Below are 144,179 nucleotides of genomic sequence, written 5' to 3'. Positions count from 1 at the left end.
CTCTGTACCTTGAAGTGAAGAATCCTTTGCTTTGGAGTTATTCATCTTTAAAAGGTGACACCCCAGTATGCAAAAGTCTAAGACCCATGACCCATAAGCAGCTTAGGAAACTGCTCCTGGGAGGGTCACAAAAGCAGGTTTCTCCAGGTAGTTGTTTTTGTGACAGTTTAAAACCCACAAGAGAACTGTTCTAGGTTGTCAGTAGGATCCATGACTCTAGAAAATACTCTTCCCCTAATGAATTGATGAAAGACTATTATCAGATAGTAAAACTGACTGAAAATTACAAGTTTTGTCTCTTTATGTTGTTTTGTAAGAAAGTGAACCGTTTGTAAGGGGAGGGAAGAGTGTTTTTAAAGTTTCATTCTGTTTTAGGGTTTTTTCCAACTTTTTTTTCCTATTCTTTTAGTGTATGTTAATAAACGATTTGTTAATTTTAAGGTTGAGCCTGCTTTGTTTTTCTCCTAGTCTCCCATAGAAAAAGTAAGTACCAAGACCAAAACTTAGTGAATGTGAAACCACTACAATCAGCAACCTGGATGAGAAGATTGTATGCACCCTAAGTAAATTAGCAGATACCATCAAGGGTGGGAGTGTTGAATGGCTGGAGGGCATGAAGGGTCTCCAGAGGGATCTGGATTGATGGGCCAAGGTCAAGCATATGAGGTTCAATTAAGGTGAAGTGCAGGACCTGCCTTTGGGTCTGTCATGGGGTGACTGTGTATCCCCAATCGTCTGTTGGGTGCAGGGGGGAGGGCAAGCGCGGTTTGTTTTTCCCCAGGAAAACCCTGCTCATCGAAGTGACCTTGAAGCGGGGGAGCTGGAACACAGCAAGACAAAAGAAGCTCTGTTGTTTTTCCCCGGCAGTTAGTTAGTTTAGTGCTAGCGTAGTTAGACGCTGTAGAATAGCTGAAGCTTTTTGCTTTTTTTCTTTTTCTTTTTTTGTCCTTTTTTCCTTCCTTTTTGCTTTTTTTGTCCTCTCCTCGGAACTGTTCCAACCTCTCCGGACTAAGGACCTGGGGAAGCACCGGGGGCCTCCACAGGGGACCCACCCCACCAAGACCAGCCCTGCACATCTCCTTTTCTCCCAGCATCAGCAGAGACAGAGCAGTAGAGCACAGTGATGACCCTCGAGGAGACTTTCTTTAAGTTTGTTATCCCTCCGTAAGCGGCACGAAGCTCTTGTCATCGGGTATTGTGCTGGGAGTGCTTTGCCTGTTTAATAAACAGGTTTTTTCCACTTCTCTCTGAGGAAATCTTTTTTCCCGAACCAGTTGGAGGAGGGGAGGGGGGCCCCGTGGGAGGGTTTCTCCCAAAATCTGCCTGAAACCACCGCAGGGTCACAACCCAAATTGTGGATTTATGACCAAAGCAGTATCACTAGCACAACATTGCTTGAGCTACAACTGAAGAGTGAGCACACAGTGTCAAGGTAATTTCTGCTCCCACATATGACTTTCAGAACTGTTTATGTTCCTTTTAGCCATAATGATTTATTTTTATGGCAACACCAAATGCTGAGGCTCAGAGATGACTGCAAAAAGGTAGTGTAGACATTCTGGGATATTCTCAGACTGTATGATCCAACTTGGGCAGATGTCCAATGATTTCTTGCTCTGGATGAGTGTATATGAACCTACAGACAACCTTTGATTATGAGCATAATGTAGATGGGCTATGCTATTCAGGAGCATAGCCAAAGATGGCCATCCCCAAATAAGATCATAGTACAGAAGCAGAGAGAAACACCATGAGACAACGTAGAGATAAAGTTTTAAAATTCCTGGAGGGAGCAGAATGAGAAATAATGAATTGGAGTAAAGTGGGGGAATCCAGTAAGGGTTGGCAAAGCACCTGATTTTTAAGTTTAGCTAAACAAATGAGAATGTAGGGAGTTTCAAAAATCAATCACTAGGACTGAGTTACAATGATTCACATAGAGACTGTAGACAGAAAGAGTAAGGAGTAAATTCCCACTGAGTCACAAAGGATCCTCTTGCTCATGGTGGATCTTCTTGCTTCCTAAACCCCTTATGGAACCTTGGTACAGGTAGGTGTGATCAGTCTCAGACTTGGATAATGATTTATGCCTGATGAAATTATCCATACAAAGTTTATTATAGTTTTGAGTAGCTAAAGGGATTAGTAATTTTTCATAGTAATTATTTAACATGTTATCAGTGACTTACTGAGGATTTGTCATGGGTAAAGGATCTTTCTGCTTTGGATAAGGAACAATCTCTTCATCTCAGATAAAGTGTTTCTAAACTCAAAAGGCATCCCAACACAAGGGAAGAGTGGAGCAGGCATACAGTCCAGGTGCAGTCTGGGGACAACTCATATTGAGGTTGTCCTGCCGGTGATATTCTTAAAATGAAGTAGTTGGCTGCTAATCAGTAGTACAGGCAACGGATATTTAATTTTACTACTGTCATCTTGTCCTGTACTTTGGTTATCTTGCGTTTTTGGGTTTCAAATTATTTCAAATTATTTTTTCAGGGCACCTTCACACCCATGAATGTGAGATGGCGTTTTCCAGTTCACAGATACACCATGAGAATGTGTGATTTGTAGCTCTTTAGTGAGCCTAAAGTGAAGTATAGCCAGAAGTGAAGTGCAGATGTTCCCTCACCTTCTCCATCAGCTCCTCTGCCAAGTGTAATCTCAAGAACCAACATGACCAGGTTCTATTCAGTACCTGATCAATGTTTCATCCACCAATGACATAAACACCAGCTTGAGCCAGGCTCCCATGTGTGCACTATGAGGAACTGTGCCACATGTAACATCACAAGCACCTGCTCAGCTGAAGTTCCTGCACCTGCCCTATCAGCTACTGAGACACCCATGATGTTCTAAGCATGTTGAAGACCATAATCCATGCAATATCCTGTCACCATTCCCACCACCAGTGACATAAAGACCTGAACAAGCATGGTTCCCCTGCCTGCCCTATCAGGAGCTCAGCCACAACTCACAGCAGCCCTAGGCAATGCTCCAGTTGTGGAGAAATGTGTCAGGAAGGCTGCCCAGTGGAAAAGGGACCTGGGGCTGCTGGTCAACAGCCAGCAGAACGTGAGCCAGCATGTCCCCAGGTGGCCAGAAAGGCATCCATACCTGTATCAGGGATAGTGTGAACAGCAGAACCAGGGAAGTGATTGTCTCCCTGTAAAAGGCACTTGGTCAGGATGCAGTTCAAATCCTGGCTTGTTTTGAGCCCCTCACAACAGTCCTTGTAAGGATTATGCTGCCTTTGTCTACCACCTAAATCCCTGCTATGGGCAATCCTTCCAACTGCAGCTGAACACTCAAGGAAAGCTACCTGTATGGTATCTTTCCTCCTCTCCATGACACTGCTGTGTTCCTGCACGAGGGAGCAGCTGCTGGAGTATATGCTGTACTTCCTCCACCACTCTGAGTAGGAGCTGAGTAAAGGTCAGGATCCCAGTCTCCCAGGCACCCTCTGTACCAGCCTTTACCTTGTCATGGAGAAGACCACACTCTGGTTCCAGTTATTGTAAAATTTGGCTTGGCACATTTTGAATGTGTTGAGACCCTGCCATCTAACAGGGATGCCCTCCAGGTGATCCCATGATCCTGCAAGCTCTGGTTTACAGCACTGGAGATAGAACCTTCCTGATAAAGGTGAAGCCTGGGTTGGAGCAAGGTGACTCAAGCACCTTCCTAAGCCTCAAGAATGCAGAAGCCGATGCTTCTAGCAACATTCACCCCGGGACCTGATGCCATTGAATAGGCCATTTGCAAGAACCCTCGCAAGAGTCCCCCACCCTGCTAGGATATGCAGGAGAATTGTTTTTAAGGTTGTTGAAGTTGGGCACCAGTTTAATGTGCGTCATAAGTCAAAGAGCGCTGGCATCCTGTTTTTCCAAACGGGGTGGTATGGAAAAGCCCTGTCAACAGCGGCGCCTGGAGCCGTCTCGCATCCCAAGGTCGATGCTGGTGTTCGCAGCTGCGCTGAGGAAGCGCAGCCGCCCGGTGCCGCTGTGAGACAAGGAGTCGACGGCTTCAGCTTCGCTCAGCCCGTACCCGGGCTCGACAGAGCCCGTCATCTCAGTGACCACCTGTGTGTAAGGAAATATCTAGAAATTTAAAGATGGAATTGGTGGCTTACCCAGTTTACTTTTTTCCCCCCTCAGTTTTAGTAGCTGAATACCATTTTGGATGGTTAAGAGCACAAAGTTTTTTAGGTAGAGCTAATTACTAGACTAAAAATAAGTAAGTAAGTAAATAAATAAATAAATAAAATAAGGACATGCATTCACTTCCTTCTCAGTTACTTATGGCAGGGATCTTTTTTTCTTTTTTTTTTCTTTTTTTCTTTTTTTCTTTTTTTTTCTTTTTTTTTAATCTGAACGCATCAGTCACCATACCTGGAGGTGTTTATGAAATGACTGGATGTGGCATTTAGTGCTATGATTTAACTGACATTGTTGTGGTGTTTGGTCAAAGACTAGACTTCATGATCTTGGTAGTATTTCCAACTTGAATGATTCTCTGATTCTTTGATTCTTTGATGAGGAATTTCCAAACATCAGGAAAGAGTTTTCTCATTGCAGGGAGCATTTTTCAGGAGGAATCATTGTGAGATAGAAAAAAAACAAAAAACAAACCAAACCCAAACCAAACACAACAACAACAAAAACCCAAAACAAAACAAAACAACAACAACACACAATTTAGTGCTTGCAATAACTTTACAGTCTCCTGGCAGTATATCCCAGCAATGCTTGGCATGGGGAGGTACTGCAGGCATTGGCCAATCCTGGAGCAGCCTGTCAGGGAAGGTAAGTGAAGGAGGAGAACCATGAGGATGAGACTATAAGGAAAGAGTACTGTACCATTTCTTCAGTTCATAGTATGCAAAAATATTTCAGGTTGTTTTCACATGCAAGCCAACAAGGTATATACATAAAAACATAAAGGTCAAACAAATACATTAAATAATCATGCAGGAAAAGCTCTTTGGGTTTCACCCCAGTCCCTCTGCACTGGCACAGTTGTTCCATTTCTAAGAACTAGGAGGGGGTTTTGGCATGCACATAGTTGTAGTGATGTATCAGATGCAGCTCTGAACTGCAGAACTATTGTCCAATTAAGACCAAAAATAAACCAAATTATATGTGAAATTATTTATTCAACTGTGCATTTTTCTTGACCACTACAAGGTCAAATTTCAGTATTTAGTGTGATTAGGGGCAATACTCCGTCATATTATGTGGAGCAGTTGCAGGTGAGGGCTACTGAAGCTGCAGCTATGCTGAAAACTGCACATTATATACTAAAGAAAGAATGAGCTAACTTTTTAAAAAAGTGCAACACAGAAGAAGACTCAAAATAAAGCAAGGTCCTGTTCTTGCCCATAGATTATGCCAGTTAAGTAACTGCATATTATAAATAATGGCTATGTCTAATATTATAAATAATTGTTATTGCATATTATAAATAATGGTTATGTCTATTCAGAAAGAGTTCTTCCTCATATTTTTTATTCTGTTAAAAAATTCAGTGCCCTCAACTTAATTATGAATATTGATATCCTACAACCATGAAATGAACAATAAGAGACAAAAGACAGTTTAAACAGGTGTTCTGGGAGGAGGAGGTAAGAGAGGACAGTGTCAGAGTGTCTGACAAGGTGTTAGAAGTCTGTGGAGCATGATACAGCAGCACAGCCAGCATCTTCTTGCCAGAAGACACCAGGACTCTCCTTCAGGCAAATGAGAGATTTCCCAGGGTTGTTTTATTATACTTTTTAAAGAATGACTCCTCTGCATTTAGAGAATGGCTCATCTGTAGTCTGACACAATGCTGCTTTTTAGAATAGGATTTAAAAATTGCTGGAGTTCAAACTGTTTATTTCCTTCTGGAAATAAAAAAAAAAAGGATTAAATGTAATAGACACATCTATGAATTTTTAATTATAATTTGCAGATAAAATAATCTATGTAACACACAGCAAGGCATAAGGATATATTCCTTATATTCCAAAGTAGTAAGATAAATTCCCTGGCACAGAGCATATCTTCCTTTGAAAACGCGCATTTCTTTCAAATGAGTATTGTGCTGTGGCCAGCATTGCTTCAATTTATACCATTTGTCACAAAGAAATGTTATTTTCAATAAGCAGTTCTTCAACTCTGAGACATTTTGACTCCTTACACTTAAGAAAGCACTTTCAACTCTTGTAATCAAAATTAAATCAGAAAGCAGTGTTTAACTGGAAGATTCAGTCTTTTATGGTACACTGAATTTCAGGACAAAGTAAGAATTACTGAACTAAGTAATCAAAGGTTGCTTCTACTGAAGTGAACCAATGATTTCTCATGCAGAGAATTACTTGCAAGAGGCAGACTTTGGTGTGACTCCTGGTTGCTCATTTAGCTCTTGCTGCTCAACTCCTGTCTCAGATGTGCTGCCTCAGACATGTTTTCCTCTCTTGGCACTAAAACTGGCTGAGAGTAAGAGATCTACCCAGATTTCTTCACTCTGACAAAGCCATAGCACCAAAAGTCAGATCATTTTAAAGGCAATGAGATGTATTCAGGGTAGAGCTCAGAATCAGACCTGCCAGCCAAAAGCAACCACCCACAACTGACCTCACGTATAAAGTGCACGAACAGATACCTCATGTTTTCTACCTGGGACTTGCCTTATGGATCAGTTTCACCAAGGAGGGGGGGAATTATTGTAATTCTTATCTCAGAACTAAACAGAACAAATATTTTTGTCTAAATAATTGACCACTGACTGAATGAAGCACTTGGATTCGTTAAAGTGGATAAAAAGAAAGACCAAACCTTTCTGACTATTTTAGTTTCTGATCAATATTTTAATCTTGGTTTTAAAACCCATTTTAATTCTTCTCAAATTTTGTATTTTTACCAACAAATTCATTACAGATCACCCTTCTGTGTTCAATGTGCTTGCAAGCAGCTTTGGTCAGAGTCAAGAAGAGGTGGGAGAATACCCGCAGTGTTAATCAAGCCTGGCTCTCACTAATACCACCATGGGCATCAAAGTTAATGAGGCTGCCCAGTGCTTTTGTTCAATTTCAAATATTGTTGAGGATGAAGTCACTATGGCATCCCTAGTCTTACTTGGCTGTCTCTCACTCACTCTAATATGATGGAAACTGTAATGATGTTTCCATCTTTCAGCTTTCCTGCTCATTCTGCTACATCAGAAGTCTGCAAATTGCCAGAGGTATGAATGAGGTACTAAAAATTCTGCTTTAAAATTAAAATGTGTGGTAGGTAGTACAGTAGTACAGTAATTGGAACTCCCCTCAGAGTTGTATTTCCTTTGACTCTATTTATTGGTTAACAAAAAGAGCCCAATTTTCCATGATGGTTTTTTTTTAATCATGCTCTTGTCTCTTAGTAAGGAAGGAAATAAACTGATAAATAGGTTTTGTATAAAGGTACTATTCTGTGTAGTTGTCATAGTTTTAATTTCAAACCAGGCGGAAACACCAATTAATGTAGTGGTTTCACATTCACTAAATTTTGGTCTTGGTACTTACTCTTTTTATGAGAGAGAGACTAGGAGAAAAACAAAGCAGGCTCAACCTTAAAATTAACAAATAGTTTATTAACATACACTAAAAGAACAGAAAAACAGAAAGTTGGACAAAAACTAAAATGGAATGAAACTTCAAAAAACACTTTTCCCTCCCCTTACAAACTGTTCACTTTCTTACAAAACAACGTAAAGAGACAAAACTTGTAATTTTCAGTCAGTTTCACTATCTGATAATAGTCTTTCATCAATGCATTAGGGGAAGAGTATCTTTTAGAGTCATGGATCCCACTGACAACTTAGAACAGTTCTCTTGTGAGCTTTAAACTGTCACAAAAACAACTGCCTGGAGAAACTTGCTTTTGTGACCCTCCCAGGAGCAGTTTCCCAAGCTGCTTATGGGTCATGGGTCTTAGACTTTTGGATACTGGGGTGTCACCTTTTAAAGATGAGTAACTCCAAAGCAAAGGATCCTTCACCTCAAGGTACAGAGATATTTTCTTACTTCTTCACTGGCACAGGGGGCTTTCCATCTTTATCTCTGTTCAAGCATCTTATAGGATATTACTTAGTTCATCACAAACACCTTTGCTTAAATCTACACACAAATTAAAACAATCATCTCCCCAAATGCATGTCTTTCCCATGATTTAAAGGAATGACATAAATAGAGACTTCATTTCCATGGCTCAAGCAAGAACAGAACAACCAACTCTTCAACCTTCTGTCTCAATAGTCTTTTCACTCTTGCTCTACTGACTTCATGCTGTTGTTCTTTATGTTCACTCTGTCCTTTCTTACTCTCTCAGAGAAGGGCTGAGCTCTGGAAGCTTCATGCTGCTAAGAAAGAGTTAAATCTGCTTGGAGTCTTTGTTTCTCCCTCTGTGGCTCGTGGTGTTAGATGTTCAAGGCCGAGCTGATGAGGGAGGAAGAACTCACAGAAACATCCGAGATCGGAGCACCCGGGCAGTCAGGAATCACAAAAACCAGGCAGGATCAAAATGCCTTCTCAGCCCACCCCTCAGTGTAAATCGGGGTGGCTTCAGCCTGAATGGTGCCCATAGCTCTTATCAGAGACCTATCAGAGAGTTAGTTAGAATATTGACATCTATACTGACCACTGAAATTGCTAGCTGCGACTTTAGGAAGTACCATATAAAACCCCTTAATTTCCTGTAGGTGGGTCCTTTTATCTTCTTCCTTTAGCCAGAGAGAGACGGGTAACATCGAGCTGGTTCTGCTGCTCCCCGCTTTTGGAGGGGGAGCTGGCCTGAGGCCTGGCCGGACTCCATCGGCTCCCGGGTGAAGAAGGATGAGAAAGAGAAGTTGCTGTTTTTTAACAGCTACTTTCTTCAGACTTCTTTAGAACAGGGAGAGATCTCTGCTAGGCCCTGATATCAGCTATGGGCACCATTCAGGCTGAAGCCACCCCGATTTACACTGAGGGGTGGGCTGAGAAGGCATTTATGATCCTGCCTGGTTTTTGTGATTCCAGACTGCCCGGGTGCTCTGATCTCTGATGTTTCTGTAAGTTCTTCCTCCCTCACCAGCCCGGCCTTGAACATCTAACACCACGAGCTACAGAGGGAGAAACAAAGACTCCAAGCAGATTTAACTCTTTCTTAGCAGCATGAAGCTTCCAGAGCTTAGCCCTTCTCTGAGAGAGAAAAGAAAGGACAGAGTGAACATAAAAACCAGCAGCATGAAGTCAGTAAAGCAAGAGTGAAAAGACTATTAGGACAGAGGGTTGAAGAGTGGGTTGTTCTATTCTTACTTGAGCCATGGAAATGAACTCTATATTTAAGTCATAAAGTCCTTTAAATAATGAGAAAGTTATGCATTTGGGGAGATGATTGTTTTAATTTGTGTGTAGATTTAAGCAAAGGTGTTTTGATGAACTAAGTAATATCCTATACGATGCTTGAACAGAGATAAAGATGAGAAGCCCCCTGTGCCAGTGAAGAAGTAAGAAAATATCTCTGTACCGTGAGGTGAAGGATCCTTTGCTTTGGAGTTACTCATCTTTAAAAGGTGACACCCCAGTATGCAAAAATCTAAGACCCATGACCCATAAGCAGCTTAGGAAACTGCTCCTGGGAAGGGTCACAAAAGCAGATTTCTCCAGGCAGTTGTTTTTGTGACAGTTTAAAGCTCACAAGAGAACTGTTCTAAGTTGTCAGTGGGATCCATGACTCTAAAAGATACTCTTCCCCTAATGCATTGATGAAAGACTATTGTCAGATAGTGAAACTGACTGAAAATTACAAGTTTTGTCCCTTTACGTTGTTTTGTAAGAAAGTGAACAGTTTGTAAGGGGAGGGAAAAATGTTTTTTGAAGTTTCATTCCATTTTAGTTTTTGTCCAACTTTCTGGTTTTCTATTCTTTTAGTGTATGTTAATAAACTATTTGTTAATTTTAAGGTTGAGCCTGCTTTGTTTTTCTCCTAGTCTCTCTCTCATAAAAAGAGTAAGTACCAAGACCAAAATTTAGTGAATGTGAAACCACTACAGTAGTTAAAATTAAATGAAACATAAAAAAATAGTTTGGGTTTTTTTCTGGACAGAAATTAGATTTTTGTTAGAGTTATACTTTGTTTTGAAAATAGGACCTCATTATACATATAAACCTCAATATTTTTACCTTTGCTGTATTTTTGGTATAAGTTGACTTATATTCATAGAAAAGGAAAAAAAAGTTTCCAATACATAAAGCTACTATGTTAAATCTACATATGCAGTTATATACAGAAATATAAAATTATATTTTAAAAATACTGTATTCTATTAGGTATGAAAACTCTTGTGATTATTAAGTTTGCAACAAGACAATAGTATATGTGTTCTAGAGAGCAGCGATTCCTACACTGCCCATGTAAAAAGCAATCCCTAATATTTCTTACCTTAAATCATAGCAACAGTCAACCAAAGGAGGTTTTTTTACTATGTCAATACTTGCTGTTTTCTTGGTTTGGAAGATCATTGACCTTCTAAATACAATATTTATGGGCAGTCACAGCTCCCACTGATAAAGCATTTTGTTGATAAATACCAGAGTAGCTTGATCACTCTACCCAAAAGGATGGACAGGAGAGTCAGAAAAACAAAATGTACAAAAACTTGTGGCTTGAAGTAATTAATGGGGGGGGAGAGACCAAAAGGAGGAAAAAACCCCAAGAAATCCAAGAAGAAGTGACGCAAAAAAACCCCAACTGCCCAACTGCACACCACTAATTGACTGATGCCCAGTCTTAGAGTTTTGACAAAATCCCCATCTACTAATCAGTTTTTAAAATAGTTTTCCGGGCAGAACAAAAAACAATTTACTTAGATATCATTTGTAATGGTAAATATTCTATTACAGATTATTTTGTTTTCTTATTCTTATCTTACAAACTATTTAAATAAAGATGAATGAAAAACTCATGTTCTGCTAAATGACAAAATTACAATGAAAAATGAAATCAAAATTAAAAATGGCTCACTCCTTCAATCTCTCTGATACTAATCTGTGAACAGCTAGCTATATATTGAAATTAGAGATGATCTGTAATATGATAAAAATTGTATGAGTCATTAAACAGAAACAGGCTATGTCAGCATCTTATTCTAAAAATATGTAGTTGACTGTGTCTGAATAGCATAGACTGGTTGACTGGGGAATAATCCGCACCTTTCATAATCTTCAAAAGAAGTTACTTCATAGAGAACACTGTAAGTATAGGAACATTATGGGAAAAAGTCTTCCCTAGTAAATTAGTTGATTTTTGTCCACTGATGTTCATGGATTCACTAGAGCATCAGACCTCAGCATCTCTGAAAGGACAAAGAAACCACCACCACTTTAATAATAAATCCTCCACCTATTCTGGTTCAGAAAATCTACAGTGGTGCATACACGAGTGTGGTTTTAGATGCTTGAAAGAGGCTGTAATAGACAAATGGACCAAGTTTTGAAAGTCTTGAAACCAAAAATCACCACTGGCTGTCACAATGGATGTAGCCAGTTTTCATCTGAGTAAAACCCTTTGGTATAGAGGATAACATGGTGAAACTGCTCACATATCACCTCACTTTTTCTGATTGCATCACATTTTCTTTATGGAAATGAATGCTGTTCTTAGCCTCTCTTACTTTTCTGACTATCCAGGTTCAAATTCTTGTATGAATGACCATATCCTTAAGAGAAACCTTCATTCATGGTAACAATTCATCCAAATCGCGGTTCTATAAACTGCCCAACCTGGTCAAACTGAAACTATTGGAACTCACATCCATCACAAGAGTGTCATGGTCTGTTTTTTAAAGTTTTTAGAAATGTCTCTGACTATATTAAGGTGCAAATGAGACCACAGTCCAACGTTAATAGTATGGGGCTTATTTAATAGTAAATATGAGAGAGAAGAAGCAAAGAGAGAGAGAGAAATAGAAGAGAGGTTGGGGGGACAGAAAGAGAGTGACCGAGACAGATTAAAGGAAATATCACCACTTCACAGATCCCACTGGCTTTCCGATTATCCTCTCCAGGTGGTCTTCTTGATGGTAAGAGTCTCCCAAAACACATAGAATGTAATGGATTAATATATGCTCAGGCCAGGTGGGAATGCCCAGGTACCTCCCCTGGAGGGGGGTGGAGTGGGCCAGTTTGACACAGTGTCCTGCAGCACACTCTGGGTCTGTTGCATCACTTGCCTCATGTGCAGTGCTGTGGTGCAAGGCCCCAGGAATGAGTCTGGGGAGCATTTTGGGTGTCTTTGATGGATTATCACACCCCCTCAGCTGCCTCCCATGTGAATGTCCCATGGATGAGGCCTTCCCAGGGTTGGGGCTTCACAGCTGGGCTGGTTTGTGTAAGGGAGGATGGGCATTCAGTGCCTCTGACCAGAGGTTACATCACACCCCCAAAACCTCCTCCCCCCCTCAGCTGGGGGAAGTCTGTATAAACCTGGGCTCTGTGGGTTGTGGTTTCCCATACCCCAAACCCAGTCAAGGGAGGATTTTCTGGTGTTAGGCTTCCTTGTGGATGCATTCCTTTCCCTCAGCCTTGTTTGTTTCTCCCTAGACCTGAGATGATCAAATAGTAGTGTCCCCTTTATCTTATCTTGGTGGCTTCACCCACAGTCCAAATTTCTAGTCAGGCATCTTCAAGGAGGGGTGGGCTTCTGTGGTTGTAGTTTCTTTACACAGTTTTTTTCTATAATGGGTAAAACTCCTTCATAACAATGTTTAGGGCATGAACAACTTCAGTCTCTGATAAGAGGAAGATGATTGTTGTTGAAAAAGATTGCAGGCAGATCAATTTTCTTTTTTAGAACAATGAAACAGCTTAAATGTATCATTCTTTTCTATTCCAGAATTCAGTTGACACACCTGTTTGCGGTAGGCTGCTAATCAATCTTAGTTTTGCAGTGTATTTTTGACAAACCTGGGGTTACCTTTAGAAATCTGCGAGCAATAGCATATATTTTGAGACACTTTGCACAGCAGGTCATCCTGGCAGCCCTGTGAATCACAGAGGTCTGCTGAGCACAGATCTCTTGCACTTTCTGAAAACAACTGTATTTTGGTGTCTTAATGAGACGCAAACCGATCTGAAAATCTGGTTTTCTTGCCACAGGGTGAGACCAACAAGATTTAAAGAACCTTTTATCAGCATTCTTCTATCCATTCATAGCCCCCTGTTATCCTTCCTGGCTTTGTGCATCACCACAGCCAAAACCACTGCAAAATGAGATGCTGTGCTGAACCCTGGGAAGATATCTGAAAAACCTGCACAACAACAACTTCATAATCCTCTAAGCCAAATCAGCTGCAGGAGGGCAAGGAGCAAACAGGCAACTAAACCAAAAACAAACAGCAGAAATATTATCTATTTGTGAAAGAGAGATAGAAATATGTCTTTAAACCTTATTATGTTTGAGGAGATTTTTCAGCATTACTCTAACAAGACATTTTTCTTTATTTATTCCAGTTTTCTCTCTTTACTCCCATTCTTCTAGTCAGTAGCTCAATACATGTAAAGCAGAAGAATATAATAAAAGACTAAGAGACTCACCAGGTAATTATTAAACAATTCCACATGCATAGTATAATGGTTTTCTTTAGTGGATTGTATCTAGACTGTCCTTCATATTCCCCATCATTGTTACCATGTCACTCAGGAAGAAGTATTTTATTTTTTAAAATAAAAAGTGGAAGGGGAAGAAATCACAGGGGGAAAAAAAAAAAAAAAAAAAAGCATACAACCAAACAGATTGAAAAGTGTTTTATTCACAAGTTAATTTACAATTCTTATAAATTAGAAAGTGAAAAGTAATACATTTCAGGAACAGGTGCAAAGTTCCTTCCTGCCAATTCTCCTCTGTTACTTAATTCTAGACGTCAAAGTGCTACTGAAAGGAACAAACTGAGGCCAGTGCCACAGGTGAGAAAAGAAGGCAGCGGGTCAAAGTCATGAGTTCAACCCCTGGACAGAGGTAGTCCTGTTTGTGTGTCTGAAAGCAGGGGAAATTTCAAGGTAGGTGAGTCTTTGAGACAGCGTGGGGGCTGCCAAACTGCACAACAGATTTGTCTAACACAGCGCAGCTCTGAAATTCTTCTCCTTACTAATTGTGTGCATAAGATGCATTTGGGGTACTAATAGGTTTTCTTTCCGCAGTAGAAGAGTATTAGAGGCCTTTCAATGCATAAATTCATCCATTTCTCTTCTGGCTTTCATGATAGCAGTGATAGTCTTCAATTTCATACTCCCACTAAAATCATGCACTGCTTCCCCTCCCTCCTCCAACTGGAGGCATGAGCACCTGGATGTTCCTGCACGTTGTGGAAGGGAAATCTCTGAGGACTCAGAGACACCTCTGGGTCACTGCTGTTTGAATGCAGCTCCTCAGACACATCCCTGCATCTTGTGCCCTCTTCAGGAGCTGCTGGCTATCTTGCACCAGCCATGACCCACAACAGGAGCCACCTTTCCAGAGAGGTGACAATGTGTGTTACATGCTATGTAGCGATCTGTGAGAGAGTACAACCCCATCTGATGTACACATCACATCAGCAGTCTGAAAAGATGTGACACCCTAATGAAAACTAGATAAAGTTATAATTCTAGAGGCCTGTACTCCTAGAGTTCTATGTCTACGGATATTTAGCTAATCTATTGGTATTTGTAGCGGTATATGCTGCTTTTTCACCTCTTTCCCTACTCTGCTGCCTCTGTCCCCTCTGGACGTGCTGGGGTGCGGGCTGGCAGCCAGGCCGGGCTGAGCAGGACTTTGAGCCCCAGGTCCCGGCTGTCTGCACCTGACGGGAGTGGAAGGAACCACTGGTGGCACCAGGCACTGTCTCCCTCAGGGGCCACGGGGCTCCGGGGAGGCGTTGAAGGGCCGGTAAGGCAGAGGGTACTGGGGTTGTCAAAGGGGATAGCGCCTCTGAAGGCATGGTGCTCCTGTGGGTGGTGATGGTGCCACTGAGAGGATGGTGAGGCTGTGAGGGCTGAGAGGAAGCAGTGAAACCGAGGGGTCTGGGGGAGCTGAGGAGAGACAAATGGCATGGGCTGAGAGGGTGGTGGGGCTCAGGCCACTGGGGACACTGTGGGGGCTGATGGGCTTGGAGGGTCTGAAGGGATTGGGGGAGCTGCAGGCATGCTAAGACTTTGGCAAGGCAAAGGGCATGCTGGAGGTGATTTGGTATTTCCTTTGCTTCCTAAATCTCTGTCTGCTCTGTTTCCAGAAGGACTGTTCTGTGCAGGAGGAAGCAACTGAGGGGAATCATGGGAAAATGTGCCAGCCGGGTGTAGTCTATACCTTGTTCTCTATATATTTGTACTCAGTTATGTATCCATAACTGTATTTAGTCTATATATAGCTATGTATGTTTCTATATGTCAAGAGTTGTATTTCAAATTATGTACCATTATACTTATTTAGTTACAGGTATACGGAGATTTAGATAGGTACTTTAGTATTTGCATATTTATGTATACGTTCACCATGTATATTGTTAATCGATGTTAATATATCTATATACCACAGATTGCTATGTTTATATATATGTATGGATTTCTGTGTAAAGCTGTGTAGAGTTGTGCAGTTATTGCTTTGTGGATATTTAGATAGTTAAACTGATGATTGTCTTTTTGTATATATACACATATATAGGCACTAATTTGAAACCTGCAATATATTGGATTGTGTGAACTGAAAGTGATATTTGTATCTTTATATATGATCAGTGCAGTTGTACCAATCTGTAGTAGGCTTTTAAATTAAACTGATAATTGTATGGTCACAAGCACAGTATAATAAATTATTTTTTTAAACTGAAAGGGGTATTGAATTGTGGTATTTGAAGCAATTAGCAGATGTCCACCTTAGATCCAGGACGATTTTGGCAATGGGTGATGACAAGGGCTGGAGGAAAATAGACAGGCATGCCCCACAGATCCTCCAGTTCCATAAAGGCAGGTGTTGGGAGTTAAGTTTTCCTGTGGAATTTTCCCCGCCCCCCCCCCCCCCCCCTCCGCCACAGGTTGCTAGGAGACTAAACACTGATAGTTAAAGGGAGCTCAACCCCGACAAAGGAAGTTGATCACTTAGTTTTGGGGCAGGGAAAAGGCTCCCGAGAGCTGAGGGTGGTGGGCTCACTGCTCTCGGTTTTCCGGGGAGCACAGTCGGGTGACTGGTAGCTGCGTGGAGTCCACGGTTAACAGAGGAGTCTGGTCCTGGGAATTCTATCATCTGTTGGAGCGCCCGGGAATTCAGAGTTTCTTCGCTGCCCTGCTGGATTTTGGGTCAGCCCGGGTCCAGCCGCTGCAGGTTCTCCGGCACTGCCAACTCTGCCTGCCGAGGACACCCCCTGCCTGCCGAGGACAGTCCACCGCGCCCGGCTTCCAGCCATCAGCGCCGGAGCTTCCACCCTTTGCCCTCGGGGTTCTTAGTTATGTTTTACTATTATTATAATTGCTGTTGTTGTTTGTCTGTCCTGTTATAGTTACTAGTAAAGGACTGTTATTCCTTTCCCCGTAGCTCTGACTGAAAAGGTTTTTTTAACCTTCCAAATTATAATAACATATTATTATATGGGAAGGATTTGAATTCTCCATTCCTAGAAAGGCTTGCCTCTCCCTAGCAGATACCTGTCTTTTCAAACCAGGACAGCAGGGAAAGAAACTGTAGGGTTTGGATTAGCAGTGGAGCCACACATTCAGGGATAACTCACTGCAAGGGACCTGGTAAGGAAAGCTACAATTACAAGTGTAACTTTGAGAAACGGAAAGAAACCCACAAAACAAGAGGACATTTTATTTCTTTCAGGACATCATTACTTTCCCACACAACAAGCAGACGAATATAAATCAACCCCACATACAGTGTATCAACTCTTCAGGTATATTTATACCTCTTATTACTTTGGAGTCCAAGAGATCCATTGTACAGTCTACCATGCATTTGTAGATTTGTGTAGTCTCTGAGAATTTAATTTCAAAATGCAGCCCTTAGCACTTTTCAGACAATTTCAGACACATAACATATAGATTTGCCTCAGCTTCTAAAACCCCCCACAAACTATCCATCCTTCTACTCCTAGGAAATTTTTACTGCATTAGCTGGGTGTTTGAATGCTTTAAAAATCTTTAGTAATATTAGAGATCATGAGAAAAAATTCTTGCTATAGGTAAAAGCACTCAGTTTTAGTTCTGATTTACATAAACCAGCATGATATAGGATAACATAATCTGATTCCTTAAATCAATGGCTATGCTTGTAGAATGAATCAGCATTAGTTAAGGGGACAGAATATCACCCTGTCAGTTGTCTTGTTTTCTTGTACTTCTTCCTCCAGTAAAAAAAGTCCATAGCAATTTAACGATATTAGATCCTAAGGGAAAAAAAAATATGCTGTATGACCTCTAGTGAAGTCTCTTCTTAGCTAAGCTATTTATAGAGCAAAGTAGTAAAAACAGAATCAGGAACATCTAAGGCTGTAGAACTTTGCATAACATGTAGTTCAGCATGAGAAGATTCTGCCTCTGCTCAGATCTAGCCACAGTTCAACCAGAACCCAAACAAAGCCTGTGTCCAGGGGTGTTGCTGTGGCATGGATCTTGTGAGGATAAACCCCTCGGAGACAGAAGACAGACAGGAAGTCAGCTGTGCCATGCACTAATACAACTACTTAGCTTCTGGAACAGAGGGAGAACAGACAGAGTGAGCCTCTATGAGCCTCCAAAAGAAGCATGTAGATGTACCCTTGCTGTGACAACATCCAAAGTCAAATACAGCTTCAAAGAATGCAAGTAGCTGTTACTACATCATAAAAATTAAATCTGAGCAATATGAAATTAAAAGGAGGTTGGTGTTGTCTCTTAGTAGAGATGAACAGCAGAAATGTTTCTCTAAGAGCATTGAAGAAAAAGGAAACCATAGGTGACAGTTCCCAAAGTCCCAGCTAGATTGATGAATACTATCTGACCTACAGTAGAAGCCAAAGGCCTTCTTTCTAGGTTGTGACAATTTATACACAATGGCTGTTGAAGCTCAGATTTTTGCTCGGGTTTGGGGTTTCTGGTTAGTTGGTTAGATTTTTTTCAGATATGGCTGATAAAAAGAACAGTTTCTTTCTTGGATTTTTATTCTCCAGAAACTTTCTAATAAAGAGAAATCCAAGGGAATCAGTTTGTCTGTTTTGTATTTATGGATTTCTTATTTATCTACGGTATTTTGTATATTGACCATGCTTTTCCTGAAGAACCATATCACAGAATCACCAAGGTTAGTTCCTTGGCACAACTTAACGCCATTTCCAGTTGTCCTTTCATTTGAGACATGGCAGTAGACCAGTCCCCACTCGGCCACAACCTTCTCTCAGGGAGTTGTAAAGAACAAGAAAGTCATTACTCATCCTCTTTTTCTCCAGGATGAACACCCCCAGCTCCCCCAGCCTCTTCTTAGAGGACTTGTGCTTCAGACCCTTCCCCAGGGTCTGTTTCTCTCCTCTGGACTCCCTCCAGCACCTCGAAGTCTTTCTGGACACAAGGAGCCCAAAACTAAACAAAGGATTTGAAGTGTGACCCCACCAGTCCTGAGTACAGGGGGACAGTCCTGCTGGTCACACAATTTCTGACCAAACCAGGATGCCATCAGCCTTCTTGGGTCCATGCTGGCTCACGTTCAGCTCTGCCAGCCAGAACCCCCAGGTCCTTTTCCCCTGGCAGCCTTCCAGCCACTAGCCCAGCCAGTAGCACTGTAGGCATTGCTGTGACACAGTGGCAGGCCCCAGAATCTGACCTTGCTGAACCTTGACCAATTGGCCTCAGCCAGTCTAGCCTTAGGAGTATTAAATACGTTTGCTAGAAAGGAGAAATAGACTGGAAAAACAAACAGCCTGAGAGCAGTATTTTTACTTACATCTGAGATGTGCTCTAAGTTCCTCCAGTTAGCTTCCTAACGGCACATTCAAAGGAAGTTTACCTTTGAATGCTCAAAAAATATCTTGACATGATGGAAATTATCTTCTCCTGCAGATTCTTTTCCTGTTCTCGCCCCGGTGAGGCGCCCTGCCCTGTCCCGGTGTTTTGTCACCGGTGCTCTGTCCCACTGGTACTCCCTGCTCTGTCCCACCGATGTCCCCTTCCCTGTTCCCGGCAGTGCACCATATGCCCTATCCGGCCGTGTCCCCTGTCTGCGCCGGAGGTCTTCCCCGCTCCACCCCTGAGGTGTCCCTGACCTATCCCGGCGGGGCCCCCTCTCCTCTCCCAGCGGTCTTCCCTTCTCCAGCGGCGGCACCACCCCATCCCGGGATGTTTCCTTTGCTATCCCGGCGCGGTTCCCTGCCCTGTGCCGGCAACGCCCCCTGGCGGCCTCCCGCGCCCCTTCCGCCTCAGGGCGCGGCTCGCTCTGCGGGCGCACTCGGCCCGCAGTGACGCAACGGCCTCTGCGGGGCCCGCGGCCAGCGGCTCCTTGCCGCCAGGGGGTGTCGGGGGCCGGGGTCAGCCGTGACGGACAGCTCAGATAGCCAACAGACGGCTGCGCAGTGGGGGGGGCGGGGCGAATGCAGCGCGGGCGCAGCCGCTGCCGTCCCATCGGAGGTCCGTTCTTTTGTGCGCGTCGCGTCGCGTCGCGTCACGACCGGCTCCCGTGCGTGCGTCCGCGCCGCTGGAGCAGGAGGAGGCGCGGGAAGCGCTGAGGAGCAGGAGGAGGAGGAGGAAGCGGAGGGGGAAGTATTGTGCAGAACGTCGCCCGCCCGCCTGCGCCGCCGCCGCCTCATGCCACGGCGCCGTCCTGCCGCCGACCCGGCGACCTGCATGGCCAAGCATGGGGAGCGCTGCGCCTTCCCGCGCCCCCAGGGCTGAGCCGCCGTTCGCCGCCCTCCGGCTGCTGCTCGCCGCACTGGGGCTGCTGCTGCCGGGCACAGGTACCGGGAGTGTGGGGCTGGCAGGGACGGGAGCGCAGCCGGGTGCCCGCAGACGGGAGGAGCTGGCGAGTCCTTTTCCTTCAGGTAGAGGATCCTTTCATGAGGAGGGATTCGCGAGTTGGGCCTGTGTAGTCCAGAGAGGAGAAGGCTGAAAGGGGATCTCGTTAATGCGTATAAATATCTCCATCCGAGAGGATGGTGCGAGATTCTTTCATTGGTGCCCAGCGACAGGAAGAGGAGCAGTGGCTATAAACTGAAACGCAAGAAGTTTCACCTCAACATGAGGAAGAACTTCTTTGTATTAAGGGTGGCAGAGCACTGAAACAGACTGCACTGAAACGACAGGGAGGTCGTGGAGTTTCCCTCTCGAGACATTCAAACCCCACCTGCACACCTTCTTGTGTCATCTGCTCCAAGTGATCATGCCTTGGCAGGGGGATTGGATTAGATGATCCCCATTCCAGCCCTAAAAATTCTGTGATTATGTGATTTGTTCGACTGTTCGACTTGCTCAGCTAGCCTGATTTATTTGTGATTAAAATAATATTACGACTACGGTTGAAGGGAAATATATACCTTCTGATGCTTTGAAAATCTGGCGTCTAAACCCAGCATTCCTTCTGCCGTTTTGCTTGGCATGGATCTTTCTTTCTGTCTTCTGAAAACACAGAAGTTGATTGCTGTTAGGGGTTTTTTTCTGTATTTTGCAGAGGTTATGTATAGTTTGCACAAAGAAATTTTCAGCTTACTTACAGGAGCCATGGTCATTCTTAGCTGTAGGTGGAGAGTTTCTCATTCTACTTCGTGTTGGCTTGAGGTTTTGACAGGAGATTTATGTTAGCTACGCATCACTGGCAAAACATTGCCCTTATAAACTCATGGTTTGGGTATTCAGAGTAAGTCATGTGAGTACTGACTTAGGAAGATCAGCTAAGAGTCAGGCAAAAAAATTGCTGATATCCTCTCATCATTGGGTGCATTGAGAAAACAACTGTGTAAAAATGAAAGATGTTATTCAGCCTATTTCCCACTTCTCACAGCTCAGGACTTTCTCATAGATATGTTTTCCCTTTTATTTTTTAATTCTTACATGTGTCTTTGTAGGCACTTTTGTGGCATTCAAAACCCACTTTATGACAGTGAGAAATTACAGATAAATGTTCCCACAGATGAATTTTAGTAGATAGTTTTGCAGTCTTGCCCAAATGTTGCATGAAGTTGTGACATATTCTTTATGAAGATCCATTTTCTCTTTGGATGACAGGAAATGCCATCTTTCCTAGATTGGGGTCCTCCTGGTTTTAACCTATGTGAAAAGTGTGTGTCTGTTTCCCTTAGTGTATCTTGTTCATTTAATTTTTGCTCCTGATAAGTTCTTTGGTGAAAGTTACCTTCAGAAAGGCATTGTTTACGGCCATGAGAATCTGGAAGGATTTCAGGTCATACCTGTGAGAACTATGGAGGAGACAACGGTAAAACTCCACTTTGCTTGCGAGGATGTTAACTGTGCTATTTAATGGAAATCAGGTCATCAGGTAAAGTCTGACTGGTTTGCTCATGTAAACTGAACTGTGTAGCAGTTGTATACATCTGATAAGTACTTCAGGTTTTGTGGGGAGAGGGTTTCTCTCCCCCTTGTTATTGAATTATGCTCTGAGAGGTACAGCTACTGCAATGTACAGGTACATTAGCTGAAAACTTGCACTCCAGACAACTGGGTTTTTTCACACATTAGTCCCAAAAAACGAGCAGGGAAGCTTAGTTATGGCAATGCCAGGGGAATAAAAGCGAACTCCTTGTCCACTGACCTACCATCCTCCCCTACCCTGGATTTTAGAAGAGAACTTAATTTTTGCTTTGTCTAGTTTTTGTCTAAACATTTTCTGACATTTAGACGTGTCTAACATCTAAACAATGTCTAAACAACCTTACTTTGTTGCTTTTACCACATTCTTCTGAGGTGCAGAATTCTTTATAAAAATTCAGTAACTCGTGTAAAGCACTGAAAGACTAAATGGAGACTTCCTTATTGACTATGTGATTAATTTAAACACAGAATTGCGTCATCATCTTGGTATCTAGAAAGAATTGTTTGGCTTATCCTTGATATACCTAGCGCGCTTAATTTTCATCTAGACAATATGAAGTAATGGATTAAGACATTGTGAGTCCTGTCAGCCTCTGAGATATTCTCCATTGCTATCTTTCTATCTTTCAACCTCTTTTTTTCTAAAATGCAATGTTTCCCTAACGAGTGAGCACTGAAGTTTCTTTCAAGTTGTTTTCTATGGTACTTGTGGGAGTGGAAAGGGGTTGCCACCTAAGAGGTTTACTTTATGTCTTTCTGCTGTCTATTTCATGCTTAGGTGACTGTCAGCTGCACACATCTTGTGGAATCCAGAAGTGCACCACTGATTTTGTATCCTTCACTTCACATCTAAATGCAGCTCTTGAGGACTTCGATTTGGAGTTCTGCAAAGCCCTGCGGGCATATTCTGTGTGTACTTATCGCAATTCCAAAGTATGCCGTGGAAACCTAGTCTACCATTCTGCAGTGCTTGGGATTGGCGATCTCATGACCCAGAGAAACTGTACCAAAGATGGACCCACATCCTCCACCGACCCTGAAATGACCCATGATCCTTGCAATTACAGTGGCCGCACAGAAGTGAGAGAGCATCGTGGGGGAGAGGAGACTCCTCCTCCTACTTACCTGTTTTGTGGCTTGTTTGGGGATCCTCATCTGAGGACTTTTAAGGATCACTTCCAGACATGCAAAGTGGAAGGCGCTTGGCCCCTCATAGACAATAACTACCTATCAGTGCAAGTGACCAATGTGCCTGTGGTCCCAGGATCCAGCGCTACTGCTACAAAAAAGGTACAGATTTTTTTTGTGCACTGTGCAAGCATGGAGAAGTAAAAGGCCAAGACAGTTACGTAGGTCATTTAGCCCTTAACAGTGAAAGAAGTATAGAAGCGTGAGAATCTTCTATGCAGTAGTATAAGAAAGGAAAACCCTTGGTGTCTTCTTAAATGAGTATCAAACAAAACAGGTTATTTTCTTCCCTCTGCTCCTGCTCATGACAAGAAAACCTGTGCTTATCACTACACAAGCCTGTAAGGATACTGATGTAACAGTTTAAAACAGTTGTTGATTATAGTACATCTGTGACTGCCTCTGCACTACTTAGAAATTCAAAAAATGATACAGTGCTTTGGGTTGATAGGAATCTTAAGGATGGAAGGAATGTTTGTCTCTGCTTTTTATGGATTTTTTTAAACTTCACAGCTACAACAGTAGAAAACAAATAATACTGAGAGTGGCACAAAAAACTAGTTGCCAAATGATGATTCAGAGGGAAAACAAGAGGGTGAACTACAGAGAGCTGAGAGGAGGTAGCAAGCTAAATGCTTGTGACAAGGACTTAGTACCTTGGCTTTACTAAACAAGCAGTAGCCTTGAAGTTGTGGCAAGAATATTAAACTCTTGATGAGACAGGCAAAACTTAAGATTGCACTCCTGTAAGATGCTTGAGGAGTCTAGAGTAGGAATACATCCACTAGTATTCGATAACTGATGCCATTTCTTTAACTATAGAAAACTCCTTGTCTCTTCCTGCTGAACTCAGGTGTATCCATCAATTACTTAAGCTTGCATTTGAAGCTGATATTGTCACATACCTCTTTTGGAGTGAAGGGGCTTTTTTAAAAAAAATTGTGGTAGTGTAGCTCTTATTCTCAAGCTACATCAGGCTATATGTACACAGCTTCAAGACAGTCACCAAAGAATTTTTACTGTGTTGTTAAGCCTGGAACTAGTTTTTTTTTAGTTACTGGAGTCAGAAGCAGGAGTTCTCTGTCATGGTAGGGTAGAGCCTATACATCTTCTGTGGAGTTGGCTGGGCAGTAGTATTAATATAGGAAAATCAATGTTACTATTAAGTTTGTGCTGGATTCCTAAGTATTGACTAATGGCAATGCTTATGTGAGTGAAAAGAGATTAGACTGAAGCTCTGAATTATATTTTCTTAATATGTGCCAGTTTCAAAAGCAGTCTTCATTGTGATTGAGTTCTGAAGGTGTATAAAATAAGGGAATGAGGCTAACATGAATAAGCTTTGCAGAAGAGACTTACTGCCCCCTCAGTCTCCTCCAGTGGCTTTTTCTAAAGACTCCTAAATAAGTGGAAGAAAAAGCTGCATTTTGTAATCTGCAGTAAGCTTTTATCCTCAGTTTTTCTAAACTCTTGTAATTAAAGAATTTTCTTTATTTTCTTGTTCCTGATAGTAGTAGAGGAAAAAAGTTGAGACTCTTGTGTACAAATTGTGTACATGGCTAAGGTGTGGTTGTTGTAGATAGATAATCTTAAGTTTAATGTAGCACATTATGCTGGTATGTGTCATTTCAAAGAAATGAAAGAGGAGGACACTAGGAATAAATGTATGTACATACTGAGGGAAAGTATGGTTTTAAAAAAATTGCCTTCTGTCTTTATTCACAGAAGGGGGGGTTTTTTGTCTTTTTCTTTGACTTGGGTAAAACAGATTTTCTTCTGGTAGTGCCTGTCATTGCCCAAGTACAGCTAAGTGTGCAAAAGCAATTAAATAAAACAAAATCTGTGGTTTACCTTACTAGAAATATTTCTGATCCTGATATATCTTACATGTTGCACAGTCCTTGAATTTTTTTTGGCAGATAACAGAATTTAGCACACCTGTTGTAGGCAAGGAAGGTTGTTTGAATGTACTAGTGACTTAGAAGATAAGTTTTAATATCTCTGATGCATGCCCATGACTCTGTTATTTCTAGTAGGAGCAGGCTACTCTGAATGAAATTAAAAGGTGTGTTAAGCTACACTACTGCTGCTAATTTCATTCTTGTAATATTTTCCTCTGCAAGTATTCCATTTTGACTGTGGTTGACTATCTGCTGCTGGATGTACTTAACTGATTTCGTCTACAGGGTGTAGTTTAAAGGACTTCTAAGGATCTATACTTGAGTGATATTTGTCTGTAATCCCTAGCTGAGAACATGCCAAGAGGTCTACCTTCATTGTACGAAAAGTTTTCAGATTGTTCCTTTTTATTAGTCTGGCTGTTTTTTCATTGCATGTATTTGAAATGGGTGTTTAATGGGAAATAGAAACAAAGGTATATGCTGAACTTAAGTTGTACAGGAGCCAAGCAAATACTAACCTAATGAGTCATCTCAAAAGTTGGCCTAATGAAAGAAAGGACAATAAGAGCAGAAGATTTAGTTCTCCTGAATGCATTTTTAGGGGAAGTGGTTCAAGAAGCCATAGAAACAGAATGGTTAATCTTCAGCACACTGTCATTTAAAAGGTCCAAACCATCACTTGCCCTTGTGGGGAGTTAGTACTTTTCACTTTTATCCTAGATTTCTGCTGTGCCGGTCTTTGAGGGAGTTGGTAATGAAGGCAACCTTATGTATGAAGTTTTCTTCTCTTCTCAAAAACCTTTGGGACCCCCAGCAGTCTGAGGAATATCCAGTAAGTTCTAAAGGACAAGAGACTGCCAGGACACTTAAGAACATGAGGAATAAACGCATGTTGTTTCTCCCCTGCCCCGCACTGCGCATCTGGCATGAAAGTATAAGAAACAGGAAAAATTTCCCTTGAATTCTTCAATTGGAAGAGCACATCTTGTGAGAGTTGTGTACTTAAAAAAATGCTCAAAAATTTCTTTGTAGGTGTTTTGCACATCTATGTTACTCCTAGTAACATCTGTTTTTCACTGTGAGCAAAGATATTTTGTGTTCTGTGGTCTTCCTGAAGCTTTGAAACTCCAGTTTTTTGAGCTTGCCTGATGTAACTGCACCTCTTGGCATAGGATCCTAGGGTCTTTCAGATGGAAAAGGAAGAATATCAGCAAGTAACTGGGAAATTGAATTTAAGCGCTTCTTTCTTTTTTTTTTCTGACAGACTTTTTTTTCCCTTGTATGGTTTTTGGGTAGTCACTAGCATTAGTTATGTTTGATTTCTGCAGCTCTAGATGAAGATAAAGAGCTTTCCTGTCTTGGAAATTGTTTACGGTTTCCTGAGAATAAATGTATATTACAGGGAGCAGGTAGGATGGGTATTGTATAGTGCATTAAATAGAACCTTGGAGTTTTAAAAATTTTATTTATTGTATGCTTTATTTGGAGCGATATAAAGTCTTTATAGCCTTTTGCTTCTGTGACAGGTGTTCTGGGTATCACTCAAGTGATTTGTCCCTGAATTCTAAATGAGACAGAGATGCTTGTGCTTGCCAATGGAAAACTTTCCTTCTTGTTCGGAGATGTGTTCTTGTTTGCAATAATTGGAAATGCAGGTATTCCTGTCCAGGTGTTTTATAGTAGATAGCTTGAAGGCGGGAGAGTGAATTTAAGGATACAGAGAAGGAAAAAATGTACAGAGTATTTTACTGTAGTGATTTATTGGTATAAACCTTGAAGCCTGGGAATTGGTGCTATCAGCAGGATAAAGGAACTTGGGGGATAAACGTTCTTTTACCCAGAGGCAAAACTCTTTAAATGTCTCTTTTTGGTTTCAGTTTTTGCAGGAAATCATTGCAGAGTGTAATAGAAAAATGACTAAAAGTTAATTGGAAGATAAATGTTCTAAATGTTTTTAAGAAGTAGAAGACTCAAGTAACTTGTCACATCATTATTATTTTCATCTTTATGCACATTCTACTTAAGGTAGAGATAAATTTGTCTTATTACACAGAAGTAGCAGTTTCGTTGGAGATTGCAATAGAATAATTTAGGTTGGAAAAGACCTTTAAGATCATTGAGTTCAGTCACAAACTGTAAATTCCACCACTGAACATGATCTGTAAGTGCTGTCTCTACTTGCCTTTTAAACATTTTTGGGGATGATGACTCGAGAGACTGGGAAGTCTGCTCCTCTGCTTGACGCCTCTTTCAGTGAAGAAATTTTCTCTAATATTCAATCTAAATCTTCACAGCACAGCTTAAGGCCATTTCTTCTTATCCTATCACTTGCTGTTTGAGAGGAGAGACTGACTCCCACCTGGCTACATGAGGTTTCCCTTGAGCTTTCTTTTCTCCAGGCTGAGCACTCACAGCTCTCTCAGCCTCTCTTTATCTGACTTGTCCTTCAGACCCTTCCCAGCTCTGTTTCCCTCCTCTGGACCCATTCCAGCACCTCAATGTCTTTGTGGTTGTGAGAGGCCCAAAACTGAAGACAGGATTTGAGGTGTCACCTCAGGAGTGCTGAGTACAGGGTATAGTCACTGCCCTGTTCCATTTGGCTACGCTTTGTCTGACCCAAGCCAGGATGTCCTTGGTCTTCTTGGCCCCCTAGGCCCACTCTGGCTCATGTTCAGTAGGCTGAACAACCAGCGTCCCTAGGTCCTTTTCCACTGGGCACTTTTTCACTCATTCCTCCCCAGGCTTGGCAGTGTTATAATAATGGTTGAAGTTAATGATGTTAGACGTCTTTTTCTACCCATACAATTCCAGAATTCTGTGAAATGCATAGTGAAATAACAACATACTATGATGAAGGTATGAATGATACCTTTATCATTCTAGTTGCATTGTGGCACTAGGGAAGACGAGTACAAGAACGCAAGAGTTGAAAATGTTGCTTTTGTTCAAGGCACACAAGCCAGGCATCTTCTTCAAATATATTTGGGTCTTCCCTAGAAATGGAGGGTTTACAGCTCAATAACACTATCTTCGAAAGGTTTTGTCTGTGCATTGGAACTTGAGAAAGCTTTGTGATCAGTGTGCTCATCAGTACTGGCATCAGTAGGAGTGGGCGGATAAAGTCCAAAATGAAATGTGAAAATTGTATGTGTGGGGTTTGTTTTGGTTTAGAAATCTTACTGTAGCTGCTGTTTTTTTCATTGTATCATCAGATAGGCCTCTGGAAACCTTTATTTTCATCTTTCAGGGTGCCTCACTGCAGAAGACTTGTCTGTGCCCAAAGAACAAGGCTGATATATACTGATAGTTTCAAAAATCTTCCTTTATGTGAAGATCTTGGCATTGGGATTTTTCTATCCTAAGGTTAGAAAGGGCAGCCAGTCTCTAGTCTGTAAATGGTACTGCATAAGCAGTTTTGTGAAAGTGTTGTTGGTACCCAGACAGAGTGTGAGAAATGCTGCAGGTACATAAACATACATAACACATGTTGAGTTTGTTAGAAATAGAAAACTCATTTTAACTTTTTAATGCTCTCTGTTACCTTGAGAACTTAAAGAGAGAAAATTCTGCAATTAAATTTTGCTTCATCTCCCTTTGCAACAGGTTTTGGAGTATCTGCCAGTAACCAGGGCATGATATTGAGATAGGAATGCATGATAAGGCAAAGCTCCTGCAGCACTCTGGTTTTACTCATCTGGCCTATGGATTAGATGGATGTCACATGACATACAACGGAGTATTCAAAATCAGTGTCTTGAGCTGCAATGTTTAAATCCAAGTATGTCCTTTTAAAATCTTAATGGTCTCTGTTGATTCTCTATTTGGAGTGTTCTTGCAACATATATGGAGGCCTTTATTCATCTAACAGTCTTTCAGCTCTCATTCAGCATCCAGTGTTACTGCTAATCTTAAAGCAGGATGAAGGCTTCTTTTTCGGTGTTCTGAAACTGTGCATTTCATTCTGGTAAATGAGGGAGTTCAAGAGAGCAATTTGGTAGCTGCTTCCTGATAAATTTTGCTAGGAGCGTTGCTTAAATGTTTTGTCAAGCATCCAGTTCAGTGTCTCATTAAAGCAATGAGACTTCTTTTTGGCTTCAGGCTTGTTCAAATGCTAAGGAGACATAGAGCTTTACCTCTGTAGGTGTTGATGCCTTGAAAAGGCTGATCTGGAACAGAGGCTAGACAGAGCTAGGAGAGTAAAGTAGGTATTTATTAAAAGGCCTTAAAAGATATACCTGGGGCAGTACAAGGACACGACCAGGGTTACACCCAAGATCAACCCAAAATGGTCACAAAATGGATGACCGGTCATGAGGTCTCACACTTTTATAAGTTTTGGTCTATTTGCATGTTGGGTTTAACTGTCCAATGACAGTTGGACAGGTTATGAAGTTCTGTCTTCCTTGTTCTCTCCCCTCGGTCCTTCATTATTTCTGCTTTTTTGGGCCTGAAACTTGTAGTGGTTGTCCTTGGTCTCAAGCTGGTAAAGGATTGTTTTGTTTACCTACCCTGTGAAGAGAGCTGACTAACACTTGATATGAGGCTCAGAGCTACACACCTAGGCAGCACAGAATCTGAAAAATGTGAAAGCTAAAACTTAAGGCATCAGTGTATAAATCATACTTTCCTCACACAGAACAACACAAATGTGCTCAAGGAAATAGCAGTGCTTCTTCGTCTGAGCAGGCTGAGATAGAAGTCTATTTCATCCAAACTGTGTTACACAAAATAAAAGGCCTTTTACTGAATTATGGCCTGGATGATATGCAGAAATACTAATCACTTAAGAGACAGAAAATTTCTCTTCTGTCAGTTGCTGAGCTTACTTTAGTAAGCACGAAGTTGTGTGGTGCACTTGTGCATTTTCTGGATTTTGGGTGTAAGCATTCCAGCTCATCTGTGGTTCACAGATATCACTTTACCAAATCACTTGACTATAGATCGTCTTAAGCTACATAGCTGATGCATCTCATGCTGTATAACTGATTAATGCAAGGAAAAATCCAGTCAGCACTAGTGAGAATATATGAAGTCAAAATAGTAAGTATAGTCTGTGTTGTGAGGCAAGCACTGACAAAGCATCAACCACTTGGGATGAACTAAATATTGAAAATAAATGTAATATTGTTTAGGGTATGTCTACATACTCTGAAGAAGAAATTGTTGCAATGGGAGGAGAGAGGTGGGATGACCATAGACAGGTGAGGTTAATGAGGGCAGAGGTTTTTTTCAAATTGTTTGTAATTGGCTCTTGATTTAACCTCTTCAGTCTTGCTTTAAAACAGAGGCAGAAATAAAAGTTGTGCAGAAGTGTGATGGTTGACTGAAACTAAAATGTGAGGTTGCTGTGGAACAGATTTTAAATTTAATCTTAATTTAAAATCCCTTCTGATACATTTTGAAGTAATCCAAGTCTCTTAGCAGACTACTTAAATTGTAGACTGTAACTAATTTGATATAATCAATAAGTGATGAAAATAATTATTAAAATATCTATTCTTGGTGCAAAATAATTTTCAAGAAATCATTCCCCTTTAGTTATTCCTCCTCTAAAGGAAGTAGCATATCTGTTTGCAGTATCTAGATATGAATTCTCATTCTAATTTTTGTTTTAGGAAAAGCTAGACATTCCGAACTTGGTCTGCCGTATAGCCTACTTATTCCCTTCAAGTAAGACTGGAGGGCCTGCTTTTTCTTTTGTTGTTACTTACTCCAATAAGTAGAAAGGTTTAAAAGGCTAGTTCTAATCTTAAATATATATATATATATATATATATATATATATATATATATAGCTTTATGCTAAGGATTTTGATGTTGAAAATTACTCATTCTTCAAAGGTACATTTCTGAGTATCTTTTCTGTCTTATCTTGTTTCTCTGTGGGCACATTTTCTAGCACAGTGGACTCCAAGTGTTAAATCTCCCAGTTCCTAGGACTACTGTATCCGGAATCCCAAAGCTGTTATAAGACTAGTCGTTCTTTGTAGTCCTCATTATACCTTTGGCTGATTTTGCATGGTCTCAATCTGGTTTTGCCATAGTTGCCAGCATTGTGGGAACTACTGAGTCCTTATGCTTCCATGTCATTGCAGGATGCATTCCAGAGTGTTAAGAAATTGTCAGGCAGGAGGTAGTTGTTACGCCTAATAAAATATAAAGCGTTTTCCTTTCCTGACCTCAAGGCTGTTGCTGCATGCTAGTCGTCTTGCTTCCAGACCAGCATAAGAAAAAATTTAACATTTGTTGTCCGGTAAAATACTGCTTTAAGCATGTGTACAGGCTGTTTTCCTTAGGCATGAGTTGTGGACAACTGTCGGGTTTTAAGGTAGTGGGCAGTTGTTCCAGATATATTCAGTTACAAAATTGAAAAGGGATTGAGATGATTATTTCTTTCCACTAACTTTGCTTTTTTTTTTCCCTTCCTCCACAGATAACTATTATCTTCAAATCATACCAAGACTGTACAGATCAGAAAGTATATCAAGCAATGACTGATGACTTGCCTGCAGCTTTTGTTGATGGTACAACAAGTGGAGGAGATGGGAACACCAGGAGCTTGCACATTGTGGAGAAAGTCAGTGGCAAATACATTGAGATGCATGCTAAGTACATCGGGACCACAGTGTATATCCGCCAGCTTGGGCACTACCTGACCCTGGCCATTCGCATGCCCCAGGAGTTGGTCATGGCCTACGAGGAGAGCCAGGATCTGCAGCTGTGTGTGAACGGCTGCCCCTCCAGTGAACGTATTGATCAGAGTGGCCACTTGCCATTGCCTGTGATGGGGAAGCTGCTTCCGTGGGGTGCTGCAGCTCATCCCCTGTCAGGGTACACACTGGAAACAGCCACCACCAAATGCCATGAGAAGATACTTGTGAAGGACATCTATTTTTACTCATGTGTGTTTGATCTCCTCACCACTGGTGATGCCAACTTCACAGCTGCTGCTCACAGTGCCTTGCAGGATGTGAAGGCACTGCACCCCAGCAAAGAGCACTGGCATATCTTTCCCAGGAGTGGAGGTGGTAGTGTGGGCAGGGGTAGCAAATTCTTTGTCAGTCTTGTACTTCTGTGCTTGATCTTTGTTGCGTATTTGTAGGATATTTTTTTTTTTTTTAGACTGTAACAAAATTTTGAAATATATATTGTCATAATATATTGAGTAAAGATGAATATATATGTATATACCATGTATATGAAGGAAGGTTTTGTCTTGGGTCATCCACCAGATTGGATGTTAACTGTTTTCATGTATGTTTGATTCAGTATTCTATGTATCTATTTGTTTTACAGTTGCTGAAAAGTTTTATAATGTCCCTGCATTGGGACCTGATAAAAAGCACTTTATTTTTTACATATTAAATATATGTGTGTATCTGAGTAAGTATGTATTACACATTAAATACTCAGTGCTCTCTCTGTCTTCTCTAAATACTACTTGGTTTAACACTTTTTTTTTTTTTTTTAACTGAACTAACTTGTGGGTTTTCCCAAGAAACCTTTAGTTAATGTCAAATGTGTATATTTTGAAGCTAGTGAATGGTCTCTGGAGGGAGCAGAGAGAGCTTAAACTTAGAGGGAACACCTTTTTTTTTTACCTGTCCACAGGCCCTCCAGTTGTCTGTGTTATTAAAGGCTACAGATTAATATTGTTTTTCATACTTGGAAACCCCATAGTGTATCAGTCTTTGCAAAGTGTTTTAGATGTGATTCATCAGTATACCAGTAGGTATTTGTGTGTATGTAAAAGAGTGGACGTGCAGTGTGTAAATATTTTAAATTATTATAATAGAAAAATAGTAGCCCTCCACCGCTCCGCTGAGGAACGTCAGGAAGGTGGTATAAGTGACCCCTGGTGGGGTGCACAGAAATTGGGGATGTAGACCACATACTAGGCACGTAATATATAAATAAATTCTCAGTTTGTCTCCTAGCCAAATAGGATGGATAGGATATTGGATAGGAATGTGCTGAATATAGTTGTTACACTTCTTGCAGGTGCTAGTTTCCCTCTGCTACATAAGATGTGTCAATTTGTGACCAGCAGCTGCAAACCAGGCCAGTGTATTGAAAAGACAGTATGTGGGAAACTAAGATGAGGAACCATTTCCTCGGGGTCCCAGTTGTACAGTTCCTTTGTAGCGTTTACAGAAATACTTACAAGAACTTTTAACACAAGGATCTGTGTTACTGCTGCATCCCTCATGAGAGGCGTTGTAAAAATCCTCTTTTCAGGTTATTGGAGAACTCTAAGGCCAGAAGAACCCTGAAACAGAAAATTATTTTCTGTAAAACTAAAGAAGAGGTGGTGAAATTTGAATAAATGATACAGAAGAGTCCACAAGATTACAGAACTTAGCGTAATAAGATGGTCTGCTAAGTTATATGGAGTATTTCAGCTGCCAGGCTAATCACACAGTGTGAAGATAAATTGATAGTGCCAAAACTTAAAAGAAGTTATGTCAGATACATATGAAGAAATACAGACCTAATGAACATAATCACAACTTAGAACATTGCTTCACTAAGCTTGTATTGCTGCTTGAAGTTGAGGTGTGTGAGAAATAATCTTATCTGGGAGATGTATCAGTGAAATGAGTTGTGGAAATTGCTGTAGAAGCAAAAGGAGCATTAAATATGTGTGTTTACTGTACGCAGAAGGCAGCTGTCATTCTTGGAGGAGCTTACTCACAGGTGTCAGTCTAACACCACAAGCTCTGCAGAAGGCTGTATTAAGTGATCATCTGTATTTTAATGCAGCAGCCAGTCAGCCATTACTGTTACTGTCTGTTTGCTGGCCTTTGTCTTAAGCTACCCTTGGATATTAGTGGCTTATTCAAAGGGTTTTTTAAGTATCTTCTAGAGCACTCTTACCATATGCTAATAGAGCTTCCACCAACAGATGATGATTGTTCTCTGTAGTTGTGGAGTCTGACAACTTCCTTAGTAAGCATGTTGCAGGACTGGCAGAGACTATGGCTAACCCTTTATTTTGTGTGTACAGAAGGCTCCTAAACAAGGATATAGTAAAAAGAAATAGTAGGCTCATTTGCCTGTCAAATCAAAAATTCTGGTTTTCTTCCTGGAAAACCTGTCTTGAAGAAGAATCTGCATAGAGCATCTGTTAAGTGGGACACAACCAAAGAGAACAACCTTTTGTTCTTACGGTCAAGTTATGGACCTTCAGTATTGCATTTCCTTTCAGACTGCTACTGTACTGCCAGAAACTAGATCACCAATTATTTACAATCTCCTACTTTAGCATTATGATTATCATGCATTTTTTTCATGAGTTTTGAGGCTGTGCAAGTGTCTGTTTACTTATATATACACTCCAAAGTGAAGTTATCAATTCTGCAAGCTTTGTACTGCCTAATGAGAGTTTCATTAGTGGATGTGTTTTGAAAAAAAGCCCAGGAGTCTCATGGCTTTCTTCTCAGAAGGGAAGAGACATACAGCACAGTTTTAATTTTGCATTCATTTTCTTCATGTAAGTACAGCTATGGTCTTTTACACTGAAATTTTCATTCTTTGGTTATTTATTGACCATCTGTGTCTTGACTGATATAAATTCTTTTCCGTCTTTCCCTGTTCTAGCTACAGAAGACTGCTATGTCTATACAATGTCTGAACAGGACTTGTAATGATTCCTTTTTCTTAGCAGGTATTCTGTGTTTTTTACAAGATAAGCTTTCTCTGTATTGTGCTGCTACTTCTCTTCAACTGTATTCAAAACAAACGGACTGTGGGGATCATTGTTGTCCATTAGATTTTACAGTTCTTGTTAATTACCTTGTTACGGAGAGCAAAATAGCCACAGTCAAGAACAAGTATACTGGTAAATTTGTGATGATGATGTGAAACAATTGCATCTGATCTGATTCAGAATTCGTTATGTTTGTAACTAAACTTTGTTGAAATTAAAAGCTGCTATTAGTAAATTAACTGTGAACAGTAAGATTGATTATAGTCTTTGTGCAGGGGTATATATCAGGATTCATTATAAAAAAGTATGTCATATGAGGCATGCCAATAACTTATTTGCAGGAATTATTTTACACTAGTTTTAAAGCTTAATTTCCACTTCTGTCTACACTGTAACAATAGAAGAATACTCCTTTATATACACAAAATGTATACATGTCATTGATTTAGCATGTGCTGAGAGCTGGAACTACAAAAGTTTTGTATGTCTAGTTTGTGTGTGAAGTATCTAAATCCAAAACAGACATATAGTAAAGCCATTTCAGCTTGAAAATGCTTCCTGATGTTTTTCTAGGATCTCTAATTCTCTTCTTAGTCCAGTAAGCCCCATAAAGAATCTTTATTTTGCTGTTGAGCAGAGAAAATGAAAGCAGTCTTGAGGGTTGTACCTGCACTCCAGCCAGAGTCACATGTTGGTCATCTGCTTAGTTTACTTGCAGGAAATTTTGGGCAGATACTTGACTTGCTCACTCATGTTTGGCAGGTGATGGTGGAGTTATTTAGAGTATAGTGGTGGTGAGCATTTTGCTGGAATTTGGGAGATGCAAGTTGAAATTCCTCTTCTGCGTTGGTCTTTCACATTTTGTGAGAGTAACAGCAGGAAGCTGTTATCAAATAAACACCATTTTGTGGTGTTAATGGGGGATAGCTTTATCCAACTTACGTCCAGAGGTCTTAGGTGCCTCAAAATAGCCTGGAGGCATACTTCAATGCTTGAGAGGTATTTCACCTAAATTCAGCAAACTAAACCTGTAAGCTGCTTCTGTAGTTGTTGGAGTGAATGGCAACATTTTAGATTGGATTGAGTTATCTTCTGGAAATGCCTATTGCTATTGATATGCAGAGGAGAAAACAGCTATTTTAAGTAGGTGAAGTCAGGTGAAACTAGTCCAGCCCTGATGGGTACATTTTAAAGTCCAGCCTAGTTTCATACTGAGGGACAACATATGTTCACTAGAGACAAGCCACCTGATCCATCACTTCCTGCACAGCTCTATGTCTCCCAGTCCCGGCTGATGGAGGCACTGGGAGAGTCCTGGCCTGGGAGAGTCTCACACCAGACCTAGGTCTTGCCAGTAGTCTGAAACCTTCAATGTTTAATTCTCTTGAAAGCAGAGCTGAAGAAGGCAACAAGGCCACCCCATCCTTGCTGTACTGGCCCCTTCTCCCGAAGCATTCTGTGTGGGTCAGGGGAAGGGTGGAAAGGAGATCCTGAAGTCAGAGGGTAAAGAGGAGAGAGATTAACTGGGTAAGGTCTTAGTGGTAGTGCTTCTAATCTTAATTCTGGTCTTTAAATACCAGACTACATTTTCCAGTGAATGATGTAACATATTTAACAAGCATGCAGAGGAACAAGGGCTGCATTTTCTAATTAGAAAATTTTGTCTTTTAGGCTCTTCTTGGATGTGTCCTTGCTGCCATTACCATACAAGTGTTTTACAGAAAGCAGAACAGTCCCAACAGCTGAGGTTTGCAAAACCCTTATGTACCCTGCAGGTGTATTATTAATGTATTTGACTAGAAAGTAAGAGACAGGTGTTTGAATCCCCACTCCAAACTGTGTGAAGGGGATGTATAAACAAAGGTTGCTTGCCTGCTTGGGTGACTGCGATGGTTATCCTACTGGGCTTACCATTTTTATCTGGCAGTGATAAAAGAGCAACTGCTCTCCTTTCTCAGGAAAAATGCTCTGCTTGGAGGTGTATGAGACCTGCCTTCAAAGAATGTATTGGAGCTGAAACCACTCCCACTTCCTATAGGTGTGGTATGTCAGAGGAATAACTTTCTGTAACTGTCTTGTAGAGACATCTCAGTGGTGCCAAACCATTGTGGGCAGGTCAAGGTAAAAAGTCATGTACATCACCATCTGTGATGCCATCTCTAATCCCTTACTTCTGGCTGTAATGCCAGAGGTTTGCCGTGACCTGCCTTCATCTACAGCTCTTGCTCCTTCAGGTGCTGCCAGTCATCACTCCCTAGCTTGCTTAAAACACCATGAATTAATGCTCTGTAAAAAGTAAGTTAGTCGTGAACAAGAATTGTTACCAGAACAGGCTTGGGGGTGGGGGGGGCGGGGGGTGGTGCGTGGAGAGTTACAATGCTTTAGTAATTATAAATCCTGTAAAAAGGTGCTAATCCTTACATTGTGCCTTTCACAGTAGTGTTTGGGATTCTTTGGAATGCTACCATATCAGAATGATTACTTTTTTTTTTTAATGTAAAAAAGTCAAAGTCTCACTTTCTTGCAAATGAGATGAACTTTCTCTGTGTTAAAGAGATAAATAAATAGTCCCATAGGGGAAGCACAGATATTCCTCTATAGTAAGAATAATCGGTAAGAAATCATTTTCAGATGCACCTGTATTTAGGACAATAGCAGTCTTCTGCCCTTTCTCAGCAGCTAGTCAAGGCTTCTTGGCCAGAAAATAGGAAATCCTGCAGAGATTACTCTCTGTATTTGAGTCCTTGAGAGCTATCCACAAACAGACCTGTCTGTTCATTGGCAGAAGTGCTAAGAGTTTCTTCTGTCTCAGCAGACCGTCAGCTAACTCTTTTAAGACAATGGATTGCTTTTTGACTTTATCTGGACGCATTGTTTTGTACTGTTTTATTCCGATCATAAAATCTGACAATCCTGATGTGGCTGTTTCATGGACAGAAATATAAGACCCTTAAAAGTGGAAACACTTTCTACTTCATGGTTTAGACTTAGACAAAAATCCAAATTTCAAAATTAATAAAATGAAGCCAAATAGAGCTCTTTTCAAAAATGTATTAGGATGTTGCTCTTACATTGTCTGCTGAGAACAAAGTGTAGGGAAATCTCTAGTTCTGCCCATTAGAGAGGATTTTGCTCTGAGTTTTTTCTACACTAGCTCAAACAGAGCAAACAGCTGTCAGTAGCTGGGGTGTGTTAAATGATCTTCTGAACATTTCATCCCATTTAGTTCTACTAAGAAGGATCCATTTCATCCAGTCAGAGACATGAACCAAAATCAGGATAAGAGGGAGGATGAAATAATGAGGTTCACTTCAAAAATGAAAATCTTACCAGCTCTTTGAATATTAAGAAAAGGTCAGTTGTCTGGTAATTATAATGCAAATTTTTAAAATCAGTATTCTATATAATATGTCTGTGGGTAAAAAATAACAACCAGAACCCTGCAATCTAAAAGCAGTTCTGTAGTCTAATGACAAAAAACCCCCTCCCAGTTTCAAATTTGCTCAGGGGATATTTTTACTGGCTACTTAAAGTGCCAGTAGTTAAATTGGCCTCTGGTGGAGGCCTTAAACCAAGGGCTGCTAACTGCAGTGTGATTGTGGACAAGAGGATTATATTATATCATGTTCTATTCTATTCTATTCTATTGACAGTCATTAATGAAGCTCCTCAATGTAACAATTTAAGCAGAATTTCTCCTCAGTGGTGTTCTTTATTACATATGTGTATGGACCACGATGTACTTAGTCTCCTTGATTTCTAATTTCCGTATAGAATTTTCTTATGTGCCAGAGTCTTCGATGGTTTAGAAACTAAGACAATTAGGAATTTCTCCATCTTGCGTTTTCACTGCTGTTGCTTATGCCTAGAGTTAGCATTCAGTATCCCATTCCTAAAGGGGGAATACAGTTCTTCCATTCTTCATTTATTTCACTCTTACACATAACTTAGAATATAGGGATTATTGTGTATCACCTTTGGCTGAAACACTGCATCCTTGAATCTCAGACAAGCTCTTTTCCCTGCATGTGACTTCCTAAGCTTTGTTTCAAACTCATAGCACTCACTGTTAGCTGTATTTTTCTACAAAGGGACAAAACAATGCTTGTCATTTCCTTGCACTGATTGTCCTACGCTGCCAAGGGGCAGCCAAGTTGAAGTTACCTTTTAATCTCTAGGTATCCATCAGTGCCTTCCCACTCTGCACCTACAAATATAATTTTAGCAAGCAAATAAGCATCCTACAAGAAAAATTTCACATGTGAAGTCAACAGAGCCTTGTGTTCCCACTTTTCCTCTCATACTGATTTCGTACCTAGACGGAAAAAACCCACAACATAACCTTCTACACATGGATAAACCCATTTCTGTAATTATGTCAAGAATAGCCTTACAGAAGAAGGCTGTTATCCCTGCAAATCCACAAACTCCGGTTTTTGCAGATGAGCTTGAATTTTGAATATCCACAAATCCCGGGATTTAGTGTGTTGGATCTGAACATCCTCATCCTTTGTATTTGCAAAGCTGTGGCAGTCAGGTGGAGTCTGTAGTGACTACATGCTCCATGCATGTAGAGAAGCACGCAGTTATGATGAGCTTGTGTAAAAGATGTAATAACTTCCACCATAATGCACAAAATCCTCTTGGCACATCCTTGTTTGTGTGGGCTGGGCCCTCTTCTGCCCTGTTTGGCTGGCACAAGGTTTCTCCTGTCCATGTCAGCCTGAGGTCACAACTTCCTCTCTTGATGCTTGTGAGAAATACTGTCTTGCTGATAAAGTTGAAAGGACAAAGTCATCTAAGCAACATTTATTTATTGGTATAAACAAGTCACCTGAGTCAGGTGCACCTCACTGAGGAGGCACAATTCTCTCTAAAATGCACATTTATACCCTTCCTTAGCTGCTGGCGTCCTTGTCCCTTTTTCTCATCAGGAACTCACATTCTTTCTGACTGCCCACAGTGCTCAAGCTGATAACTCCCTTCCCCTCTCCTTCTATTCTTCTGAGTAACGAGCACTGGTTAACTCCCCTTTTCCTCCCCACCCCCACACTCCAGCAGCCTAGGCTCGTGCTAGCTCCATCTTTGCCTAAATGATGGAAGTATACACTCTTATGACTGAAGCAAAACATTATTTTATCTCTCACCTAGTGGATCATCATCTCCCCACTTGCTGTTTCTAGTTCAAAACTCTTCTCACCACCTTGCCCAGACTAGACATGAGAAGATGTGTTGTCACAGTAACGTTGGATCAACCACCCATCCTTGATCTTCAGAATTGCCCTGTGGTCATAAAAGCTGAAGCTTTAATCCAGACCAGCTGCAACAGTGGTTGTTGACCTGTACCATCTGTCCACTCCCCAAGTACCTCCTTTCACTGGCAAGTAGTACCACCAGGCCCTGGCACTCCTGGTGCTCACTTCCAGAGGCACATACATTCATCCTTGCTCTGCTGCAGGTCTCCCCTGGTGTAAGGAATGTTTCTAATGTTGCTCCATTGCCCCTTAGAAAGGTAAAGTTTGAAAGGTAAGGTGTTGAACTGCCTCTAACAAAAACTTTAGAAACTGCTTTATTTTAGAAAATGAGACATCCTATTTCAAGTTGTAATAAATACGATTCACCAAATTCGATAAATCAAAATTTTGGAATTTTTATTGAGAGACAAAATGACAGTCTCGGACAGCCACAATTAAAAGGACAGCGTCGAGCCCGGGATCGGCGCTGGGTGAACGCGGCAACACACTTAGCCAGTATGTTACCCCCCAAGTTCACATTTCTGGCTTGGAGCAGTCTCTTTTTACACACTGGATCGCTAAGAGAAACTCGGGACTTCGAGGTTCCTCCTTCTGAGGCAGCCTCATTAGACATTCATGTTCCAGTTCTGGGATTCTGAATAGGGTTGCCCAAGAGGACAATGCCTTTAATCGTCGGATCCAGGTGTGGCGTGAAGATGTTAATTTCAGGAGGAGACGGATGAGATATCGATCTGATGTAATTATCTGGTTCTCCGGGCTCCCATCTCCTTTTTCCATTGTCTTTGTTCTCCCCTTAACGATTCCCGGCAGAGGCATCTCTGTGTCCCTTTTTTGGGTAATTCCGATCATAGTTTCTTCATGTCCCCTCCTATGTCTTTGCTGGCAAAAGAAATTCCTGTACCCTTCTCTGGGCCACTTTCGTCTGAGTTAACTCTTAGTATACTGGATTAGAAATAAACTTATATTTATAGGGGTTGAATTACATCTTACATCTTTTAACACAAATTAACTTTAGGACATATATCACAAAGTCATTAAAAGAGCTTGTAGTTGATACATCAGTAGAGTAAGTAAACTTTGAAACAGGAGGCGGACTTCTCCTGGACACCAATGAACCAGCCAATTTCAAGGGAGAAAATAGTCATGATGGATGTGGCCAACCTTCCCCCGTGTCTAAAAACTCGACCAAATGCCAGAGTCTTTGCTGTCCTTTGCTGTCCTGGCTGCCCCTACAAAGCTGTTCATCCCTCCCCTCCGGACCCCTCCTGGTCTGACTGCCTGGCTCCACTCCTTTGTTGGATTGCTGGCCAGCTCTCAGAGGAGCTTCTTCAGGGAAAGACCTTTCATGCCTGACAGAGATCTTCCCCATGCACTCTATCAGCCAGTGCTGAATCCCTGGTAACCCTTTTCCTGTGGTTTTCATAATTATTCTTGGAAATATCCTATTTTTCTATTTCCTTTCTCTCTTTCTTCCTTCATGAAAAGTGAATTATCACTTTGGATCTGAACATCTAATTTTGTGTTTTAATCTCGCTTTCAGATATGGCTAGAATCTAATTCCTTTGCTTGGTTGTGGATCAAAGCAAAACTCACCTCTCCTCACTTTAATGAATTGGAACATCTGGTTGTACGGCTGGCTCTCAAATTGGCCAAGAACTAGAGAAGCCTTATCGGCCTGCCCACAGTACCCCTGTGGAGCAGCACATCTCCTTTATCCTGACCCGGGCCGGGTAGGGTGGTAGGAGGGAACCTCTGCCCCTCCACAGGGAGTCCCACTGTCACTTGCCACCTCTCCCAGCTGCTTTTGGGGGGACTCGGTCTGCCAGATGGGGGGATGTCCCAGCCCCTCCTCTGCTGTTGGGATACTAACTCTCTTTTGTAGGTACAGATCTGTCAGTGGGGTCGGTGTCTTTGCCCCCTTCATTTCCCACATCTCTATGCATGCACAGACGCTGCCTGTGCCCTCAAGTGCAGCAGTGGTTCAGGCTGACACAGACAAGCTGATGCATTCTTGTTGCTGTCAGGAGAGATGATTAGACAAGGTCAGGCGCAGGTTAACAAGACTTAAAAGACCGCTCTGGGCTGTAATTAAGATCAGTGGATTGCTGGAAATACTCTCCTTTGCTCTTTGTCTGCTTTGCCTTTGTTCATGCCCCCTAAGAGTTCAGCAGTTCTATCATGGTGTTAACTAAACATATGATGAAAGCTTCACTTTCTTTTATCTCCCAGCTGCAACTTCACTTCTAAGGGTTCTAGATTGAGTGAAGCTTTGTTTTTCTGTTCTTGTCCCTCTTTCTGATGGTGTAAACTTTACCTGAGATATTAATTTCAATCAATAAAGTACATCAGAAATAGCCATGATTATACCTTTATATGTGTGCTGTAGTAATTATTTTAGAATCTAATTGTTCTTTTGGTGGGGAAACAAAACAGGGCTCACTTCAGAGACTGAAAGAACTGCAGCTAATTGTACCAGTCATCTGGTTCTCTAAGTTGTAGTTTGGGGATTCATTGCAAGAAGGTTGCCACATTCTGGAGCTCAAAATTCAGCTAACATACATATTTTACATTAGAATTAAGTTTGAGAGAAATACACAGACTGTAGGAAGCATGAAAATTTTACTATTCACAAAGCTGAAGATTAATACATCAGAATATATTTACAATATATTATATTATATTGCAATATATGTTACATATATATTACAAAATATATAATGCAATTTCATCAAAAATACTTGCTCTGTTTATCAAAATAAATAATAAAAATATTTGCTGTGTTCTTTGATATTACTGACAATTGCTAGCAAGTTTATAGAAATCAGTTCTTTTTTACATAATACTGGTCATGCAGACATTTGTAAGTACATTTCTTTTAATCATAAAGGCATTAAGCTTTCACAGTCATATAGTCTTAAAGAGGAAAGTGTAAAAAAATTCACAATGCCAGAGGTTTATGTCCAAGAAGGAGATATGGGAGTCCTGTAACTTTATTCAAATAAAGGGAGAGGCCATTGGGCATTTTCCCATGAGTCTCTAAAATAGTTGGGTGGGAAAGCAGCCCCCTTATTATCCTAAGTTCCCAGCCACATCACCCTCTTCCTTTCCCCATTGGCTGAGGTACTTGGAAGGTACAGATGCTCTCCTCTAATATGCATCCCGGCCCCCCCCCTCCCCTTTTTTTTTTAAATAGCAAAACACTATCCATAATTCTATTATGTCTCTGTTCTTTTTCCTTAAGTTCTGAAATTTAACACGGCCTTGGCTGTGAGCAGCAGTCCATGCCAATTAGTAACATTTTCTAGAACTGATAGTTTCTTTCTTCTGTTAATTTCCTATCTGTAAGTTCCTGGCTCTATCTCAAAGCAAATTCACATGGTCTGTTTGTAAAGACACAGTCATCCTATTCAAATCCTTCTCTTTTTATTTTCTCAATAATTGTCTTTGCAAACCTTAATTATCATTGATTTAATATTTTCTTCCTGTGTCTTCTTTCTTTTTGCAATTATTCATAGTGACCTAATTTTCAGTCCTTTAGCCATTTCTGGATCAGTAGGCATGGCTACCACCTCCATCCCCTTGATCACATGCTGAATGAGCTGCACTAAGCAGCAGTATCATGCCTGATAAAAAGATTAGAGTTGCTATAGCTCATAAAAGGAAAAATTTGTTTAACCCATAGTCCACCAGGTAACCAAGAAAACGTGTCCCATTACCATCCTTTCCATGTTTAGGATGGTACATGAGCTAATTGTCTTATTTGCTTTGCTATCTCTTTTACGACTTTTCTGTTGACATATATTTGCAAACAGCAGTTTGAGCCATTTATCTTTCCACAAACTCCCCCTTCTTCTGCTAATTGAAAATCTAACACCATCCCATATTTAAATACCACGTTCCTCATCTGAGTGGATTGGTCAGCAAGAAAGTCAAGAGCTGTAACTGTCTGGTTGGTTATTATTTCAGACAGCTTGTAACCTAATTATCTGATTCAAATTATAAATGGGTTCTCTGGCACCTGATAGTAACTTGTTAGGATTCCAAGTGGCTGGTCCATAGTGCTGTATGATCTGTTCTGGTGGCTATTCATCTTTTCCCTGATTTGAGCACTCCCTCCAGCCAGGGATGTGTCAATTGACCGCTTTTCTCTAGTTAAATCATCATACGCTTTGATTCCTAACTCATTTCCCTGAACTTCTGGTAATTAAAAAAACCCAACAGTCTAATATAGGATCTATAACAAATCCCTGACCAGTCTGGAGGTAACTTGGGATAATCATGTTGGCCACAATTCCAATAATGGGTCTTTTCAAGGCCCACATTCCATTGGCAAAGGGGCCTTCCTACCTTTCGTCAACAGTTGGTGGGTGAAAATGTAGCTTGTTTCCTGGGCCTAATGGTACTTCAAATAGTTTCCCCACCATTAAGAGCCACAATGTTTGCATTTCCAAGCTCCTAAATGGGGTTTCCATTTACAATTACATCCCCAAGTTGTTTGGTTGGATCTAGACCAGAACTCACTCAAAAGGGTTCAAGTTCTGGTCTGATGTTGCCATTTCCACTGATAATCATGGACAACATGTGTTTTACTTGTAAAATTTTCTCGAGGGCAGCTTAAAAATAGGAGGTCAGAAAACCTGTTCCTCCCTACTGCTTTACATTTCAAAATCCCTGTGATAAGTGTGGTGGGATCCCTTTACCCAGCTACCATTAGTGAACTTAATATGCATTTGATCCCATCTGCTTTGATATTTAGAACAACCATAAGGAAAGCAATGGGGTCTGTCTTGGTTTGAAAGACAGGTATCTGCTCGGGAGGGACAGGGCCTCTCTAGGAATAGGGAATTCCAATCCCCTCCCTCCAAGTTATTGTAAATTAGAAGATTAAAGAGGCTTTTCAGGCAGGGCTATAGGGAAAGGAGTAACAGTTCTTTACTAGTAAGTATAACAAGGGAAACAAACAACAACTACAGCATTAATAATAAACAGAACCAGGAACCTCGAAGGGCTTTGTTTCACAAAGCCTGGGGCAGTCTGATCCCTTGGGACCCTGAGAGCACCAAGCTGGAATGGTGGAACCTCCCAGGCTGGTGGCTGGAACGGCAGGATGTCCTGGGCAGGCAAGGGGAATGTCCAGGCAAAGTGAGCAGTGCTGAAGGAGCCACGACAGCCAGCTCCATCAAGGCAGGTGAAGGGGCTCAGAATTCCTGGGCACACGAGCAGAAGATGGTAGATTTCCCAGGACCAGACTTTCTGTTGACCGTGGACTCCTCCAACAGCAAGCAGCAGCCTGACCATCCTCTCCGATGCAGAGAGCCTTCGGCTCCCCCAGCCCTGTCCTTTTCCCTCCCCCAAAACTCATGTGATCTTCCCCCTCCCTGACTTCAGCCAAGTCTTTTGTGTTGGTCAAGCACCATCTAAGCACCAGCACTTAGTCTCTTAGCAACTTATGGGGAAAAATTCTCTAAGACAAAAAAAAGAAACAAACCTAACCCACAACAGGGTCCAACTGCCCAAAGATATCCATTTATCCCAAAGATGAAGTCCATTCCTCTTACAATGTATTAATTTAATTAAAACAAAATGAGAAAGGCTGCACTGTCAAAGGTAACACATCAGATGGAAGCTGTACTTCAAAAACTTCTCCAGAACATGCTGGAAGGTGATCTGTTGTGGTAGCTCACCTCTCTTCAGTCACTAGCAGAGGCATTTGAAAGAAAGAACACATTTAAAACACCAAACAAGAGAGTGCTGTATTTTGCATGCTTTTTCATTAGAGCTCATGGGGTATCTCTCCTGTGCATGTTTCCCTCCAGCTAATATTAAGGTTAATGAATAACTCCAGTCTAACTCTTCAGATTTTATTTATTTGGAATTTGACATGACTTATTGAACACTTAGAATCATGGAAAGTAATTCTCCAGCCCTGTTTACTTTCATGACAAGAAAAAAAAAACTGAGTTAGACCTTAGCCTTTCAAATATTATAGCTTTGATAGAGTTCTGTGAGGTAGAATTACAATTTTGTATTCTAGATATTTCAAAACTGACCTCCTGCTTATTGTATTCTGGATAGAGAATTCACCTGCAGATTTCATTACAAGAAAAATATCATCAATCCTCCCAAGTGAAATTTAGTTAAAATTTAAACTAGAAAGCTGCCTCTCATATTAACAACTTCTTTACAAGCAGTACCAAAAAGAGATGAAACAGTAAGTTTCAGACAAAAAGACTAAAGGGCATTTAAGGCTGTGGACCTGTAACAATTTTATTATGGATACTTGGTGCCACTGTAGTTTCATGTTGTTACGGAAAATCAATAACCAATTTAATATAAAATAATTTTATTTTGCCATTGTAAAAATAACAGTCTCAAACAGCCACAATAAAAGAGACTACCTCGATCCTGGGTTATTGAACTTGGATGAATGCAGAGACGGCCACAACTGTCTCCAGTCCTCCCCATTCACAATCACTTAGATTCAGTGGGCAGGTTTTATACAGTTTTTCTTCCCTGAGGCAGTTTTATCGTTAGTTTGTATCTGAAATACATATTCATGTGTTTTCCTTCTCTGGCCGATTGGCTCTGAATGCTCCTTCCTGGTAGAGTTGGATGCCTGAATGGGGTTCTGAGAAGTCGGCATTGGGATGCTGGTAGCGACATCTCTGGGTCTTCCTCTTCTAGGCTGGTATCATGTGTTAATCGCTGGAGGAGACAGATGGCTCTTCCTTGATGGATGGGACATCTCCTGTTTGGCCATTCCTTTTGGTTTTTAATTTGGACTTTGCTCTGCCATTGTCTGGAATCTCTACAATTGCAAATTAGTCTCAGCAAGCAGAAAAGTTTCCACAATTTTTGTGGAAGCCTTCTGCTTGTAATACAGTTTATAGGTTATAACATATAACACACAAATTTATCTCAAAACGTATATCACAATGTGTTGCTCAGTCATTGCCTAATTTCAAATTCCAAGACTGGAAAAGAATGATAATCTAGTATGCTTTTACAAATCAGAACTTTGAAGTTTGCTATGCTCCTTAGTGATTAAAAAGAATATCAAAGTGTCATTTGGTCTACAGGATACAGGTAGCCATGCTAGAATTAGGGAAACCCAAATCCAGTCGCTAATTTTAAGTGATGAGTGAGATTACTTTCCAAATGCTTCAGTTACTTCAGCAAATACAAGCTCTGTTGCAAATAAAATACAGGAGGTCTAAGAGTACTGCAGTAATAAAAGCTCTCTGATTATTTTCTTTTGTGCGATCAGTGTCACATGATTTTCTGCCATCATTTCTGGGTGTTAATTTTCAAAGACAGACTTGCCTGATGAATAACCTGTGTCAAATAAATAATATGTAATGTCCAAATGTGTTATTCAGGCTCCAGTCTTAGTGCTTGAACTCAATACAGATCTAAAATTTATGTGTCAAAACATCTCAGAAATCTTGCAACAGGAATTTCCAAAGTCTTCAAGAAACACTGAGGGTGAAGTTGTGGGGTGGGAATTTGGGGTGTAAGAATAGGTGCGCTCAGTATCAGGCTAGGTTTGGACTCTTCAAGTTTGAATAGCAGGTATCAGAGGGACCTGAAGCACCCTGGGGCACCATTTCCTTCACAGTCACCTATCTGGCAATCAAGAAATACTCACCTGATTCCCTCACAGGCACCCTACACACCGCTGTGTGAGACTGTCAGCCTTCCAGCAATGCCCTTCCTTTTGTTCAGGCAAACATCACGATCAGCTGTGATCAACTGTGGCAATGCCTCAGTCTCAAGAGTAGTTTCTGAATAGGCTTATGAATACGCTACAAATAATTTTAAAAGCAGAATTATTTTGTTATGCAGAATTATTTTGTTACTGCATAACTATGCAATAGTTCTTTTTAGTAGGACAACAGCAATTCTTACTTCTTTATGCAAATTAACAATCATCGATAAATTTCATCTTTTATCCCAAAGTAATTTTTCATTTGTTAAAAGCTTAAAAAATATAAAAAATAAAATAATTACCAATTTAAAAAATAAATTTATAGGGCTATGGGCCTGGAAAATACACACAAGAAATACTGGCTTTGTGTTGGCCATGTCCAAACACACCAAGGGAGTTTAAGTATAGGTGGACCAGAAAATACTTAGCATTACTCAGGTCTTCTCCACTTGTATCTTAAGACAGGTAATTGGAACACAAAGTGAGTCATTGAAAACCGATATAGTCACGGACAAAGACCCTCTAACTAATTAAAGTTAGAAAGAGCTATGTTTATTCACCGGCGGGCGGCACGGGAGTCATCTCCAAAAGGCGTGGCAGCCCCGAACAAGGCTCTTTGCTCTCTATTTATTTCCAAGATCTTACATACAATACATATGCATAACCCCAGCACCTCCCATCCCCACTCTGTATTAAAATGAGGCTATTAGTCCTTCACGCGTGCGCAGTTCTTCTCTTGAATTGGGTTGGTGGTCTCGAATGGGGTCAGTGGTCTCCAAGGATGAAGTCAGGAGAGTCTTCATCAGGTCTCTGTGACCCTCTGGCATGATCCAAGGTCCCCTGCTTCGTGATTGATTGATACCAAGTCCAGGTGCTGGCCAATGTTCTTAGTGGTTTCAATCTGTTCTTATGATGGTTCACTTACTCCACTTTTTCTATAAACAAGCTCTTAATATAACAGTTAGCTCTAGCTTGGGCGTCTAATAATCATGAACCTACCATTTACTAATCTAACTTACATCTTGATCGATATAAATTGCTTCTAAACCCTAGCTAAAATCTTAACTCTTTAAAGTCATGTCTCATTTCCCCACTCCTTCTTCAAAGTTAGTAAATTCTTCTACTAATATGTAAATTCTTCTTCATCTAGCAAAACTGTGAGGTAGGGGTCCTTTAAAACTGTACCATATGCTCTTAATATTAAAGTTAAAGCTGCTAGCTGCTTCAGCATTCTCCAGTTCCAAGGAAATATTATAACAAACAAAATCAAACTTATACCAACTAAATTAACAAAACAATAATCAAATAAACCAAGGTATTGAGCAAACCAGTTGCAGCTGGTGACTACCCAGAGCGCACATCCCACCAGTGATAGGATGGGCCTTCTACTAACTTTTAAATACTCTCTGTATAGTCTCTGTGTCATGATGCATTGCAATCAAAGTTCTCTTTCTTTCTAATTTTTCTTTTTTCTTTTCTTTAATCTATGGTGTTTCAACAATTGTGCAACTAAAGTTAAGTTCATCTCTACAGGCACAGGCAATATTTCTTGAACAGTACTCCAGTTTGCCTTTGTATGTTGATGGGATACAACATGTGCCTAATAGGAAAAATCACATTCTTCAATTTTGACAAAGTTACAAATGCACAAGGTAAATTAAGTTTTCTTACACAGTTGCATTTGTAATTTTTAACATCTGAATCAGAGACTTACAGGAGACAAAATCATACGCTTTCCATTGGCACTTATATTTACCAGTCACATTTTAATGCAGTGGTGCTGCATTAGCTGTGGCTATAGCAATGGTCATAAATGCCACAACTCTCCAGGCTATACCTACTTGGTTATCTATTACAATTACAAGCTTCCTTATTTTTCAAAGAGTTGTTATATTATACTTTTCATTTATTTTCCCAAGAAAGTTTTCATTTTAGTTCATTGTCACCCAATATAACTTTCCAGAGTTTCTCAGGAGCTTTCTTCACTAGGGAGTGATGGATCCAGGTGCTTTGTTCCTTGATCTTGATTGCAGTAAAGGTGGTGAGGAGCACTAGGAATGGTCCCTCCCACCGTGGTTCCAAAGTTTTTACTGCAAAAGGCTTAATGTATACATAATCCCCAGGCTATACATCATGTACTGGTCCATCTAGTTCTCTGGTTTGAGCCCCAGTTTTATAATTTGCTGCTTAATTTTCTGCACAATTTTGAAATAAAATATGGCCCCCTATCTAAAAACATTGTGGCTGGGACTCCAAAGCATGATATTATTTCTTATAACACTGCTTTGGTTATCTCTTGCACTTTGGCAGTTCTGGTAGGGAAAGCTTCTGGCCACCCTGAAAAGGTATCTGTTAACACCAATAGGTATTGGTACCCTCCTTTCCTGGGTAGTTCTGAAAAATCAATTTGCTATTGCTGCCCAGGTACATATCTTTTCCCAATTTGCCCAAGCTTTGGTTTAAAAATATTTTTGGGATTAGTTTGGAGGCAGAGGCTACATTGGCAAGTCACCTAAATTACTATATTTTACAAATTTCTAGCTGTGATTCTATCCTTCAAATAATTATACAAATCATCTCTTCCCCAACATGTTTTTTTTCATGTTCTTTCACTAATGACTATAGCATGTAAGAGGGGAACATAAGCCTTCCTTTCCTTTTATCTGTAATAGCCCACCCCTCTTGTCCTTTTTTACTGTGCTTTGGCTACCTTCAATGAAAATTTGCCCATCTGGAATTAAGGCTGCCTCAACAGTTCCAACAGTTACCTCACCTTTAGCTGCTTCTTTTGTCTTTCTGTCCACCAGCTTGTTTTCTTCCTCCAGTTCAGAGCTCACTTTTTGGTGTGCCTTGATATGCCTGATGGCTACATTTTCAGGTAGCTGGGCTGCCTCCAACAGTTTTATTATCTCTTGTGCATGTTTAATACCTTTTTTTTCTTGTCAATTCAACAGTCCTCTTTCTTTCCAGATGGCTCCATGTGCATGGACTACCCCAAATGCATACCTTAAGTCTCTGTAGATATTATGTTTTTTTTTCTTTTTGCCAGCTCTAAAACCCAAGTTAAGGCAGTTATTTCAGCCTTCCGTGCTGAGGTGTTGGTTGGTAATGGTCCAGACTCTATTACCTCTCTGCTCATGGTAACTGCATATCCAGCATGCCCTCCCCTGATGACATAGCTGCTTCCATCAGTGGACCAGGTCTCAGTATTTTCAAGCAGGGTATCCTTCAGATCTGGACAACTGGAGTAGGTGGGTTTGATGGTCTCCAGGCAGTCATGGATTACTGGTTCTCCCATACTCGTGCTGAGGAAGGAAGATCTGGAAGTCCCAGGGCTGGAGCTGACATGAGGGCCTTCTTTAGCTGGTCGAAGGCTCGAGTTGCTTCTTTTGGAGATCCCTGCTCCCTTCCATGATCAAGGCATATAGAGGTTTAACAAGCAACCCATAGTCATAAATCCACAGTCTGCACCACCCCATCATGCCTAGAAAAGTTCTCAGCTCTCTTACTGTCTGGAGTTTTGAGGTTGGGTCTGGCATATTGCTTCCTTGTGATCCTGTCCTAAGGTTCTTGGTCCAGTACTAACCTTGTAGCCCAAATAAATAACTGTTTGCTTCACCATCTGGGCTTTCTTCTGGGATACTCGATACTCCTGTAGGCCCAAAAAGTTTAGGAGGCTTACCATCCACTCCACACATGCCTCTTGAGTTTTGGTAGCTATCAGGAGGTCGTCCACATACTGTAACAGCTGTCCTTCTGATGGAGCTTCCCAGGATTCCAGATCTTTTGCTAGTTGTTCTCCAAACAAGATGGGCAAATTTTTGAACTCCTGCAGAAGGACTGTCCATGTGAGCTGAGTTTTTTATTCAAATGCAAAAATTTTCTGGCTGGCTTCATGGAGAGGAAGGCAAAAGAAAACATCCTTTAAATCTAAAACAATAAACCATGTTTTAGATTCATGTGTTAGTTCAGGTGTTAAACAAGTTAACAAAGTGTAAGGGTTGGCAACCACTAGGTATAAATCCTCAGTTATCCTATTAACAGCTATGATCCATCAGGCTTTTTAACAGGAAAAAAAATTCAATCACTGAGCTAACCCCTTAACTTTTCTTTAGGGGGTATTGCTTAACTCTAGTTGTTTTCTTTTTTTTAAACTTAACTTGCACTGGGGGTGCATTCTTTGCTCTCCTGGTATGTTAGAAGCTCAAACCCCAGAAAATACCTGATTATTATTTTTCTGTAAATCTCACCTTCACTTTTAACATTAGCCTCATTAGTTATCTACATCAAGCTTAACAATTCCACATATTGTTGGTTGGTCCTTAACCTCCAAAGTAATCTCTCCATTTTTAAATATTTTATTTTATTTTTTTTCACCTCTAATAGTTCCAATAGATCCCTGCCCAAAAGTGCTGATGGAACATTGGGCATATATAAAAACCTGTGGATTCCCAATTTTTTCCCAAGTTTATATTTCAATGGTCAACAAAAGTAGGCTTTTTCAGATTGGCCAGTTACCCCTTTTACCATAACATAATCATCTGTTATTGGTATTAAAGCTTTATTTAACACTGAATGTGTTGCCCCTGTGTTTATCAAAACCTCTTTTTTTTTTTTTTTTTTTTTTCTTTTCTTTTCTTTTCTTTGTTCCCTAGTTTTATTATAACTAGAGGGTCTCCTAGGGTAAGATCCTCTGGTCCATCTCAGTTTTTCTTAACATGAGCAACCACTGCCTCCCCGTTGTGATGTTCTCTTCTTTGGTTTGTTTCTGAGTCACTTATGCTGTAGGAACCTTTAGAGACGGCTCCTCTTCCCCACTGTCACTGCTGGGCAGTGGGAGAGATTTAGGAGTAAGTGGAGTAGTCGGAGTAGGGGATAAAATAGAAGATGAAGCTGAACTTGAAATAGAAATCAGAGCTGATTCAGCTGCGCTTAGAGCTAGAGACAGAGTTGAAGTAGAAATTGCTTTGATTAAAGATGGAGTTTGAGTTAAAGCTGGAGCTGGAGTTGAAACAGAAATTGTTTTACTAAATGTGTTAAAATCTTTGCTCTAAATCAGCTTGATCAAGGAGCTCTTGTTTACACTGGGCACATTCTCTGTACTGGTTAGCAGAAGAACAATAGTAACATCCTGCACAAATTTTACACTGCAAAAGGACCCAGGCACAGTGACAACCTCTAGATGCACCAAAAGCTGCAGGAAAATTCCCAAAAATACAAGATATTCTATTCACTTCTTTTTGACTTTCTAAATTCTCCACAGCCACTAGTCTCCCAACAGACATCTGATACAAACCTTCTAAATATATTCTTTTATTTCCTCTGTCTATTCACCATTTTGCTGAATTCAGAAACTCCTATGAGTCAAGCCCAAACCACTTAGGTAAAGGAATTCCTTTTATTCATCTGGCCAGATCGAGTTCTCAGACCGAAGTTACTCTTATTTTAATTCCAACAACCTAAAATCACAACTAAGCTCTTGTCAAGGGTTTCTATTCCTTCTTGCCAAACAGGTTCTGTCCTTTGTCTGTCCTCAATTTACTTCAAAAACATTCACGCCTCAGCTCTCAGAGGCTAATCAACTCTTTCACTCAGCATATGCTGCACTTAAAACTTTTAACACAAGATGGATGTTGCCTCAAAAATACAGTTACAGCGTATACCCTCCCGGTAACCAAAACACACACACCGCAGTCACAGTGGGGAGGGGGCTTTAAAGGTTTTCATACACCCCACTCACTTAGTTTTTCCCCGGCCGTTTCAGTCGCCTGAAAACGGAACCGCGGGTCCAAACTCCTCAGTCACTTCGTGCTGGTAGCACATCTCAACAAACTCTCTCTCAGTCATTCTCACAGTCAGGACGCATTCACACAGTGTAACAACCACAAATCAGGATTTGCCCTCACAATTGCTAGTCCCGGATTCTAGCAAACTGAGCCCTCTACAGCACAGCAAATGACAAAATCCCCTTCTGCCAGCATCAACAATCCGAGCTCTCCACGGCCCGGTACAACAGCTTAACAGCTTTCTCTGCTGGCAACCAAGTACAACTGACCAGATACCAATCCAGCTTGCAAGCACACTACAGAGGCACAAGCTGTGTGTGGGACATCTCTCATGACTTACCAACAGCCTTTCCTGACCATGCATACACCTTACAGGTCAAATTACTTACGACACAAACTCTTACAAAACACAACACACACGGTGCACCAAAAATTCTTCCACAGCCTAGACACGCAAACCCACAAAACACAAATCTGTGCACACTACACACACAGCCGGCGTGCGCAGAGCCGCAATCAGGATTTTCTGCGACCCACAGTGGGACCCTTTGCATCTTAAAACTCAGGCTAGCTGCTCGAATTATGGATGACCAAGGTACCTTTAAACCATAAACTGACAACAAAACCTGTTGTCCTACTGCCGCTGATGCCCCCACCACGGGACACAGATTATCAAGGCACAACAAAAACCAGTTGCCGCTCCCCACCATGGGACACGGGTTACCAAACCAAACCAAGCCAAACCAGGCTCTGTAGAACTGTCACAACATAGGCATGCGTTGTGCACAAGACGTCTCTCAGTGTCTTACCAACCACCTATACCAAAAAGGTACCTATTTTCAAGTATAAACATACCTTTTTGTCCAGAGTTTTAATAGTCAGGAGTTCTTGTCTGCTGCTGGATGAACAGGTCAGGCAGTGGAGCCCTCTCTTCCAGGAGTATCCCGGGGACACCCTGAGGGGGTCCTCCACCCGAGCTGGTCTCACAGCTGAGCAGAACCTTCTCCTGCCTGGCTCGCCAAATTGAGTCATTAAAAACTGATATAATCTCAGACAAAGACCCTCTAACTAATTAAAGTTAGAAAGTGGTATGTTTATTCACCAGCGGGCGGCACGGGAGTCATCTCCAAAAGGCGTGACTGCCCCGAACAAGGCTCTTTGCTCTCTATTTATTTTCCAAGATCTTACATACAATACATATGCATAACCCCAGCACCTCCCATCCCCACTCTGTATTAAAATGAGGCTATTAGTCCTTCATGTGTGCCCAGTTCTTCTCTTGAATTGAGTCGGTGGTCTCAAATTGGGTCAGTGGTCTCCAAGGATAAAGCCAGGAGAGTCTTCATCAGGTCTCTGTGACCCTCTGGCATGATCCAAGGTCTCCTGCTTCGTGATTGATTGATACCAAGTCCAGGTGCTGGCCATTGTTCTTAGTGGTTTCAATCTGTTCTTATGACAGTTCACTTACTCCACTTTTTCTATAAACAAGCTCTTAATATAACAGTTAGCTCTAGCTTGGGCGTCTAATAATCATTAACTTAACATTTACTAATCTAACTTACATCTTGATCAATATAAATTGCTTCTAAACCTTAGCTAAAATCTTAACTCTTTAAAGTCATGTGTCAAAAGAAAAACAAAAAGTTTAAGAAACAAAAAAAATCATTCCAAGAACCTTCTCTTTGTTCTGCTCTTACCAGCATCCCACACAACTATATTCCTTAGCCATTGCTTCTGGACTGTTTCACAAATAAAAGATTCAGCATAAAATTTTAAGCAAAACTGAAACTTCAGGCGCAGCCACACTAGTTTGTTGGAAGAATGAAGACATAAAGTAACAGCATTATATACCTGTTCCAACACAGTTCAGTAAAATAAAACTTGTTTGGTACAAATGGGTAACTCACACCAGGTATTAGTAATTTTAACTACTTACTACTCTCATTTATAAATTACTAATTTTAACTATATACTACTCTCTAACAGAAACAAGAAATTGTCTGTATTGATTTCTGTGTAATTCCTAAGTAATGGTAATTTCCTACCAAAAAGGTGTTGTCACTGAACACAACACTAGGCGTAACATCGGAGATGGGAACAGCTCCTTGAAACTGCTTTGCTACCACAGTACTTCCCTGGGATTTTATACTGTAAGTGGAGCCCTGCAGCTACACAGTTAGGGCTATGAAACTGACAAGATGTTTGTGGATGACAAACTATAACACAGGGACAAAACCAGCTAATCAAGCTTCAAAAGGGCATCAAAGGTATTTATCCTAGGGAGTCAGTGTCTCAAAGGGCAGTCAGGGCACACTCCTTTACGTAGGAGTGTCATGTTACCACCACAGGAACTGCCATCCTTCAGTGCTTGGTGCCTGAGTCTTCTTCGAGTCCTGTTGATTGCGGTGAAAGATTCTTAGTAACTGGCAACTGTCTGAATGCTGCTCAGACACCACAACATCTGCATGGAGGATCAAAATGGGGGAAAACAGAGCAACTGTGAACAGGTAAATGACCACATCATCACCCTTGGCAACTAACAGAAACCAGAATATGCATTTCTCTGTCCTTAAAACTTCAAGAGCAGTAATAAGTTTTTTAATCTGGTTTTTCATACTTAACTGCCTACTCTTTTTGGGTGGTACTGGAAACGGTAGACTAGAAATACGTAACAGGATTAAGATGAAATCTTAGACTTCCATGCACGATAAATGGAATGCCTAAGCCTTTATCAATAGCCATATGAAGACTTCTCTTGCACTCCTGAGAATTCTTACTTCCAAAAATCTTTGACAGACAAGCAGCATTAGTATCTGATGGACACTTCAGAACTGGACACAATCCTTGAAGGCGTTTAATTACAAATGAGCAAAAAAAGGATGTAATCTACATTTAGATTGAGTGATAAATGGCTCATTTGCAGAGGATATGGGATTGAAAAGTAAGATACACTGTAACAAGCCTTACCAACAATGAAGGTAATTTCCGTCATCAAACTTCAAATACTTAAAATGTATCCTATAGGCACAGTTACTCTAGTAACTGAGATACTCCGTGGACACATCGTGGTTCTATAGTAATGCTTTCATATAAACCTGCTTAACTGGAAAAAAATACATTGCAGAGAAAAACTTGAGCAGCAGATGCAGCTCCTGCCACATGATGCCACACTAGGTACCTTCTCTAATTATCACCATGAATAAAATCCAGTATTTTTAATGTTTTTATGGTAAACTTGGGGAAAAGTAGCACTGTATAGAAAAACACAGCAGAAAACTACAAGACTCACAGGTCCTTTTAGTTTAAATTTAATTTGTCAGATAGAAGTTATCTATGTACAATCAGTGTGCACTGTAACAATTCTGTCAATAAAGTCATAATTCAAATCTTCTAAAATATTAACTATCTGCATAGCACATTTGACATTATTGCCCATGTTGAAGAGGGAACATATGAATTTACAATTAATTTTGATTGATTTGGATACTGAAGTGTTCAGGTATTTGAAACACCTTGTTTAAAACCAATGCACCTGAAAAGCTTTCCAGAGCATAGTTTAGCTAGATATTTCATTTCATTACAAACAATCACAACACCGACAGTTTAATATGGAAAAAAGACCCCCTCCAAAAAAACCTCACTCCAAATACCAAAAACAAAAAAAACCCAAAAACAAGGAGAAAAAAACCACAAAAAACCCAAACCAAAACCAACCAAAAAATCCCCTAAGCCCAAAACCACCAAATAAAAACAACAACAACAAAAAAAAAAAAAAAAAAAAAAAAAATTAACCCACACATAAACCCCACCAACCCAACAACAACAAAAACAACCAAACCCACAAACAAAAAAATGTATCTAAAGTATCCAAAAAAGGGAGCACTAAATGGAATAAGTTCCCTTTCCCCATTTTTACATTCTGAGCTGTGACTCCATCAAAATCTTTTATTGAAACATATAAGTACACTGATTTAGTTTCATAACTGTGGCAAGAAGTCCTGAGTTGGTGGGGAAAGGAACAGTCAAAAAAAGCCTGAGGGGGGGAAAAGATCATTTAATAAATTTACAACAATTTACAGCCATTGTTTGTGTTTTGCTTTTTTATTATTATTATTTGTTTGTTTTGTAAAAAGGCATTGTAACTGATCACAAACAGGAGAAATCCTGGCTATTTTACAGTTATAGGTACAGAATTTAAATATTCAAGCTTGTGATGAAAAGCGGCAAGGTGGTCGCAGTGTACAATGTAAACAAGTAGCTTTGGAAAGTGAACAAAGTCCTTGAGAGTTCTTTACTAAGAAAAAAAAAAATATTCTCCCCATTCCCTCCTGAAATATGAGCACAGGTCAGTGTTTAAAAGTTCATTTACAAACATAACTTAAAACATTATCAGCCTCAAACCACTTTAACATGAAGAGTAAGATCCAGTCTGAAATGGGCAGTGTTGAGGTCCCTGTAAAAGTAAACATCTTCCATTTCTTAAAAAAAAGTGCCACAGCATTTGCAGCACAGTGCAGCATAAACTTTAAATACAAAAATATTTTTCTTCTGTTGGGATAATAGACCTTGCATCCTGGAAAGAAGTAACAATACTGCTACTGATAGAATATCCCGTCTGTATCTTTCAAGTCATGTAAGGCAATTACTGTGTTAATTTACTGTATATGGCTAAAAGAAGGTCCAGAAAATATCAGTCTTTGTTATGTTTTCCGGCTACTCCATGTATGTTCAGGTGTACTTTTGTGATCTGATGAATGTTCAAATGGAGATCTGTGACCTAGGGGAGATCTTGAACCATAAGGAGACCTCTGATCCAGTGGCGACCTTGGGCCACTACCTGAAGCTCTGTGGTCCATTTGCCAGTCTGAGTGGTACCTATAATCTCTGGGAGATTTATGATGGCTGTACTCAGAAGAGGAACGGTGATCTGAATGTATCCTGTGGTCTGAATGGGAACGGTGATCCGAATGAACCCGGCTGTCTTTTAGACTCCCTTCCAGGCTTGACCTGTGGTCTCTGCTCCTGTAGTCGTCTAACTTCCTATGTTTACTATCACCGTAGTATCTAAAATATAAGAACTTACTTGAATTAAGAGTTACTGGTAACACATCAAGAGCCACAATTACGTAAATTTGACAGAACTGCATTAGAGAATGATCACTGTTTCAATTTTGTGTTACTAAGAAAAGATTATTTGGTGCTTCCAAAAAGCTTAACTACAAAAACATAAAGGGAATTCTGTCCAGATTTCAAAATTGCTCAAAAAACTCACCTGCTGTCTTGTTTGTAGTGATCCCAATCCCTGTGATCTTTTCCATTGCTGAAGGCTGAATAGGGCCTTTTCCTGGAGTCACTTTTCTTGTAAGCATCTCCCTGATTCCTGTCCTTATGATGATCGTGGTACTGTGACAGATGTCTGTCAGAAGAGTAGCTGTCCCTGCTGCTGTCATCATGGTTTGTATTCTCCTTCAGTCTTTCCACATCTGTTTAATAAAGCAGAGGTTAAAAGGAGGTATCATAACATCTTTACCTAATTCAAACAGCACTTCTACCTGTCAGCTGTAAACCAGTATGAAAGGGACGTCATTTAAAAGAAACAAGATCTAAATAGCTGAAAATAAAATGCACTAATGCGAGTGAAACAGAAGAAAACTTTAGAATTAAGAGGAAAGCAAGCTAGAATGTAGATGCATAGGACTTGGAAACCGAACTTCCCAACCTCCCCATTCAGGCTATGAAGCTAAGCGTCCAAATGAGCAGGGAGTAGAGGGTGCTGTCAGTGCAGCAATTTTAGACAGAAAGCCAGCAACTTCCACTCTAAGAAGAGATAGACTTAGTATGAGTAACAGTTTTAAAGATACACCTTGTTACCAAAAGAATTTCAGCGCAATTCCTACAATGCATGATTTTAAGTCCATGACAATACATTGGAAGGTTCAGTAAACACTAGCTAAAAAGAAGTACTACATACAAAAAGGCAGGTGTGGCAATGTAGGGAAAAAAAATCAGTGTTATTGTCAACAACAGAAGACAATACCTGTAACTAACAACAGAGTGTGACTGACTAATTAACTGCTTTCTTACACCATAGTGATACTGCAACAACTAGTCATGGAATTTCTGAGAAGTTAAAGTAGACCTCTTGCATTCTCCAAAATTTAACACAAAAATTGTTTCCTTATTTTTTTTAAAGGACAATCAAATAACCTGGTAAGTACCAGATTCACTCTGCAGGATTTCACCAGCAAATTAGTGAAGCTTTTCAAATTAGCCACCTCTGTGTTATTTAGCAGTGTGGAAAATGGACCCAGGAGACATGTGAAATGAAATAAACATGAATACTTAAGGTATATAACACAAGAATATACATAAAGGTTTCTTACCTGGATTTCTAATTACATGCGTATTCACATTGCCGCTAATATTCTGATCGTTGTGTTGCTAAAAAAGAAAGTACTTATTGGTAAATCCTGAAGTTCATTTGAATACATTGGAAAAATTCCCTAACAAAAGAGACTACTACACTGCAAATACAGATACTAACTTGAAGTGTATTTTGATGTTAATTATAATCTTCTATATCTAATAAAAGTTATAATAATTAAAATATATATTTGTGTATTTTGAAAGGATGTGAAAATATTACCTGTGACTCTTGACGTTTTTTGATTGCATGTTTATACAGTTTGTGCAGCTTTCTAGCATCAAATTCTGTAAACTTAGAGACAAAAATCCACAAATTTCTGAGGAAAAAGAAAAGAGAAGTTGTAATTCATCTTTCAATTTCTTTTCCCTGTATTATGTAGCTGAATATGGATTTGACTGAAATTATTTGAGCACTACTTCATTAAACCTGAAATGCTATATAATCTCCACAGTATTGCCTAATTGCAAAACAAATGTTACATAGTTGTAGATTTGAAAGATTGACTCCTTCAACAATTTTTCACATTTTTGTATTTATCATAAGCACTTCAGAGCATGAAGTGCATGGACAGTCGTACTAGTAAGAATTCTGTTAAATTTTTGTGCTATCAGTTTATATGTATCTCCTAAAAATTTGAATTCTGAGTATTTACCCATCTGTAATAAAAAAAAAAAAATAAGTATGTAAAGGAAGTAAAAATCCTTTCAAACTTGAAATCCCTCATAGCATAAGACACTTGACCAACAAACCTCATCATCTTAAACCATCAGCAAGAGAAATTTTTCACAAATTCTAAAGTCTGGTCAAGGCTTTTGAAAACAAGTAAGAACTGTGAAAGAGGATGGAAGTCATACGGTAATAATTCTGTGCCTAATCTGTGCTTGATGGAACCAAAGAAGAACAAGTAAGTCTTTTGTTGTCAAGATGCCAAAATTCTGAAGAAAATTTTACCTGTGATCATGGAAGGAAAAATTTTTTTAACAGATACTGATTTTTTTTTTTAGTGAAATTCACAGGTGGAATGCTTAGAAGAATCTACAGAGTAACAGTGTTCAAAAATACTTGAAGTGCGGAGGTTCAGGAAACAACAGTATGCTCCTTCACTGTGGTTATTTAAACATGATAATTTCTGTCCAAAATGTATAAGTAGGCAACCCGTCAATGGGGTGTTTAATGAGACCATTCTAACTACACTACTTCTTATCAAATATAGCTGAAATACATATTTTATTTATCTACACATAATATCACCACATTATGACTAACAGCTCTATTACAAGTTTCCACTTAAAATAACTGAAAATTTACCAAAATGTAAGGCATGGATCTTGGTTTTGTATCTCAGATCGCCTTACTATTTTCAAGTAAAGGACGTAAAATCAGCAGAAGCATATTACACTTACAGAATTCTTCAAGAAAATGCAACAATTAAGAATTTGACATATGTAATCACAGGATGTATTTTCAAGCATAAAGACATTAAGTGAACATTCCGACAAAAGTAAGTCCAATTGCATGAAGAACTTATGAAGAAATACAAGACCAGTATTTTTTTCTTAGTTCCTTTTTATATTGTCACCTGGTACAGATGGTGATAAACTCTTCCCTCACTTTTGAAGTGCATCTGAGTACATTATGATAAATACTTTCATCAAGTCATAGTTAATACATAATATGTAATTTAATTTTAGAATACATTTTAAAAAATACAATTCTGCAAGTTGGCATCATACATTCAACACAATTTTAGAACTGTGTATTTTCAACAGGAATTATTAAAAAACTGAAACGACCTGAAGTTGAAAAACCAGATTTTTAAAGGTAAGAATGGTTTTGACGAAACACAGTGGTATTGACAAGTCCCCAGCACGGGCTGTCAGTGTTAAGCAGAGAGATGTCTCCACCCTCTGGACAAAATACAGGGCTCTCCATCAATGCTTAAAGTCAATTAATCCATTATAAGTCAGAACAATGTACAGTCACCTCTTAATAGATTCCTATTTAAAACAGCAGAAAGATAGAAGGAGTGAACAATAAACAGGAGAAAGAACTAAAACCTATTCTTCTCAATGGAACCAATTGTACATTTCCCTTTTTCAAGTAAAACCCAAGAAAGTAACTTACTTTCTCCATTGTTTAATTTGTTCAGGATTTGTGTACTCCTTTAGACATTCAGTAATATGATCCCCAATTTTGATAAGACACTGTCTAGTATGTTCTAGCTGTTCTCTTTCAGAAAGGCCCTTCTCTGGTCGGTCCAGCTGTTTCAATGCTGCCTTGACAGGTCTCATTCTCTCTTTGCACTGTAAAAAGGAAAAGATGAATGACAAATTCAAAAGAAAAAAAAATTATTCTAAACCACAACCCACCTTTAATTGTGATATATAACCACAGCTAAAGACAATGTTGCTAGAAGTCAAATGAAACACAAGATTTCCTCACAGATCTTAAAAAGGTTTTACGTGTTTCCTTTGGAAGATTATCAATCCAATTGGAAATCTGCTTCTCTTTGAAAGCATTAGATTGTATAAAATGCATATATCATTGTGCAGAAGATGCTAATGTGTATATCTCAAACACCAGCAGCCAGATAGCAGCGAGGCCACTTCTGTTCTGATCAAAACTCACTGCTGTGGGCCTCTATGGCAGGTCAGGGACTAACATTCTGATTTTCATTCCAAGTGTGTAATTTGCTAATAACACTTTATAAGCTCTTACAGACCCTCTCACTTCTATTGTTCCTTTCCCTCTCAAGCATCCAAGAATCTAAGGTGATGCTTTCTCCCTTAAGGGTGGGACACCACAGTAGGATTCAAGAAAGCATTAATTTAATATATAGGATTTCTGAGGAAAAGGACTTATTACTACTGTAATATACAATTAAGTGTGAGTACAATCATCTAGGACAAGACTTACCCTTTTTAGCACCTACAAAGCTATACAAACTCAGTATCAAAATTAAATATGAGTGTTAAGTACATTTCAAACAAGTACTTGCAGCAATCATTACATTTGGCATTCAACAAACGATCAAAATTGCTTCTCTGAGCATTTTTTAAACCTCACTCCTATGCAGACACTGAAGTTATTCTACTTAGAAGAAAGCTAGTTTGGGTATAGCACCATAAAGATTAGAAACAACCTCCAAGATCGTTAAGCCCAACCTTTGACTGAACACCACCATTCCCATTAAACTATATCAATTCCCACATCCAGTTGTTCTTTTGAACACTTCCAGGCATAGTGACTCTATCTCCTCCCTGAGCAGGCTGTTCACTGCTTAACCACGCTTTCACTGAAGACATCTTTCCTTACATCCAACATAAACCTCCCCTGAAATAACTTGCAGCTGTTTCTCCTTGTCCTGTCACTGGTTCCTGGGAAAAGACCTGACCCTCAGCCGGCTACAACCTGCTATCAGGAAGCTGTAGAGAGTGGTAAAGTCCTCCCTGACCTTCCTTTGGGCACAAAAAACCCAGCTCCCTCAGCCACTCCTCATAAGACCTGTCCTCCAGACCCTTCCCCAGCTCCATTCCCTTCTCTGGACTTACTCCAGCACCAAAAAGTCCTTTTTGAATTGAGGGGCCCAGAACTGAACAGAGCACTCAAGATGGGCCACAGGGAACACCTAGACTAGCTACAAATAAAGGTCGTGCAGTCTCAGATTTTTGTATTTTGAACCCAATGTTTTAATAATAAATCCAGATAAATCCAGTTGGCATGGTTTAAATTGCAGACACTTGTTTAGTCATACGTTGTACTCCAATAGCATAACAAACATATCCTTCTCAAGGGCACAGTCAGTTAAACCTGAACAACATTTCCGTTCTAAAGTGTGGTTAAGTATGTTTAATTAGCCTGCACCTGACCATGGCATAATGATAAATTCCAATTACCTCCTTCCCCTATTCCTCCTCACTACACTACTAAACCTAGAAAAACCAAACAAATACCGGGAATGGAATAAAATGGAATAGCACCATTACCAGGTAAGTATCTAGGGACAACTCAGAAAACCTGGGGAAGCTGTTCCATTGCCATCTCACACCACTAAGTAATTAAGCATCTGGTTTACATATTGCACTTGCCACAAGTTAAAGTAGCTTTTAAAAAGAGAGCTTATAGAGTGCAATTCTTAAATGGAAGAAGTGATCAGAAACACCTAATTGCACATGGAAATCAAATTATTTTCTATCATTAGCCACACAGGCATATCCACTTTAATCACTCAAGGCCCATGTTAAAAATCATGTGAGTTACTTGGATTGTTTAAAATAAACCCATGGACAGTAACTGCCATACTCACAAGAATCCTACTGGCATTGTCACAGCCAGCACCCACAACAGACCCAACAGACCTGGCTGGCAAAAACACAGCTGTTGAAATCTGGATGACAAAACAATCACAACTGTTCAAAGTAACTCACTGATACTTTTCCACAGGCCTCAGCCAACCAATTAACTTCATATAAACTGTGCATATGCATTGTTCTCAAACGTTAATTCTATTCTTGTAAGCAGTAGTGATTAAGCAGAATTCTTTTGGTGTCAGAGACATTATCTCAGCACGGTATTTCTAAGTGCTTCAGCATTGTTTCATCCTGTGCTCACTGACTAAAGTCTGCAATACTTCAGAAGGGAAGTGCTGAAACCTAGGTTTTTATGCTATCTTACAAAGAAGAAAAGCACATATGATATGGTGAAGCCAAAGACTCCATCAATTCCAAACAAGTTCATTCACATCTGCTCTATAAGAAGCAGGATTCTTGAGGATAATGACTCTTGAGGATAGATCTTTAGGGTTTATATTCTCAACCTATTAATCCCACAAACTATTGGGTAAATTTTTCCAAGTTTTTCTAGCAAAAAATAAAACTGCTACAACAGAATCGAAGACTACTTTGATACATTGTCAGTGGCATTCACTGATCCGAGACTTAGCAAAAGATCACCTGTGTTACTGTGCCAAGTAACAGTATTAAGAATATCACCAATTGCCCTCATTTAGACTATTAAGTACACACTAATTTATCAAAAGGGGACTTACCACACTGAAAGTTTTCTGATCTAGCTCTTCAGATTCTTCTGATATAGGAACTGGTTCACTAGATGCAGTAATATGAACTGGAGTATCCAGCAATGGAATTTTTTTAGCTTTTTCCTTATTTTCTGATTTGATTTCATTTACCTAAGAACGAGATACAAAAATATTCAAGTACACTTTATTTTAGTTCTGCAGTTATAACATATGACCCATAACTACTGCATTCTCTTTAATAAGTAAGAATAAAATCTATGCTGACATTCAATGACAGTACATTTTACTTTCTCTGTGAAATGGAAAAGGAAAATGGAAAAAAAGAATGTTTTGCACATGTTCAGTCCAATTAAGAGATATCATTGAAGATGTACTTCCCCATTTCAAATGCCTCTCCTTGTGGTTTCACGTACTAAAAATAAAGCTTCAAATGACAAAAAAGACTTTACTGAAATGACAACTGATCACTTTTTCATCTCAAAATCATTCACATAAACCTGGTGGCCTTCTCTAGCACTATGTAAGATAAGTAAACCTAGTTACCTTCTCTTCCTTTACTTCTTTTTCTTTCTGTGTGGATTCTTTTACTTTGTTTTCTCTCTTTTCTTTAATATCCTTTTCTTTCAATTCTTTCTTATCCTCTTTTTCTTTTTTCTCCCTTTTCAAATCCCTCTTACTTTCCTTTTCTTTTGTCTCTCTTTTTTCTTCAGCTTCCTTCTTTATACCAGTATCTGGCTCAGGCTTTTCTTCATTTTCTTTTTCTGCTTTAAATTTTTTATGCGGATGTTTCACTGAAACAATCTCATCCTGCAATATGCAAGCATATATGTCACGTCAAACTGGGTTCCTATCTATACAAATTTTGCAGCTATCAGATTAAGACACTTTATCTGTGCATTTTTTATTTCTGGACGTAGATTTATGAAATCACCTCTAAAATAGCACTGAATGCCGTTGGTAAAGAAATATGAGAACTATGCACTCACTTCCTTGATGTGACACAGCAAGTACTGATTTGGCAGAGGCAGTGGGTATGAGAAATTGTGTCCATTAAACTTAGAATAAAGCTGAATAACCCCTTAAAAGCTGTTAGTCTGAAGAACTGAAATCTAAAAGGACGTATGGTCTTGCAAAACTGACCCGATCTGTCAGGTTAGTCAAGTGATGGGAGATGTCAGAAAACCTCTGAACTAACTAGCTTTGTCCCAATCCCATATTAAACACACACAGGAGAAGGTAACAGAATCCCAACTTTCTCTTTTCCAGAACTGTTTCTTTTACTACACTTTAAAAAAATCTTTAGTAACAGACTCCCTGTTATGTGCCCATTCAACTGTTTTGAGGTGAACGAAGTATTACTTTAAACGAAATATTACTCACTTGCTCTTTATAATATTCACTGAGATGGTGTGAGATGGAAACTAATATCCTTTCAGACACAGAAAAACACTATAAATGAAGTATTATTATACAGGCAGAAGAATCATTATCATGTTTGAATTTATTTGAACATACCAGAAAGGCACATACAGAAACTGCTTATCTGTTGCATAAAAACAGATGGAAGACTGACTCGTACTTGAACTGAACAAGTTACTTAGAAGACGTATGAAGTTACGAGCCTAACCAGGGCTGTGTTTTAGTGTTTAGGTATCATGGAAACTTTCTAGCAAAAATCCAATGATTTAAAAACTTTTCTGATAATTCTAGCAGTAAAATAGGAAAATTTTAAAATACTGAAGACAGTACGGAATCCAGGTAACTAAAGCCAGTTGTTTAGAAGTAATATACAATCCAGTTTTCAGAAATGCAACTGTTATTCAGTGTCCAAAAGTACTGAAGTGATGAGTGCCTGTTGTTAAAAGAGAGGACAACATTCTAGGCAGTTTCTCAAAACATAGTTAAGTCAATCAACTGATGGCAGTGTCTTCTGAGTGAAGACTCATTTTTAAAGTAGTCTGAATTAATTTGCTTAGTTTTGGGGTTCAGTTATCCCGTTAATTTACTGGGGTTCAGTTGTACCCATTAATTTACTGGGAACTGTGGCAACATTTACAGGTCTTAGTCTCCCAAGTAATTACTGTAATTCCAGGTAATTATTGTAGCTATAAACACAAAGCAGTCTACATTGGTTTTTTTATTTTTAATTGCTGGCTTCACATTTTATTCTCCACAGCACAATTTAAATACAAACACTGAAAGAGTGGTAAAAAATTACTATTTTTTCATAGATTTATCATGGTTTTTCTAATGCTAATTTTACCTATGTATTTCTGTAAGTATTTTTTCAGAACAAGTTGACAGCTACAATGGCTTGTAATTGTTTGCTATAAACCAAGTAAAGAATATTTTATTGATATATATATATAATTCAGTGACTTATTTCAACTGCTTTCATATTAGCTGTGATATGACCCTAAATTTCATGCATGTTTTACGTCTAGTGATTTTGCTATGTGATAAGCAACAAAAAAAGACATAATATACAAATGCATAATACTATGATTAATAATCAGAAGTAAAAAAACCCAACAAGGTTAAATAGTCTTTCTGAAAACTGGGAACCATAATGTATACATGACCTTTCATATGCAACCTTTGAAATTTAATTTATTATGCTGCTCAATCTAATTCAGCTTGATGATATTTTTCTCAGCCTCAATAAAAAACCCTTTACCTTAAGAATCATTATTAGTAGCAGTAACACAAGAGTAAAACCCAGTAGTCTTACAACTGTGATTTGCACTTCTAGCAAATACAGTGCTAATGCCTTTAAAGAATGTTGAAACTGAGGAGTATCACTATTAATTAGACCATAATCTTTTTGTAACAATTTGGAAAACTCCTAATTCCTCATTTATTAGTTTATCATTAAATTGAAATAGATACAGTCTTCTATGTGCTTGTACTAATGCAACATGAATTCCAGTGGCTACAAGAAAAAGATGACATTCATGTGTTGATACTAACAGGAAGAACTGAATAGACATCTTTATTGTGTGAAAGATACTCACCTTGTTATTCTCATCATCATCTTCATCAGATTTTTCTGAGGGCTGTGGTGAAGAATCACTTTTTATTTCTTCTTTTAATTTTGCAGCCTTTAGCACCTTATTCTTCTTAGTTCTTGTTTTCCTCCTCTTTGAATTGCCCTGAATGCAAATTGATCTCTTTAATCATGTCATCAACAGTCATGTTTGCACTATATTTGCAAATATGATTTGGTTTTGCATCAAAGAGAGGGTTACTTTTATTTTATTTACTGCCACAAACGACCACCACTTTACTCAGGATCGGAGACAGAGCTTAGTGCAGCAGTAGAGAATACACACAAATAATAAGAGAATAATACAACACAAAACTCGCAATCAATATCCTGAGTTTGTCTAATGTACTATGATTAGCAACAGAGTAATATTACACAAATAAAAAGTGCGAACTAAAAAATGAAAAGGATCAGATGGCACGCCTATAAGCATATTGTTTTACCTTAGTAATGAATGCCACATTTTACTTACTGCTCCAGCGAGCCTTTGTGCTTCCTTCCTTGCAAGGTCTTTATTCAGTAATTTAATGAGGTAGTCTGCACGGGTCTGTAGCTGCTTTGCCTGGGGTTTTTTATCTGGATCATCAGGCAAAATCTGAGGAGAAAATGGTAGCATCACAGCTGTAAGTACAGATTATCAACTTTAGATGTTAGCCTGGAGCACACAGAACAAAAAAAGCTGCACAAAAGGATGTCGTAAACAATCCGCTCCACCTATACCTAGTAAAAGTGTCAGAATGTTTAAAGCAAAGGAGAATTTCTGAAAAGTTTCCATTTCTCTCCAATAAAATCAATACAAGCAACCAATGCAGTCTTGGAAATTGCCTCAGAGTTTAAAAACAACTCATGAAACCAGCCTCAGATTTCTGTCTCCATTCTGGTATTTCACTTAAGAAATTCCACACATCTGCATCAGTCAGTCACAGAACTCCTGGCTCTGCCTCATTCATCTTCTAAATGCAGCTGCCGAGAATACAAATATGTGATTTCAAAAGCCAGACAAATTAATGAAAGGCAGGTGTAGGAATAATTATTAAACAAATTTGGACACAAACCTGGCTCCTCAAATCCCAAAGCTATAGGTTGTTGTAACTGTCACAAAGTTTACTTCACCCCAGGCTTTTCCTCAGTATCTGCTGCTCACTATTGCTATAAAGCTATTGCACTATAGTACAGCTACTCTCAATGTTGGGAGTGGAACACAGATTCAACTGAAGAATCTAGGGATTAAGTGGGTATGGAGAAACTAAATTCAATCTCTAGAGAAACCTCCTTTCTCAAAGATTGAGACCACAAATTAACAAAACCAGAACACCAGAAATAAAGAAAGGCAAGACTGAAAAAAAATCAAATTACACAGGGGCAACCACGTGAGAATACGGAAACACAACTGATAGCCAGAATGCATGCTTCTAAATACTCAAGACTCCAAAATCTACTAATATACACAAAAAGGATATGAAGTATGTACTAAGTACAACTGACGTATAATGTTTCTGCAATTTCATTTATCATAAAATAAGCTCTTTCAGCTTACACTACTTAGCAGCATCAATACCTAAGCAAATAGTCCTTGATAAACTATTGCAGATGACATACCTTATGTGTCAAACTGAGATCAGGATCCATTTTTATCATTTCCCAGCTGCCATAACCATATTCATAGATGCCTATCAACAGATTGGAATCATCTTCCTTACCCCAATCTATATCAAAATGAGCAGCCTTAGTGTGGCATGGGATGACGTATCTAGAAGAAAGACAAATTATTTTTACATTTGAAACTTAGTAAAGGGGGTAGGGAACATACTAAAATAAATGTAACTGGATTTATTTTCTCTTCTAAGATGCTGGTAAATTTAAGAAATTAATTCAAATATTTATCGTAATATTTTCTTAGTATTTCTATAGGACAGTTACTGAAATCACTGGAATGTGTTTTAAAGTTGATTCAGACTAAAATATGAAGAACAGATATTCGTCTGTAGCCATGAGCTGTGTGACAGAATTGGTCAGCACAAATAAAAGCAAAATTCATCATTTATATCTTCTAAGCGGACAGTTTAGGAACTGCAATACACAAGGTGGCAAGTTTAGAAGACAGGAACAACTACTGCTGCACTTTGATACTCCTCTCAAGCAGAGTTGACACATTTAGCCCCTCAGAAAGCCTGAATTGTAGTCCTAATTATTGTTAGTAACCGAACACAGTCCACAGTGAATATCATTGACAAGTTAAAGCTGTTACTGGCCTCTCTGGCAAAGGAACAAAAAATGAAGTACAGTTGTGGAGCAGGTTACCGCTGCCAGTTCTTAAAGGGAATAGAGGGACAACGCTTTTAATAGAGTGTTTAAGCTGCATTAAAAAAAAAAAAGCTACTGAGACTTGAGAAGCTTTCTGCATTACTACTCCCTTAAAAATATGCACAAATCAGTACCTTTTTCTTTCTTCTGGATCTGAAGGAATGGATTTGTGCAATGGTGCCAATTCTTCTTCATGAGAGATGACTAACTTTGCATTTACTTGGACTCCTGAGATTCGGAATGTTGGGCCTTTAACCTTCCCAAGTCTACCTCCTTAAAATAAATTACAAGTCTATTAAAACATTTACCTTTACAAATAGCAACAGAAAAATGTAAAGAAAACAATTACAATCACATCAGCTTTTCTTGACCAAATGCTTGAATTAAATGCTTCAGAACTGAAAGGCCCCTGCATAACAGGAGTACTTCTAAACTCCACAGAAAATCAAAAACCTACTGCATTTTTCAGTGTTAAGTCACACACAGAAAGGGAAAAAAATCACCTTAATAAAAAATCACCTTACTATAACCCTGAGTTTTTAAAATCATCCAGTACGCACCCCAACATTTTTGTTCGTATTTCACAACAAAATTTTTTTCTTTTATGATCAGGGTGCAAGAGTAACTCATTCTTCTTGACATTTTTCACTGTCCCCTCAAGACTCCTGAATACAGTACCTGCTCTTTCTTGTCCAGATGAATTGTCCTTTAAGGCTTTAATGCATCCATTATGTACAAGCTCTCCCAAACGCCTGAGATCTGTCTCTGACTTATCAACTAGCTCAGCATCTCTAGCTACAGCATCTAACCTGTAAGGAAAAAAAAAAAAAAGAAAAACAAACTCATTTTTGCAACTCTGAAAATTTGGCTGTTGTGAATGACTCCTTCAGACTTCAAAACTAAAGAAATGATCAGAAGTATCAGTCACCTGTGCTTTCTATTTGGTGTACAATTTTGTACAAGAAGAAAAAAACCCTAAATGATTTAGGTATGAGGACAATAAAACAAGAACTGTAAAAAACCCTAACTCTAGTGTTATTGCACATTTCTTTAGAAAAGAAAAGGAATCATTAAATCATGCATACATATATGCATCATATGATCACAGGCACTATAAATATTTCTAAGGATTAATATCTTTAAGGATGGGAGGTTTTTCTTAAAATAGGAATAATGAAAGAAGCTTACAAATGACAATTGACAGTATGTAAAATGCAAAACTAACTTTGACAGTCAGAGTGGATAAACTGATAGGCTTTCAACAGTCTTATCAAACATGGCAACTGAATGATTATCACACTAAAGAAGATTAATCAAGTCAGCAGATAAATATAAATGTAGCATTCCTTCAAATGGTAAAGTCTGTGGTGTGGCTGTCTGCACACACACCACACATGAAGAAATGGAAGCCACTAAAGTCACACTATATTCAAGATGTGTAATGCTGTAAAATTTCATGGTACATTCTAATTTTTATAAAAAAGAGATTCCAAGTTACCACATAAATAACAACTTTACCTCTCGAGAGGGCCACCAAATTTCTTGTAACTCTTGATAAACCTAGTAAAGAAAATAATTTTGCCATTTAAATATATATTTAACAAACAACATTTGTTTTAAAGTTGTATTGATACAATTGCTAGTCTTAGTATAATGCTATGTGGACAATGGGGGGAAAAAGGTAGAGAGGTTAGAGCAGCTTCATATATTTAGATGAATAGTCAGTTTTATGGGTTTGAGAACTGATATAAATAAAAGGATAGAAGATAAAATTTATTTCAGAAATTACTTTATTAATTTCACAAGACTGAGGATTCCGCAGCTGTGTGTATCTAAAAATGAAAACTGAATGTGGATTTACAGTAAATGAAGATTTCAGACATGATGTTATGTGCACTTATACAGTTATTAAAAAGAGCAATCTCCAACATGTAATTGGAAGATTTTTGAAAATGACATGAGATACTCTCTGTTGAAATATCTAAGCAATGGAAAGAAATTGGATACTTGAAGGAGAAAGGAAATGAAATAAAGATAAAATTAACAAATAAATAAAGAAGAAAGAAAAATTCCTCAACAACAAAATTGCTTGTGCGAGCACAAGAATAGCCTTGAAGAAAGTACCAATATACCTCATTGTCAGATGATATAGAAAGCCAAAAAGGATCTTTGAAGTTACTCCTCTAAAAAAATACCTTGAAAACTTCACAGCATTTTAGAGAAACACACATACTTAAATTTCAGAAGCAAAGTACCATTTCACAAACCCAAAAATGCTGACCAAAATAATTCCTCTTCCTCCTACCAAAACAATACTTCAGCAAATATTTAGCATATACAGAAGGGACCAATGATACTCTAAGTTTCAAACAGGATTTTGTATTTTCTTAGTTTTAAAAAAGGAGGATATAACAATTCAATTATAGTAGCAAATATTTTAAAAATAAAACAAAATCCAATCAATTTCTTTTTCATGTGTCACCAAATTGATGCAACACATTTTTTCAGCACCACAGATTTTAGATAAATTGGTGGAAACCAGATCATTTTGCTTGTTTCTTTTTAAAGGAAACTCCACACCTTGCAAAATCCCTGTCAGTAATCATCCAGTGAAACTACTGTCTTTATAAGCTAGAGGAACTAAAAAATTTAAACCAATCATGAATATTTTTAAAATCTAATTTTATACCTCATTAAAACGGGTTCAAATTCTTGTTATAACAGTTCATTATGTCAGCACCACACGGTAAAATAAATAAAAGCCTGGAATAAAAAGATTTCAAACAAACTCAGGAAGAAGAGATTACCAACTACAGTTTCAAGACTAATAACAATATTATTAATAAAAATCATTGCAATGTCTTGCTCCTTTAAATATGCATGTCCTCCCATATCTTACCGTCTGATCTCTGCGTCACTAAATCCTTTAATATTTTCTCGAGGAATAGTTCGTGGTCTTCCACGTTTTTTTGGCCTTTTTCTTTCTGAGATGGAGTCACTATCAGATCCAGAGTATCTTCTACTCCTACTGCGCCTCCCTTCGCTGCCATTGAAGCTAATCTGGAATTCCAGAGCAAGCAAGGTATGTAAGTAACAAACATATGCAAGCTTTACCAATTCTGTCAAAAAAAGTGTTCAGAAAAGTAAAAAAAAAAAAACTACCCCAAAAGCAACAAACTACACCAAAACCAAAACAGAATTTAAGTTCAGTCAGAGAAGAGACACCTGTTTTGCACAGTTTCTCATCCTTGGAAGCATGTATATTTCTTCAAGTTCTTTTTGTCTTTCCTCCTCTTCTATTCTTCGCCTCTGGACCTCTGGAATGATTTCTTCCCAATTCCTTGAATTTCTTTCTGGTTCCAACTCAATATCATCTTCATCCATATTGGAGAAATTGGCCACCTTGTACATCAAAATGTATATATTTTCATCACAACACAACTTGAAAAAGACTAATCAACTACTATTTTAGGAAAACTAAGTTAGAGATGCCATACTTTATGCATTTATACCTATAATATTTACATATTTTATCTATTTATATATGCTGTTGTTTTATAAGACATATATAAAATTTATAAGTTACAAATTAATTAAACAGTCTCTAATGAAAGTACTTTTATTAATTTAGGAGACAGATTCCTTTCAGTATGGGCTGAGATACAAGAAGAATCACGCCCCTCACACCTGTATAGGACTAACAACATTTAAATGCCTGATTTAATGTGAAACTATACTAATATAAAAGTAACCAAACCCTAATACTACGCAGATATCATATACGTTGCAAATGAGTGATTAGCAGGAGAGTCATTTGATAATCTCCTGAACTGAACAAACATATCGTGCTCCTAATTTTCTTTTCCCCACATATAATATGTTTAACTGATAACACTTAAAAATACCTGGCATTCCAAGTTTGCTTTGGGGCTAAAAGCAACTTGGAGAAATGATCAGTTAAGAAACACAAATATCTTGCATTTAATGATACTATAGCTGCTTAATAACAAAGGCAGTAAATAAAACACAAAATTAAAATTCTAATCATTAACACATTCATAAATACATCTCATTATCAAAATACATCACGTATTTTTAATTGCTTATACTGATGGTAAGGTACCATGTATAGGCAAAAAACCATTTTACTAGGAAGTGATATAGAGTTGACTTACTGAGGCATCTGTTTCTGAAGAATGAAAATATAGATACACAGAAGAGAAATAGTACTGTTTAAAAGGAAAGTAAAATTATGGGAGGTAAGAGTGAGCAGAACCATACCTTGAACTGTGAAAGCAACTCATCTCCTACAGTTAATGGACCTGGCTCATTTTCCCGAGTTTCAGCTCTCTTCAATATTTCATCTATATCCATTTCCTGAGGATAATAAAAAAGAAGTTTCTCTTTACAATCAAATAATTTATATGTATTTTCAGCTGTTTTATCTACCTAGTCCAGAAGCGCTACTTACTTGAGGCTCCTGTTCTTCCCCTTCAGGTTCTTTAAAAAGTTCCTCAGCACCAAACTTCAAAATTGCTGACAACTCCTCCTTATTAAAAGGTGTTGAACTGAAATAAATGATATTTCAGGAAAAACATTTTAACTTATTAACTTGGAAAAGGTCTCTGTAATCATGAGTCAAATAAGGTTTCTTTTCACTGTTAAATATAAACTCTTCATATATTTGAAATACATTATTTAATATACAAATAAAAGTCTACAAAGACTTTGCATCTTATGTTTCACCTTTCATTTACAAGTGAAATACTCTTAAGGGTAAGTTGGTATAAAAACAAATACAAAGGTACCTAGAAGGAGTAGAGCCTGTATGTAACACAGTTTTCCCAGTAGTGTCCATTCTCTGAATTACTAAATGATCTAACACCATCTTTTTCTTGGCTCGTTCAAGAATATCTTCTTCTACTGATCCTTTTGTGACTAGTCGATAAATATTAACCTATGTGTATTTATAAAATAAAAAAAATTAAAAGCAGAAATCTCAGTCTTCATTACATAACTTCAGATTTTTTTCATGGATTTCAAATACGAAATACTAGTTTAATCACATTACCACAGTCTTCAAAGAAACATTTTAAAAAACCCAAATAAATAGTCTTAGACCTTTCTTTATAAACTTCAGTGACTTGGCACAAGTATTGCCAGAGGTAATAATGTCATATTGGTAATTGTTACTGTATGTCTTCCATAAGAAGGAAACAATCCTGTTGAGAACTAGAATATTTAAGCATCGGGGATGTGCCTGATTTAGCAGTTATTTTGCAGAATGACATGATACCAATGAATGTAAGACAGACAAGTCCACAACTCTTCTCCCTCTCCCACCCAACTACCACAGCTGCCATATTATTTCTTCATGAATAGCGACTGAGGCAAAAAGAAACGAGCATTACTAACATTTCTGGACATATGCAAAAAGTATTAGTTTTTCTCAAAAATATGTGAGTACTGACTGGTGCAGACAGAGAGTGGACAGCTCATGTACAGAACTGTCCTTCAGGTCTGGAGCTTAAAGTGAGTGTTTACCTGTTTCTTCTGTCCAATTCTATGTGCTCTAGCCTGTGCTTGCAGATCATTCTGTGGATTCCAGTCAGAATCAAATATAACCACAGTATCAGCAGATGCCAAGTTGATACCTAATCCTCCAGCTCTAGTAGACAGTAAAAAGCAGAAGTCCTGAAATTATAAAGTAGGAAATAGTTTTATATACAATACTTTAATATTCCTAAGGAGCGAATATACTTTATGCAGTATGTGGTGCAGACTACTAAATCATATATTACCAAATCCGTAATTGCCCTATGCTTAAAGCTCCTTTAAGCATAAAGCAAATGCTGATTACCAACTTCTTTCATAAAGTTACTGACTTCTCAACAGTTTAAAGGAAGCAGTATCCTAGATGAAGATCACTGAACAAGACATCCCAACAAAACCAGACTGGCCAAGAAATACCACATCTTACTGTCAAAGCCTTTAATGTTACAAAAACGCTGTCCCACCCCCCCTGCCCTGAGTCCAAGAAGACTAAACAGTCATGTCAGATCAGCAAAAGCATTTGAGCCTCCACATAATTGATTAAGAGAAAGAAGCAAAAATCTTCTGCAAAGTTCAATGCTGTTCAGCATATCCATGAACAATATGAAAATGGGTAAAACAGCAAGGAGAAAAAACCCTGTAAGCAGTATAAAATTACTGAATCAGTCTTTCATAACTATGAAAAGACTGTAGAAAGACTGTGTAGAAGGGTATTGAGACATGCAAAAAACCAACACATGAAATCCAAGCTAAAGTAAAGCAGGGTAAAAAACCCCAAACAAACCCAGTTTTCAGTACAGCTACAGGAAACAGCAACCATTACAATAAGGAAAGAGTCCTGATAATTGTGTTAAAGACTTCCAGGTAGCCCTTAGTTCACTAATACAAAAATTCTACAAAATCCCCTCCAAAATATTATGAAATTTTACGAAATAAAAAATAAAACAGAGCATTAGTTTTCTTGCTGTACAAATGCAGAATTTACCTCAACTTTAGAAATGCATGGTTTAAATTCTTCTTCATCTCAAAAAATGTACAGTGTAACTGCTAAGATTTCAGAAAATGTCTGAAATTTCTGATATCTAATTTCACGTCTATGAAAGAAACTCGAAAGAGAGTTAGCTTTTGTATTTAACATGGAGCTCAGTCCTTCTCCCTCCACAAAGGAGAAACAAGCTCAGCAGCAACTAACTAATGCTATCTTCAAATACCAATTAAACCAAACAAACTAAACCCCAAAATCAATGACCAACCAACCTTCCCTCTCCCAAATCTGAGACCATAGGACAAAAGATTTAAACCAATCCAAAGATACGGAATGACTTGCACATTAGGAGTGCTAAATCAAGCGCAAATATTCCAATTCAGAATCTAAAGAATCCTAACAGATGCCTACATACTCACAGGTTGCTCACAAAGAGTTGCTAGAAATTAGTACTTCATTATCTCTTCCATGGTACGTAACAGGTGGCAACAAATGAAGATAACAGGAATCATATTTGAAACAAGTAAAATATGATTATTCGTCTAAGGATATATGAAGTTCTGCCCATTGCCAAAGGATTCTTGCATGCTAACTATTTAAGTTCAGCACTGTTGTAAACATTACTAAATTCTACAGGAACAAAGCTGGGTTAAAATTCTGCAGCATATATAGAGCAATCAGCTGCCATTTTACTAACTTATTTGTTTTCTATTTAAGTTCTTCTTAAAAAAAAGATTACATAAACCTTATACTCTTGGCAGTCACAATGAATTTCTAACCTTATTGATATATTCCTAGCTTTTTTCAACTCTCCTTTTTTGTGCAATGACTTTGTATTTCTTGGGAAAAAAGAAAACCAATTTCTCAAGAAAAAAAATACTATACCTCTGATCCTTCTGCATTAAAATGATCCAGTGCTTGTTTCCTCAATTCCCCTTTTATTGATCCATCAAGTCTCTAAAAAGATTGAAAATTACAGTTAAAATTATTTTTATACTATATTTAATATCAGAGCAATTTCAACTGTCAGCTGCCAAAAATATCATGTGAAGGGAAAAAAAGTAAATAAACAGCTCACATAATTTTTAATTCATCTGTTTCACTTCAAAATAACATTCATCATAAAGCCAGTCCCTTTCTAGAAAAAGAAGACATTTCTTCCATATCAAAGCTGAAAGGGACTGCTGAGGGTCATCTTGTCTAAATCTTCTTCACAGGCAGGGACAGCTAAAGCATGCTGCACAAGGTCAAGCCCAAGTAGCTTTTGGACCTCAACAAGACACAGAAATGTCATAACCTCTCAACACCCCATTCCAGTGCTTTGACACCCTCACAGTAAAGAGTATTTTTTCTTTTAATATTCAAGATCAAAGCTTCTTAGCTGCTATTACCAGCAAGTTTTTTACCTGAAATGGGAATTGACGGTATTTCAGATATTCCGCCAGGATGTCCAGCATCCTTACCATCTGTGAGAAAATCAGAACTCTGTTGCCACGTTCTCGCAGACGAATCAGTAGCTTGTCAAGAAGGATTAGTTTCCCGCTGCTACGTATTAAATGCTACAAAAACCAAGCAACATATATTGAAAAACAAATTAATCTCAACACTTATACACACTAGGCTATGTTGGACATCCATGTGAGGTTTGCTTTTCTTTTTGTTACTGTGGGCAGAAAAATAAAAGGCAAGTTCTGACATTCCTGAAGAATTTTACAGTTTAAAACACCCATACAATAATATGTAATTAAAATTGTGCACATTTATTTACTCAATTCTCTGTCAATTATCCTGTTCCAATTAAGAATTAAAAAATACTTCACTGTAAAAACACAAGATGCACATTCTGTGGAAAATCTTTTTTTCCTTAATACACTTCAATTAGAAATAATGAACTGCCAAGGCACTATAAAATTCTGTGAAAACTACAGATGTAAAACCTCTTTTCTTTTTTTTTAATAAAAAAGTGACATTACCTGTAAGGCCTCCTGTTTATTATAGAATTCATTATCATCTGGTGGTTTAATGAGGTAGCAATGGTTGCAACACTTCTTGAGTTCCATCATGATGTTCAAAAACCCTGATGTACTGCCTTTTGAACCTTTACTCAGGGCTTTATAATTCCTGGTTAAAATCCACCTATGAAATAAGGTGTACAATATCAGTAATGTCTGACCATATGTGGAAGTAAGACAGATGCAAGCTGTCAAAAGGAACAAGCTAAAGAAAAAAAGCCTCTCCCAGAAGAGTATCTCAATATGCCAAATAAAAGAAACTGTATACATGACCAGACATTAGACCAACGTAACTCCTGAGGCCTTCACAAAATTTAATTGCTGCAAAACCATATACCGTAGGGCATATGAAGAAGCATCAACTTCAAGAGAGTATACAAACCCCTGCAAGTCAGTAAATTGTATATAGACATATCACTGAAACAGCAGAATATACGAAGAGTTGGTACATACTTGTAGTATTGCTTCTGCAATGCGCTCATTTCCATCCTCAGAATTTGCTCAACTTTAGCAGGTAAAGACTTTTCTACATCTTTTTTAACTCTTCTCAGCAGAAATGGTTCAAGTTCTTTGTGAAGACTTGCATAACCATACTCTCTCCCTTTGCCATGCTCCTCTTCAAAATCTTCCCATGAGGAAAACCTTCAACATAATAAAGTATAAGTGCAAAACAGTGACAAGCCATGAATGACCTGATGAAGCAAAATTCAGGAAGAAAGGTAACACAGACAAAGAACATGTATACGTATGACACAAAAACACACATACATTCAGATTTCTTCCCCACTCCCTTCTCTTTTATCCAATTTCTGAAATTTCATCTCCCAAGAAATTCCAGATATTGTGCCTGTACATAGAAGAATGGAATTTTCCAAAAATGTCTACAGAATGAAAACTTCTGATTCCACAATGGAAACACAATGGTTTTTTTTTTCTGCAAGGACGCTTGTCTAGATGGTTGCAGAATAATAATTCCATTATTATTATTTTATCAAGAGAGCATAAAAAGCCAGCTCCATGTCTAGGGTGTGCAAGAGCACACTATACTTAAAATGTGTTTTGCAGCTTGAATGGTCTAGCTCATGTGTAACTTGTCTGTACTAACAGACTTGGAAAACGGAGTTTATGATCAAACAAATGAATGGCTACCCACCTTCAGTGGCTTTGCTTGTAATGTTCTGAGAAAGTCAGTATAATCTGTATCTCACACTAAACAGAGCTATGGTGCTTGGCATTTACAAGTTGTCTGACAGGAACATGTGCTTCCACACAAGCTCTACTTAACCTTAGGTTTAAACAAGTCAGTACAAAATCAGGTCACTGTAATAAGGTTACCATATGCAAAACATAAGGGAAACCAGTTATCTGATTGAATTACCATATAATTGGCATCTTGACACAAATTTGTTTTCATTAATAGTACTAACACAAGAAAGATTCCATTCTTCTTCACCCAGAGCTAATCTATATGCTTTTTCTCTTCTGCTGAGATGAAAACCTTTTTTCCAGGTTCTGACTCATAAATCAATCCATCACTTTTGCACACTGTTAAAATAGGAAAAGGTGACATCTGCTACCAGCATTACTTACATAAAGCAGCATGAAAAGATACATGCATTTACTTTATGTAGGATATTTAAGCTATCTTTCAGTACAATTCCCTACTTCTACTGAGTCTCACTTCACTACACTACTATGCTGTAACAAACTTGACAAAAACTTACTTTTCTGGCATGATGAAGTGCAATAAAGACCAAAGCTCTTTGAGAGAGTTTTGCAGAGGTGTCCCAGTAATAAGAAGACGATGGTTAGACTTAAAATCTATTAAAGTTTTGTACAGAAGCGAGTCGTCATTTTTCAAACGATGAGCTTCATCAACTCCTATGAATGCCCAATTCAGACCACCAAGGAATGACTTGGAAAAGAAGTGGAGAAGGGGGGGAACATTACTCAAATTAATGCATCACATGACTTCCCACATTATATAAATCACTTCTTGATTTATTGCAATAATATACCAGCTATATGTTTTTTGTACTAATTATGGCTTTTACATTTGCTGTGTTCAATGAAAAGCTGTGTAGTCATCCTAAGAAGCACAAATTCAATTTATTATTTTAAAAAATTCCCAGAAGTCTGACCCACATTTTTTAACATGGCAGGAAAAAAAAAAAATCATTATTGACTTCTTCCCAAACAAATGAAGTAAATAAAGCCAAGTTAAGTGCTTCTTCAATTTCCACATACTATTAGGAGGATTAACAGTAACTCTGTGTGCTATCACTACAGAGACAGTATTAATACATGTACACATACAACTGTGTGCACAATATCACAGAAAAACTATACAGGATTTCCTAGTTTTGTATCATATTTGGGACTAAGGATTAGGTTCTGTTTCAGTTCCTTGATGATGGTCTGCAAAGAAGTAGAGTATGAAGTTGGGATGAGATCATTAAAGTAATGAGACTCTCAAACAAACCAAAGAAAATCAAGTGTTGCCCACCTCACAAAATTGGGAAAGGCTGAAAGCCTCACCACATGTATGCAAAATCTGGAAGTGCTTAGAATAAGAAAAGGCCCCCCCAAGAAACAAAACCCCCTTTCCTACTTTCAAAAGCAAAACCTATCAGACTCTCCATAATTTTAATGGGCTATAAATCAAATACATGCAAGTCTAAAGAGAATTCTATATTGAGGAAATTATTTTTGTCTCCCCACGGAAGGGCAATTACCTTATCCTTTAGCAAAATTTCGTATGTCGTTAAGAGTATGTTAAATTTCAATCGTTTGGTCTGTGGATGCATCCATTCATGAGTTCTTATCTACAAAAAGAAAAAAGTAAACTATAAGCTGCAGGAAAAAGGTCTTGCTGACTGGAATCAACTTAAATACTGCAACAAAGAGAAGGACAACACACACATATATAACATTTATATTAACACGTACACGTTTTATACTTAAATATGTACACATACATATACACACTATATGTACACATACACGTACATAACCATACAAGAACTTTTAACTTTAATGGGTAAGATTACTAACATTAACAAACCAACAACCTTTCAGGAAATGAAATAAGATCATGACTGGTTTTCCTACATATTTATTTTCACTATATCCACTTAAATAATCACATGGCAGAAGATAGCTGGTTTTCAAATGCAAGACAAAATTTTTAATTCTGTTGACTATTAAGCAGAAAGGATGTATCTCACACATATTTACATGAGATCAAAACCAAAGCTTTCAATTCACATTTTAAAGACACAGGGCTTCAGCAAATATTTTCTCAGTCCCAATCAAAATATTTGACACATGCAGATGATAAGAATATGAAGTATGTCTTGTTTATGTACAAGACTTTCCAATGACAAGGAGAAATACTCACCATATTTCTACTAGTTATGTCTCCTAAGTAAACTACAGCATTCATCTGAGGAGCCCAGGTTTGAATCTCTCTTTGCCAAGACGTCAAGGTAGAAAGTGGCACAACCAACAAGAAAGGCCCATACAACTGATGCTCGTGAAACAGATAGTTCAGAAAAGAAATTGTTTGTATTGTTTTACCCAGACCCATTTCATCTGCGAGAATACAGCTATTCCCTCTGAAAACAAACACAAAAAACAAGAAACAAAGCTATTTAGAGAAGGTGAGGAGATGGGGAAGGTTTGGATAAAAAGAAATTATTCTTTTGAGCATAAAACATACTCATAAAAGTTTTCAAGATTTTTGCTATTATACATTTCGAAGAAATTTATTTATATTGTTTTTCCATAAAAAGATTTCCAACCCCTCCTACTCCTTTAAATTAACAAAAAGTTCGCAAGTAGTCCTCCTGAGTCTAATTTTAAAAGTTTAACACTAATGTTGACATTCCAGAAATGTTTGTTTGGGTTTTCTCATTTTACTGTTTTGGCTTTGTTGGTTGTTTTAAAAATATGACTTATTCCATTGAAACTAAAAGCAAAACACATCTTAGCTGTTTTTTGTTGAGAACGGCCATAGAATGATGATTTTGGTACTACTTAGAGCACAACCTGTCCCTTCAGACCTCTACTTTGAGCATCCAATATGAAGGTCTCCAACTTAAAAAAAGCCCCACCCAACAGAAAAAAACATTTCAAAACTTTATAAATGCTTGCAATTTACAAACACACAAATTTCAGACTACTTACTTGCACCATGAGTGAGCGAGCCAATTCAACCCATTTAACTGATAATCTCTTAACTCTAAACTTTCGTGTCCTCCAATGTAAGACGGTTGCTTCTTTAGTGCAACAAACCGTGGCCTTTGTTTTAGAACCTGCGAAAAGCAAATTGATCATCCGTCAATGATTGATGATTAAAACAACTGAAAGATCTTCATATGGAAAAAGTAACAGGTAGTATTTACTAGTTCATCAACTCCAGTTTTTAATCCAACAACATAAAAAAGGCCATATAAGAATACCAAGTAATTTGCAAGTTGAAACTAGTTTGATTGCTAATCTAAATGTCACAACATGAGCGACATTAACTCACTCAAGGTTTTCTTTTAAAATAAATCCATTCCTGAATACTAGTAAAAATGCAGGGAACTGGTATCTACAAAACCTACTCTCAGTAGTGCTACTGTCCATCCATCCTACTATACATCATTATTGGCATTCTGAAAACCTTCAAAAAAAATTCATATGTATTTGACATGCAGATTAAAAAAAAAAGAACAAAAAAACCCCCCAAAAACCAAAAAAACCCCCAAAACAAAACAAAACACACACACAACCCCAAAAAACAACAAACAAACAAACAAACAAAAAACACCAAAAAACAATCACATTTCTACCACTGCAACTGGCAGGTTGAACTTGGCCAGGAGCCAAGCTGCCACCCAACTGTTTAAAAAAAAGGTGGGTCAAAGTAAGAAGCCTACTAGGGTCAAGGAAAAGCACCCATCCATTCAAAACAAAAATATCCATAGAAAAAAACCAACACAAGTGACAGAATGTGAGTCACACATCAACTCATTAGCAGACTGACGACCAACAAATCTCCAGGCAACAGGCAGCCCCTACTCAGCCCACTCAATTTATTATTGAGTAAGATATTAAATTGCACCAAGCACATCTTTGGTCATTTGGGGTTCAGCTGTTACTGGTGTGTTCCCTCCCAGCCTGCTCAGGGTGGGGATGACACAACAGGACACAGAGAAGGCACTATGTAAGTGCTGTTCAGCAACAGCCAGTATCTGTTACCAAAACCACTTAGGTCATAGATCTAAACCACAGACTGGAGAGGCTGCTATGAAGAAAATTAACCCTATCCCAGTCAGACCCAATACAACTAATTATAAACCCATTGCAAATTACCTACTCACCTTGCAATCTTTAAAGGGAGTGGTCTTGGATTGATTTCTGCTGAAGTACTCATCAATGCGTGCCTGAAACTTTTTGGCAATGAGAGCTCCATCTTCCCAGCTACATTCAGAGTAAGGCAGACCCTGCCATTTACAATAGTAGTCTGGATAACCAGCAGCTGATTTCTGATTTGAATGAGCTGCAAAAATGCACCAGAGATCTGATCAGCATTCTACTTCTGTACTATAGGAAAACATTCATTTTAGGTAATAATACAACAGAAGCTAGACCCATACAGACAACCTGACAGCTCTTCTCTCCACCTGAAATTTTGTTTTGGATTATAAAGTATGTGATACCAATATTTTATGTTTCTTAACTACAAATACAAAAGCATTGAGAGCATACAGAATCTCTGACATTGATTTCTGTACACAAGTTTGTAACGTACCAATTATTCTTTCCACTATCTGGTATTGTTTATGTAGATCATCTGTAAGCTCCTGCTGGCAGTTGTAATATTCCACATCTTCTGGAGAAGCATTTTTCAGCCTGGAGTAAGAATTAATTTACAACACTTATTACACCACATACTTCTCAAATCAAAAAAATTCAGCAACACTACAGTTCAGAATGTAATCATCCCATGGATCTTGCCTGGAAAACCTTTTTGAAGGAGCAGCTTAAAAATCCCTACTACAAAATGGCTGTGTCTGGCCTAAGAACCTCAACATTAATGACCAAAAAAACTTATTGCTGAAAATAAGTATTCTCCATTAGCTGCTTGACTAGTACAACTGGTAGCTGTAGTAGCTGTGTCTCTAGATAAGCAGTACACTTTACAGGTTATTTTCATGGAATAGCAGACAGCGTGGCTCACTGTAAGAATCCATCTAATGATTAGTTGCTAAAAATCCCACCAGGATTCATTGACTATATTAAACATACTAATAAAACTGGACACCAAAGAGGTGACTTTAAAATGTGTATATTTCTTCATGTTTTTATTCTCAAGCTTCCACCTCAGGTTTCAGCAAAGAAAACTGAATTCTTCAAAGTAACCTGAAACAGATAATGCACCAAGAAAACATTGATCCTTGCAGAAACTCAGACTCCTGAAGAACTCAAATCAAAGTATAATGGAAAAATTACTAAAAACTACAATTTATTGTTTATTTTTAAACATTACCCATATTGTTAAAACTCCATTTATAACACACAGACACACCCACACCCACCAGATTCAGAGGATTATGTTACTGGAACATGTTAAAGGGGCTTTGGGTTCCAAAGTTTTTGTCTTCCCATTGCACAGGCACTCAAAGTTATGTCCTCAAAACCAGGTAGCACTATAGAACACCTACAGTGTTTCGAAATAAGCATCATAAAAGTAAAAAGATTCACCATCGTTTTGTTTCCTGATCCTTTTTCTTGTAATTGTCCAGTTTCTTCATTCCTTTTACATTTTGTTGCTTCAGTGTTTCCTCAGTTTCCCAGGTGTTATGGATGTGTGACCAACCTTTCCATTTAATAAGATACTGTACTTCTGCTGGCTCCTTTGATTTTTCAAACCCAGCATTTGGGTCACCATCTGCCTCAACCGCATATATTGTAGTTGCAGCACCTGTGGCTGAGAAAGAAACCACATCATATGCCTTGAGTAAGTGTGCACTGTCATAAGTAAACCAGTTAGAAATGTAATAAAGTAATTGGTGGTAATTTTAGATGAGCATATAATTGACTAGTGTCTACTGCACTCATGTCATTACTGTTATTTGAAAGATTATGATGTAGATAACACATGCATAAGTAGTCAAGATAATTAAAAAAGCAACCAAAACTTCAACACCTAACCTGCAATATCTTATCTCTCCTCATGAGACTTTTATTTGTATTCCTGGTTTTTAAAGCAGTCACTAGGGAATGCTCCACACTAACACTGCTTGTCATCTTCTGTTACACTATTCTTATCTCTTGAGCATAAAGAAGACATCTGATCTTATGTCTGATCAGTCTCAAGACATGAAAAACCTACTAACAGGGACACTATGAAATCTGCTTCCTAAACAAGTATCATGGGTTTGCAGAATTTTGTTTTCTGGTTACAGAGAAACGTGAAATGTTTTTCCCTGCCATGACCGCAGAGTGGTTTTGGGGGAGGAGGACAGGGACCTATCAAAAAGCTGGCTGGGATATTGGCAGCTAGGTTAAACAATGGGAAATGTTGATGCAACTTTAGAGGGGACATTTAAAACTAATCTGCAGCAGATTGGTCACTCTCTCGCCTCAGAATCAGCCACGAGGTAACATCGTAGGTGGTGGGCTGGCTTGGGTCAGGCCTTGGTGCCCCTCTGCCTCAGCATGGGAAGGGCCTGGGCCGACTGAGCCCCTCGGCTGCAGTTCGGCAGTACAAACCACGTGCTCAGGGCCACGGCAGAAGGGGCCAAGCCATGGCCCAGCTTAATCGCCACTGGCAGCGGAGAAAGGAAGCCTGCAGCTTCATAACAACTTTAAGCCGAGCCGCCCTGGATGAGACCGAGGGGTGGAAAAGAGGACATCTACCAGCTTCCTCCATCAGCACAGCTGTGCATTTTCTTCAGCCCCTGCAGCCTCGGAGCCTGCACATGGCCTTTGCAAGCCCGGGTGGATTTAACCCTTTCCTAGCAACATGCAACTTTTAAAGCACAACTCTTCCTTGAAAGAAAAAAGAAAGAAAACAGAGGGTACATGGAACAGACACCAAATGAAGTCAGTGGATTAGAAGGGAAAGAACTGCTAATATTATTGGAATAGGACTGAAGAAGTGGACATTTTTAACTGGACTTCTCTAAGGTAAACTATAGAGAAATGGACTGTTCTTTGTAGCATCTTGGTGTTGTTGGGTAGAATGCAATTCTAGTCAAAACTGAGGACTGATCTGATTGAGATTTAATTGAGAACTTTAAAGCCCCCGCTCCTGGGCCAAAAGGAGATCTCAGCCTTTCAGACAAAGATGATTTTAGACTAGAAGTATTTGTAAATAGTACCCCAGATGTGTGACATTGGGAGCACTGGACTATTTTGTCTTGTGGCAAAACATCATAAAAAAAACCTTAGAGAGACTCTTCTCCTGAAGTAATGAGTGATTATGCCTAAACAGTGAAACTGACTGAAAATCTCAAGTTGTGTCCTTCTGTGTTGTTTAATAAGAAAGTTAATAGTTTGTAAGAAGAGAGAAGAGTGTTTTAAAGTGTCATTTAAAGTGTTTTGGTTTAAAGTTTTCTTTTTCTCAAGTTTTTTTTTTTTTCATTCTTTTAGTGTGTGTTAATAAAACTATTTTTGTTCATTTTTAAGCTTAAGCCTGCTTTTTTTTTTTTCTCCTAATCTCTCCCTCCCACAAAACAAAACCAAACCAAACAACTAAAACCCCTACAACAAGTTTGTTGCTTGCCCTGCCTCTGTTACCTTATGAGGTAAAATTATGAAGTACAGATTAAGTACAGACTGTATCGTAGCGGCAGCACATTAGCAACAGGAAGCAGGCTCATTTTGGTGAGGACATGTTACAGAATCACAGAATATTCTGAGCTGGGAGGGACCCACAAGGATCATGGTGTCCAACTCTTAAACCTGTATAAAGCCCTGTCATTATTAGCATCCAGCTCTAACCAACTGAGCTACTCTCAGTGGTGTCAATAAGGAAATGAGACCAGCAAGCTGCTGGAGCAGATAAAGTCACAGAGCAGCAACACCAAAAAGCAGCAACCAGCAACATTATCTGAGCAGGGAGAATGAAAGAAGTTTAGGTCCTAAGGTTTTGACCACAGCAATAACACCATACATTGGAGCAGGATACGGGATATCATGGGAGAGGGAATTTGAGAGAAAGAAGACTACAAGTTCTGAGAGAAGTCACTAACTTTAGACAATAGGTATAATTAATGGAGAAGTGGGCAAGTGACTCAGCCACAACAGAGAGGCAAAGGCAAGGAGGGAATGGGAGAAGGAAGAATCACCCTCTCCAGGAGAAGATCAGATTTGAGACCAGTTAAGGAAACTGAAAGTGCACAAGTCCATGGAACATGATGAGATACATCTACAGGTCCCAAGGGAACTGGCAGAGGAAATGGCTAAGCCACTACCATAATTTTTGAGGTCATGGTGGTCCAGGGAAGTTCACACTAACTGGAAAAGGAGAAATATAAACCTCATTTTTGAAAAGGGAAAAAAGGAAGACCCCATGCTCTGGAGCCTCCACCATAAGAAGGATTGTGGGCTTGCCGGAGTACATCTCGAGAAGGCCACCAAGATGGTAAGAGGGCTGTAACACCTATAGTATCAAAACAGGCTGAGAGTTGGGGCTGTTATGCCAGGGGAAGAGAAGGCTCCGGGGAGGTTTACAGCACCGTCTAGTACATAAAGGAGGCAATAAGAAGGCTGGAGGGGGACTTTAGACAAGGGCACGTAGTAGTAGGACAAGGGGTAATGACTTTAAACTGAAGGAGAGTAGGTTTAGATTAGGTATCAGGAAGAATTATTTGCTCTTGAGGGGGGTAAGACACCATAACTGGTTGCCCAGGTACACCCAGAGAAGCTGCTGATCTGCCATGCCTGAAAGTTAACTGTTCAAGGCCAGGTTGGATGCATAGCTGCCAGTGGCAGAGGAGTTAGAATTAGCTGATCTTTGAGGTCCCTTCCAACCAAAACCATTCTGTAAGTCTATGATTTTGACCTGCAGACTCAAATACAAAGCAGAATTCTAGATACCACTGCAATTTTAGATGCAATTTTGTAGCCATTCTACACATCGTTATGTATTTGTACTGCAGTAACTGAAATCATGATTTCCATGGTTCAGCCTTGCCAATACTGTCTTTCAATGTTCAGACTACTAGTCAGCTCTCCTGTCTAGCCTACTTTCTCCCCTGCATTGCACATAATTTGTACTGATCAAGTACCACTGAACTGTAGAGTGCCATAAAAATATGGTGTGAATTTATTCAATGAAGAGCTATCTTCCACCCGATTTTTATTTTCTACTTAGGTATGCAATTTTTCTGTATTTTATTCTGCAATGCTTAGACGGGAATAGGAGCATTCTCATGAATATGAAAGGTCAAACAGTATGACTTCTTTGTAACTTTAAAACTATTGCTCTTTAACCTATAGCCAAGAGTATGTATTGAAGTTGCACCATGATCTTAAAAAGGATCTTAAAAACATTTTAAAACAAATACCTCCTTTACGGCCAACTCGACTATCCATAAATTTCTCTATAGTTTCAAATTCATCTTCCTCGGGTTGTGGAACATCTTCTCCACAAACTTCTAGCAAATCATCAGAATCCGTCTTGGTTTCTTCAGCTTCCTTGTAACTAATGTTGACTGTTGCCTGGCGACGAGATCCCCTCTTATCATAATCATCATCATCCTCCTCCTCATCATCATCTTCTGATGAATCAAGTTGCCTCTTTTTTGGTCCTGCACTCTTTTTCCCACTTTTTGGCTTAATTCTTGGAGACAAAAATGTATGACACAACAATAATGCTTCAACAGGGACAACAATAAATCTTCTGCATTGTTTTCTGAATATATGTATTTAATGAATGTTCAATTACTCTGCTTTCATTTAAAGCAGACAGGAAAAGGTATTCCCTAGAAAGCATTAATAGATCATCGTATTATGTATATTAAAAAAAAAAGGTTGTGGGTTTTTTTTTTTTCCCTCAGTATTACTGCTTTCAGTTGCACATATAGTAGTAGTAAATACTCAATTGCTTTTTAGAAATAGTACCAGAGCATTCAAATGCCCAACTTCTTACCTGGTTGGAGGTTTCCGGCTTTTGACCTTGTTTTTTGGCTCATAGTCAGATTCACTTTCTTCACAGCTGCTTTTCTCCCTGTCTTCCTCCGATTCAGAATCTGAACCACTTCCCGACACTGACCCTGATCCTGACATTTGCCAGTCTTCACTGTACATGATGAAAGACAAAACAGTAATTTCATGTTGTTGCATATTCTAGAACAGTTAGTCATTCATAAGGGATCTGCTGTAATTTCAAGGCTCTTCACAGAAATAAAAATCTTGTAACAATTATTTCAGTTCATGAAACAGAAAATTGCCCTCAGTGAATACTAGGTAAGTAAAAAAATGCCCAATGTCATCAAAGGGATTTGGACTAAGTTTTATGTTCTCAAGAGGAAGATTTAAAATCTAAAATAACAACAAAAATCTGGATTTCTATACAAATTTCAGCATGAAGAAATGAGTTAACGTGATATTAAGAAAACAAAGCACTTAAAAAGTCTGCCTGAAAAGAAAGATACATATTCATCAGAAGTTAGACATGTTCAAATCCTGAAGTCCTATCATATTGTATTCTGGAGAGTCCCACATTGTCTAATGCCTATGGTCACCATGGCCCATGTAAAGAATCAGCAACTTTGGCACAAGAATTGAAAAATAACAGAGGTAGATTGATAAATGCAGAAAAACCTGAACTGCAGCAACTAGTGAGTGGCACTGGCTCCCAAAAGCTGCCACTAAACACATCAGCCCTTCACAGCCAGGAAAGCTACCATGAGTAAGACATTTGCGACTGAGTAGCAGAATTCCCTGGTTTCTCCTTAACTGAGATTTTTTACTTCGTGACAGGAAAGATGTACCTTGATTCAAACTCTGACTTTATACAGGAAAATTCAATCTTAATAGCTTAATTAACAATTTAATAAAATTATTTAATATCAAAACTATTATAACTTTTATGCATGTCCAAGGAAAGTAAAAAAGGAAACAAAAACAACTCCACAAAAATCCAGAAGAAAAGTAATCTGGCATTAACTAAGGGATTCTAACTTGAATTTGCTTTGAGACAACCTATGTAAATAGTTTCCCACCTCCACAGGAATTCTTACGCAGGGCCCCCAACACAAAAGTAAACCGCAACAATGTATTTTAGAAATAAAGGCACTGATGAATGTCTTCAAACAATATTTCAGACTATTTTGCGGAGAAACTAGTGTGACAGAGATGATCATTTGAGAGTTTATTTTAAAATTACAAAATTAGAAATGAAAGATCAAGACAAAAAGAGCACTTAAGCATTTCAGAGTAAGGAAATTAAACATAAGCTACAAGCATCTGTCTCTATCATAAAAAATGTGCGCTATTACTTAGGAAATTATCTTACTCTTTATGTTTTTTCTTCTTGGTTTCACTGGATGAGTCATCTGCTGAACCTTCACTACTTGAGGAGTCCTGCAGGAGAAGGAAACAAACCAAAGTCAAGTCATTATTACAAAAGGAATAAAGTAATTCTAACAAGTAGATTTTGAAAAGATACATCACTTTCAAATTGGAGGCATATTATTCATGTTTTACCCTCCCCATGCCTTGCAGTTTAGCTGGCAGAATACTGCCACTGTTTCTGTATTTGTCCATCTATGAATACACTGTGCCAATACCGCTCTGGAGAACACCACATAAAATCCCCATCTTAAAAAAATCAACATTGTGCCTACATAAACACAGTCATGGTGTTAGCTGCTCCACATTAATCAAGAAGACGTCTCTGTAAAAATCCTAATGAAACCTCCTACCTGCAAGAGCCTTTTCACCTTCCATATTTAAGAAGTTTAAGACTTTTTGAGAACAGCAAGTCCCTTCTCTTTACAATGGAAGAAAAAATAAGAACCCTCTTAAAGTTAGATTTTCTTAAGGCCAATCTCATTGTCTTAAACTTAGTTTAAAATAACTTTTATCCTGAAAAGTATCTTTCTGGAAGAAAGCGCCTAACAGCTGTAAATTAACATCTTAAGGATACGTGATTAAGTTTCCTGTTTAAAAGATGAGCTGCTAAATTAGACAAAACCAGAAATCCGAACAAGTAAGTGTAACTACATGGCAAAGTCTTTGTAATACAGGACAAAAAGATTGCTTTACAAGTAAATTACATTTCATAGTTCAGATTAGTGTTCTTAAAAGATGCTCCTAATGCAAAAAGTTAACATTTTTTTAGCCTATGATTTAGATTTTGAAATACCTGGAATACAGGCCTCATTCTTAAAATACAAGAAGTCTTTTGTATCAACTATTGCAAGACTTATAAAAATTATTTCTCTACTTCCTATGGAATTTCTGAAAACTACAACAGACACCTTTTACAAGAAACACATTCAAAAAGTATTTTGGTATTTGTCTTTATAAAACTCAAGAAGCCAGAAATACAATTTAAGTCAGTACTGTGTGGCTTGAAAATTTTGTTCAGACAACACAGAATAGCTACCTAAAACCAACACAGAATCAAGACTACTGTAATTCTGGGACAACTCACTTGAAAACAAGTAGAGATATCTTTACTTTTCTGTATAAAAATGTCAGTTATTTGAATGTTAATTTTATAGACTAACCCTGGGCTTCTATGCACACCCAGAGAATATAAATTTGCTCCATGCAATTTTACTGCAATGCATAAGACAATGAGACAGGCGTGTGTACATTTTAAAAATTACATTAATCACCTCTTCAGAAGCACTATCTGATGACACTGCCTTTTGTTGTTGTTGCTGCTTCTTGAGCACTGCTGATCTTTGAACAGCAAGTATACTTGGACTAGACTTCCAAAACTAAACAGGAACAGAGATGCAAGAGTCAGGTAAACATACTGGAAGTATCCTTTACTCTCTTAAGCATTTTATTTTTATCAATTAAAAAAATTCACTACAAAACACTGCATTAACTAACAATATCATACAGCTTTTTAAAATCATAAGATTTCTACAAACCAGAATGTTATATGCTGATCACCAGGATAATTACTGCAATGTCTAACCACAGTTGTGTAGGTAATTGTTAAAGTATATCTTTATAAGGTACATTTTTAAATTCACACAGAAAAATTATTTTAGATTGCTTAACTGCTATGATTTTGTTTCATACAGCAATACTTAAGTACATGGGGGAAAAAAAATTAACAGAGAATCCGTAACAGTCTTCAGTTCTTAGTGTAACTGACCTATAACATTTTTCATAAATATGGGATACCATTCCATAAACATGGAGGAGTGCAGGTAATTCTGGCCCACTGGATTGAAGAGATTCCTCAAGAATGTCACTGCTTTTTCCTGCATTTAGCTGACTTACTGATAAAGAAAGCTAACTGTATGTAAGCTTGAAATTTTAATAGTATTATTTATTGACACAATGAAACCAAGCATTAGAGAAACAACGTAAAAACAGAATTAAGAAATAATTATGTCTATCTTTCTCTTCCATAAGTTCCAGTAAATTAGTGCATGCTTCTGTATGATGAAATTTAGGTAGGCTTTTAACTTAAAATACTTACAAATGCGAGAAGATTAAAAGCATAAAGTATTTACAGGAGAAACTTGCCCAATGTTTAACCCAGCAAAGTACATGCTTTCACTAACCCAATCAAGTTAAAATCTAATTAAGAACACTTCATTACCATTTTAAAAATTTTTAAATGAATACTGCTCTTTAAAATAATTTTTCAAGATTTTTTTAGTATTTCATTGCTACCCCCCAACAAAGGATTAATTTATCTATCTTGTTTACCTCAGATCCATCAAGTTTTGGTGGCTTAGATTGAATTTGTTTCTTCTCTCTAGATGTGTCAGATTCTGATTCCGACTGAGAGCCTGACTCTGAACCAGAGTCAGAATCACTGCTGCCTGATTGGCTGCTGCTTCCATCACTACTGCTTCCAGAGCTTGAACCAGATCCAGAAGCTGATGCTGACCCAGAATCGTCATCTGATTGGCTGCAATGACAAGTTAGTAGGATATTACACAACTGCAAAAGTAACAGGATTAAAAGAAAAGAAAAAAGACACCTTAGCTTTACCTATAACTCAGCTGTTAACTTAGATGAGACAAATGGGTAGCACATAAATGGAGGCAGTCAACTAAGTAAACTGAGTTGAATAAAGCTAAAAATAAACAGGGAATAATAATTCAAAGTGTAATTAGATAGTCTATGTGAAGCCAAAATAAAGACAAAGCAAAACCATTCAAATGAATAAGGCAGTGTCACACAGGGGAATTTAAAGTAGTAGAAATGCTCTGTAACCACACGAACTGTTGAGCTTCACCCTCTTCAAAATCCCTGCTCAGCTCCATCAAATGCCATATTAGCTAATGGTTTAATCTACTTCACAAAGGCCTATCCAATATTGTTATCAATCTTCATAAATCAGTGGTAATCCTTAAAACAAAACAAAATCTACACAGATTATGCTCTTCTGTTAAAAGAGCAGCACAAAATTTGTCAGAGGTATGGTATGACTTGTGCCAAAGCACTTTCCTTGGCACTTGACCTGTCTAAATGATTTCATCTGTATATTTATTTTACACCAGATTCAACATAATTAGAACACACATTAACTAAAGATATGTACTTTATCATCACCCAAAAGCTTTACATTTGGTTTTCTAGAACACCTTCACAGAGTAGATGAATTTGAAATTTTAGTAAAATTCCTCACTAGATTAATACTATATTTCAAAGATATCATGAGAAAGAAACACCACACAGCAACACAATTTCAAATTATGTAAGCACTGACACAAACACTTAAAATCAGAGCAAACATGAAGCCAGAACAGAAAATGTTGAAGCCGAAATTGTATCAAAGCCCAGCTGATCTCTGGCAGCACAATTCATCTGACTGACAGCTGGAGGTGAGGTGGAAGAGAGGGGAGATTGATCATCTGCCCCAGAATATACTTAACTGACAATTTTAAAACTGCAAAACAAAGCAAAATCACTCCTCTGCTTTTGCTGCCACCAACAAAACTGTGCCAGCAAAGAAGAAATGAAGCTATTCATTAACAGATCCCTGCAAAATGCACCTCCACCAGCCATTTGCAACCATCATCCATGAAATAAAGAAGGCCGAAGTGAACACGATGAAGCTTCTGTACTCTGAAGGGCAAGATATGGAGAAATATGTTGCTACTGGGTTCCTTGTACCTCCTGAGAAGAAAGCTGGGAAACAACAAGGCTGCTTCAAAATTTCCAATTTCTTTCATCAAAGTCTTATTTCAGGCACAGTGCTATAACACTAACTTCACTTGCCCAAAAAGCAGGTTACAGAATATAATGCTATATGACCGGAGGTTAAATGACACCAGAAATGAACGGCACTCCATGATTTGTCTTCTTAAGAGATTTTCATTGTAATAGAGTTTTTGCACACAAATATTGCGTTACCTTAAATACAGGGTGAATCGCACCTTTATAAAACAACCATATTTGTCAGCAAAGTAAAGTGCCATAAGCACATGTCAGGGGGACTACAGAAGGCAGCACTAACTGTAAATGAAGATGTATAGAAGAAAACTCAGCATGGAGAGACCCAAGTAAATACCAGCCAAAGTTTCAACCATAGAAAGTTACCAAAACTATGTAAATCCTACAGAACCATGAAGGGAAAGGAATCTCCTACAGAACCTTGAAGGGAAAGGAATCAAGTACCTTCATGCAGAACAAGTCTTGCTCAAAGAGGACAATAATAACGTGGATTACCAAATCAAAAACTTATGCAAAACACTAAGCCATGTGGATGGTAATTAAGTTACTTTCCATACATCAGTAAAATAGTTCACACATACTAATACAGTGCTAACTGTAGGTTCAATTGCACAGAGACAGAGGCAACCAAAACAAAGTGCCTGCTTTCTAAGGTAGTGTGGAGAAACTAACACTGGAATAAGGTATCTTGGTCAACTTGCTAACATTATAAGGAACAGCTAAACCAGATACAGAAGAGAACGGTGGAGAGGTAACAGAAAAAAAATTTTAAAAAAATTACTTGGAAAAGTAAGCCAGACTCACACTGATTAGACAGAATCAAGACCTTCAAGATGATCCAGTGAACCCAGCACTATCACTGTAGCTCCTAAACCACATCACCAAGCACCAGACCAAATGCCTCTCAGACACCTCCAGGGATAAATAACTGATAGGAAATTTTAAGTTGTTTTATGTTCTTCACAGGAATTAAATGCAAGTTCAAAACCAAAGGGACTCAAATAGGGAAAACTAAAGTCTAGTGGATAATATTATTTGCTTTATTATTATATGTAGAATTGGATGGAAAAAAGCCTGCTAATGCCAAATCTTATTATTTACTAAGAGATAAGCTAATTATTATCTCAGGTCTCTGTTAAACAATACCAATATGTCAACATGTGGATATTGCTCTAGATCATATAGTACTCAAAGAAAAACACAGGTTCCTTACCTTGCCAGCTAACTCTCATCAAAGCTCTGAGTCTGGTAATGAATTCCCATCAGGCTTATGAGAAGGACCAGCAAAGTAAGAGCTATTCCATAACCCCTGTTTCTCAAAATAAATTGGCTTCATTTGGAGAATAGCAGCCTAATACAGCTCAGCTGCATCACAACTCACATCTGACCAAGAGCAAAAATCTTAAATCAATCACATTACTAATAAATGCAAGACTACAAAACAAACCTGAACATAGAAGTAAAAGGAATGGGAAGAGAAATTAGTGAAATTACATGAAGAAAAAACAAATAATAAAGTTCACTACAACTGATTTAGAGCTAATGATACCATGCATGAAGGACCATGTACGGCCCCTACCAGAGATTAACATACAGTATACAGACCAGAAAAAAATAGCCATAACAAATTCAAAGACTATAGCATCAATAATATCTCACTAAGCTTTCTTATCCCACAGCGTCGAATCAGAACAAGGAAAGGGGGAAAGACAAACTGAATAGCCCAAAGTAATTTTACAACTAGGGTAACAGCAACAACTTGCTGAAACATTTATCAAAGTTTAGCAATCTATGGCAGTTTACATACATGCATAAAATGTTTGAAATTAACTCATAAAAAGCACTACAGGAGTTCAAACAGACAAGGCTGTTGGGAAGACCTTACTTCAACTATAATCATCCTTAATGCAGTTGTGTGAAACTTGTGTGAACTACAAGTTCTGCCTGTGCACCACATACTCACAAATGTCTTCATGGGACTACAGTGCATATTAAAAAAAATAAGCAAGAACAACAAATAGGTCTTAATTTCTACTGAATAGCTAAAATCTTCCCCTTTGTCACAGGACAAGTGAGGGCACCAAACTGCTCCCCAAAGCCCGCTCTGAAGGCTATCAAAGCCATGTTTATTTTATCATATACTTTCATACACTGTTTCAACCTGAAACTCGGAGGCACAAACTCTACAAAGACAGCTGAAGTCTGAAACCTAAAGCTCTTGTTTGCAAAGGAGGTAGAAAGTAGAATAATAAATAAGTCCTGCATAAAAACAAATTGCAGACCTTTAAGACAGTATAGGCAAGCAGCACAGCATGAGATGTAACACCTACAAATCCCCAATAGCCGCAACAATCCATACATCAAAGGACTTACTTTCCTCCAAAGAAATATGAAGCATTTGAACCAACAGTAACAGTGATGGGGCACATAAGGTAAAAAACATATCTATAGTAAGAACTACAGGTAATAGGCTCAGTTTTCAGCGTGTAAAAGATTTTCAATATTAGAGAGAAAAATATTATTTTTCTTTCTATCTTGTAAGTCAAAGATCCAAAAGAGAACATGTTTATGCCAAATATTATACACTTCCAGATGCATACTGTCCATTTGCTTTTCTAGTAGTTAAAAAAAAGATATATTTGTCTAGCACCTCCAACGGTAATATATTGTATAACACAGCAGTTTAAAGAAAACATTTTTGGATCAACATAACAACAGAAAACCCTCTATTGTCTAATAGGACTAGCTATCTATTCAAACAGAAACCGAATAGAATTTTTCAGCCTAAGAATTAGTTCTTAATTAGTGCTAAAGCTCTGTATCTACAAGGCAAACAGAAAGAATAGTTGATTATCAACTGTTTTCTTTGTTTCTTCACGTATCTCATGTAAAGCGGTTTTAGACCAAGATCAGATCCAACTAATGATCCACTTCAAATATAAAGAAGCACCGTATTTATTTTTTACAAAACACATGTAAGAAAGCAGCAGCAGTGAAGAAAAAACTTAGACCTACGTAACTTTTTCTAAAAATGAAGAAATCCACCAAAATATGCAGACTTATGTAAAGAGGAGAATAAAGAATTACACTTCCCCTCAGAACAAATGGAAAAGTGAAATGTATCTGTAACATTTTCTAACCATGTCCCTTGAGCAGTGTCCATAATGAAAAAATGAGGCAGTGAAAATGAAGTCTTACTGAAAACCCAGTGTAATATCAGTTTTCCATTTCAACTTCTACTCAGCACAGGTCCTAACAATTTACTATATCATATCAATTTAATACACAGAGACCAATGATTTCTACCACTTTGCAGATGTAACATCAGTGGGACATTATCTGTACTTTTTCTTCTTGTTTCACATGTAGTGCTGACCTAAAAAAGCAATGACTCGTTGCTTCACATTATCACAGGAGCTAGAGTGACACTGGACTTAACACAGAAACTATCTCTTAAAGGCAGACTTCCTAGTGATAAAGACAATCCATACTACAAACTGATGTGAGGAATGCCAGGATTTACCTAAAGGCTTTATCATACACTAAGGAGCCAGCCTTTTAGCTGCAGATGCTGCAGCTAAAGGTGTTTGAAAGAGAAACAGCATCCCCCTCTCCCAGCCTCACCACACTTCTCTGACAAGACAAAACTGGCACATGACGATGATGGTTTTTAAAGAGGAGTGCACAAAACCAGGAGGTGTGCAAGACAACTTGTGGGGGTATGTAAAGAGTATATTGGAACTGATATTTTGATTTATTTTTATCTAAAACAAATAAACAGAACCAAAATATCCCACCCAAAACCTAAAACAAAGTAACAAATAACAACCCATAAAACTAAAACTAAAACAAAAAAAAAAAAGGAAACCCCAAACCACAATCAACTCTTACAAACATTCAAGTATTTAATATACGGTTTGTCACTTGTAAGCTTACTTAGCCCATACGTCTGATGGGCCAGTGTTACATAAGGCCGTTGAGCGGCCCTGGGAAAAGTACGAGCTCCACAATGCAGATGGGTGACAGTGGTGCGATCACTCCACTCCACTCCACTCCACTCCACTCCACTCTCACACAGTGAGACAGACCACAGCTTGTCTCTGCCTGATTAGATGGATTCATGGACAGCATTACTTAGTTTTAACCAAACTGACCCTTACAGAATGGGTAAGTAATTTAAAAAAAAGGAAACAATGGACTGAAGGTACTGAGAGTGCCTGTGAAAAGAAAATGGCAGCGCTGACAATTCTACTGCAGTGCAAGCTCTTCATAAGCCACACTCCAAGGTAACAGATAATGAGAATTTAATGACATCTGACAAGAAGATGAAATTAAGAAAATCTCAGTTATCAAGACTATTCAAAATATTACTTACCAATGTTAACAATTACTCTTACCCTAAATGTGTACCATATATTGAGATATTAGCCAATGGTAGCATGAAACCATCAGAATTAGCAAGACATCTGAAAACAACTATCCAGAACACAAAGATAAGCCTTAATTTTTTCCAGCAATGTTTCAAGTAAATCAATAGTCAATCTTGTACTTTAAAAAAAAGCCCTTTAATTTAGTGATAAATCTTTAGCACTCTGCTCCCAGGTTATCTTACCTAAGATCAAGGGGAAAAAACTACATGCCATCAGAGAACTGAGTTTTTATTGCTTAAAAATAGCTAAAATAATGCATGGAAAACTACACTGACAAACTGAAGCACATTTCTTTGTCAGCAAACACTTTGGAAAGCCACTTAGAAAACACTGCTGAAGCTTTGAAGAAACAAGTATAAGAACAAATCATCCATTTCAGGATGTTTGCTCTATGGCTGGATGAAAGTACAGATGCTTCTAACATGTGCCAAATTCAGGACTTTCAATAGTGAGCTACACAAAAAATTACTTTTCCTAAAGGAAAAGCATTAGAGAAGTTATTTTATCAAAAGTAAACTACTTCTTCAATTAAAGAAGAAAAAAAAAAAAAAAAGATTTTATGAAAAGTAACTAGGAACGTGTGGTTGCTTTGACTGGAATAAAAACCAGCGTCTAGTAGGGGTAGTAAGAGATTGCACTAGAAAATAAATTCATCCACTCCATCAACAATAGGCAAGCTATTGCAGCAAAGAATCTGGAGCCAGAAGAATGCAGAAAGTCACTGATGTTCTTAATTTTATGAAAACAAGTCCATTAAATAGTAAAATATTTACAATACTTTACTGTAACAAGATAGGAAATGAACATAAAAAAATATTTATACCATAAGAAGTTGAACTGCTAAAAAGCATTGTCAGCCAGGAATATTAGTACTGGGTGTGTTCTGAGGGTGTTGTTTCTTTTAAAAAGAAGAGTGCTGACCATTTCTGTGAAAACAATTTGTTACCAGTAGTATGCTACTTAGCAGATATTTTTGAAAAAAAATAAACAGACTTTATGTATCCCTTTCAAGTGAAGGTGACATTCTAAACTCACGCCATAGAGACAGCATTTTGAAAACAGATCTTTGGGAAGGCTTCCATCATCATGTGATCTTATTACCAAAACCAATGCATGTCACCTTAATAATCTACTGTATCTATACACACTAAAAGCTGGGAGATAGACATTTCCAGCCTTTTAAAAAATCTTTCAGAAAGTTTCAGTGGGTTTTGAACCCATTTGTTAGAAACATGGAAACTGCAATCCCTTCAGATTAATATGCACAAAATAATTGACAGGGTAGTTGGAAATTTAATAGACAAAATTCAAGAAAGATCTTTGCATAATTAGTTGATGGGATTGAAAAAAATAGTACTATGACTCAGTGCAGTAAACAATGCACTTCTTCCACCTGAAGCCATGTATCTTTGCTAGGTGTCTTCTTCAGATGTGCTAGTCATTAAAATAAGGTAACAAAATAAACTTAACTAAGTACCATACCTTCGAACTACTGCGTCACAAAATGTTAAACCAAGATATTACTAAACAAGAATATTCTTAATATTTTTTGTAAGTGCTAAAAGGGTTATTTTACCAATAAAAACCTAATAATTTCAAATATTAATTCTTTATCTCAATACTTTTAAATTTTCTATTTCTTGTATATGTTTTATAAGGTAGATTCTAGTCCAAGAATTATTACATGTATATACTTCATAAAAGAACTATATATACATTGAGATGCATGCTGAAATATTGACAGGAGTGTGCAAAAAATGATTTTGGAGACCACTGCATTAAGGCATTAAAAAAAATGTAAAGGAGAGATGTCCTCCCTTCTCCTTAACCCAGACATATTAAGCAAGCCTTGGTTATTAAAAAACACCAATCTGTAACCCCTCTTGCAGAGTTAACTATTACCCAATCTGAGCAGTAACTCAGATTAAATCCTAGTATGCTAGATGCTAAACTTAAGTGTAAAAATGGAATTATTTAAGAAAAGGTGCACACATTTACACGCAGGCATTCAAGGACAGCATTTACATCTCATGTAAGCATTTATGTCCTCACAGTAAAAGGGGAACACAAAATCAAGAAACACAGAACTGTAAAATTTCTCTTTAACTGCTCCTACCTTTGCTCTGAGTTCCAGAAATATTTACTCAATTCATACTGGGAACAGTATGCACTGCCACACTTTGAAAACACATGCAGTCCACACCAATACATTCATCTATCGGTAAGGGTATATAAAAACCCCTTTTTCTGAAACTGATATTGCTGCCCTCTCCAATGTCCTCTATGGTGCCAGTACCATCCAAAGAGAGAACAGACAGAGCTTTTCCAAACAGCCTCTGTTCTCATAAACATTCTGAAGTGTCTATGAAGACATGGAAAAACAAGTAGGGAATGATCAGGCAGTATTTCTTGAGACTGCTGTCCTGCAGCTGAAGCATAAACCAGTGGAAATCAACACAGAATCTAGGAAAAAAATCCTAAATTGATTTCAGATGAAAAAGGTGTCTCTGGTATTATTCAATTTTAGCACATCTACTACATGGTGTAATACCTTCTCTTCTTTCCCCTGGCACATGGCAGGGATGTGACTAATAAAATGAGCAACAGCACCGAGAACTCATAGAACACTGCATGTCTACCAGCACCACTGCAAATTTAGAGCCTGTTTACCAGTTTTTGAAATGCAATTGAGTTTTTGAAGGTCACAGGAAAATACATACAGATGTTTCAGACAGATTTTTAGTAGCTCATGTGATATTTTCTTCCTCTGCTGAAATGGGACACCCCAACGGCCAGGTATAACAAGGCAAAAAAAATCATAATCAGCTGGAGAGAGGTCTAAAAGCTTTTCAGAGCATGAAAACAAGTAATCTCTTATTTTAACAAGTAATCTCTGATTTTAATAGCTTGTATTATCAGAATTCCAGAAATGGTTTAATCTTTCTTGAAGTGGAAAAGGAAAGGAGATGTGAAATAAGAAAAAAAAAAGTATTTACTGAAAATACTCAATGGAAGCTACCACTGCAAACCAAATGATAAGTGAGACTATTTCATACTGTGCTAAAATTTGACCTTTAAAATCACTGCTACAATAAGGACAAAAACCTGTCTGAAAGGCAGTTTACTTGCATTAAAGAAACAGAACCCAAATTCTACAGCAGAAGTATTAAAAACACAGGGATATAATAGCAGTGAGATAGCAACATCTGGTTGCTTTCTTTTCCATGTTTGCCTATGGGATTCTTTAATTTCTCCTGCATTTTCAAGGCACAGTCTATAAGCAATTTATTTTCTAGACAAAGAACTGTAAGTGCCAGCTGCTGTAGTTTAAGTAGGATCCCTAATTTGACCAACTTTCTTTGCAACAAGTAACGGCCATTAGTGCAAAGTAGCACCACTGACTTTCACAAAACTAATCACCTGAAATGACATTACAATTCTGGTATCATCTCTGGGGGGATGTTGCAAAGAACATTGAGTGTTTCCTCAAACACTGATTAGAATACTGTAACAATAGCTGTCTGCTGCTGTCTAATGCTATCACACAAATACTGTCTCAGGAACAGGGCTTCTGGTTCCCTCTCTCAAGAGCTCCTTTTACAGAAAAAGAGATGCCAAGTGTGTTATTTCTTGATGATTCTTCTTCCTATACAAGCCAAGGCCTTTGCTAAGTTGCTCTATTGGAAACAGTTCAGCAAAGCACAAAAGTGGGTACCTTACCCACACTCCCATATATATCTGATAAGGTGGAATAGGACAGATGGCCTAGATACAACTTAACTAGCCTTCTCTTTTGCCTGTGCATCTGTATCTACCTTTTTCTTTCTTCCAAAAAAAGCCAGATTAAAACTGGCAACTAGAAGAGAACTCCACTATTTTTAGGCAGCACAAATTAGAACCTACCTCTGTCTCTCCCTCAGCCTTTCCAAACCTTACCAAGATGGTCTCTCTGCAGGACAGTGAAGAGATGGAAACTATTATTTTCATTCAAGTCTCCTGGCAGAACAGTCACTTACCTAACATAATCAGAAAAACTATCAGCATAACAGACTTCAACCTCAGTTAACTGAGAATGTTTGTTGTGAATCTGTGTCTGTCAAATTCATCCTACTTTGTCATGCCACATTACATCTACCCCTTCCTTGCTCTGGCCTTGTACCGTTGACCTCTCCTAATCAATTTTACTTTATTGTCCAACTTGCTTTTTTTTCTTACCTTCTTCATAGATGACTGGGATTCCAAGAAGCCAAATGACTGCAGAAATTACAAACACTATCAAGACCAGAACAGGAAGTGCAGATGCAAACAGGGCAAAGCAAGTTAAGCTACATCAGAGAGGTGTTAATATAATAGATACAATGAATACAATGCTAAGATTAATCGCTGAAGACAATTTATGCTTTTAGCACTTAACTCCATTAATCAAAATGAACTTCAAGTCCATTTTCTGAGTCATATAAACCTTCTTTCCTCCTTCACCTTCAAGCAAATTACATATATTACTTATTTTTAAAAGGTAATATGAAAATGTCATTATGTGCTTACAGGTACTCCTGACTTACACTGCATTCATTTCGCTCAACTGAAATATAAAAAACAAACACTCAAAAACCCAACCTCCCCTCTCCAAACTAAACTAAGGTAGCAGTGTAAAAGACTGTGCAGAACAGTGGACCCTCATAAGGATATGGAAAATATAAACAAACGTGATGGATAAAGCACTAATGATGATCTTCTTCGTACTGCTGAAGTGAGACTATTTCTTTACTGTGCAAACCAACCTCAGTAACAATGAAAAATGTAGCAGTCAGCAGTAACTCTCAGTAGCAGGCCAACAGCATATACTGAAAACAAACAGCAGGTCTCAGGATGGAAGTTCTACATCAAAAATTAGTTTCATGTATGTTGACAAACAGAGGTGTAAAGGAAGAGCACTTTCCAGGATATGCACTTAAGAAACCTCTTACCTCTAGCCCTTGATAGTTCCACCTCTACAGCAGCATGTGTCAAATCTGATTTGGTATGGAATTTAGACACACTGAAGGAATTTGTCTGTTTTTTTTTAATGAACACTGTCTCTGGGTACTCCCTACATGTTCACAAACCTATGCCTGAACAGTATTTAGTTGCGAATTACATTAGTTTAGCTGCCATAGTCTCAAGTTCAGCCTCACTAGCTTATCCTTTAAAACAAGGTGCCCCTGTGAGGATCATACAATGAGAAACTAGGCACTAGGAATACAAATCCTTATATGGAAAGCCAAACAAGTCACATTGTGAATGAACTGACAGAAAATTTAGACTCCTGTCTGGGATAATAACTAATCCACAAACAGCTAATTTAACACCACTGATTTCAAGTCCATTCATTAGACATTACCTTACTGATCTCCTGTTTCAAGGCTAGCAAGACAGAGAGTAACAATTTAGTCAAATTAAAGTTTAACACACTAAAAAAGAAAGTGATTACTATCTGCAGTGTCTTTGAAACTTATCTGAGATGACAATGGACTGTCTCCTTTGCTGCTTGGTTGCTGGGATTTTTTTAAACAAACTTGAGGAAGAAAAGCATTGGAACGTGAAGAACACATTCAAAATGTGCAGAAGTAACATACTAAATGCTAAACTGGTAAAATAGCAAGTAGGATTATACAGGCAAATGCTATGTAAATAGTAAGCTTTTCTAGATTTATTTCTTCAAGAAATCTTAACTATTTAACTTAATTGTAATGCATAAGGGAGATATATCTTATTCATCACTGCCAGTAAAGAACAGAGGGCACAAAGAGTATAATGTTCAATCTGCCAAATGTTATTTCCTGTCCTTAGCTATTACAGAATACAAACTCAATTGAATTTTCCTGGTATGGGCTAACACATTTTGTTTCCTGTCCTGCAGACTAATTATCTGCTGCTACTACTGCAAACAAAGTCATGTTATCAAAATTAAACTGATTACCTACCAACTTTCATGACCCTATGATCTACATTGCAAATCTTTATTTGAAAGATGCAAGTCACACATTTTAAGCACACAACGAAGTTCCAAAAACCCTTCACAGGCAGGAGGTATCAGTGATTACCCAGGGCTCTACTGCTTTGTTGTGTAATGTGAGCAACCTTCAACACAAAGCTGGATCCAGCAGCAATACAATGATGTCTTTACCAGAAGCTCCTTAGAGACCACTAGTAAAAAAGTACTAAACAGAATTAAAAAAAAAAAAAAAAAAAAAAAAAAAAAAAAAAAAAGCACCGGTTGAAGTCAGCTGAGGGGCCACATCTGATGCATACACTGCTGGTATCCCAAAACTTCACTTTGTCTTGAGGAACATGAAAACTTGCATCAGCTAAAATCTTGAGACTCTCAGTACAGTGGAATTTAATTTAAAATATGTGGTACAGGTATGTGGCACCCAACTGGGTCAGGAAAAAACCAGGGATAAACTCAGCAGGTTCCAACCCCAAATTTAAGATCACATACTGATCAAGAGCCAGACCATGAATTTATAATTTTTTCTTTGAGCTGGAAAGGTTTCTAGGAAAAAAAACACTTGGGTTTAATACATGCTTTATTTGAACTCTTCCAAAAAGAAGCGAAAAGATGCTTTTAACTTGGATTTGGACACCTTATCGTGCTTTAGTATGCTTAATTCTGTAAGAGATTATTCCTGATAAAATAACAATTTGTTAATTAAAGAGAATAATACTGCAAAGAGCTTGCTTTATCCACTAGCTGTTTACAGTACCTGCTACCAAGAGTTTTCTTTACCATTTAGCTACTTTTGTTGATGAGAATTCCTGCGCATTAAGTATGTATCTAAATATATACCGTTTTATGTATATGCTCTCTCTTGCTGTATACACACACTTTTACTAATATTATCTACTAAACGCCTACTAAAAAGAAGGCAGTGCATGCAAGTAATTCTGCAAATATGCTTGGTCAAGTTCTAGTTTAACTCCCAGTGAGATTTTAGGAAAGTGAGAACCTAAAACTGTGGTGTTCAACGAACCTTTTTTACTTTCTATGGAAGGTATTCATTTATTTAGTAAATTGAAGCCTGTTGACCAAATCTTTACTCTTTATTTAATTACATGGTCCACAGACTATGCAATCCAAAAAACAAATTGAACCCACTGAAATTACTATCTTCTCTTAACATCAACTTTCAAGTGTGTAAAGACTTGTGAAAGTCTTTGATGTAAGCAGCTGCTTCCGGCTTGCTGCAAAAATGGCCAGCTACCTTCCACTCAGGCTGCACTAAGCACATGCCTTTTTACCTAGAAAAGAAAGGTATGCTCAAGTCCTCTATACTTTGTTCCACAGAAACACATAAGATTAAAAAGATGGGAAATCAGATTGTTATTCAAATAGTGCCAATATTTCACTGCTGGAGTCCCTGTTCTACCTGGTACTAGTCTTGCAGTTCAGGTACAACTGCTCTTCCTTGCTGATTTAGTTTTCTTATTACTATACAACTTGAATGTATGTATTCGTACTGAAGTTTGTACACTGATTTTTTCTGAATGCTGTCAAGAGCACTATACAAAGATGCTCTGCTTGAGCAAGCTTCTCAGCATACTGCTAGTAAGTCTCTGCGTCTACATTGACTTGCTAACCAGACTAACAGTATCTGTGATATTTTACCTTGATCTACTTAAAAACATTACAGAATAATTTCAAGTAAACAAGAAGCTGGAAAGTAGACTCCACTGTGATTACTGGAGAGAAACTGGGACACCAAGCAACAATATAAGTCAACAATGTTTACAATAATTTCCATCCTGCTCTAGTTCTAGTTCTAGTACTTATTTAGAGCTTCAGAGGTTGCTGAAACAGGCAAGGAAAGTCCAAATGGTGCAGCCATGCACTTTTCCACCTGTAGCCAAACAACTTCAGGACCAACACCTGCAACTGGTGAAAGCTTTCTAGTCATCTAGCAGGCAGATGAATAGATGCAACACAGAAAAGGCATGAAGCAGTGTGGCAAACTGTTCATTCTTCTCTCTTCAGAAAAAAAAATCACCTTCACAGCTAGATACAGTGAATAAAGGACAGCTACAATTCCTTACCACAGTGCATCAAGTCAAAGGTCTAGTCAATCTCTTCTCCAGGCCCTCCTACGGCTGAGAATACTACAAGCTCTCCACAACTTTTTCAAGTGCTGGCATATTTTTGTAAATCCAGCCATGATCCACTGCTTAACTTTCTGAAGTAATGATGGTGGCTTCCCTACATCAGGCTATATTTATTATCACTCTAGAATGACAGCAATGGAAGCTGAGACCATACACCAAAAGCAAGTAAATGGTTTTACTGCACTTGTATCAAATTTCCAAACTGACACAAATTTTCAAAGACTTCTAGCTCACACTGATGCTGCTGCTTAGATTATCATTGTATTTATCTTCATCTCTTCTTTTTTCCTACTAATTCTTGAATTTGATATTTTTTGTAATTTACTCCCAGCAGCAGTTCTTAATTGCTTTCTTCACTTATTTCATTTCCACTCCTAGCATTCTGAACAAAATGGGATCATTATAAACTTAGTAAACATAGTCTGTTGCTAATTTCTACCTCCATTCTCTAAAATTCACATTTCCAGATTTGAAGGATAATTACAGCAACACTTCCCAAGTCACAGTTAACTACCTCTCTACAGCTGCAGCTTGCTAAGGTACCTCACCTCAGTGAAAATCATCTAGAGTACTGGAAACCTACAAATTAAAGTAAAAAAACACTCAACTATAACCCAAGGATGAGTCATATAAAAATATTCTGTATTATTTTAATAATGGAAGTAGGCTACACAGAGGACGGTTCCGTCATTTAAAACAGCAAGTTTTCTCACTTCACTTACATCAACAGCTTTTGATAATGAACATGAAAACAAACTTTCCAAGGTCTGCCTCTGAATTAGACTATGAGGTTATCAAGTGACACAAGCCTAGGAAAAACAGTTTTTGGATTTAAAAATTTTTTTAAATTTAAAGATGTGCTCAGCAGGACATTTAATATGAAGAAGGCACTTTCCAGGCAAATATGAAGTTTTGAGTACTGTGCATCTTCCTGATATTAATTTTTCCTCAAATTTATACGAACTTTATGACATTTAATTGTTTTAGTTTTATGAACTGTTCAGCTTTTAAATACAGATATTTATAGGCAATCACAGTTCATTACAAAATAGTTTCTCCATAGACCTTTAGCAAGGTGGCTTCTTTCTAACTTGTCCCAGATAGGTTCAAGTTTGTTGGAAGGCTTTGGTTTGCCTTTTTTTAAAGTAACAAGCAACATTTTGTTCCAGAAGAGCTTTCAAACTTGTTTGTTAACAGTAACACCTATAAAGTTGATACTGTAACAGTATCAACTTTATAGGAAGCAGAAATCTTCAAAAATTTCTGTATGTTAGATATAACAAATTATTCACAAAATTGAATATTTGTCTTTCTAGAACACTTCCATGTAAAACAGGAAGCTTGACATAAAAATACACAAGAATTTTAAAAGTCTCTTTAGTTTCACTGTTTATAAACTTCCTTGTGATTTGCCCCAGGGCCACCTGAACAATTCTCTCTTCCCTGTCCTCCCAGTCCACCATACACTGTAGAAGTTTGATGCCCAGCACATGCTGGCAGTTACATGTTCCTCTTGCATTTCTTCTCTTGAGGCAGTAATTCAGACCTCTCTCTACTCAACTAGGAGTTTCATAGTCTGCAGAATGTAGTCTTCCTTATAGCCCTCTGACTGACAGAATTAACTAACCAGTTCAACAGGCTGTAATCTGACAGTAAGAGGGGCAGAAAAACAGAGTCACAAACCACCTCTTAGAGGAGAAGTCCAATGCACACCTTTTATTGGTAAGTTGCTTTTTAAACCTCTAGTTTTATAATAATTCCAGTTTCAGAAATCTAAACTTTGTAGTGCAGGAGGGGCTTTTTCAACTTGGAACTGTTCTAGTAAGTGAATTTAATTTCAGCCCTACAAACTGTCTGTCACCCAGCATGGACATTCTAATCAGGCCCTTCCAAACATGTGAACATTCTTGATAGAAGACTGTATATTGACATTAGAGGACTGATTTTTAGGTTTCTTTTTAGTTAAGAACATGGCTGGAAAACAGTCCTTTCGCTTGCAAAAACAAATACAAAGTTAACACTTTCACCTACACTAGTCTGACAGCTCAAGAATGACAGAATCATAAGGTGTTTACTCTCAAAAAATGAAGTGAACCACCGCCCCTTCAAAGACACATTAATTAGGGCTTTATACAACATATATCATGCATGTGTGCCTTGCACTTTGTAGAGGATAGCTTAAACACTTTAATTTGATGTTTTTGATACTCCAGATACTTTTCTTCCCTCAAGAGAGATACTATTCTGCTGGATGCTGACATGGCTTTAATACTACTTCAGCTTTATTATGTAAGACATACACATGATCACTTCCATTCTTAGCTGAAATTATGTGAATGTAACAAGCAGATTAAGCACCTGTAAGAAAGCAAAGCCAGTCTTCCTAAGTATGATCTGCTGCCTAATCCCCACATTTCAGCATTCAGTTCAAATATAGATTAGTTTTAGTAAACAAAATATAAGAAAACACATAGCCAAGAACAACTGAAATAAGCAAGTGCTTACCTTGACTCTCCACTACTGTTTCTTACACTTTCTTCATCACTGTGCCCATTCATTGTAAATATTAAAAAGTTAAAAAAAATAAATAAAAGTCCACTCAAGTTACAAGGTGGATATCAGGAATCCACTTCTTGCTAGTCTGTACGTTTTCCACACGCTGTATGTGTTTGCTTTACTGTCCTCAGCAGGTACTCAAGATTTCTCCCAAAATACCTAAAATGTGAAAGGAAAACATTAACACAACTTTAAACTAAGTCTGCCATTAAAGACACACAAAAAATATTCCCCACTAACAGTGAAAGGGGACACATTTGACATCATGTCTGTAACTCAATAATGGCACTTTTTTGCGTGATACATGTTCATGGCTGATCATTTTATTATCAATTTCCTTTTCAGAGAAAAAAAAAATATTTTTCCTGTTGTCTGTGAAAACAACAAAAAATAACGTCCAGAGAACAGGTCTTCATATTAGTTATTTTTTAAAAAAACTGGAAGATACACAAAATAAAATATACAAAATGCAGGAAAAATCTGTCTTGCTTTTTGTTTGACTGCAATGGGGTTCCAGCATACACTTCTTTTTGCCACTACACTTCTTTATGCAACTTTTCATAGATGGTGCTATGAAGATGGCAATTTCTGCTGAACTACTAGCTGCAGAATAGGAAAACTTACAGAAATTACGTTTTCTTTAGTACTGCAGGGTAAGAACAATTTACTGCCTATCTGTACTACATGTATGTCAACTTTGGGCATCGTATAGAATTCAGGACAAAACAGATCTAAATATTAAAGAAAAAATGCCTACTTGAAGAGGTAGGTAATATTAATGTTCTGCTAAGATCTGCTTAATAAAATGTATTTCATGCACAAAACATAGTGGAACATACACAAAACATTTCCAGGAACACAAGAAATACTACCCACTTGCAGCTGTGGGCAGGAGCAGGAAGATAAAAGTACTGTTTAACACGAGCTCCTCTAAATCAAACCAGCAAGATCTCAGAGATGGAATGATCATTATTCCATATACATGTCTCCTAGAGCAGATCACTACGCAGTCAGTATTCGATGCAGCCGGAGAAAGTTTAGGCTCACCGTAAATGGGCCGCAAGTATAAGCTCAGTGATAATCAGATCAACTTGCGCCCTCACAGACTTAGCGGTGTGAAGGGGATTAGGGTCTTTCCTGCCCCGGGGTGCTCCCCAAGAACAAGCCACAGCCCAACCCCGAGCCCATCAAGGCGGCGGTGAGGGAACTCTAGCTCTGGGGCGGGCACTGCCCTGCGCTCACACCCCGGGCCGCTCCGGCCTGCGAACAATGGCGATGAGGGACGGGAGCGCAACAAGGAGTCCCGCAGCCACTGAGGAGGCGCAAAGCGCGACCGGGGCCGCCGCGGGGGAGCAGGGGGCGCGCCGGGGGATCCCGCGCCGGCACGAACCGCCGCGCCCTGGGCACCCAGGAAACATCGCGGGCGGCGGAAAAACTTTCTCCCCGCCGCCCGCTCTCTGCTCCGCGCCGACCTGATCCCGACTCTCATCCTCTGCCGCCCGTGCCGCTCTCTCGCTGCCCGCCCACAGGGAGCGCGGGCAGAGCCGCCCGCCCGCCCGCTCCGCTATCGGCGCGGCCTGCACGGGCGCCGCTCTCTGGCTGCGCTTCCAAAGCCACCGCCGCCGCCCTGCAGGATCGCTTCCCCCGGCGCCCCCCACGGCCCGGAGCGGAGCCGCTGCCGCTCTTGGGCCGCCCGGGCGGCTCCGCACTGGCTCCCCCCGCAGGAGCGCGCGGGAGCAGCTCGACCGCACTGCCCACCTCGGCCCCGGAGAATCCCTCCCTCTCTCGGAGAACAGGGCCCGAGGAGCCAGCCCGGCGCCGGGAATCCACCCCCCTCGCGACTGGCAGCGGGGCCGCATTTCCTCCGTACCGCCCGCCCCCCTTATGGCTTTCATCTCCGGCAGCTGCACAGCGCCCGGCCGGCGAAGGGAGCCATGGCGGCCTCTACCTACCTGCGGTGCGTGGGGCCCGGCCGGCCCAGCCCTCCCCGGGCCCCCCCACGGCCCGAGTCTCGCTGCGCCCCGCGGGGCGTAGTGCTGCTCGTACCGCAACCCCGGGTCGCGGACAGCTCCCGCGGCCGCGGCGGGGCCTGGGCGGCCGCCGCTGCTCTTGCCGGCTCCGGCTGCCCGCGGCGCGGGCTTGCTCGCTCTGCCGCTCGAACAATGGGGTCCGGACCACGCTGGGAGGGGCGCAGGGAGAACCGGGGTAGGCGCCGCTCCGCTCTGCCGCCGACTCCTAAGTCCTGCCGACCGCCGCCATCACGCCGCCGCTCCGCTCAGCCTCCCCCTCCCGCGGTCGGATGGAAACCCCGGGCGTGATGTCAGCCCTGCGCCCTGGGACCGACCGGCAGCGGGAGGAGGAGCCTCGGGCGGGGGCGACGAGCAGCAGCGCCGCCGCCGGCCCGCGCGGCGGAAGCGCTGCGGTCGCGCTGGCAGCCGCTGGGCTCGGCCGCAGCTCCCGCACGCAGCTCCCGCCCGCCATCCGCTCTTGCCTGCCTTCTGCCTAGCGCTGGGAAAGCTCCCATTCCGGTGTGCGGGCCCTCGGCGCTGCCCGAGGGACACCATGGGCTGAGCGCCGCGGCCACCGTCCGGGGCGGGCGGCCTGGTGCTGCGCTGCTCGGCGCAGGGGTTTTGTTTGCGGTTTTCGGTGTAAAATCACGGCCCGACGACAAACGCAACCGCGTTTCTCACTTCACGCGGTCACAAGCGGTGGTGGGGCGTACTTAGGGAGGTTTGGACGGTCCCTTGGAAGGGAGCTAGCCATCCTTCTTGAATCCAAACGTCTACGCGCGGTCTTATGCCCTCTCCTTGCCAGTGATCAGCATGGTTTAACGAGACGCACAGTCGTTACTGAAAAAGCCGAACAGCCCAACCCCGAAAAAAGCAACACACAAGCAAAAAGGTAATTTGAGTTCTGTGTCCACACGTTCCCAGGGTGGCAAAGAAAAGTAGCAGCTGAGTGAGAGTGTGCTGTAAACAACATGGTGCTGGAAAGTGGAAGCACTTACCTGCCTTTTCCCAGTGAGAGCACACCTGTGCTGTAAGGCTCCGTCATTCTGCAAGAGGATTGTGGGGGCATTACTGACTGACGTCTAGCATCAGACCTTTGAACACCTTGCAAGGGTGAAAGAGGTCAGATCAGCAGGAAAACATTGTTTCCTCATCAATTAGGGAGATCTTGGAGGAAGCTACTCACCGTGTGGGTATATGAGAGGAAGATAGTCACAGCAGCCGTCAAATGAATTCAAGCTTGAAGAGTTATGTTGGCCAGGACCCAGATGGGAGCCACAGTCAGTCAGCTGGAGGTCTCTTGGTGCCATTATCTTAATTCATGGTTGCTCTTCCAGGGTGAGCAGTGCTGGCTGCCTTGGTCCTCACTGATGTGTGGGCAGCTGATGTACACACCACCCTGCAGCTGAGTTGGTTAGGCTTCCTGGAGCCTACCAAGGAGCCTTCACTGCACCAAGCATGATGTGGCATGTGCTGTCACGCTCAACAATTCCCTGTCTGAGGAGCTGCAGAGGCCAGATGAGGAATCTACATTGGCTCAGCTCTCAAGCACTGTATAGGAGATTACCACAAAATCTCAGTGACAGACGGCAGAGAAAAAAAATTCCCTCTAGAGTTAAGAAAAATACATTTAAGAATTGTTTGGACAAGAAAACAGCTTGAAAGTTTACAGCAAGGGTATAATTATGCTATGTTCCCTACTGAAGCACTGAAGTTTGCCCAAGCCATCTTAAAGGAGAATATTTTGTGATAGATAAGAGTGCTGCAAAGAGCAATGGACTGAAGTTTAAATTGAAGAGTGTCAAAATGAAAATAAACTTTAAATTAAGGTAAATTAAAAATAAACCTAACCCCTTCCCTCAGGCAGGTTCAGCCATCCCTAGGGGAGCAATGCCCTATCACACATCCCACCATCCTTATTTTCCCCCCAGTTTTATATGCTGAGCATGATGACATATGGTCTGAAACATCCCGGTGGTCATTTGGGCTTAACTATCCTGGCTGTGTCCCCTTCTACCTCCTTGTGTACCTCCAGCCTCCTCACTGCTGGGGTGGGATGAGGAGCAGGAAAAGCATTGACTCTGCGTAAGCCCTGATCAACAGTAATTAAAATATACTTGTTTCATCAACACTCTTTCCAGCACAAATCCAAAACATAGCCCCATTCTAGCTATTGTGAAGAAAACTAATTTTATCCTAGCCAAAACTAGCACACCTACATGATTAGTTGCATTTTACTCAATAATCTTCTTTACTTTTTCAGTTTTCTTTACCTAGACTTGTTTAATAGAGTTTCTCAGCTCTCAGCCTTGGAAATCCCTTTTGAAGGTATGTTTCCACAATGTTTCCAGTTAAATAACTGGAGTTAGAACTGCTGTGATACCAACCTCATCTGCTATGAGAGCCAAAAACTAGCCACTTAATTGTGTGAACTAGGTGTGATTTGTGTGATCTCTGTGCAGTGTGATAGTAGTAGCAGTTATTACTTAAGAGTGCTTGAAAACTGCCAAAACAGTGCCTGGAGATCTTTATCCACATCCATGTGAGAGAAGGAATTTTCTTTCACATGAGAACTTCTTCATATTGCATCTTTAACCAATTCCTTCTTGTCATAGTAAAGCTCTCAGTCTGCATCAGGAGAGAAATATACATAATGCGCAACACTATAAGGACAGACAGACAAAGCTTTTTGTCATTACAAAAGGCTACCACGAGTGGAAAAAAATATAATTAAATATAATTTTTTTTTTTTTTTCCCTGAAGCTGTATTGCAAGTTTCTGGCACCTCACCAGGGTGTGGGTGAGAATATTTATTGTGCCCAAGATGTCAGTGATTTACCCTACCCCTGCTTCTACAACAGTTTGTGATTTTTGCTTATAAACAAGAGATAATCAATACACTGTACAAGATAGCTGCATTGTTATGCAGTGAGCGCAATCCCTTTCAATGTCTATGTTTTCAAGTTACTTATCTTTCTAACACTTGTGGAGATTCATGTTTATCACAGTAATTTGTGTTTAAGAAAAGACTTATCACTGTTCTAATCTTAACATTTAGAAGTTCTGGCCAAAGAAACTCTTCCTTTTTAAAGTACTAAAGCTTTCAATACTGCGTGTAGCAGTCTTTACTGAGACAAGATAGACACAAGAAATATCCTTCAAGATTCAACTATGCACTGAGTTATATTCTGGTTTCTTCACTTTTTGTTCTCTTCTTTCTAAACAACTCCACCACACTTAGTACTTTGATTTTTCAGCTTCTACCCTTCAGATAATTTTAAAATATGTCTTGAAGAGCTCAAAGACCACAGCTTGAGATGTAATATCATAGCAAAGATTTTGTTTTTTCTTGAGTAGCTGTTAAATGCAGCAGGTACAGTCTACTTTGCTTCTTTCTATTAATTTTGTATCCCTACTGTTATTCAATTTATTTTTACATTCTCTCTTCTACTAAGAAGCCATCAATAGCAATTTATGTAAGTAACACTGTCATTATCCTGTGACTTGAATACTACATCTTTCTTGCCTTCTTTGCCTCTCACACCCTTTTTTTTTTTTTTTACCACAGCCAGAATTCTGTCCTCATTTGGGCCTAACTAACCAGCCAGCTGCACTGTGCTAAAGACTAGAGAGATAAGATTTAGAGGAAAACAATGGTGATTAAAAAACCCCCCAAAACAACCCAATTCTTTTATAGAATTAGTTGAAAGAAAAATAAATTGATTCAGTGCTTTCAGGTCTAGGAGGAAAAAGTTATTCTGAATTTTTTTCAGTTTAGTCTGTGGGCCACTTTCAGAGTATTCTTGCTAGAAATCAGTTTAGTTTGGATCTGTGACTTGCTTAGATCTTCACAAACAGTTGGTCAGAAGTGGTTATTCCAAAACTTTTTTTTTTTTTGTAAGATGCAAAGTCTTGTTAGACTTAAATGTCAGTTATCTGCCAATACTGAAATTGCAGGTAGATTTGCCAACTGCAGTGCACAGAAACTGGAATTATAGAAGAGAAAAGAAATAGTGAGTAGTTTAGAAACATTGGTTAAGTTTGATCAACTAAGCAGAGAGGTTTTTTAAATTATTTAATTATAAATTTCTTACTTTATTTACCCAATTCCTTAAAAAATGTGTCAGTACATACTTTAACTTATTTTCAAGTTAAAAAGCTGGTACAAATATGTGCATAAAATTTCTTAACTATATGAATTGAATTAAATTGAACGACAAATTGGTCACTGGACAAGCACGACAGAGGCTTCACTGAAAACTACACCAAACAACTAAAGTTTTAACAGATTGCTACCTTGTCTGAACAAAGTATCTGTACACAATGGGACTTCTACAGAAACATTGTATCTCTGCATTGGCTGAATTTCCTGCTGGAAAGCTCAAAGAAGTAACATAAACAGGTGCATTTGTATGGTTATTATAAGCCTTTAAAGTGAATATGCATGAGACAGCTGAGAAAAGTTCACTCTTTTCTTGAAAGTACTGTTTTGTTTGGTCTAAGTCAACCCAGAAAGAAATTCTAATGTGAATTTTCACATTTCTGTTTCTGCTGCAGTCTGTAGATTTATTGAGCAAGTAATTTTTGTCCATATAGCTCATCTGTCAATGAAACAGAAACCTTTAATCTAATTTTCCTGTTTTTTTCTTTTGACAAAGTTGGGAGCACTAAATGTCTACAAAAGCACCTGCAGAGTGTAGACCTTAGGTGCCAAATAAGCATTATTAGTGTTTTCCTCTCAGTGTCTAGCTAACAAAAGTGTAATTTGAGTGTGAAGTATACTTCTTTTTTTTTCCTTAGATATTAACCTGAACAATCAAAATGTCATGTTCTACGTGTAGGTTTAATATGCTGTAACTCTCCTTTAATGAGCTGTTATACCATTTCTAGGGCAGACTGCCTTTTTTCAGGGTTTGCAACAGTTATATCATCCATGTCTTGTTCATCTGGCAACTTTCTTGCTTTCCTTGTTTGCTTGGTGGTATATCATAAACTTCCAGAGGTCTCACTCATGATCTGTCTTCCCAAATTCAGGTAGCTGTCCAGCTGGCCTGGTTTGTAGTGCATTGGCCAGGTACACTTGGCAGATAGAATGTCACAGCAAAAGGCATTATATTGGGCAGATCTGATGGAATATGCACCCTTGCTTAATGGACTCCCACCATAAGGCACTTCTTGAGTTGCAGGCCCTCCTCTGTGACCACGTGTTAGCAGGACATGTTATGTAGCCTTATGCATAAAATGCCAATTCTTTGTAACATGTCACTGTAGCCTTAGTTTTTCTAATTTACTGGAAGTTAAGAAGCATAAAGTGGGATAACTCTATTCTACTATATACGACACTGTATTTACATCTGGAGATTTTATTTACACACCTATTTCAGTCACAAGCTTCCCCTGCTCATGTTTCAATCTGACAGAGCTTACACTACGAGTGTTTACTAATGCAGATGTTCAGACCATCATCTATGCTACAGGAAGGCCATTCTTAGGCATCAGCTCTAGTAAACCAATATATTTTGTGCTAGTATATTGGTGACACTTGACCAAAACCTTGAAAATTATGGAGTAATGCAATTCTCTAACTGGACCAACTAAAATCATGCATTACATTAGACTTGGTGCAAGTTGTATAAGACTGTTTTTTCCCTCTGAGTTGTGGCGTTAAGAGTAGGTCATGCTGGAAATTATACTAATGAGTAGAAATTACACTAAGGAGTATTTTTTTGGTACTTCAGTACTTCTAGGTATAAATAAGTTTAAAAAGAGTAACAGTTTTCAGTGTCTGTGTGTCTCTCTGAGAAAAACTATTAGAGTGCAGAATTCAGCTCAAAGCTAAGGTTTGTTACTTAATCCTACTGCTGTTAGGAAAAACAGACTAAAGAATTTGAAGGAATTATATGTGATCTGTTTATTCCAGTTATTAAATTAAGGATAAGCAGGAGTGATGTCTGAAAGAGGAATCATGCTTCTGTACTTAACCATATAACATTCAAAAAATGAAGCGGTGTTTAGATAAGACCTGCGCTATATTGCTATGTACAATACCAATTGATTTTTTGATGTAAAGAATGATGGAAGCCAGTGGTTTTGAATCTGAGAAGAGTTGCATAAGTGCAGAATATATTAATTCTTTCAAGTGTTTGTACTGTCATTCAGAATTTAATCCTCAAAATACTCCTGCAAGATACAGTAAATAAGAATTAAAAGGATACAACAGCAGCAGAAGAAAGAAGGCTACAAAGTGTTAACTGCATGTACTTAACAGCAAGACACTAAAGACATAAGAGTGTCTCTGGATCTATTTTCTCAGGGTTAATTTTTAAACTAATTACATAATTCATTTACTGCTAATGTAAAATAAAGAAGGGCAATGGGACCTTGGATTATAGAAGTTAATGATTCCCCTTAGAAGTAGAGCTGAGAACTCACTTTAGGAGGAAGAAACACCTTAGAGACAAGGATTTGTTACTTGAGACAGAAGAGAGCTAAGTCAACCCTAAAACTTAAAGAAATGTAAGAAAAATACCTTTGCTGTCAGACTACTATTTAAGACTCCATTATCCAGTCATATAATGCAAGGAAATATAAGAGAGGGTTTACATCATGTGCTAGAAAACATGAAGCTGTATATGAGGGCAGGAGCAAAGAAGATAAAGTTCTGTAAGTTTTTGGCAGTTGTGAACTGTCAAGTTGGAAAGTGTCATAGACTTTCTTAGAAGGTGTCATGAGTAACAAGACTTTCTAATATGAGTTTTAGCATTTTCTTTTTTGTTTCTGCTACAGTCTGTTGTTTTAAGTAAGCAAGTTATTTTTGTCCTTATAGCTTGTCTGTCAATGGAACTGAATCCTTTTATCTGACTTTTCCGTTTTTTCCTTGCAACAAATTCCACCACACATGGTGGCTTGACCTTGGCTGCCTGGTAAACACCCACAGAGCTGTTTTCTCATTCCTTAACATCAGCAGGATGAGGAGAAACTTAGATGAAATTCATGGGTCAAGATAAAAACAGAGAGAAAACCTACAAAGTAACATCACCAGGGAAACAGAATGGACATGGAAAAAATAATTTAATTTACTGCCAATTAAAATACAGCTGGATGGTGAGAAACAAATACAAAATATCTATACTGCCTCCCCTTCATCCTCCTTCTTTCTCACAGGCTCAGCTTCAGTCCTTCAATCCTAACTCCTCTCCCAAAATGGTGCCAGGATATGGGAAATGGTTGCTGGGATCAACCTGTAACAGCTTCTCTCTGCCACTTTTTCCTTATCACACTTTTCCATTTTCCATGGAATACAGTTATTTACAAACTGCTTCAACACAGGTTGTACATGGGCTGAAGTTCCATCAAGATAAACCTGCTTCAGCATGGGCTGTAGGGGAATCTCTTGTCCAGTACCTTGCAGCATCTTGTCCCCTCATTCTCTGATCTTGGTTTCATGTATTTCTCACTCCTCTCTCTCAACTGTTGTGCAGTATTTTTTACCATTTCTTTAATAAGTTTTCTGAGAAGTGCCACCACTTTGACTGCAGGCCTCAGCTGTGTCCTGTGTCCATTGAAGCGGGCTCCAATGAACTATATGGGACAGGCACATGGCTGCTCCTCAGAAAGGTTGTCCTTGCAGTCCACTGCAATGATCATAATGTTGCCTTGTAGAGCCAATGCAATAAGATACCAAGTTACTTTCACCATAATGAGACCTCCAGAATCTCCAAATGGTTTCATATTTTGCCCCCACTTGAGCTCCTTGGTTTCCTTGAGAACTGGTACTCCATAATTCTGAGAGAAAGAAGTTTTTTCTGGTGGCTGACATTACCTGGGTATGCACCCTGGCATTCCTGAGCCTCATAGGTGTTCTGAGACAGAACTCAAGACTAGTCTTTGTCGCATGGAGGGCCATGAATTATGCTTTCACAAAGACATGAGTTATGCAGAAGAGATTTAGCAATTTTCCTTTTGATCACTCTGACAAAGTAATTTGCTGAGATGCTTCTCTGTTTCCTGAGGAAGTTCTTGCAAATTGCTTGCTGTGGCAAGACTGAGGGATATGATGACTGGAAGTAATAACACTGTATTGCATTGCAGGAAGTTGTGTTCTTACATCCTTGTATTTGTATGTGTAAAATGCAAAAGCTCTTGTAGAGCAGAAAACAGGAGTTATAGGCCTGACTGTGGTGTCAATACAAGCTATGCCTCTCCTACTGTTCCATCACAGGAAGCTGGGAACAACTGGCCCCTCCGTAGATAATAGAACTTTCTGTCCTTCTGAAGAACATACAAGATTGGAAGGGAACTGGCAAAAGTATTCAACCTGTTCCAAAACTGAAAAACATTCAGTGTTTGAAATTTTAATCAGTCTTCCTGAAGGGATGACAGTAAGGAACTAGGAACCAGCTTTATATTACACACACACACACACACACACACACACATACATATATATATGCACACACATGTAAGGCTGGACATATGCTTGCTTTTAATATGATATTCAAGATAACAACATAAGTAAACTTAAGTGTTGGCATACTGGCATATTAGATCCTGGTCTTTTCAAATTAGGCACATGGAATAACAGGACCTCTCGTTGAACTTTCTATGGTATGGCCCCTCAGGTGGAGATTTGAAGTAAAAATACTGCTGTAATTCAGAGAGATTTCATTGACTAAGTAAATTATTATGAAACAGGAAGATGCAATAATATTGTTTGTTAAAGAAAAGTATCACAGGAAATTAATACTTGGCAGGACTGTATTTGGCCATTCTGTGTTTCTAAATTGAGAACATTCAGTGGTATAGATACCAAACATTCCTCTGCATACTGGGTAAAGCAGCAGTATCATTTAATTTCATTGTAGGACTGTCTTTAAGAGGCTTTTAGTCTTTTAAAGAAACTGAAAACTTAAGTTCAGACAGTGTCCAATTGAGTATATCTGGAGAGTCTTAATCTAATATTTTCATTTATATACTTCATTTAAAATAACATTTTAATTTAAATAATTTATGTATCTACAAATACATAAATTAGAAACCCTACTACAAAAATACATCAATGATTTTTGGAACATCCATTTAAAAAAGAAAAAGCTCCCAACCCCCAAAACTTTACTATTGATGTAGCTGTTGAGGTTTTTATTTTGTGGTTTTGTTTTTGTTTTCTTCATTGAAGGCATGGAGAATAAAATAATATGACCAAATTAATGAACCATGCCAGGTGTCTTCATTTCAAATAAATCTCTAGTGGTCAGTTAGTTAGTTCTCCTGATCAGTCCATGGAATCATGCTGATTCTCACTACTATTGCAAATGTAATAAAAGTGTTCACCTTAAATGACTCACCTCAATTTAGGTGGTCACCCAAAATGCTGCTTTAATTTGTTGTTGATTGCAAATACTTTCATATGCCAGAAGTCCTATCACATCTTTCTATAAACACAGACTTAAAATATGGAGAATCTGTTCTCCCCTCCCTCCTTCTTTTCAATGTCAAAATTTAAAGGAAAACTAAATTCAATTATAAATTTGGAATAGACAAAGGATAAAATGGAAATGTCTGTTTTAAAAGTCCTGGAATTATAAGTCCAGTAGTACTTTTAACTTTAACTTTGCTAAGAATACCAGACAGGAAAATATTGTCACAACTTTAAATATGATGGGAATGTAGAATAGGAATGAGAGCTTTAGTTTATCTCATTTTGTTTACCAAACAGTTTGATAAATCATTTAAAATCTATGCTGACATTAAGGAGGTAGTAGTCAAAAGGAGAAAGCTTACTTAGGCTGTATATTACCAAATTTTATTCCTAAGCTCCAAAAATAAGAGAAATGTAAAGACCAGTGAGAAGGAATGCTCTAAGATACAGAATGTATTTATATGCCATTGGTGCAGAGTGGTTTGGTGCATGCTATTGCTATGAAAAAATTCCAGAGCTGTATTTATGAAAGTGGGATGATCAATAGTGATTGTGAATTGCTTGAGATCACACAGCTGTGTGAGACAGTTCAGGTGACTAAGCAAAATTTTCCTAGATACTGGGATGGATTATGCATGATAAGTGTGCAATACAGATATACCTTCCAAATCATGTGATTGAGGATTTCCCATACTGATTTTTAAAACAATGTCTATTTTAAACCTTTTTCTGTACTGTCACAATCATGATTTATGTCAAACCTGAAAAAAAAGTTTATTACAACTCACAATTCCAAGATATGATTTCTCCTGTTGGAAAATTAAGATATGGTTTTGTAACAAGCAAATCAATGAATTGAACTAGCTTGTCCCTAAATAACTGTGTCTTAAAGTAATTCTTCTTCTAGCTAAGAAATATTTGCTGTTGCAGTGCTGTGGTTTGGGGGGTTTTATTTGTTTGTTTGTATGTTAAATAGTTTTGAAAACCAGCCCTTCAAAAATAACCTTAGGGGCCCATGTACAGCTTGTAAACGAGAGTGACAGTATGTATGTCCCTATTTTGGTAGAGAAACCTGGATTATAATATAAATATGTATTGCTTCCTTCAATACACACCTATTATTTAAAATCTTTCAGAGATCTAGGATTCAGAAGTAATTGTATTATTCAAAAAGGAGCATTGTGGAAAGCTGCTTGCAAATGATGATTTTAATAGTGGTTCTCCTTTGTATTTACAAAGTAAATCTCTACCAAAAATTAAAAAGAGCATATTATGTAGTTTCTTCCTTACAAGAATGTAACCTTGGGAATCAGCCAGGAGAGGAGCAAAGGCTACTTGAGGAAGGAAAAGGTAAGAGTAATCAGGAAAGGTAGCAAATCCATTGTTTGTGTCCTTCACTGACACTTAAAGCATCAGTTCAATTTTTTGTCTCTGACTCATATGCAGGATTTGCACATATATTTGTGTGTGTGTGTGGAAACCTAGTAATTAAACTGTTCTAAATTCTGGGAGATTTTTCTTGAAAGATTTAATCCTTTTGATTCTGAAGTCATATTTTAACTTAATTTTGGGATAAAGAAGGAAATCCCAAAATGTTAATTTTTTTTCTTCCAATAAAATTCAATGAGTCAGAGTCAGCACATGGAAGGAAAACAAGACAGCTAGTGAATACTGCAGCCTATGGTTAAAGTGTTGAGGAAGTATGGTATAAAAGAATGAGCAAACTGAGACAAGACTTCAGCTTTCAGCTGGAGTGTGAATTTATGTAAGAAACAGATGATCACTTTCATGTCAGTGAGGATCATGTTAAAGAATTGAATTGTCATTCTGTGACATGTTGAGAAAAGCAGCGCTATAATCTAAAATCTTAGGGAATCACCTATTTATGCTTATGTGTGAGTGCTAAGTATGTGGTCACAGAGTCATGAGATTACCTCCATCTGGATGGATCTATCACTGTATGATGTCTTTCTTTGTACTATAAATTATATTGTGTTCTAGAGTTTGTACTATACTGTTGGTCATTCTTAAGAAGAAAATAGGGTTATTATGGTGGCCAGCATTACCCAACATTAAGAAAATAAAAAAGAAATGTGCTGTTCCACTTTGTTGTTAAATTATAAATAGTAGTGCTTCACTTATAGATTCTGGGTTATTATGTAGCTGTTGTACAAAAGTCTGTGTTCAGTACATTCTAGTATTTGTGTGTACCTGAAATGTGAGATGTGGTTGGTGTGAATTCCTTGTATAAATAAAAATTAGTGATTTTTGAAATGAAAATTTCTTTAGTACAGTAAATTTTCTTTTATTAGTAGATGTCCTTTTTACTTCTTGAAGTAACCTATTCTTCATTGGAAATTCTACTTGGAAACTAATTTTACATAAGTCGTTTGTGCTTTAAAACATTTTTTCCTAGTATGTAACTGCAGCCTTTCACAATCAGTTTACAATTGGTAGCAGTAGTTTTAGTAGTATTAGTAGTTTTAATTTATCTGAAATACTAGTTTTTCATAACACATACTAAAATTCAGGGGGAAATCCCCCACATTATTAACAATTTTCTTATGAAACAAGCTCTAGAAAACCGTAAGTGTAACAATCAGAATCTGTAAAAACTAGAATTGTGGATGTTCTCCAATGACAGTGTAACTGTTATGCACTATGAAATTGATTTAGTTCTATAATGTTGGAACAGTTTACACTAGTAAGGTATCCGCCCTATTTTAGTTTATAATTCTTAGTAATAATGGGAATAGTTTTTGTAGTAATTTTTACATCTGTGTTTTAACATTGACAAGTTAAAATGTGATATACTACTGGCACTCGAACTTTGAGACTAAATGTAAAGAAAGAATGATCTAACATGTTCTTATGTATTCTGAAACTTGGTGAAATTTGGTACAATTTGCCGGTGTGCATTAGAAAGAGCATCAGTAAGAATTCCAGCTAGACCCAACAGAATTATTTAATTGAATCTTCAGTATAGTTTTAAAGTGTCAGTTAGTTTTGCATATCTTTATATTACTTTAATTAGAACTGATCTTTATATTACTGATTAGAACATATCTTTACATTACTTTAATTAGTCCTGAAGTAGTCATAGTTGAGTTGTAATAACCCAGAAGGTATTTATTAAACTACTATGTAGTTCCACTAATTCTAAACCACTGCTGTTGACTTGCCTTTAGATTTTACTGGGTTTGGTGTTTTGTGGTTGTTTTTTTTTCCTAGATTGTTAAGGGTAACTTACATTAACTCAAAAACTGGAAGATCTTATTCCCTTTTAGAAGGATGAAGTCTGCAAATAATTGAGAAATATTAAAGCAAAATTACTAAAGTAAAAATTGAGACCTTTATCTTTCATCTATCATTGCTGATCTTTTTAATACTTAATATGATAACATGGATACGAGAAAGGGACAAAGAAATGGCTAGTCTGATCACTAACTGGAAAAATTATTTGATTTTTAAAAATGCAAATACCTTGTCACTGAGGACATTAGAGTGGGTCAATTTTGGAATAAATATTTTATTAACCCTGTCCTTCAGAGTGTTGTTGTACTCTTTCTTGATTGAATGAAGAGCTGTGAATAATTACTACTTAACCAGGGTGAATTGATTACAGTAAAGAATGTTTAAATGCATTAGTACTGTAAATTAATCAATCATTAGTTATCTGTAGATAATCTCCATATGCCTAATGTCCTTTACAAGGTCTGAAGTAGAGATGGGAGTTTCATTATAATGTTTTGAAACATAATTTGTTACGTAAACCTATGTGGGAAAAAAAAAGGATTTTGTTGGAAGCAGATATCAATCATTCTAATAGAATGTAAGATATGTCACTGGTTTTTTTGCATTATAAATTTTAAATCAATGATAGAGAAAGGTGTTACTTATGGAGAAACATATGATCCAGTAGTGGTTGCCCAGGGGGGAAAATCTTACAGAAAAGGTATTCTTGACAAATTAGAAAATCAGGTAATCACCAACACTATGAAGTTTAACAAGGACAGCTGCTGCTGGATTCTTCTTCTGGGACAGGTCAACCATGGCTGTCTGTATAAACTGCGGAATGCGGTGGTGGAGAGCAGCGCCATGGAAAGGGACCTGGGGGTCTTGGTTGATGCTAAATTGAACATGAACCAGCAGTGCCCAGGCAGCCCAGATGGCCAACCATAGCCTGCCTCAGTATTGCCAGCTGGGCAAGGGAGGGGATTGTCCTGCTCTGATCTGCAGTGGGGCAGCCTCGCCTCAAGTGTTGGGGGCAGTTTTGGGCACTGCAATATAAGAAGGACATTGAGTATTTAGAGAGTATCTATGAGGATGATAAAGGGTCTAGAGGGGAAGCCATGTGAGAAGCAGTTAACACCACTTTACCTGAGGAGAGACCTCATCACAGTCTACATGAGGCAAAGGGGAGGAGTAGACACTGATCTCTTCTCTGTGGTGCCCAGTGACAGGACTCAGGTAAATGGTGTGAAGATGTCTCAAGGGAGGTTTTGGTTGGATATCAAGAAAATGGTTTTGACCCACAGGAGCAGGATCCCCAGGGAAATGGTCACAAAAATACCAAGCCTGAAAGAGTTCAAGAAGCATTTGGACAGTGCTCTCAGGCCCATGGTGTGATTCTTGGGGTGTTCTGTGCCCAGGAGTTGGACTAGATGATCATGATGGGTCCCTTGCAAGTGAGCATATTATGTGCTTCTATTATTCTATTCCCTAAAACCTCTAAAATTAGCAGTCAAAACTTCAACTTAAAATTCTTGACACTTAAGCTGAAGTATAAAGGCCCACAAAATTGCTGCTGGGCTTATTGAAACTGAATTTGTTTGTCAACAATTTTATTTTCTTTTTAATAGAATAATAGATGGGAAAATTTGTTTTCTGTTTAATTGTTTTATTCCTTCCAAGAAAATGTGAAGAGGCTACATGTGATGGTGACACGCAAAGCAACCACACGGAGACAGATTTGCAGGGCAGAGATGTTCCTCAGAGAGAGCCCAAGGCTGAGCCAAGGCCAAGAGCTTCTCTGCCTGTTTATTTTTTACTTTTTATACATTTGTGGGTCTGGTTGTGGATTGGCTTCTGGAGTTATCACCTCCTAGCCAAACGGCCAGACCAACTGTCAGTTACAATTGTTTTCAGGTTAGAAATATGCAAACAAAGGACAGGGAATGAAAAACAAAGGATTTGTTTATGTTACATCTGTGAGAAAAAGTGAAAACTGCTCCTAATATTGTACAGAAGCTAAAGAGACTGACACCATCTTATGAACAATCAAAAGGCTTTAAAAAACTCAGTAAAACCAGTGTGACAGCTACATAAAAAAGTAAATACATTTTTCACATCAACCCCCACATTCTTCTTCGCCTTGCATGAAAATTCTGCAAGGGGATCCATGGACTGAATAGGCATGCTGATTAAAGAGATAGTTCTTGCTTTTTGTATTAAGAAAAATTATAGGTTGAGATAAGTACAGTTAAGTAATCAACAAGAGAGGGGAAAAAGAGCATTGTCATGGCAGTGACTTACCATCACCAAATAGCATACAAGTGCCCAGCTTGTGTCTGAGGACTGGCTTTTTTGGAAAGACTATATTCCCAGTTTTGACTGCTCAGCATGTCATTATATGGCATAATGGCATTTGCATTTGTTCAGTTGGGGTCAGCTGTCCTGGCTGCTTCTTCTCCCAGGCTCTTGCTCACCCCTGGCCTGCTTGCTGCAGGGACAGAGTGACAAACAGAGAGGACCTGGACTGTGCAAGCCTGGTTCAATAACCAAAACACTGGTGTGTTATAAGCACTGTTTTGATACAGGCTGCTATGAGGAAACATAATTCTATCCCATCCAAGGACAATACAGGTATACAGACTAATGCATAACTCTCTTACTATGCTGCAAATTATTATTAGGCAGTCTTTACTTGCTTTGCTGCTACTTCCTCTTTCTGTACTTAGAGAGCTTTATTAAATCTCTAATGGGCTTTCAAGCATAGTTCCGTTATGCAAAATAAGGTACTGTTCCTTTAGGGTTCACTGAGAGAGATTCCTTAGAAAGTATCCCCAGGTACATTGTGTCTGCTGACTTGGACAGTGCAGAGGTGAAGGAGACAAGGCTGTCGCTTTGGAGAGATATTATGGACAAGGAAACAGTGTCATCAACAGAGACAGCTGTAAGTGCGCTTCACTTATGCAGTGGAAGAGTAGGAGTGACTGTCATGAGTCATTAGTGCAGGGAGCTAACGCTGCAGTGGTAGTTAATATGTAGACACTAGATGTGCATTCACAATCTGACACTGTCCAGATCTGAAGGTTGAAGGGATTTTAGATTCTGAAGGTAATGTTATGTTCTTATATTTTGGTTTTGTTCCATTTGTTTTTTGACTAGACCTGGATGATGTTTTAAAATAAACAAATGTTACCTCCCCTTAATTCCTATCATGTGTAGAAATTTCCACTTTTATGTCCAAATTATTTACATGATTTCTGGAAATAAGACTAAAATCTTATCAAACTTTCCAAGTATATGGCTGTAAGTTCAAAGCACAAATGCAGTACTATAAAGATATCACAATATGACTTTGCTGTCCTTCTGCTACATTTGCAAATCTATGAGAGTTACTTTTCCCTGGTAAAGAGTAATTACTTTCCCTACTCTCTTGCATGTTTTCCCCCTCCAGAACAATGAGATTAGATAAAAGGTAAAACTTGTTTAGGTAATAAAAATTTGAAATTGACTGAAAAAAAATGAATAAGGAAATCTCTATTAAGTATCATCCAAAAGATATTTTGATGTGGGCAACTAAAATTTCTCTGAAAAACAGCATGATAATTTCCTTTTCTATTAGAAACTAAGAAAGATGTGTCACTTTCAAGTTTAACCAGTGATCAGATGCTAATTTTATTTATTTATTTATTTATTTATTTTTCCAGTGACATAGATTCAGAGAATGGTTTGGGTTGGCAGGGGCCTTAATGGTCACCCTTTTTCAACAGCATTAGCATTTTGTCCCTTACATCCATTTCATACAGTAAATAATCTAAAGAAACAGCAATGTGTGATGGTGTATAAAATGGGGTTGATGTGAGCTGTTGCTAGTCCTAAATAAATTTTTGTTAACAGCCAAAACCAAATATAAACCAAAAGAGAATAGTAATCTAGATAACAAATGGAAACTAGACTGCCTTGTATAATTTTTTTTAGAGGAATAAAGATTATTTATAGCTAAGAAAAGGTAAATTTGATTTTCAACTTAAGGAATTAGAATTCAGAAGTTATTAATAAAGAAGGAAGAAAAAGAAGGAGAAAAAAAAGAAAGCCTGAAAGAAAACTCCAGCTCTTAAGTCCCCAAATACAATTCTTTCATTCTTTGTATGAAGCCTTTGCCAAATAGAAATCCAGTATTCCAACATCACTGGAATCATCAAAGATATGTAAGGAAAGAAAAACAAACACCCCCCCCAGCCCCCAAACCCAAAACAAAACAAAAAAACCCCCAAAACCTTTCTCACATTATCAAAATGATGGAGAAGATCAGTTTTTCAGCCTAAAACCCATTTGAGCATTCTCTTTGTTACATTCAAAATTAGCACTGTGTTCTCTAGATGTGATCTTATGAACATGATTAAGCCACGTTTGGTTGTGTAGTTCCCCCAAGTGCTTGCTTGTTGAATGCCTCCTTTGAGTTACTGCAAAACATACGTCATGAAGCCAAGCTGCAATAATGTTGCTGATCTTGTTCTACAACTCCTTATCAGCTCTGAGCTCCCACTCTAATAAACATCTAACAAAATCTTGTTAGAAGGACTGCCAAAGTTGAGTGAGGAAAGGTTTACTCTAGGTCTTTGTTGTACTGTCCCTCATACTTCTTGTTCTGCCATGTAATCAATACCCCGTTTTGCCTTGGCAAAACTGAGCCTCAGAGATGCCTGTTCCATAACATGTATTAGCAATGCACTCTAAAGTTATCATATCTCCTGGAGTATTCTTCATCAGTGAAAAGAGAGATGCTGAGACAGCCCTGTTCTGGCATTAGTATTAGTATTAGTATTAGTATTAGTATTAGTATTAGTATTAGTATTAGTATTAGTGTTAGTGTTAGTATTAGTATTAGAATTAGAATTAGAATTAGAATTAGAATTAGTATGAATTAGTGTGAGATGATTAGATGTAAAGTGACTTCCTTACTAGTATCAGGATGCAAAGCCAAAACTTGTTGCTATACCCAACACTTTTAAGTTCAGCTGCCAAAATTCTGTGTAATTGTACCAGCAGGACCAAGCCAGTATCTTTTGAATTTGCTCCTTTTTCTACTGCAATAACATATTAATATTATTGATAATAAAAATTATATTCCAGGAGTATTTAAATATATTCCAGAAGTGCATTTATCTTTTCCATACTAACTGCTAACACAGGACTAGATTGAAAACTTGGAAATATGGTGCTTAAAAGTATATTCAGAGGGATTTTGGCTCCCTCTAGTGAAAAAATGCATTAATATTACACTGGTGGATTGGCTTGCCTGTTCAGATATGGACAAGAAAATCATTCCAGGATGTTTGACTAACGCACTGCAGCGCCTCAATCCGCTATGCAAGGCAATCAGTGCTGGACTTGGCTGACATAATCTTTGTTATCCATAATTGGATGGTCTTTGTTAAGCTAAAAGATGTCTCATTCTGCAATTCCCTTAGGAGGGTTTGTTTGTTTGTTTGTTTGTTTGTTGTTTTGTTTTGTTTTGTTTTTTGTTTGTTTGTTGGTTTGGTTTGGTTTGGTTTGTTTTGGTTTTTTTAAATTATTATTTATTGCTGTACAAATATATAGAAGGAAAAGCTGCTGTAAGATGGACAGATGTTGGTGTGGGAATTTTTGTTTTGTTTTTTTGTTTGTATTTATTTTGTTGGGTTTTTAAAAATTTTTAACAGCTATTCTTTTTGCATTAAATTACTTGTGAATACTCAAATTTATAGGAAGAATGAAAAAAGAAGGACAATTAGGTAGAGTGTGATAAAGAAGGCAGAAAAAAAAAAAAAATCAGAGCCACTTCTGCAGAGAAGTGGACTCTGAGTACCCCTATTCTGTTTCTAGTTGGTCTAGTTGGTCTTAGACCAACTTTATTACTTTCTTTTTATTTTCTACTTCCTTTCTTCCTTTCTTTTTTTTTTTTTTTTTTTTTTTTTTTAAAGAGGAGAATAGAACAGCCAAGTGGGAGAAGAAAATGAAGGGATATAGCAAAAGAACATGCCTAAAAGAGAACAATAACATTGTCAAAGGAACAAAATAATGACTGTTGTTGCCAATGCTCAACTGAAGAACAGCTTGGTCAGACTGATCTCAAGCTCTGTTGGTGTGGTGTAAAATATTTTTTTCTCCCAGATGACACAGCCCTGCTGTTACAAAGCAATTGTAACAAATGGCAGAGGCACAAGAAGGTACCATTAACATTGTTTGAGCAGAAGTTGATCCTTTTTCATAATTTGTCAAGATTTTTAGAAATTTCTGTTTTCCTTTTTTTTTTTTTTTCCCCCCACAGCAAGGCATGAAAAGCAGAACTTCACTTCTGATTTTCGGTAAATATCAAGAAAAAACAAGCTGTTGGGTTTTCTGGTGTTTTGTTGTTGCCTTTTTTTTTTTTTTTATCCAACCTATTCAGAATTTAATAAATGAAGACTTTAGGTAAGCTTCATTTTTCACAAGAAAGTTGTATTTTTAAACACAGTAATTAGCCATCTCTAATATATTTTTGTTGAATTATTCAGAAACATAGAGTTTGAAATAAACAGGAGGAAGGTGAGAAGAAGGACTTAAATCATTGCTGGTCTGAATGTTCTTTTTAATTTCCTTCAGATACATGTCAAGTAAATCCAGTTCCTTAATGTACTGTTAATTGTCCCAAAGACCTATATCATTTCCAACAGATGATTATTTGAATGGTAGGTAGGGCATGGTCATTTTTTTGGTAGGTGGTCTGTATTTTCTTTAATGGTTGAGGTTATGGGAATTTATGTGTATTACCCACATAAATTGCTGTTTAATTTGGACTCCTTTGTAGCATACATATATTAGAGTGTAAGAAACTACCTTGAATTCGAACACATAAATATTTAGAGAAGAGAGAAAGGAGGAGGAAGTAAATGCTGGCATAGAAGTCCACAAAAACATGTATCAAGGAGAACAGCTCAGATCTTCCTAATGTGATACTTTACATACAGGTTTTTGCAGAACACATGGGACTACTTCCAGGAAAGGTTTGTCTTTTCACCTGCACCAAACAAGAATAAGAGTGTCTAGGCAGGGATTTTCTTTGGGTGAGAGAAAAAAAATTAAGCCTGGGTTTATCACAGAACTGGTTACCTTGTCTTGGGAAACTGCCTGTCCACAAGAGAAGGTGTCAATAAGGAAGAGTCCATGCTGCTGTTTAACTGTAATTTTTTTTTTTTTTTTTTTAAAGGAGAAATTTTATTCTTCTATGAGGAACTTGAGAAGGGCTTAAAAGAATGTTGCAACTTGTGGTAAAGTCTCAGATGATGAACTGTTCACAACAAGCTGGCCCATTTAAATAAAGGTGTGAGAGCAGTTTTGGGAGTTTGACCATGTTTTCTTCAGAGACAGAATGACAGGACTAGGTTTTCCTGCTATGTGTTTACAAAAGACTTCAATACAAGTAAATGAATTTTATAGGAAAAAAATTAGAAAACTTTGCCTGAGAAGAATATTAATTTACACACACTGCTTAGCAGTGTGCAAAAGTTGTTTGTAGTATATGAAAGAAGAAGGTTGAATGTGGCTGGTTCTGTCCCCGCACCAGGCGGGCTCTGACCTCCGGCTAGCTCAGGTCAGCACAGCTACAGATGTTCCCACTCCAGATAGGCACGCAGGTTATTTTTACCAGCTGGTTTGGCTTCTCAGCAGCAGCTGGACCCAATAGTGTCATGACAGCAACAGCAGCAGAAGAAAAGATTGGCTCTCAGCTTTGTAGGTTAAAAGATGTTTATTCAGGCCCAGCTGCGGGAAGTCTGCAGCTGGCCCAAACCTCAGGCCAGGGGGGCCAGCAAGTGAGAGAGAGCGAGAATCTCCCTCCTTCACCTTATAAGCGGGGGGAGGGTTCTGGGGGGGGGGTTACAACAAGACAACAAATCAGGGGATCAGGGGGTAACAAGGTGTGCCCATCCCCAAGCCTCGGACCACTAAAATCCAGAGCTAAAGGAATTCCCCCCAGGGGACCTATCACCTGAAGCCCTCTCCCTGAGATTTCGCAATCCGGGAGGGACCCCTGGAGTGATAGACAGGCTGCCCCAGAGCGAGGGGGGACACAGATAGGTGGGGGGTGGGAGGACTGATACAAAACACCTTATTATACAGAAAACACAAAAGGGTTACAGAATTGGGGATACAGTGAAATGAACCGTAACATAAACTTCTTATAAAAACCTAACAAAACACTTCTTGCATCACCACAGTTGAAAATTAAAATCAATTGGAATTTCATTTCATTGTAGAGAGTGATCATAAACTTGCAACAAAAGAAGCCTATTCTGACAGGTGAGATTTTCACAATAAATAGTAATCAGGGAAGATGAAATCATTGCGTAACATATTGAAGCTCAGTTGTAAATCATCTAGTAAAAACTACAGCCAAATTTAAAACTACTTAAACCTGATGTGGTGTTGTAATAATTTGTAATAATATTTAAATTTTTAATAAAGCCATTTGCCCAAAATGCCCAATTGTCCGCTAAATGGTCTGCTAAAACAGTACAGAAAAGTATTTTTTCTCTGTTGTTTCTAACCTTTGTGGTGTAGTTGGATCACACTTTGTCCACAATTAAGGGACTAAAACCTTCTTATGGAAGCTAAAAGTAGACTTTGTAAGAGAAAAAAATGAAGGCAGTATAGCTCGGAATAACAAAAAGGACCAATATTGTCAATTCAGAGCAACAAAAAATACAGTACTTGTGCACAGTGTAATAATTCCAGGTCTCCCTGACCATACATATATATTCTCCATTCATTCAGAAAATGAGCTATGGATTCTATTAACATCTCTGCTTAAGAAATAGGGAACAACATTGCAAATATTATTGATGTATATAATGGCCAAGTAATTAACTGGGCAAAGATAACAACTCTGAATGGTTGACTTGAGCTACGTGGGTAATATCTTCCCTGTAACTAAGCACAGTAAAAGAAAATACAGATACTACAATTATAAATTTAAATCAGCTAGGTTTTCTGAAATAATCTCTTCTGCCTATCCTAAACAGAAACAGTGAGAGCTGTCCAAGATGGACCCTTCCCCACATTCTTTCAACCCTGACCTTTTCTCATGAATCCTGTGTTCTTGCATGTGACTTTGAATGCTCTTGTTTTCCATTAGGTTAGTCTCTTCTTCAGGCTGTTACTTTGCTAGTGACGCTGTCAGGTGATACTGTTCTTTTATCATACTTGTTTCACATACATATACTATTTGGCTGGGTTCACCTACTCAGAAGCAACATGAGTGACTAAGAAACCTGGAGCAGAGGCCTAACCTATCTGTTACATTCTTCTGCTACAGCAGCAAACAGAATTGGCAGTAGATGAACCTGGCATATGTGCTAGACAAAGTGTGTGGAAATGTAGATCTGCTTCCTACTGATCCCTGTTCATTATCTTCTACCATCTGCAGTTCATTTCTTCTACTTGTAAACAGGACATTCCTTGCTGCACCTTTTCTTTTTTTTCCCCCCCCCTCTAACATGAAGGTAGTTTGAGGGTTTTCTTGGTGCTCCTGGACATTGTAGAATAACTGACACAGACATTTCAAGAAAAGCACAATTAGGGCAGGGAATATGCTTGGGTAGAGTAGAATATACTTATTTAAAAACCTTCTTTGAGTAATTGTTACATCATTAACATTTTATCATCACACAGTCAAAGGAAACAGGTCTAGGCAACACAGGAACTTCAGTTTCTTCCTGTAAAATGTATGTGAGCTCAGCTTATTTTCTTCCAGCTATAAAGAAAAAAAAAAAAATCTTTGACTTTACTGTTTTAGCATAGATTGTTCCATGGAGTTTCCACGTAGATGTTCCCTGTAGATTTTAAAGTATCAAAATATCTGCACTGTGGGAGCATTTCTAAAAGAATGCTAACATGACACTTGCAAAGTACATGTAAGAGTATTTCTTTTTTCATATCTCTTTGGATTAATGTTTTAAAGACCTTAGATGGCATTTTGTGCATGAAATCCCTCTTAGATATTAAAATGAGACTGTAAATGTCATCATTTCCCTATGTTTGGAATGATATTGTGAAGATAAAATGAAAGCAGCTATCTGAAAGGGCTGGGAAGAATTGTGATGCTATATAGTCATCCAGAGTTTCTGAGATACAAGTTTTCAGGCTACAGATAAATTATTATCAGCTGCCCAAAGCTGCCAAAAATATATACACATCTGATCAATTGTGTTTTATTGTAAATAAAAAGCAAAATTACTTTACAGTGTTGCCACTATTTTTGCAACTGCAGTATAGAGAATTAGTTAAAATAAAGCCTAGTAATTTAATATTGAAGCCGTGTGCTACATAAAGCCCGTGGAAATGCTGGTATTATGCTACCATTGTATGTTCTATTGAACTGATCTCTGCATGAAATATTTAGAATATGCATGATATCCCTAATATGGCAAGATTTTGTCCTCTTTTGAAAATTTTTTAATAATTCATTTTCATGTCAAGTATTTAAAACACCTTGAAAGAGAGGTACTATCTCAAATAAAACCAGGCTTCCAAGTGATTTCTTCAAAGGTAAAAGAGAAATTGTTGTATTTGACACTCACCTGTTTCTGATGCTTTGATTTCCTGTAGTTAAGCTGGCCTCCAAGACCCTTGCTACTCTGGATATGAACTGCTGTATTTTCCTCATCTTTCAGATAAGTTTATATATTTATGGTTTAGTTTTAGGCTGTCCTACAGGGAGCAAGGAATTGGATCCAATGATCTTTACAGGTCTCTTCCAACCCACGATAGTCTATGACTCTGTGATTCCAGGATGTCGCTTTTCTGTCAATCATTTGTAATGAAAAATTAAAACCCCCTACAATCCATAATAGCAATCAACCAACTAACCACAGTAAAGGAATACCCCAGCTACATTATATATCCTCAGACAGTAGTATAGGGCACCCTAAAGTGTGCATTGTAGATCACAAAAAACATGAAAAGGGGAAATGAAACTTTTGCAATAGGCTAAAACTCGTTAATTAATTCAAGTTAGCATAACTTAAGTAGGAGAAGTAAAGTTTTTTTCTTCATATATAATTAGTGAAAACAATTTCTTTTTCCTGACTAGTAAATTTGATTCCATCACCTTAACTAGACTATGAGATAATCTGCTTTTATTATGTGTGGGGTTTGGGGTTTTTTTGTTTGTTTGGTTTTGGTGGGTTTTTTGTGGAAGGCTAGGTTAAGGCTCAGAAAAAAAGGGATCTAGTTAAAACTAGGTGAGAATTTTTAATTGAACCTTTGGGGGTCCTTTACAATTCTGAATGTCACAAGTCATGAACATATTTCTGTCCATAGAAACGACAGACCCCTTGACTACGGGCAGCTGATTGTCAGAAGTGTACTCCCAGTGCCCCCCAGCATGTGTCAGCATGTATCTGGAGGGCAGCATCATCAGATTTTAGCGGCACTACTGCCCTGTGAATTGAGATGGTGGCAGTGCAGGCAGGCATTTGTGCTTTCTGTCTGGCAGAAAGCTAGCATAAAGAGCATGAGATATATTTTAAATCACTGCAGCAATATTCCTACCTTTAAAATGCTAACAGAAGCTGTAAAAAGACATTTATGAAAACTGGTAGGAGTGACCTAAGGTGCATCAGTCATCTGCATGGGCAAACTTGTGACAACATCTTTACAGTGCTGTCAGTAGTAGAATTTCCACATTTCATGGCACTTAAAAATGAGAGCTCATTGCAAATAGTTATTTTATCTTCAGAATTATTGTTACAACAGTGAAATATGTCTCCTGGTTTCCTTCACACCTCATTCCCTGCCCTTTCTGAGTGTGGGCATTGCATAAAATACATCCTACATTTAATAGGGAGTTTGGTTGATGCTGGCAAGTGGAATCTAGTACTTTTCACTTTAAGGGTTATTGTCTGAAGAACTGGTGAATTTTCTTCTGAGATCTGTGTGTGGTACAATAGGATGAATATGTCCTTCATATATGTAAAAAGAGCTCTTCTGATCAGTTTGGTCAGTAGGGGCCATTAGAGTTCACGTACACACCTCAAAGCTTCAGGCAAGTAGTTTCAAATAGTTCAATTCCAACTACACCCCGTGCATCTACTAATACAGTTTTCATAAGCGTGGTACTGTTGGTCTGACTTTATTATGTAAATTTAATGGGGTCATAAGAAATATCAATTTACAATCTTCAAGAGTAGGTCATATTTCTGAAGAGTAATTATCTCTCTGGGAGCAGGTACTATGATCTACACAAATCAGTCTTGTAAGTTTAATTTTGGCTTTCTCAAAAATCCAAAATATAAAATTCAAATATTTTATACATTTGCATTTTGTTTGTAGATTAATATATATTTGACTAATAAGCAGTCTTTATATAGTCTCATAAAACTGATATTTAAAATGAATTGCATATTGACTTGAATTTTGTGTAATAGTAGGTTGACATTTGCTCTTAAGTTCTAAAAATTAAACTTATGAATGAGGTATCTCAGAATCCTCCCAGGTGATTAGGAAATTGCATGTTAAATCATTAAAATGGCGATTCTGAATTAATTCTACTCTGTGCCCCAAAGAAATTCATTAACATAAGTGCCTGGTCCCAGACGGATTATGGGTTGATTACTGATATGCTAGATGCCATTTTAATAAGCTAAGAAATAAATCCCTCTACAGTGTTCCACAGGCTTCTGCTTGATTTATGTCAATCTTCCTATACACTTGCTTATTTTGAATTTGAAATGGCAGGTGAGTCTCTATTCATCTTTGCAGGTGGCATCTGCACAAGATGCTTAGAGCACATCTCAGTCAAATAAAAAGTGAATCTTGTCAATGCAGAGATTTTGTAAGTTATAAACCCAAAAGTCTTTTTATTTAGATAAGACATGGTGGTCCTCCTCGAATTTAGATAGCTCCATGTGTAGAGACAGGTAGACATTGAAGGAAGGAGAGATGTAGTAATGGGTAAGTGGTTAACCCTTAAATCCTATTGCAAGAAAGATATCAGTATTATTCAAAACTAAAAAAGAGCGATACTTAGAAAATGAGGAGTTCTAAAGTTCATGCCATCATTGGTTCTTTATTTGAGCATCACTTTATCTACATTTTAATGTCAGTTTTTCCTTTGATACACACTAATGTCATTTAACATCTAGCATTTTACAAGCAGGTCAAACGATTTTAGTATAGCACTTTTAGATCTGAAAAAAAAAGGAAGGGGTGAGTACAGAAAGGGACAGGACTGTGTTTCATTCCAGCTATCTATCAAGAATACCACCTAGTTTGTTTGTCTGTGTAGATGCCACCTGCAAAGATGAATCCTCCTCTGTTCAGCTGGGATTTTTTATTCACTGAGTTTTGTGTTGCTGATTTGCTATGATTTTAACTGTGGTTGCTGGTGTTCTGGTGTAGATTAGAATGTTCCTGAGTTTTGGTACTTCTGGACCATGACTGGGAATTTATTTTGTCTCAAACTGAAATACATGAGACAAAATTATTGTTTTCAATGGAAAGCTTTTAAAGCGGTGCTGCTCTGCTGGTAACAGAATGTTATATCTGATTCTAGGAATGTTTTTGGACTGATAGGGCATTCAAGCTGCCTTCTCTTCTGTGGTCGAGCCTTTCTTGCTGCCAGGTCTGTGCCTATGCCCACTCAAGACTTTGTATATCTTTGGCTCACATGAGCTTTATTATCATTGCTTTGTTTGTATTACCTATATAAAGTAATATGTAGCACAGGTTTTAGTTGGACTACTGTTTTTGAAAAGAGCAAACTTAGCATTTCCTGTGTTTTCCTGATCTAAAGATGCTGTTTTTCTTCCCACTCTTCATCAACATAGAAACTGTGCTTAATTAGAGTACTTTAAAAAAGTTAAGATGACAAGCTGTAAAAAAATGTGAAACCAAACACCTTTTATTTGATGCTGAAAAGTTTGAGATTTTGGTAGAATTTGTGGCTTACTCCTGCACAGTTCCTGCAACACACCATTATTACACATGTAATGGTTTCAATTTAATAATGACCGGGCGGAAACACTAATTAATGTAGGGGTTTTAGTGTTAATATTTTTGTGGGAGGGAGAGATTAGGAGAAAAATAAACAAAGCAAGCTTAAGCTTAAAAATGAACAAAAAAATAGTATTATTAACACACATTTCTATTCTAAAAGAATAGAAAAAAAGAAATTTGGAAAAAAAACCCTAAAAGAGAATGAAACTTCAAAAACACGCTTCTTTCCTCTTACAAACTATTAACTCTCTTATTGAACAACATAGAAAGACACAACTTAGGGTTTTCAGTCAGTTTCACCACTTAGACATAACCACTCATTACTTTAGGAGAAGAGTCCTTCTAAGATCTTTTTATGAAGACGTTTGCTATAAGACAAAATAGTCCAGTGCTCTCAATGTCACACATCTGCTGCCGCCCGGAGTTTTTGCGCACTGTGATTTTCTATCCGCAGAGCTTCTCAGTGTACCTGGGGTATCATTTACGAATACTTCTCCTGATCTTTGTCTCAAAAGACTGAGACCTCCTTTTGACCCAGGAGCGGGGGTTTCAAAGTTCCTAAATAAATCTCTATTACATCAGTCCTTAATTTTGATTAGATAAGCATTCTACCCAAATAATACTAAGCTGCTGCAAAGAACAGTTAATTTCTTCATAATTTACCTTAGAAAAGTCTGGTTAAAAACGTCCACTTCTTCAATCCTATTCCAATATTATTAGTTCTTTCACTTCTCATCTAACTGACTTCATGCAGTGTCTGTTCCATGTACCTTCTGGGTTTTTTTCTTTCTTCTTTCTCTCAAGGAAGAATTGTGCTTTAAAAGTTCCGTGCTGCTGAGAAAGGGTTAAGTTTACTAGGGCTTGCAAAAGCCACGTGCACACACTGAGCTGCAGGGCTGAAGTGAAAATGCAAGGCCGTGCTGATGAAGGAAGCTGGTAAAGGTCTTTTTTTCCACCCCTCGGTCTCATCCAGGCCGGTCCAGCTCAAAGTTGTTACAGAGCTGCAGGCTTGCTTTCTCCGCTGCCAGCGGTGATTAGGCTGGGCCATGTTCTTGCCCCTTCTGCCATGGTCTGAGCCCAGGGCCCCGCACTGCCGAGCTGCAGCTGCCCCTCTCCCCTGCCAGCAAGCAAGGGAAAGGGGCTCAGCCGGCCTAAGCCTTCCTCGTGCAGATAGCGGCCCCCAGACCCCGGCCAGGCCTGGCCCGGCCGCCCAAAAGGGCAGCAAGGCCCAGCCTGAGGCCGTCTGCCACCTCCGATGTTACCTCATTGCTGATTCTAAAGTGAGAATCGTTCTGATAGGTCCTTGTCCTACCCCTCCCCCCCACCCACCCCCCCCGGCCCATGCTATGGTTAGGGTAGGGAAAAACATTTCACATTTCTCTATATATAGAAAACAAAATTGTGCCAAACCATGATAACACAGCAGGTTGAAAGTCTGTGGGTGAGTATCAGAGACTAATGTAATAAAGAGAACCTCACAGCTGGAGTTTACTACAGGCTGCCTGATGAAGGGTAGCCTGTTGAGAAAGCCTTCCTGCTCCAGGCTTTGTGTGGACACATCATGTTCATGGCCTCTTGTCCTGCACGGGGACTTCAGCTACTCTGACATCGACTGGGAAAGCAGTACAGCCAGCTGTGGAGAATTCAGGAGACTCCTGGAATGCATGAAAGGTGACTTTTTCTCCCAGATAACGGACAACCCCATCAGAGGGAATGTAGTGGATCTGTTGGTCACTAACTAAAGGAAGACACTTGGAGACATCAGGATTGGTGGCAGCCTGGGCTGCAGTGGCGTGCGCTGGTGGAGTTTGTAGTCCTGAGAGATGTAGGACAGTTAAGGAGTAAAGTTAGACCCATCAGCTTCAGGAAAGCAAATCTCAAACTCTTCAAAATGATAGTCAACAGGATGCCCTGGGAAACTCAGGGACAAGAGGGTGGAACAGAGCTGGCAGATCTTTAAAGAAGTCTTCAATAAAGTGCAAGAGTATCATGGGTTAACACAGTTTTGTTTTTTGGTTGTAGAAATGTAAAATGTTTTTCCCTGCCAGGACCGTAGAGTGATTTTGGGGGGGTGGGGGGGGAAGGACAGGGACCTATCAGAAAGCTAGCCAAGATATTGGCAGCTAGTTTAACCAATAAGGATGTCAATGCGACTTTGGAAAGGACATTTAAAACCAATCTGCAGTAGATCGGTCTCTCTCTCGCTTTGGAATCAGCCATGAGGTAACAACGTAGGCAGCGGGCTGGCCCGGGTCAGACCTTGCTGCCCCTCTTGGGCGCCCATGCTGGGCCCAGCCAGGCCTCTGAGAGCCGCTGCCTGTCTGGGAGCAGCCTGGGTTGAGCCCTTTTCTCCTGGCTGCCGGCGGGAAGAGAAAAAAGAACTGCTCAGCAATGCCATGTGTTCACAGCTTTGTAGCAGCTCCGAGCCGGGCTGGCCTGGATGAGACCAAGGGGTGGAAAAAAGGACATCTACCAGCTTCCTCCATCAGCACAGCTCTGCATTTTCTTCAGCCCTGCAGCCTCGGAGCTTGCACACGGCCCTTGCAGGCCCAGGGGGATTTAAACCTTTCCTAGCAACATGGAGCTTTTAAAGCACAACTCTTCCTTGAAAGAAAAAAGAAAGAAAACAGAGGGTACATGGAACAGACACCGAATGAAGTCAGTGGATTAGAAGTGAAAGAACTGCTAATATTATTGGAATAGGACTGAAGAAGTGGACATTTTTAACTGGACTACTCTAAGGTAAACTATAGAGAAATGGACTGTTCTTTGTAGCATCTTGGTGTTGTTGGGGAGAATGCTAATTCTAGTCAAAATTGAGGACTGATCTGATTGAGATTTAATTGAGTACTTTAAAGCCCCTGCTCCTGGGCCAAAAGGAGATCTCAGCCTTTGAGATGAAGATGATTTTAGACTAGAAGAAGTATTCATAAACAGTACCCCAAATCAACTGAGAGGCTTATAGCAGCCAAAGAAGAAGGCTGCTGATAGAACATCACAAAAACTCTGGGCAACTGCAGATGTGTGACATTGAAAGCTACTGGACTTTTTTGTCTTGTAGCAAATGTCTCCATAAAACTCGAGATAGAATCTTCTCCTAAAGTAATGAGTGATTATGTCTAAATAGTGAAACTGACGGAAAATCTCAAGTTGTGTCTTTCTATGTTGTTTAGTAAGAAAGTTAATAGTTTGTAAGAAGAGAGAAGAGTGTTTAAAAGTGTCATTCTGTTTTAGTTTACGTTTTCTTTTTCTCAACTCTTTTTTTCATTCTTTTAGTGTGTGTTAATAAAACTAGATTTGTTAAAAAAAAATTCTCCTAATTCTCCCTCCCACAGAAAAAAGGAATAAATACTAAACCCCCTATATTAATTAGTGTTTCTGCCCAGTTTCATTAAATTAAGACCATTACAAAGATGTAACAATCCCGAAGAGCATGACTTTGGGCAAGGAAGACAAGAGCCCAGCGTGACTGAGTTGGGAGCTGCTGGTAAAACTAAAAGTGAAGAAGAAATATTCAAGCCATTGAAGCAAGCACAGGTGACCTGGGAAGAGAGTATGGAGATGTATAGGGTATAGAGGATGTTTAAGGATGGGAAGAGGAAGGCCAAGGTAAAGCTGGAACTGAAGCTGGCAAAGAACACAGTAACAGGAAGAGCTTTCTACAGGTGTGTTAACTAGAAAAGGAATGTCAAAGAAGGTGAATCTCCCCTGAAAACAATGCTGGAAAACTGGTAACATCTGATGACAAGAAGGCTGAGGTACTTAATAGCCCTTTTGCCTCAGTCTTCAATGATGATCTCTTTTCCCAAATCTCTCAAGTCAATGAAGAGCAGGACAGGAACTGGGGGAGCAAAGTCCCTCCCACTGTAAGAGAAGATCACATTTGTGACCTCCTGAGAAAACTGAATGTACATAAGTCTGTGGGACCCAAAAAAGATGCATCTGAGAGACCTGAAGAAATTGGCTTATATGGCATTCTCCGTGGTACTTGAAAAGTCATGGCAGTCAGGTGAAATTCCAGGTGAGTGGAAAAAGAGTAAAATTTTACACATCTTTAAAAGGGTAGAAAGGAGTACCCTGGGATTACCAACCTGTCAACCTCACCTCTGTGCGTGGGAAGATCATAAAGAAGCTATGTTTAGGCACATGGAGAACAGAAAGGTGATCTGAGACAGCCAGAATGGTTTCACCAATGGCAAATCCTGCTGGGTCAACCTGGTGGTCTTCTATGATGGAGTGACTACATCAGAGGACAAGGGAAGATGTCATCTATCTGAACTTCTTTAAAGCCTTTGGTACAGTTCCCCAAAACTTTCTGCTCTCTAAATTGAAGAGAGATTGATTTAATGGGTCGACTGTTTAGTGGATGAAGAATTTGTTCCATCCAGAGGGTAGTAGTCAATGGTTCATCCAGCAGAGTCTGGCTGGACATTAGTGAAAAGTGCTGTCCCTCAGAGGTCCATATTGGGACCAGTATTATTTAATATCCATATTAATGACAGAGATGAAGGGTTCAAATGCACCTTCAGCAAGTTTGGAGATGGCAACCAAGCTGAGTGGTGCAGTTGACACACCTGAGGGATAGGATGCCATCCAGAGGGACCGAGACAAGCTTGATAAGTGGCCTATAGGAATCTTATGAGGGTTAACAAGGCCTGTTTGCTGGTGCTGCAACTCCAGGGTCAGAGTAAGTCCAGTACCAACACAGGCTGGGGATGAATATATCGAGAGCAGTTCAGAAGGACTTGGGGGTGTCCCAAAGACTGGGAAAGGTGATGTGATCTGAAATATCTTGGGGGCTTGGAATGTGTGGTAGGGAGTGGGTCTGGTAGAGCCCTTGTTCTGGTGAGGTGTTGCCCTGCCCCCCATATTCCCCAGCCCCACAGTGTCCATCAGTCATGGCACAATGGAGGCAGCCCCCCAGTGTTGCCTAACACAGCCCCTGAGTGGCCAAGTGTGGTGGTGTGAGAATTGTTTTTATTAAGTTATTAAGTTATTTTTGTAAGATTTTTAAGTTATTTTATAAGGGTTGAGTTCACTGTATACCCCTGTGTTCTGCATTAGTTTTCCCTTCTGCATTGGTTGTTTTGTCTATTGTAAAACCAGACGTTTTCTGTCATTCATTCCTTCCCTGCACCTGTCGCTGTCAATCCCCCCTCCCCCTCTCCTTGTGGTCGCCCTGTCTGTCACTCAGAGACCCTTCCCTGGCTTCTAGAAAACTCCGGGAGGGGTGTCGAGTGATAGGCTGGGGCCCGGGAGACCCCCTCCCATCATTTCGTGGTTGGTCCCCAGTTCCATGGTTCACATCCCCGGTTAACCCCCCAATTCCTGTGACTGGCTGACCGGTTGTCGCCACCCCCGTTTCCACCCCCCCCTTAAAAACTGCCACGCGCCTGCCCTCAGGGTCTCTCCTGGGCAGCAGGTTACAGCGTGCAGAGCCCCACGCTCCCTCTGCCTCAATAAACCTACGTTACATCCTGCTCGGGAGAGTCTGCCTTTCATTCAGTTGCTGAGGTCGCTTACGTCATCTACGTGCCCGTCGCTGGCGGTGGGATC

At 38.7% G+C, this 144,179-nt stretch overlaps 2 protein-coding genes across 3 annotated transcripts; one reads left to right on the top strand and one right to left on the bottom strand.

The window, feature by feature from the left end:
* The first annotated feature begins 19,747 nt into the window (after nt 1–19,747).
* Nucleotides 19,748–34,839, top strand: RGMB (repulsive guidance molecule BMP co-receptor b). Its single transcript, XM_040091167.1, has 3 exons — nt 19,748–19,947; nt 22,314–22,825; nt 31,058–34,839. Exons 1-3 carry the CDS (start codon nt 19,848–19,850, stop codon nt 31,724–31,726), a joined length of 1,281 nt encoding a protein of 426 aa, XP_039947101.1. The 5' UTR covers nt 19,748–19,847; the 3' UTR covers nt 31,727–34,839.
* A 22,053-nt stretch (nt 34,840–56,892) lies between these two features.
* On the bottom strand, nt 56,893–112,012 carry CHD1 (chromodomain helicase DNA binding protein 1). 2 transcript variants are annotated; one of them, XM_040089648.2, is made up of 37 exons: nt 111,905–112,012; nt 109,902–110,111; nt 93,352–93,556; nt 92,295–92,399; nt 90,965–91,032; nt 89,597–89,746; nt 89,013–89,287; nt 85,201–85,426; nt 84,248–84,348; nt 83,817–83,995; nt 82,636–82,763; nt 81,848–82,064; nt 81,183–81,272; nt 80,172–80,362; nt 78,901–79,089; nt 78,409–78,571; nt 77,842–77,994; nt 77,321–77,392; nt 75,442–75,591; nt 74,706–74,854; nt 74,369–74,465; nt 74,179–74,274; nt 73,123–73,299; nt 72,797–72,957; nt 71,416–71,457; nt 70,576–70,706; nt 70,032–70,170; nt 69,193–69,343; nt 68,066–68,188; nt 67,562–67,699; nt 65,091–65,354; nt 64,557–64,697; nt 61,634–61,812; nt 59,729–59,825; nt 59,466–59,523; nt 58,355–58,565; nt 56,893–58,146 (listed from the first exon to the last, which is right to left on the bottom strand). In XM_040089648.2, the coding sequence occupies exons 2-37, from the start codon at nt 109,952–109,954 to the stop codon at nt 57,783–57,785; spliced, it is 5,433 nt and encodes a 1,810-aa protein (XP_039945582.1). In that variant the 5' UTR covers nt 109,955–110,111; nt 111,905–112,012; the 3' UTR covers nt 56,893–57,782. The 2 variants fall into 2 exon arrangements, with proteins under 2 accessions (XP_039945582.1, XP_058280019.1); XM_058424036.1 differs by lacking the exons at nt 65,091–65,354; nt 111,905–112,012.
* Nucleotides 112,013–144,179: the final 32,167 nt, after the last annotated feature.

The sequence above is a fragment of the Hirundo rustica genome, chromosome Z (assembly GCF_015227805.2).
Source record: "Hirundo rustica isolate bHirRus1 chromosome Z, bHirRus1.pri.v3, whole genome shotgun sequence".
In the NCBI taxonomy this organism is placed as follows: domain Eukaryota; kingdom Metazoa; phylum Chordata; class Aves; order Passeriformes; family Hirundinidae; genus Hirundo; species Hirundo rustica.
Note: the sequence above shows the minus strand (reverse complement) of the source record. Positions and strands in the feature narration are given on the sequence as shown.

Coding starts and splice junctions, on each gene's coding strand:
- RGMB (XM_040091167.1), top strand. CDS start 19,848: ATGGGGAGCGCTGCGCCTTCCCGCGCCCCCAGGGCTGAGCCGCCGTTC. Junction 19,948..22,313: donor GCTGCTGCTGCCGGGCACAG/GTACCGGGAGTG, acceptor TTTCATGCTTAG/GTGACTGTCAGCTGCACACA. Junction 22,826..31,057: donor GCGCTACTGCTACAAAAAAG/GTACAGATTTTT, acceptor CTTCCTCCACAG/ATAACTATTATCTTCAAATC.
- CHD1 (XM_040089648.2), bottom strand. CDS start 109,954: ATGAATGGGCACAGTGATGAAGAAAGTGTAAGAAACAGTAGTGGAGAG. Junction 75,592..77,320: donor TTAATGCAGAAGGATCAGAG/GTATAGTATTTT, acceptor TTATAATTTCAG/GACTTCTGCTTTTTACTGTC. Junction 74,275..74,368: donor GGGAAGAACAGGAGCCTCAA/GTAAGTAGCGCT, acceptor TATTATCCTCAG/GAAATGGATATAGATGAAAT.